A 144,179-nucleotide genomic window follows, 5' to 3' on the forward strand; every position below is an offset into this window, starting at 1 on the left:
AACCCGAGACGTGGTTTCATCTAAACACATGCGAGAAATGAGTGATTACGTTCCGGGTAGCGCGGGACTGATGATTGAGGCCTAGAACCAGGAACAAAGCTACGCGAAAAGTTTTAGTTAGTCAAACTATTGAGGCCCAATAATGTCTCTTTGTCTAGAGTTGTTCTTGCTCGGCTTTCCGGCATCTGAGGCGTTTTTTTTTTAATCTGTTGCAGTGATGCCCTTCTACACTAGTTGTATAATAAATTCATGTAAAATAATCAACAGCTAGAGGTACAAAACAAGTTGAGCCACGCGAAACAGTGCAGCAAGCGTTGCAACTTCTCCCGCCACCCCGGGAGAAGCCTTTTGACCGTTTCCGCACTGAGCACCCACCTTCGACCACAGAGCAAGAAATCATGCATAAAACACAAGAGGGGCATTGGAAGGGTTTAAAAACTGAGTGGTACATATAAACGACTTGCAATAGTTACCTTGTGAAATGACGTTCCAGCAGCACGGGAGCACGGCGCACACTTCCATCCGCGGGCGGCCATGTTTATAAAACTGCGATGGCTAATTCGGCTGAATCAGTTTCGTAAAAAGCTCACAGACGTCTCTAATGGTGTAGAATAACAACGAAGCTTTAAAAGTGTATTGAGATATAATTAAAATAAAATAGAACTTTTAGTTTTTAACTTATAGTTTGAAATATTGTACATAAATACGAAATAAAATGGCAACAAGGCAGACCCAGAACCCAGCAGCAGGCCATCTAACCGGGACGGTTCTTTCCTCCCTTAGAAAGTTGCCGTGCTCAAAAGCAGCGTTTTCAGTTGGTTTAATCAGTGTACCAGCCTTTCTCTGAAGCACTTCCTGTAACAATCACGCGCTACCTGCGGGTACGCGAGGCATTTGCTCATGGAGGAAAGAAAAGTTTTTCTTCCTCCATGCATTTGCTTTACGGCTGTACCTCCGGTCCTTCACGCGCATTACACGCGCCTATGCGTTTTATTCATCTATGCACAAAAACAAAACATTGGGCTGACCGAAACAACAAAAAGCACGCATGCGCTTCCGCATACATCCCAACCACAGCCATTCGTGGACATTTCTAGGACACTCCCAGTGCGGAAGTCCCAGGGATGCCCATAGGCTGTGCTGTTTGGGACATGGGATTTAGGGCCTTTTTTGGGATGTCCTTAGGATGTTTGGTGTTGTCTGGGTTGGTTCGATTCCCTGCCGCGGCGGCCACTTATGGAGGCGAAAAGCAAAATACGCCCGTCTGTACGAGATTTCGGCGCACGTTAAAGATCCCCAGGTGGTCAAAATTAGTCCGGAGCCCTCCACTATACGGCGCGCCTCATCGCCTGCGTTCCGTCGGCGGGGTGTCCCTATTCGCACGCCCCGTGGGAACAATTTTTATTTTTAGTTCGCACGCTACGTGGGAACAATTTTTATTTTTAGTTCGCACGCCGCGTGCCAACAAAAAATAAAAATTGTTCGCACGCCTTCGCCTTCGCCCGCTTCGCCTGCTTCGCGACCAGCGCGGCTTGTGCTGTCCCTTTCGAGTCACTCCACTCTGGTCTCTGTTGGCTTAGCATTGTCAAGTTGCTCTCAAGCTTAGCATTGTCAAGCTGCCCGCATAGCTGTTGGCTAATGTGTGTTAGTAAGTAGCTCAATAGTTTGTTAGTTGCAGCAATAAATTTGATAAACACGTTGGTAAACATGTTGGATCCGCGGAGCCACACATCGAGTTGCTCTTGGTTGAATGCTTGAATTGTGTTTCGGTGAGTTCAATTTTGAAGCTGACTTATCTCTGCCGTTTAATTTTTCTATTTTGTAATTCCGGTAGGCATTCTGATGTTGCTCCACCGGGAAAATCTCTACCCCTGTAGTTTTTCTGGGCTCTATCATATGCGACCGATGAGCAGTTCTCGGAGAACCATCGTGTTCAGCGGTTGTGCTGCTCATTCAAATATGCATATTTCTAGAAATTGAGCGCTTGATACTTTATGTGAGTAAAGCAAGCACGTGCAAGATACTGTGGTGAGGAAAAGCAGTGGTACATATTGATTTTACATTCTCTGAGTGTTTTGTTTACCATATGTTTTAGAGACACGAAATGCGGGGCAGAAATTTTTGCAGAACATGAACTTCTCAACGTTTTAAAGCCACAGTTAGGTAGGATTAAATAGAAGAAACTTTGGAATGTGAAAGATGTATCAAATTTTTGACGTTTTGTTGTCAGCTTGCTGAATCCAAATATGTATTTGTTGATAGGAAATATTTTTAGTAATAGAGGTTAGATTTTGGCAGGTTGTTTTCGCAAAGGAAACCAACTGGAGCTAATGTATTTATGCACAGCTAATACTTTATGCACAGGACCATTAGATTTGTGGATATCTACAGAGGGATAGGGGAACTTGTAAACCAGCAAGGGGGAGCGGACCTGCACACATTTTAGTGTAACCATTATAACTACACGGACAATAAATGGTATATTGTCTTTAGCAGCAGAGAGCAAACAGGTTCGCGATGTGCATTTTATTTTTCCATCTTTGTTGAAATGTTTGAAATTGAAAGGGGCTGGCACACAGTTAAGTTTGGTTTCTCTTGTGTTCTTACCTAATTTGCATGTATTGCAAGTGCCTGGCGCAGAATTTTGATGCAATACTGCACTACAGCGCATTTTTTTGTGCTACATGCACATTTGTGATGAGATGGCGAGGGAGGAAGTGCTGCAACAAATCCAGTGTAGTTACGACGTTAGGCCCCAGTGTTGTACCTGATGCTGCCAGTCACACAACCTTCCATGTGTCTTCTAGGCGACACCGTGGAAGGGCAGTGGCATAGGGTACCAGCAGCCAGATCTCATTGCGGTGTCCTACCCAACGTCTACACCTGTCATTAGCGGTTGACCCAACTACCACGTGTTTATCAAACCAGTGAAGATTTGGCCCTTGCTCAAACTTCATATTCATGATTCTTCCTTGACGACGTTGACCAGCTGTACTGCACTGTCACTACCTTGTCAACTAGAGACAACTGCATCGCCCGAACTCTTCCAAGCCTTACCTTCTCCTTCACCGCAATGGGTGCACCCAAATCTCAGAAGGCTTCACCTTTCTATATGCTTTTAGGTATATAGCCCAATTACATTACTATTCCCCATTCCCAAGTTTACACCTTGCACCTCCACATTGTTTCTAAAAAAAAACATTCAGTTCTCAAAATTTTCTCTAATCACAAGTTTTTTTACTTATGATTTAAAGAGATGGGTTTCAGCTTGGAATTAACTTAAAAACTGTGAAGAAAAAACTGCTATGAAGGGCAGCTCTGCCTCAATGCTTGCCGGACACCAAACAAAAAGGGAGCAGTAGGTTTGCATTACTTATGCATAGTTACTCACAAGCATTACCCAGTGCATCATCACGATTACTGTCGTTCTTGTCATTGTCTGAAGCCATTGTGCAGTCACAGAGAAAGCCTGACACTCTCGGAGACAAATTCGAGGTGTTGAGCAAACGCCGCTGCCCGAAGTATTGCAAAAAAGCTGTTTTTTTTTTAAAGACAATGCCACCACCATCATTCCTCTTTTTGACACTATTTTTGTTACATTTGCCAAGCAGCTTTTTTTTTCTAAAGTTCTGAAGGGCCCTTGGTACTAGAACTGATTACTGAGCGTAAAATTACCTTTGGTGCCGAGCACTCCATTGGCCGCAATGAATGAGGCTCGCGATTAACTTTCATGACTTCTTGAAAAGTTATTTCTTATAACTGCTTCGAGTGACAGCTGCAAGATTGCTACAAGGGTTAGGTCACATCAGCTTCCTCACTGTGGGCAAATTGCATGAGGCCCAGCCCATGTTGGTTACAGAGCAGGGCCTCAGAGAATTCATCCACAGTGTCGTCAGTTTCTGCAGCTGAGACTTCGCGTTTATGAGAACTTTATTAACCACTGCACATTACACCACTCAGGAAGCCAGCCCTGCGTTCCATACAGCACCATGTCGCCTATGGGGTTCAGTTCTGCAAGTGCCTTGCCATGGTGGAGCTGGTGAAGGGGGTAGAGCTGTTCCAGGATCTCGTTCACTGTGCCACGTCACCAATGTCAAGCTGGACCAGAGGCTGCTGCAGCTGAAGGCAGCAGTGTGGAAAGTAGGGAAAAGTGCTCCAAGTCCCATTGCTGAATGGATGGCCTACCAGCACACCATGCTGCCTGCAAATGCCATGCCAACTGGCTGGCAGGCAGGGATGAGCTGGATCGCACATTGGCTCGGAGGTTTACCCACACGTCGCAAGCTCTGGGGTACCTTCCAAGCTGTCCAGAGGCCTCAAAGCAACTGGAACCCACTGAAAGTGATGTGGTTGGCCCGAGTCATTTTGGAATGTTTGGGAGCAGCAATAAGTCTGTTTTGGAGAGAAAAAATAAGGGAGTTGTAGCAGCCAGAGATTATTTCGAAGCAATAAAAACAACCCACAGGAACATTATATATACAGTCCAACCCACTCATAACATCATTGGCCATAACAATAAAGTCACGGCACCATCAACTTCGCTATATGTTGTATGGTAAAATAAACCGCTTATTAATTACACTTATTATTGGTTATAACAATTGAGCCTGATGGTACGAACCTATGTACAATATAGTATTTGGAGATCTCTGAAAGATCATGGGTGCATTGTGTGTGTGACCAGGCTGTCATCCATTTTGCCCACCATTTCTTTGTTGCGATGCCGGATTTCAGCCTACCGAGTCAAGCAGTGCTTTCACATTTATGGGACACAGCAATGAAACACCAGACATCGGGGTACTGAGTTCTCTAAAATTATGGCTGTAATTTTTAAGTAATGTGGCATTAATGTGCACGTTTTCCTTGGTTAGGGAATCCTGTGGAGGAGCAGGAGAATGATGGTGCATTGTTCTGCCTGTCGTTTTAAGGTCGAGTAGACGTGCACAGTAGCAAGACGTACTGTGCGATTTCTACAATCTTCCACTCCTCGGCGGGACTTCCAACCAAGGCACACATGCATTTGTGCACTAATACCGCATAACTTCAAAATGACGACGATTATTTTAGAGAATCTGGTGTCAGTTCAGCCACAGTCAGAGGCAGATAGCTGCTTAACATAAATGCACCAATTCAAAAAATCTCTCCCATTACCTGCTCAAAGATCAGAGGGCCCTGAACTCGGGCAACTGCAGCGTACAGTCAATCGAACTAAGATGGTCAATTGTTGCCCATAGCTTCTTCTCCCACACCACATTCCTCTATTGCTTCCATAAAAGTTTACATAATTCTGTCTGTATGTCTAATCTTTGCCCCTAGAAATATATAGCTGCCCTTTATCTCTAAAGTCCCAGCTAAAGTGATGGTCACCATGCTGCAATGAGAAACTGAAGCCTGTTCTGAGTAACTGTGCGGTCCCTCCAGTTGTTTATAACGCACACCGCACTTTTTCAGCATGCACGGTTGAGCGGAAGGAATGCCCCAAGGACAAAATTCCACCCCTGCTGAAAAATCTCACCTCAAAGATATTTTAAAAACACTCAGTAGCTTCTTGTGAATGAATTAGTTGAGGGTGCCGAATTAGCTGTTTTTCATAAAACCAGCCACAACTATGGCCCTCGTGCCTTCGCTGAAGCAAACGTCAACAGGGACAGCCTGCATGTGAAGAAAATTCAGCCATGGTGAAGAACAGCAGCCTAATGAATTTATATATATGCCTTACACAAGAAAACGAAAATATGTAATGGGAAAAAAATATGAGCACCCATACACAAAATGTTCAGCTAAACCACTTAAACTGTCCAAGCAACAGGGTCAGAATCACCGATCTTTCACCTAAAATGTGCATGCATGCAGGGCAACAATAAGAGTATTTAATGGAAGAAAATGAGCAGGTCAAGTAGTGGGAAAGCTCTGGCAAGTTGATCGTTGTGTCGGTAGGTGGAAGGGGCAGGAAATTAAACACTTTCTAAAGGTACAGCAGACATGCCTGCAAAATTTCTTAAGGATACGTCAGACATACCCAGCTTTCTCGCTCAAAATTCCGACCTCTCAGGAACCTAGCAAAACCACTTCAAGAAAGTGATATTTGACATAAACCAAAAAGTTAACGTGAAGATGAAAACAGTAAAATAATTTTCCAGGATTCTGAATATTTTGTGTAATTCGCTGTCAAATCTTACTCCCCATGCATTTCTATGGGATAGTTTCCATGGCTCAGGAACCTAGTCGCGCAACGTGCGAGACTTGAAACTGTGCACAAAGCAAGTTCCCCCCCCCCCCCCAATATTAGCTGCGCGAAAAATTTAACATTTTGCTAAATAACTACAGAGTAATCACTGTTAAAAGGACTGCCATGAGCGGGAAAGCTGCACGCAAAATTTTTTAAAGGTAGTTTGGAGCACTAGGTTGAACTCGGATGGATTCGAATCTTCCCAAGTTTTCCTTTAGTGTGTGCATGCCCGTGGATAGCGTTTTGTAATAGCTATACTTAATGCCCGCTTTACAATTCACGTAGTGAGAGCAGTCGGTCTTGATTTTTACACAACTGGCCAAACCGCTATTGCTCACTGAAGCTAAGCTGACGTAGCCATCGCAAGAGTTACGTCCAATCACCTGTTTTTATTAATAACAGTGGCTCAGGCTAGTCAGTGAATGGAAGCAGTTTGGCCAGTTGGGTAAAATCATGGCAGACAGCTCTTGCTTTGTATTATGAAATGGGCTTAGGGTAGCAGCTTGGAGTTCCACCCGAATTAAGCCAGAGATAGACCAATCATCAATAATAACAATGATTAATAACTAACAGGGACTCTGGCTAGTCAGTGAGGAGACGCATTTTGGCAGTTTGAGTGAATATCAAGAAAAACTGCTGTTGCTGCATGTTGTGAAGCGGGCATGGGGTAGCAGCTTGGAGTTCCGTTTGGACTGAGCTAGAATTAGTCCAATCATTTTTACAGTTGAACCTCATTATAATGAACACTGATATAGCAAATTATTGGCTATAACGAACTAAATACAAGCTTTGGTTGGTCACGCATCATTTCAGTGCCGGAAAGTGGAACTGCAAGAGCTGCACGCGATATCGGCTGTAATGAAGAAAAAACTCGCGACGCCCAAAACTGCAGAAATAGAAAAGGCCCTTTTGTGCGTGGTCACTGCGGAAACCTTTATCCTGTTCGGTGCTATGAAAAGCCACCGTACAAAGATCACATCCTTCTTCAAATAAATAATAATGCAGGCCTGTTCTGTCAAATGAACTTTGCCCTGTTGTAATTTCACGTTCTCATGTTTGGGTCCATTTAGTTTGAAATGCCACAATGAGACAGCTAAGGATTAACTCGTTTACAGTAAGTTCAAAGCCTAGAATAATGAGTTTTTGTGGCTAGGATTTTTCAACTAGCCCGATTACTGATTCGTTAGAGCCAAGTTTTACCTCTATCATTACAACGCCTATCGGGTACAACAAACTAATTTATTGCCACGAAACTACTTTGTTATAATGAGGTTCGACTGTAATTATTAGTATTGAATAATAATTAGCAGTGATTATGGCTTGTCAGTGAGCCGAAGGGGCTTGGCCGGTTGAGTAAAAGCAGGAAAGACTGCTCCCACCATGAGTTGCGTTTCCCCTAGACAGAACTTTACTCACAGCTGGCGTTCTGTCTGGACAGAACTGTATGGAAAGCATCGAACTGTACAAGATGATCACGTGGCATTAGAACAATTATGACCAGGCCGGTGTCTCAAGTGGCTTAAGTATGGTGTCTAGATAGCTTAAGGCTCCTGGATCAGCTCGCAAAGGTTGCAAACATTTAGTGGTTGATAATCGAAGAGGTCGAGAGCAGTCAAGTGCACCAACATAAATTTAAAAAAATTTTGTCGATACGTTGGGTGCATCGCTAAGAAATTTTGCGGGTACGTCCGATTACCTTTAGATAAAGCAAAAAATAAAAGAAGTGATAATAGAGGACGCTAACCAGTACAAACAGCATTCAGTGCTGTGCTCATGCGCATATTTGCGGATCAGCCCGCAGGTACAGTTTTGAGAGGAGAGGAGAAGGGCGCAAGTCTAGGGTCCCATCCTGCAGAGCTATCAAAAAGTCTGTTTTTACGCAATGACCCACAGTTATAATACTGACCTCTAATGAGAAACATACAGGGTGTTGCAGTATACAGTTTATGTTGCAACACCCTGCAACATACATGAAAAAAAAAAAGTTTTCAGCAAAACCACTCCCATTATCTTACAAATTTTGCACTAATGTCACATTTCAGTAATATATGCTGTTGGGCTAGATGGTGCATATCGCCTGATAAAAAACACGACACAAAAACAATAACATTTCCGATCACAACAACCACGAAGCAATCACATTTCAGATTAGTTAAACAGGCCAGGCAACAGGACCACTAGGTTACTTCTTGGCGCCGAAAAGGCACTTTTGAAAGTGCATCGAGGCTGATAAAGGCCAGACATCAGTATGCTCGAAATGCTCGCAAGTGGCCATTTTAAGGTGTTTACTTCTTTTTTTTTTTTACAGTCTCACTTGTCTCTAATTTGGCGCCAATGACGCATTTTTAGGAGGCGTTGACATAACTTGCGTAGGCAGCCGATTTGCCCACCGCGCCAAACTGGCACATGCTCGGAGAAAACGACACTCCCTGGGCACGTACACGAACGCACACTTGAGACGACGCAAACCTTCGCGGGACAACAAACACCGGTACCGTTCGCCGTCGTCAGAAATTCACCCGTCAAACTGAGACAGATCTCTGAGCACTGCTTGAATGTATCACAAGTAGCGTTGCAATCAGTCACAAAGGCGCCGATACAATTAACTAATACACGTTGAGGGCCAACTACAAATAATTCTTTTCTACCCTGTAGCACCTGTAGCAGCACAAACACGAGGCCTCCCACATTTCCACACAGACGGCTGGCTGAACAGTGAACTGGGCCCTCGGAGTCGCTGAACTGGCTGAACCGCTGGACGTGTATTCCTCCCTTCCTACACCGTGATTCCTCCTCTCCCGTTCAGTTGCGTGCGAACTAGAAATAAAAATTGTTGGCACGCGGCGTGCGAACTAAAAATAAAAATTGTTCCCACGCGGCGTGCGAACTAAAAATAAAAATTGTTCCCACGGGGCGTGCGAATAGGGACACCCCCGTCGGCGATGAAGGGGATAACAGTTATATTTTCTTTGGCCCTTCTTTCTTTGTCCTTATTCTGGTTTTCTGCCCTCTGCTCATCGCTCAAACGAGACTCAATTTTGCTTCTGCGATGCAGGCCTTCAGCGACGGAAACAATAACCTGCGCGGGAGAACCCGCAGCTTCCAAGCATGCATCATCCACGGCGTGTTGGCATGACTTGCAGAGAGCACTAGACAAGAAGGGAAGCACAATATTCCTGTTGACAAACTTAGAGTGTGCCGGAGCTGTTCGGCAGGGGCGGCTCGTTGGCTCTTGGCTCGTACAACCAACACACGTGATCATCTTGGAAACGCAGCCGCAAATCTAAAAACCTGATTCTGTCCTGCTCGGGCAATTAAAACGTGAAAGTGAGTGGCATAAAACAGGCATTAAAAGCGGCTAAGATACACGACACAACAAGGTAAGTCGAAGATAAAGAATCGGCCATGCTAGTCCTGGCTGAAGGGTCAAGAGAACAGGAAGTTTCTAAAACAATTAAAAAGTCGCCAACGTATCTGAAAATTTTCAACAATTTAAGATCACCCAGCAGCTGAAAGAGGGCATTGTCACAACGAGCTAAAAACAAATCACTTAAAACAGGTGCAATATGTACGACCCTATGCAAACACCATGCTTTAGCAGGTAAATGTTACTGTCAAAGGAAACAAAGGGGGATGTCAGATAGAAGCTCCAAGAAAAGCTACGATTGTGATTTTACCGTTATCTGCAATGCATTGTGAAATTCCCTTTGACGCAATTACCCAATGTTCGCATGCTAGCTATCTGACAAGCTCTCGTGCAGTTTGCACATAATTATGCGAGATCTCATTGCATTCTCCCCAAATAAACTCGCTTCCAGTCTGCCCCGTGCCATTTAGGTCGCATATTTTTATCCACCAATGCTTTTTCTCCGGCATGGCATCTTAACAGCCGCTGGGGTAGTTTTAAAAAGAAATCTAGGACAATGAGAGAGAGAGAGAATGCATTTAATGGTAAAAGCGAGGTTATAGCCGAGCCATATCGCTTAGCATGCTACGCCATACATGAAGCAACGAAAACATGAGGGTCTAGATGTGAACTAAAATAAATAAGTAAATAAATAAATAAAATAAATGAATAGATAAGTGAAGAAACAAAATAAATAAATAAATAAATAATAGAACGTGGTGATGCGCACGAGTGTTCAAGCGTATATTTACAGAGAGTTTGGAAGTTAAAGGGACCCTTCAACACTCTTCGTGCAGTGCAAAGTAAACCTGCGCGACGTTTATATTACACTGCCAGGAACACCCGAGCCAAATATTACACGTGCACGTGAAGCGGTAAGCGCGCAAATCGCCGTGAAAGACGCGGAAAAACCAACCGCGCTCTCTTCAATTCTCATTATGCACCCCTGGCGTGGCCTTTGCGACGTCAATCGGGCCATGGCTGTCCTGGCTGTCCTATTGGCTGTCGCTGGTCAACTTCGCGGCTAAATTCCGGCATTTCCTGTGACGATCCGCCATCGTCGGCGCTGTGTATCAACCTCTTCTATGTCTGAACCTGTCCGCATGCTTTTGGTGTTTCTTTTGTTTTGAGTGCGCGCGGACTTTGAGTGACGAACTAAATACTATTCCACTTTCAACGAGCCCACTCGACAACAAACGTTTATTGCTTCAAAAACGCCCTACCAGTCTGAGCGCTTGCACGGCCGCTGGATGAAAAGCGCAAAAAAGCACCTTACCGCGCTTGCTTGCGAGCAGGCCGCCATGCCTGCTTTTTTGTGGCACCAGACCGGAAATAGACCCGTCCACGTTGCGGGGAAAAGAACAAAACTCCCCGGCCGGTGACATATCGAAGGCCGCCGAACAGAACGCCGCACCATAGAGTTTCTTACACCACGCCGCGCACCACCCCCTCTCCGGGAGAGAGCGCGCAGCTTTCGTCGCGTTGCTCGCAGTTCAGTTGAGAGGGAACATTTATGCGCGATTTTTCATTGCACGCAGTTTCGGTGCAAGAGAACGGATTTTCATAAGTCTTGCGGGAGGAGATTGCTGGGACAATAGACTTTACCTCAAAATACATTCCGAGTAGTCGATGGTAATTGTTGCATCAAGCCACTACTACGCAAGAACACCAAATTAGAGTATGCATCTCAGTAGCGTACGCGTACTCCAAACCTCCCGACGAACCCGAAACATTGAAACTAGCAAAGGCGAATCAGTTACGCACTGAGAGCAAAATTAGCAAAATTTTGCTGCAAATCTGTCGCAGTCGGTGGCGGGCGCAACAACAGCGGGCTACTCAGGATTTCAGTTCGGAGGAATGCGGGCAGCTTGACAAAGCTTGGGGTATGCCAGCAGACAGCAGAGTGATTCGAAAGGAACAGCGCAAGCCGCGCCGGTCGCGAAATAGGCGAAGCGAAGGCTCGAAGGCGTGCGAACAATATTTATTTTTTCTTGGCATGTGGCGTGCGAATTAAAAATAATAATTGTTCCCACGCGGCGTGCGAACTAAACATAAAAATTGTTCCCACGTGACGTGCGAATAGGGACACCCCACCCGCGGCGAAGCTGTCACTGCGCCTGCGCCCGCGTTGCCCGCGTCGACTCGGATCGCACGGCGGATAGAAAACACGTGCGACAGTCGCCCCGGTACCTGTAGTCTGCGCAACGCAACTCGTCTACGTAGCCGAGGGCTGCAAAAGTAAGTGAACTCAACCACATGACCCGTTTTGTACGGCTCTGCGCCGGTTGAGATACGGCAGGCTGCAGAAACATGTGCGCCCGCCGCGGTCATATTGATTTTCGTGAATCGAGGTACCCTAGTTTCTTTGAGAAGTGTGCAGCTTGGGAGGAAGGCGCGAAAAATTACTATACTCGCTCTTGGGTAAGCGGGAAAAGAAAAGAAAAGTGGAAGCACGCGAGTAAGAGGAGTGCGTACCTGTATGTGCGTTTCCGAGCGTGTATCTGTGTGTGTTTTCGCGTTTTTATGAATAAATTACCAACTCGTCCAAGATTGTTCCCATAGTAAATCACAGTGTCGTTCAAATACAAACAAGTGAACATCCTGGCGACGGGCCGTGTACGCGCTGTAGAAATAAGAATTTAAAGTTCGTGCGTTGGTAAAGATGCCGCTCAGCGGCTGTCACACTTTTGTGTGGGCCGCTGCCGCATCTGGCGCACCCCAAGTTCCCGGCTTCGTAGAGGTAAGACGGCTCTCCTCACGATATTATTTGCTCTTTGAAATTTTGTTGCGGGAGACACAATGTCTGTCAGCCACAGCCACTCGCGAGTTTGACAGCGTAGGCGATGTTGGTCGGTTGTGTTGTCGTGCCGGCATGCAATGAACGGTGCATTCGTTTCTCGGCTGCCTTCGAAGAGTTGATGTCGCATTTCTTGAGCGCACTGTTTGTCATGATAGAGCATTGCACCGGCGTTCTCACCCTGGTTAGCCATGCCGGCTCTGCTACTTAGCGCGCCAGTATGAGTGAAAGTAATTTTACGTAAATGCGCGCCAGCGGCACATGATGGGGCAAGTCGCGGTCCGGCGGTCACTTCAGTAATCGTCGCAGCAAGCCGTAGCAAATGCGGGACGCCGGGTCGGAAGCTCGAAATAACCGCGATTGAACTAGCGTGCGCCGAAAGCCCAAACGGCGTTGTTTATTTTGCGCGCTGCGTAATGTTGGAGGGCTTTGCGCGTAGTAAGGCTGGAGCAATAGAGCTTTGACAATTTAACGGAAACGTTGTGGCGGTTCTATTCTATCCATTGTTTCATTTACGCCATGTCCAACATTCTTTTTTTCTTCCAACATGATGTGGAGGTACCGGCAGCTTCAAGGGCGGCTTCTACCGTATCCCGGCGATATTGTGGTCGGAGAGCCCCGAGGCAGAGCGGGCTCAAGAGAGTTGACCTCGATGATGCGGCCACGCACTATCGAGTTCGCGGGATGCATTTCGTTAGCGGTGAGTGATGGCCCCTTTTACAAGGTGTTTATGTTCATGCAAGCTTTGTGACGTGCTACAGGTGAAAGATATTAGAATTCGTAAATTGCACGAGAGAGCCAGAATGCAACGCGACAGGACCCGCTGCCGCTCGGTCCGTGGAAACCACATCTAAGCGACGCACGTCTCGATGAGCAGCAGGGACAGGCGGCGTGTTGTGGAAATCTAGAAGCGAGCGATGAGGCGGGTGACAGCAAGAGCGATGGCAAATCTTGCTGCTCGTCGCCGTCTTGTGCCGTCACATTGAGAACGTAACCGCAGGACCCGCAACCCAGTGATGCAGAACCGCACGATGCATGATGCTCATCCAGTCCGCACAGGCAGGAGTGAGTATTGACCGCACGCCGGGATGACACTCACCCAGGTCTCAACATTAAACCCTGCCTCTACCCCTTGCGATGGAAACGAGTGTCGTGCCAGCTGTACAGGATGACATGTTTACCTGTACGCAGCTCTGGCAACAGTGCACGCTTGAAGAAGTGTGTTCTCTTCGGCCACATTCTGGCACAGAAGTCATCGTCTAGCAAGACTCTTTCAATGAAGATCTCCTTTGTGGTCTAGACAACATAGTCTGCATACTTCACATGGCACACAAACATCTCCATTTGTACTTGCCAGAAATGGGCATGCTTTCACTTCAGTTGAAGGGAATCTTCATCGGGTAGAGTGATACTGCTACTGTTCCAGCTAGGGAGCTTACTATGATAGTACAGTCTTGCAGACTGTACGGGCACTTCACCTCGAGTACGCCTGTGCCACAGCAATTGTAATTCAGAACTCCATCTGGTGTAGCCACAAGGAACTGCTGATCGAAGCTGATGTGCGCACCCGATTCGTTACACTTGAAATTTGCGTGCCGATTAGTATTGCTTCGACATACTGTGCTCTTGCACGGGTTTCATTATCGATGCCCCAAGTTGTCGCTACTGTGGTGAAGGTATCTTGACAAGGATAACATATTCTTTGCACCAGGCTTGGTGAAGGGTCTTCAATTGATGTTGGGCAGGCTTCTTTCGCACGAGACGCAGTCGCTTTTCTAGCATGAAACGAAAACCACTTCCTACATGAAGACTGGGCTCACGTTTCTGTTTGGTGAGGTGCAGAACGTGCACAAAAAAGGGAAAAATTAGGAAAACGTCACCAACACCACATTCCCATAGATCACACCTCCTGTTCAACTCTGGTTCCGCTCGCCAACTTGTCACATCCCTCGGAGACTTCTCGCCATGATGGTGCTACACAGTCATTGAACGAGGTGCACAGAAGTGCGGACTTGTACTTTGCGGCTTTCGGTATGTAGACTCTGCATAGCCATCAATAAGTGAAGGGAAAGCTGGATTTAACCTTGATGCTTGAGTGTCGCCCAAAAACTTGTTCCACTGCTCGTCGGTTGGTCTCAATGGGGCTGGTCTTTGTCGGCGCAGTGCCAGAGTTGTTGATGGCTTTCCCTCATCCATTCACCTTTTCTTATTTATTGCAGACGCCCTGTCCAACATGATGTGGACGTACCGGCAGCTTCATGGGCGGCTTCTACCGTATCCCAGCGATAGTGACGTCGGAGAGCCCCGAGAACCTTCGCTATCGGAACGCATGTGAGGTTCTTGCAGTATGCTGGAAGCCGCTGATTATTTTTGTCGGTTCAACCTAGCATGTTTCTGTGCTTCACCGCCACTTGAAGGTAGAACAGGATTGCACCAATGTGAGAGCGCGCTTCCCCGAGACCAGCCATACAGGTACAATGAGCCATAGCAACTTCACCGCCGCCTTGCTTCACTAGTGCCCATGGCTACAGGCAGGCTTCCCTTGTACTTTGGGAGAGGTTCACCTACGATATATTTTACTACATCTAGCAACTTTCAACGTAGATACTGCATGCAGATGTTCTTGTGTGCAATGAGTGGGTCCCAGTGTACCAGACAAACCTGCTCGCGCATCTGAAAATCTCCTCACATGCACAGAACTAGCGCCTCTGTGCCGCCGCCACCGCCCTCCCTTTCTACCTCGTTTGACGGAATGCCCATGTGATCCTACAACCTCCAGTGAATGCCTGGCAGGTCTTCGCAAACAACCACTCGGAACATGCAATTTACTTGTGGTTAGGCTGGAAGTCTCACCTTTCCAACCACGACGTCGCTGATTTGAAGGACTTTCAGTCGCGGTTCTTGGACCCATCCACTTGTCAAATAGTTGTGCGATTCCAGTGACTTGTGCGCCTTGAACTGCTCTCGTGTGATGAAGCTTGTCTTGTCGACGATAGTCCTTCACGTCGCACTCCTCTACTTTGGGATACATGCTCGTGTTTGTCATGGTCTCGTCAACTGACAGCGAGAGCGGATCCTTGCCACCGCACATAAGCACCTTCTCCTTGTAGCGCGATTGCACCGACGCTGGCTACTTCTGTGCATACTCGCTCAACATCGCGTGTACACGTTTCAATGCATTTTCTGCAGACTCGCAGGGTTCGAGCGATGTGCTAGACCATGCCGCAATCGCGTGCGTAAATGCAGCACAGCCAACCACCAGCATGGCGAACGTGGAAAGGGCTACCGCCCCTTCCCTAGCCTGACGTCACTTGCAAGGCATGTATTGGCCTTGAGGGCCACTACTGAACGGGCCAGCACTGCAATCGTTTTGACGTCACTTGTAGGATCACCGCTCCTATCTTGCTGCGTAGTTGGCTTGCAGTGCGACACTTCATTGAGCACGCACTTTCTAAGTGTATTTTCGTGTTAATTTTCGGCCTTTGAACTTAATTCTCAGTGGCTAAAGCGTAGTTTGACCTCAGGAGCACCTTATAATCATAAACTTGAGCATGGTGGTGTTTGAGGGCGTATGCGACAGAGCCCGGTGCAAGTGTAAGCTGCGGCTCGTTTCCCTGATTAACATTGTGGGCTATGACGATTGCTGAGCTAAATTTCTAGATTTTGCTTGTCGTTCACAAGAAAAGGATAAAGCAAGAAGTCGTGATGCGTTTACTGCTCGCAGAAACGCTCAGCAGTGTCTGTCCGCACAGACCACCAAGCAGCTCGAACCGACGGAGGTCGCGGCAGCAACACCTTGTCACCACCTTTTAAAATCCCATAGATCACAGAAAAAAATTCCACTTTAGCGAAAGTGGACGCTAGTGCGGTGAAAAATTGTGCTAAGTGTTGTCATTAGCGGTAATTTTCAAAGCGATGCTCAAATAGCTGCCGTGATCAACGCCGACCATCCGTGGAGGCTGGTCCCAGCATCTGCTGGCGCATTCACACACGGTGTGGCAAGCTGTTGAAGGATAGTGATGCCTGCGTGCAGGAATCGACAGAGGCCGTGGCAAGTATCTTGATCATCAATTGCTAAATGGCAGTCAATGCGGATACAAAGTTCCACATACGAGAAAGGAGGTGACAGTGGTGAAAAGTGGTGTTAGGGACTCATTCACAACTGTAATGATAGCAGTGGTGAGATGTCTGCTGCGACTCTATTCCTTAAGTTCCCAACCCGACCCCAAGTATCCGAAGCCAGCTGTGAGCTGTTGAAGACCCTCTTCTAAAACTTGTTACGTGCGAGTGTGTTGCATTTGGGTTTCCCCAACTTCATGAAGGGCCCCCAACACTTGGTTCCCCTTTTGTACGAGTCCCCATTGTTCCAAACCATTAGACCACGACGTGTTCGGCCTCGTACAGTCGTGAGTTCTTGAACTTAGTGCTAGAGAAAGGCAGGCTCACTGTAAACAGACAAAGGCCCACGTTGTAAATATAATTTTCCATGGTGAGATCCTAATGAAAAGTAAACATAGGCAAGTCTAAACCCTCTTGGAAGCACTGAAAACGTGCGTTCATACATTAAGTTAATCAAATCAAGGCATAACTATAAAAAACATTGAAGGGGAAGTAGGCACTGCTTAATCCAATCTGCAGATCATACCAGCACTTTTAAGCATGTGCAGTGAAGCAATCCACTCGTTCTCGCATAGTCATTCATTTACAAGGCAATGCACACAGCATGTGCGGTGAGTTCACAAATGAGCGGCACATTCCGTCGCTGATGCAAGGTCTATTTTCGTTCCACACGCAGTCTGGTACATGTCATGTCGCAAGTATTTCATAATACAGTGCACCCTTGTTAAGGAAATACGATTACGGGCCGGGGAGATGGAACAGGGAAAGAGAGGGCACTATACATTTCCGTACCAAGTTTCGTTGCGTACAGCTCCTCAAAAGTTCTCCCTAGAAAAAAAGGAAAAGACAAGCCAAGATTCACAGCAACTGCAGGCATGGCATTGCGGGCACGAGCAACAAACCCGTTGCTGACGCTGGAGATCATATTCCTCGTCATTGCTTGGAATATGAACTCGGGAAAACTTTCGGACTTTTGTTTGAGATATGGCAGAGGCCTTCTTGTATTCGGAGCTGCGTAGAAGGTCGGACTCTCTTTCGCTTAGCTCCTAAAAATTTCCTCCTCCTGTCGGAGGGAAATGTACGTAGTGTTGTAGTGATTAAAAATTACCTGCGTTAATTACAAGGCGCGATCTAGTACCTGTTGCCACTTCCTCGTATTGGATGGGAAGAGTTCGGCAGTCGCAGGCCTCATCCTAACCCTCAAACCCACGGGAGCTACCTCGGCAGTCAAATACTGTGCAAGTGTGGAAACGTGAAATTTGGAACGTATGCGTTTTTCAGTAATCATTCTTAATCTTACAAACTGTTTTGACGCTGGGTAGGAGGCTGCTTTACAGGGTTTGGGTCCAAGTCAGTTGCTTGGCTCATTGCTGGGCTCAGGAGACTGTCTTGCGGAGGTTGTATGGGGCCTGGGCTAGTTTTCGAACATCGGTCGGTCATGCGGATTGGCTGCTGGCATTGTCCAGGGGTTGGGTTGGGTGCACATTTAGAAAACCTTCAACATCTTCAACAGTTTCCAAGCTGTTTGTTTGCTGCAGCTCTTCCATAGAGACTGGCTTTCCCAGCAAAACAGTGCGAACTTGCATTTTGTCGTCGATTTCCACAAGCCTTGTGACGACTAACGAGACGGCAGCAGCAGTAGGAGTAGTCCTGGTGCACGCTACTGTTTCAAAAGCGCCTGGTTCCGCGGGTCTGCGCGCTTGCGGAGCATTTACATACTCGGCGGAACATCTGTCAAATTCTTTTGAGCGCGTCAGCTGTGAGAAGACGACAGTCCTTGTGTTACTCACTTTAATCCTATGAAACCCCCATGACTTTGAGGGCAAGCATGCGAGGGACGGGTCGCCGAATAAACTCTCAAATAATCCAGGGAGAGCGGTCGTAAGTGGCCCCGGATCGGTTGGTTCGTGAACGCTTGTCGCGTTGTCACTGTCATCGGTCGCTGACGGTGACGGCGCACAAGAATTGGCTTTGGGACGCTCGCCACCCGATACCCTGCTCTCCTTTTCTGGAGGTGCAAAGTGTCTCTCTGCGGGCCGCTTTCTGCTTTTCGGTGTTTTCGAGAGGTAGGGTGGGCAGTCGGGGAACCTCGTGGGCACTGCATTGTTCGCCAGTGACGCGCGTCGTGGCGTGCTGACGAGTACATTCCCTTTGTACTCCGCCGTCCATGTTTTGGAGACTAGTTCAGGCTCGAAGTGCCTTTCACAAACGTAGTCAGTCGCCCGAAGAAGGCGGTCCTTTCGTGGGATTGCAAGTTGCCACAGGTTCAGTCGCTGCTCGTCTTTCGGTGCAGAGAAAAGCGAGAACTTCTCATGGCAGGATTTGTACCCCGTATGGCAGCGGGGAACAAAACAGCTTTTTCCCATCACAGGTTAGCACTAACAACCATAGTTCGTAACAATCACTTCGCGAAAACCACGTCAAACACACGGCGCCGATGAGCGGACTGTGCTTTCTGACGGCAACGTGACCCCCAGACCGCTGCCGCCATCTCACGGCGCGGTGGCGAACCACGAGCAAGCGTTCGCCGCGGTCGCCGCATAGAATGGCTCAGCCGTTGAGACACCTAGCTATTCCTCCACCATGCCCTGGCTTATACGTAGTTGTGCCAATCCTTCAAGTTCTGCCGTCGTCCATCTGTTCGAAGGCTTCACCTCGACCACCCTACCGCCCACGACGCCACGCTGTCCGGTCTGCGAAGAGGACCTCAAGCCCCCTGCAGAGCCGGCTGCCGAGGCGCAACCTCTACACCTAGTGTAATGAGATGAGATGGATGAGATGGAGGGGTAAGAAAGCTCCTCACAGAGGCTGCAAAGCCACTCAACCATCAATTGGTGAGCGGTGCTGATGTGGCTACACAATGGCAAGCGAGATGTGACCCGGGCATCACAGATCTCTCATTTCAGCTCAGGAGGATAGGCAACCTTCAAGGTACGTTGCTTTAATGGGCTGCGTTGCTTTTGCAAGCCGCTCTCTTCTGCCCGTGTTGCAACGTCCTGGCTGAGTAGGCAAGTCGGGTAGTGGGTACTTATAGCCCGGGTCCTCACATCCGTGTGGCCCCATACGTGACATTCAAATTGCGCAGCAGGGTAATGGATGTCTTGACGTGGTTAAGGAGAGCGATGTACGATCTGAACTTTTCAGAGCTAAAAGTTACGACCCCTACCACCGGGGCATTTCCCGACAAAGTCGGGTAACTTCCCAAGCACGAGATCCCCTGTGCAGGGGGTGCTTGTACCAGTTTTTTTACTGGTTGGTGCCCAGCGGTACCGAAGTACCTCCCACATTCTCGTACCCCATGGTACAAACCGACGTGGTAGAACGGTTTCCAGTACACTGGATCCCCCGTACGGGGGGCGCCTGTCCCCATTTTTATTCTGGTGGGTGACCAGCGGCTCTGGAGGAACCTACCACGTCTGCCGCAGTGGTAGAGCGTGTCCAAGCCCGTCATCCCCTGCCGAGACAGGGGGCGCTTGTACCCTTTGAACTGGTGGGTGCCCAGCGGTCCCAGACCCCGCCCGAAGGGGTTCGAGGGACCTACCACATGGCCTCCCATGGCTGCTTGTGGTCAAGCTCCAAGCGTTTTTTCCACCGTCAAGACAAGCTACGGTACGGGGACGCTTGTACCTTTTAAAGAAACCGGTGGGTATCCGGCGGCCCAGGATTCGAACCTGGTACCTCCCGTTTACGATGCAAGTGTTTTACTACTCGACCATCGCCGTCGGTCGATGGTCGAGTCACTGTGTCGAGTCACCGATTGTCTGGCCACCGTGTTACAGCGGTTCACTCAGTTCGAGTCGGCGAGTTGGGCCGTGTACTCTGCCGCTCGCTGGGTGAGCTCTGCGATACGAATTTTAAGCTTTCTGTTATGTTTTTGGCGGTGCCATCTGTGGGAGAGGCTGTGCCGCGCCTCCCAGATATGCAGAAGGTGGTTGTTTACCTCCAGCGTTGCCTCCGAGAGTTGAATTTTAGTTTCCACCAAACGAAGGTGTGTAACCAATCCTTGTGCCCGTGCGTGGTATCCTTGTTCGTGAATAGAGGCCGAATTGTTGCAACTTTGCCGGAACTTATTGCAGTCGGGGAGCTGAGCTTGTGCGTGGGGCCGTGCCAATAGTTTAGTCCTTACGATGGTGTTGATAAGGCAGTGGTCAGTACGGAGGATTTCCTCGGTGTTCGCCCATTCTGCGTGCGTAATGTTTTTGGTAAAGGTAAGATCCGGACACGTATCCCGGGTCACGGAGTTACCCACCCGCGTTGGATATGCAGGGTCAGTGTGGAGAGTCAGGCCCAGCGTGGACGCAAGTTCCGCTAGCTTGCATCCCCGCTTCTCCTTACACACGTACCCCAAGAGAGTACTGTGGGCGTTGAAATCGCCCACAATCACCAGGGGCTCCCTCCCCGCAGCCTTTAAAGCGCGGCTAAAGAGTGCTGCGAACGTTACATTTTTTAGTCGGGCGGAACAGTAGACGTTGAGTATGTGGAGTGGTACACCTTCTTTCTTGAATGGAAGAAGTGTCGCCATCACATACGAATATTCAGTTTGAAGTTCCAAGTCGACTAAATTAGCTGTATAATTTTTATGCACCAGGGAGGTTGCAGCAATGCTGCATACAGCAAAGGTCGCGGATGTGGCTAGCAAGCAAAACCACCCTTAAAGCTGGAGTGCACGCCATCCGTGGCAAGAACTCAGCTGGCGAGAAGGTATTGAAAGCCGTGGTCAATGTAGTGGACACGGCAGGAGTGGCGGCAGGATTCACAGAGAACAGTTAGAGCGTCGTGCTTTCTTGTTGCAGCCAATGGCTAAGCAAGAGATTTGGTAGTCACGGCGGCAGTTAGAGCAGCATGGAAGTATTAAGGGGGGACACTGCTCTTAAAAAAACTTTTTTAATTTTTGAGTAAACTCTGTGAAACTTGTCAGACTTGTTGCTTTTTCTCCACTGATTCTAAATATGGCATTATTTTTTTTGTTGGTCAATTAGGTCCCGAGATAATTACAGGTAATTAACCATTTTTGGAGGAACAATAGACAAAACTGTGTTGGTAAAAAAACTTTAATCTTTACATTTTCCAACACCATGAACACTGGTGAGTGCAATAAGACAATCAGTTTTTTGATACATCGCTTGGAACTAATTTTACAGCTCATTAAACCTTGGTGGCAACACTGGCAAGGAGCCATTTTGAGTGCCAACTTCAAGCACTGAAGTTTAATGAGCTGTAAAATTAGTTCCAAGTGACGCATAAAAAAACTGATAGCCTTATTGCACTCACCAGGGTTCATACTTTTGGAAAATGTAAAGATTACAGTTTTATGGCTAACACCGTTTTGTCTATTGTTTCTCCAAAAATGGTTCATTACCTCTAATTATCTCGGGACCTAATTGACCAACTAAAAAAATAATGCCATATTTGAAATCAGTGGAGGGAAAGCAGCAAGGCTGACAAGTTTCACAGAGTTTACTTAAAAAATTAAAAGAAATAATTTTAAGAGGGGTGTCCCCCCTTAAGCTGGCATACGTAGTGGAGATGTTAGGCCGAGATTGAAGAGTGAGTTCACTCAGCAAGTGGTAATCACAAAAGAGACATTCTTCATAAGAGCTCAGGTCGTTCGTTCCGACGGGCAGGAAAACTGGTAGAAGTAGCAGGTATTGAGTCAATGGGCAAGCGTGTCAGAAATGCAGCATGCACTGGGGTGGGAAATGAAAGCAGGTGTTCCAGCGCAGAGGGGGTCAAAGTGTTGCAAAAAATACTTGGTTTGGGAGTCGCCGATTACAACAGTAGTGGGTGGGGTCTGTGGAAGTTTTGTGATGACGTCTTAGTTCGTGGTCCTGGCAAGGCTCATGGTAGAATATAGTCTGGAAAGAAAAAGAAACTCGGATAGAGCACAAGAAAATAACGTAAGTAAACAGAGGCACATGAGAAAAACATTAAAAAAACATTTATTGATATTTCGACTGGAGGACCAGTCTTCATCTGAGTAACGTAAAACATAGAAACACGTTTTCATTGATGCGGAAGGTGTGTGGCAGTGCACCTTTGTTCAGAAATTACGATTACATGTTGTGGAGAGAGAACAGAGAAAGAGAGGGCACTGTACATTTGCATAACACGTTTCGTTTCATACAGCTCCTTAAAAGTTCTGCCCAGTAAATAGAAGGAAAAGCTAAGACTCATAGTAACAGCAGACACAGTATCGCGGCCACCGGCAACAAAACTGTTGCTGACGCTGGAGGAATATGATCTCGGGAAAACTTTCGGATTTTTGTTTAGATGGGGTGGAGGCCTTCTTGGATTCGTAGGGGCGCAGAAGACGTGACTGTCTTTCACTCGGATAGAATGGGACATAGACTGAAAGTGATTAGAATTATCTGCGTTATTTGCAAGGAGGCCTTGTCTAGTACCTGTTTCTTCTTCCTCGTGTTGGAGTGGAGAGTTCGGCAGTTGCAGGACTCATCCTAACCCTCAAACCCATGGGAGCTACCGTGGCAGTCAAATACTGTGCAAGTGCAGAAACGTGCAATTCGAAGCGTATGCGTTTTTCAGTAATCGTTCTTAATCTTAAAAACTCTTTTTACGCTGGGTAGGAGGCTGCTTTGCAAGGTTTTCTGGGTCCAAGTCAGTTAGTTGCTTGGCTTATTGCTTGGCTCAGGAGAGGTTGTATGGGGCACGGGCTGGCTTTGGAACATCGGTCAGCCATGCAGATTGGCTGCTGGCATTGTCCAGGGGTTGGGTGTTGCTGGGGCGCCGGCGGTGGCTGTAAATCTGGAGGGCGGGTGTGGCAGGCTGTGGGCGCAACTCACCCTTGGGATTAGGCTTCAGGTGGTGGCTCGGTGCTCCGTGGCAGCTGCGTTTGCAGGAGCAGGCCGGGTTGGCAGGCTGTTGTGCGTGGTCACGGGGGCTTGTGGGGATGGCCTGTTGTGACGTGTGTCTGGGTACATCGTGGAACTTGTTGGACTGGAGGAGAGCGGAGGCAGAGGCGGAAGGTTACTGTCGCATGAATTGGGAGCTTCCTTGATGGTGCATGCGACTTCACGCCAACCAGGGGGGTTACAGCACTGGTGCGTACAGCAAAGGTCACAAATGTGGCTAGCAAGCAAGCCCACCGTCAAAGGTGGGGTGCAGGCCATCAGCTTCAAGAACTCGGCAGGCGGGAACGTATTGAAGTTCGTGGTCAATGTAGCGGACACGGCGGGAGTAGTGGCAGAATTCGAGGTGAACAGAGCTAAAGCATCGTGCTTTCCCGTTGCAGCCAATGGCTAAGCGAGACATTGGGTAGTCACATGGCAAGTTAGCGAAGTGCAGAAGAATAAGGCTGGCATAGATAGTGGAGATGTTAGGCCGAGATTTAGGAATGAGTTCAGTCAGCAAGCGGTAGTCACTTAATTAAGACACTTTCTGCATTAGAAGAGCAAAGGTCAATCATTCCAACATGAAGGAAAACTGCCGAAAGTAGCAGGTATTGAGTCAATGAGCAAGCGTGCGCCAGAAATGCTTGCTCTGAGGTGGGAAATGAAAGCAGGGGTTCCAGCGCAGAGGGGGCCAAAATGTTGAAAGAGATGCTTAGTTTGGGAGTCTCCGATTACAACAGGAGTGGGTGCTGTCTGTGGAAATTTCCTGATGACGTCTTAGTTCGTGGTCTTGGCAGCACTCATGCAGAATATAGTCTGGAAACAAAAAGAAACTCGCAAAGGGCACAAGAAAATGAGGTAAGCAAAGACAGAGGTACATCAGAAAAACATAAAAAAAAAAGCTTACTGACGTTTCGACTAGGAGGACCAGTCTTAATCGGAGTGCCGTACAACATAGAAATACGCACGCTTTCATAGGTGCAGAAGGTGTGCTACGTTGCATCCTTGTTCAGAAGATATGATTGGGTGTTGTGCAGAGGGAGCAGGGAAAGAGAGGGCACTATACATTTACATAACAAGTTTCATCTCGTACAGCTCCTTAAAAGTTCTCCCCAACAAAAAAAGGAAAAAGCCAAGGGTCACAGCATAAGCAGACCTGGTATTGCGGGCACCAGCAACACAACCGTTGCTGACGCAGATCATATTCCTAGTCATTGCTAGGAATCTGATCTCGGAAAAAGTTTTGGACTTTGGTTTGAGATAAGGTGGAGGCCTTCTTGGATTAGTAGCTGCATAGAAGGTCTGACTCTCTTTCACTTAGCTCCTAAGATTTTCCTCTTCCTAACGAAGGGAATCGGACACAGTCTCATAGTGATTTCGAATTATCTGAGTTAATTGCACGGAGGCGTCGTGTAGTACCTGTTGCCACTTTCTCATGTTGGAGGGGAAGAGTTCGGCAGTCGCAGGCCTCAGCCTAATCCTCAAATCCGTGGGAGCCACATTGGTAGTCAAATACTGTGCAAGTGTGGAAATGTGCTATTCGGATTGTATGCGTTTTTTAGTAATCGTTCCCAATCTTAACTACTGTTTCGACACTGGGTAGGAGGCTGCTGTGCAAGGTTTTGTGGGTCCAAGTCAGTTGCTTGGCTGATTGCTTGGCTCAGGAGGCACTTTCTTGCGGAGGTTGTATGAGGCATGGGCTGGCTTTGGAACATCGGTCAGCCATGCGGATTGGCTGCTGGCATTGTTCAGGGGTTGGGTGTTGCTCGGGCGCCGGCAGCCGCTGTGGTTCCTGTAAGCGAGCACGGCAGGCTGTGGGCGCGACCTAACCCTTGGGATTAGGCTGCAGATGGGGACTCGGTGCTCTGTGGCGGCTGTGTTTCTCAGGGGCAGGCTAGGGTGGCAGGCTATTGCGCGCATCCAGGGACTCCAGGAGTGGGTCGCTGACGCCGAGTCGAGGCTCCATGGCCACAGTGGCCACGGGGGCTGTGGGGATGGCTGGATGGGACGTGTGTCTGGGGACATCATGGAGCACGTTGGACTGGAGGAGAGCGGAGGCAGAGGCGGAAAGTTACTGTCGTATGAACCGGGAGCTTGCATGATGGTGCATGCGACTTCACGCCAACCGGGGGGTTGCAGGGCTGTCGTTTACAGCAAAGGTCGCGGATGTACCTAGCAAGCAAGCCACACCATCAAAGCTCGGGTGCAGGCCATCAGCAGCAAGAACTCGGCAGGCGGGAAGGTATTGAAGGCCATGGCCATGGTCAATGTAGCGGACACAGCGGGAGTGGCGGCAGAATTCGCGGTGAAGAGAGCTAAAGCATCATGCTTTCCTGTTGCAGCCAATGGCCAAGTGAGACATTCGGTAGTCACGGCGTAAGTTAGCGGAGCGCACAAAATAAAGCTGGCATAGATAGTTGAGATGTTAGGCCGAGGTTGAAGAATGAGTTCAGTGAACAAGTGGTAGCCACTTAAGACACGTTCTGCATAAGAAGAGCTTAGGTCAATCGTTCCGACATGCAAGAAAACTTAGGCGAAAAGTAGCAGGTATTGAGTTAATGGGCAAGCGTGCGTCAGAAATGCATGCGCTGGGGTGGGAAATGGAAGCAGGCGTTCCAGCGCAGATAGTGGGTGTGGTCTGTGGAAATTTCCTGATGACGTCTTAGTGCGTTGTCCTGGCAGCACTCGTGGCAGAATATAGTCTTGAAACAAACAAAAAAAAAATCCCAAAGAGCGCGAGAAAATAGGTAAGTAAAGACAGAGGCACACGAGAACAACATTAAAAGAATGAAGTTTACTGTCGTTTCGACTGGACGACCAGTCTTCATCGGAGTAATGTACAACCTAGACTCGCGGATTCTTTTACAAATGCAGAAGGTGCGCTACTGTCCAGCCTTGTTCAGAAAATACGAGTGCGTGTTGAGGAGAGGGAACAGGAACAATAGCAACAGCAGACGTGGTCTCGCGGGTACAGGCAACAAACTTACTCAAAAAGCAAAGCAAGTACCACCAAGTTCATTCCATTAATTAAAGAAAAAAAAGTAGTTCGGGGGTGGGGAGGGCACAGACATTTCACGTACGGATTACAGGAATAAACAAATGGTACAGCGAACGTCTCAAAATACGAAATTCAAAGTAAGCTGGCTCACAACCGCAACATATACGGCCCGGCTGTTGCCGGTGAGTTTTGGGAAGAAATGAGCGTACAATCATATAGAGAGAGTAGCAACCTCCAGAATACTGGTCTACTGTGATAATAATTATGCTGCCAGGGAGGCCTTGCTCCCCTCCACTTCATTGGGTAATTATCTTAAGGTAATTGCTTCCTGTGCTTTGCTTGGGGGTGCTAGCCAGTGCCACTCCCACAACTCGGGCAAAGCCGCCTTTAATTCAACCCCTGGGCTGTGAATCGAGCATCTATGATGTGTAGGAAGCAGTGAACCAGCGTTGAACCTCTGCTACCTGGGGTTACCTCATGGAGGAAAGAAAAGCTTAGGAGAGGCCCTGACGTCACACCCAGCGCAGCCGGAAACGCCATTTCTGTAAGTCGAATGGCGGACCATTGGCCCTCCATGCCATTGGCGGACTCTTTTTGCCTCTCTCTCTCTCGGTGCACCTTCTCCGCCTCCTCCGTCCTGTATCGCCTCTCTTGTCGTCTGCATCTGCCAGCGCCGAGCCGGCGGAAATCAGCTGATAGGCAGGTAGAAGGCCGTTTTGCAGCGTGTGACCGTGAACCTAAACGCGCGGTTACACAGTTACACGTCTTCAGTGTGGCCGCAGCAGGTTTGCGAAGCGGCTCGCTCTAACAATGCCGCAATGCTCGGTGCCAGGCTGCAAGTCGCGATCGGTACCCAAGGAATTGGGCGTCACTTTCCACCGGTTAGTGCATCATTCCGCTGACAAGTATTGCTGTACATTGGTGTGCATTCATCCTTTGTTTGCAATCGCCGCCGTTTATAGGTGCCCAAGCGATGGAGAACGCCGCAAACAGTGGGCGAACGCCATGCGGCTACCGGACTGGAAAGTGCCCAAGTTTGCGTTGCAGTTTCACTGGCAATCCCAGAGATGACTAGTCAATTAAACGGCCGTTCTATATATATAGGTAAGCAGTACTTCATGCAGATTTCACGCTAAAAAATTGTGGAATGTTTTTACCGTTGTTCGCGTGCCTTCGATAGAATTTTTTGCGAAGGAGGAGGAGGAGGAGCAGGAGGAGGAGGCAAAACATTTTATTGAGTAAAAAAAAAATGAGAGGGTGGGTGGCGTCAATAAACTTTTTTTCGCCAAGTTTCAACTTGTCTCTGTGACAATAAATTCAAGGTGATATCAGTTGAAAACGTTCATACACTAACCTCGCAGTATGAAGCGTTGAAAATCGAAATCCAGAGCGAGACCACAAAAAGATCCAGATTCCAGATCCAGCACTCTTCCAGTCAACAGACGGACACCTACTAAGGTAATAGGACGATGGAATTATATCAACTGGGAATCTACCTTGTAACAGTTGCAAAAGCACTGCCGCGCATTGCCGGCCTAGCAAACTATATATTGCGGCGGCGATAACCAAAAAATTGAGTTGCGAATCGTTCGGTTGCAAGTCGCCTACGTACTGCACACGTGTATCACTTCCCGAAAATCTACCAGACGGGTGTCCGCGCGTACGACGGGACGGCGCGTTCACGATATCTGCACTTCAATAGGCGCGTCGTGATCGCGACCGGAGCAATAGCTTGACGCGGTACAAGGTGCACTTGCAAGTAGAAATTAAATGACATATTCCCATCGGCGCAGCTGTCGCAACTCGCAGCATCCTTTTCGAGTTCCGCAAGACCACAGCGCAGCAAAGCGAAGCAGCAATCTTCGCAATCGGACGACAAGGCAGGCGCTGCCTTTCCTCCATGACTGGCGAACGGCGGGCGGGCTGTTGCTAGGACGCCGTTGCTAACGCTACTTACAATGGCCGCCGAAAACACGTGACTTCCTCCACACTTTTGCCAATGCGCGGGGATAGCTGGGGGCCTCTCCTAAGCTTTTTTTTCCTCCATGGGTTACCTACTTATGGCTATTGCTACCCATGACAGCAAGACTGCCAGAAGTGAGGCCTTTGCTATGCGTTTATCGGATAGAAATGCATTTAGTGAACTGAGTGAGGCCTTTGCTATGCATTTAGCGAATCTGAATGAACATAGCAATCAAGAACAACAAGTATATCAAAGGGGAAAATGCGGGTCTTCATTTATTCTTCTTGAAACAGATATAGTTTCTGAGTTATTTGGTCCATATCACATGAATATACCGTTAAAGCCAGAAATATAGACTCAATGGTGAAAACTCAGACAGGTAGCCGTCTTTAAAAGGAAGACTAAAACGCTTAAGCAGAACTGTAAATACAAAATATTATATAGCCATTTCAAGAGGCCATCCTAATGTAGTGTGGGACAGCAAATATGCAGTGTACACTGAGGTAAAGGGATAACAGAAGTACTGGCGTGTCATCTGAGGGAGAGGAGGTCGGAACATTTGCGTGGCCAGGATGTCAATTAATAAAAATGGGACGTGCAGAGCCACAGTGTGTTCAGAGATTGTACCTTTTGACGGAGGGGGGGTTCTCGTTTTCTGTACTGGATTCCAGCATCTCACAGTCTCTCGCGCTCGGCTGGGGGTCAGATGGTTGTGGGCTCGTTGAAGTCCGTTGGTTGAGTTCAGATTTCACGGGCTTGGGCTCGATCGCCTGCAGGCTTTCCGACGGAGGTGCGCTTGTGGCTGAGAGCCCTGGATCCGGGCCATGGGGATGTTCAGGTGCACTGCTTGATCCGGTGATTGGTTTGGATGGTTGTGGTGCTTTACAAGGTGTTTGGGCTTTTTTCGTTGGTACCCTCGGAAGGAGCGGTGCAAGGTGTTTGCCTCGGTTTCTGCGACGAGTCCGCAGACCCTGCTTCGCTCCTTTGCGGGGCCACAGTTGTACGCGCACTCCCAGCCGTAAGCCTTCGGTGGGTATTTGGACGAGCGACCGGGCTGTGCGCCGGTTCTCTACTGCTAGCGGAGGGACTGTTCGAGCTGACCACCTGGGTGAAGGATGGTGTCACTGGCTGCAGATGGCTAGTTGCACTGGGGCATGTGGGGTAGGCCGTATCGTCCATGTGAAGGCTGTTCATGCAGGGTATCGTTTATTAACATGTCTATTTGTGGACGGGCACATGATCAAACATCATTTGTTAAGGTACAGAGACATTGAGACTGAGGAACAGGTATCTACCGAAAAAGACTTCATTATTTGCATGCTAAGCGACAGTTCTTCTCATACAAAGGTCACAACACTGCGTGACCTGCACAGTACTCCTACGCCGAGGGCAAAACACCAATGTTGGTGCTTTTTTTTTTGTCAAAGTACTTACAAATGTCACCAAACACCTGGTTGTACGTCACGTGGGCACAGAACTGTTTAATTTCAGTGGTGAAGTTAAGAGTTTCTCGTAAGGATAGTAGGATCCTGCTGCCTCGGAACGGCCAATTGGTTGTGAAGCAGGGAATTCATTCTTACTTTGGAGTGGTGTTGCTGCGTGTGGAAGAGCTGGATGACCTCTGAAAGTTGAGGATGGGGATTGGGGTGCTGTTTCCTCCGGCCGTTGTTCCAGCCTTATTAAGTTAACCTAGCAAAGGTAGAAAAACATGCGCTGCAACCGCAGGCTCACGTGGTGGGCGGTGTCGGGTGGGGGGCCCTCCTAGACGAGCTCGGGGATTCGCACGTTGCACGGGCAGCATTTCCGCCATGAAGAGGCGAAGGCAGAGGCTTGGCAGCACCTTTGCAGCACCGGGCCATTGACTGTCGGCTAGTGGGGGACCCTTGGTCAGGAGCAGCCAGGCGGCTATGTTGCGAGCTACACAGGGGTGTAACACCGCAGCAACAAGCGAGAAAGGGCAGGAAAGGAGGAGCCAACCAAGAGAAAGGGGAAGAAAAAGAAAAAAAAAAGGAAAGCTAGGAGGAGATATAAAAAGAAATGTGGTTTGGAAAGTCCCGGGGGTTGAACCCATGACTTTTACGTCGAGAAACTGACAACCTAACCACTAGGCCACCCAGAAGGCTCATGGGTGTGGGGATAATGTGAGGTAGCCTACAGTGAAATGTGTAGGTAATCGACGGGTTAAAATTTAAAAAAAAAAGCCAAAACCCGAAAGGTTCTGTCACACAGTGCGCAACACATTGAAATAACTAGTGCCAGATTCTAAACATTTGCAAAGATTCATCTCGCAAAGATTCATCTATTACATTTATCCTGTTACATTTATCCAGAGACGGGCTTATACAGTCATCCGCGTCCGCAACTAAACTCTTCTTCAAAACATCGTCATATGACACGGGGAGACTGCAGAATCTAGCATAAACCGAAATCAGAGAGCCTTATCAGATACCACTCTTCGAACGAGCCCGTGTGTACGAGATTTCGGCGCACGTTAAGGATCTCCAGGTGGTCAAAATTAATCCGGAGCCCTCCACGACGGCGCGCCTCATCGCCTCCGTCGCGTCGGCGCGTTAAAACCTACAATCAATCAATTCTAAACATTACAGCAACAACAAATTGAGCACACACAAAAAAGGACATCTTATAAAAAAAAGGGGGGGAAAAGCCCAGCATAATTAGAGCACCCGTATTGCAGGTTTGGAGGGCAGGAGAGGGAATTCATAAGGAATAAAACCGAGTTTACCAACACTGCACCCCACCCTCCTTCCCCCGATCAAGCGAAAGGAAAAAAAAAACCCAACCGCCGCACAGAGAAAGCGAGAATGTGACCAGAAGCTAAGCTAAGACTGCCAAAGCAATCCTGTGAAAGGGTGAGACGGTCACCAGGACCCATGGTAGGCACCAGATAGGGGACCAGGCCCCTCGGCTGTGCGAAGGGAGAAGGCAGTTATGGAACCGCATGGAACCATAGACGCACGTCCGAGTTGTTGCGGCAAATAGAGCGCAGACTGAATGTGTCCTGTTTCTTGTCGACAGGCTTGGCGAAGTGAAACGCACAGTCATTGACAGGGATAGGCTGCAAAAAAGGCATCTGCACTGCGTTTCACCGCACTCTTGATGGCCGGCATCTCCAAATTCAAGCAACCATTTTTTAAAATGTGACCGGCAGCTGCTAGGGTGCAGGCCTTGAGAGCAGCAAATAACTCTTCATACGCAGCTACATCTCATCGCTTCACCACCGTGTAGGTTATGGGATAATTGCTAGCACAGTGTATAGCTGCCTAGGGTTGAAAAATTCTCTCGGCATGAATACAAAGTTGCCATCCCAAATAGCAGCTTAGGCTGCAGCAAAATGTTCTAGGTCTTCATCTGGGAAAAAGCTGACGATTGCCTCTCCTGGAGTAGTGTTGTCGGGCCGGTGGAAAGCCTCGTTTTCAACTTTCACTCAAAGCTCGTTTGGCATGTTGCCGAGCGCGAAATTCTTGAACGAATGCAGGTGGCAGTTGTACATAAGGAGAATAATTAGCTACTCGACATCGCGACAACCAAATGCAATATTAGACATAAATCACGACCCCGAAACCAAAACCGCATTGGTATGGACTCCAGCGCACTCCGGAATGCCTGGCAAGGAAGTTGTATATGAAGGCTGCTCAATATGGGTCTACCGAGCCCCCAGCCCTTTGCAGACACTGGGGAAGGGGGGGGGGGGGGGGGGGGGGTTATCTTCATACACTGAGGAAGCTTTTTACATAGTTATTTCACGTTTGAAATTTCGTGTCAGTACTCCTTTAAGATGATAGTGTGCTGCAAGCCGTTGTCACGGTAACCGTTGCCGTAAACTTGAAACTTAAAATTATTGGTAAGAAATTTATTTTATGATACTGCTATCTGCAACACAGAAAGGAAGGTGAACCATTACCAAATGCTTTGATAACTTCAAACAGCTCTTGATGGCGTTGTGGTCCCGTTCTTGCTTCAGCTCTCTCCCTCTGAGCAAACTTTTTACGTGTCTCATTTCTGGTGGCCACCGGCAACACGTCCTTTCTTAGCAATTTTTGTGGATGATGGTGGCAACAGCAGCGTCGTTTTCTGGAAATTTGACGACACTGTAGGGCGACCATATAAAAGGCAGCAAAAGTAGTTTGTATTTCGTATTTGTACGTACGTCTAAAACACGCTTTAATACAGGAAGGAAAAGAAAGCAGGAATGAAAAACTGACCCAAAAGATATACTGTTGAATGTTTTGTTGCAGTGGAGAAATGACAATCTGCCGTTTAATTAAGCACAAGCCTCATGCACTTCTGCGGCATGTCAGTGCAGGTCAATATTATAAGCTTGAAAGCTGTGTACAAGCGTGAAAGCTGTGTCTCGTAGGGGAGCGAGTACTCCCCTCCGTGCAGCCTCTCCCACGTCAGCTCCTGTCTCGCGAGCTCCTACCAGAGCGGTTCTTCAAGTGTATTGCTAGGCCAGCTAGCGCATGCGTTCCCTGACACCAAGAACAGCCAGGCCTGTGGCAAATACACCTCTATGGGACTGGACACTGCTATCCTGATCTTGGATAGTTCTGTTTTGACCAACGCCACGTTGGCCTGCTTGGTACTCTGGCGTACTCTTGTCTCCAATTCATCCAAGTCCATAACGTCCAACAAGAACTTCTTGCGGGCCTTGAAGCGGCCACGCTTCTCTCCGTCGTTTGTCTTGAGTGCGTACTCGACCGTCCCAAGAGATGACGCACCGGCACGAGCCCACTCCTCCGATTCGAGAAACTGTCGGAATGTTCTGGTGTCGGGCGGTCCTGGTGCGGCAGAGTCGCCAAATCGTGGATGGCCTGGCAGAAGTCTCTAGCTGAGTAGCCTGTCTGATTAGTGGCCAACAGGCCGTGCTGGTCTTGGCTGCCTTGCGCCAACTTTCTCGTCTCCTCCACTGGATCCCAGCCCGGCACTGAGGGGCACATAGCGCCGTACAGTGATGCACACTCGTAAAAGCAGACGCGCTGGTCGGCCGGCAATGAGACGTTCTCCTTCTTGATGAGGTCGGAGAGTTTCTTGCATGCCAGCCTGAAGTGCTCCGCCCCCACATCGAAGCATCCTGCCTGCGCCAGCGTCCTCCACCATGCCGGGTCTGTGAAGACCACCTTGGCCAGAAGCAGATTGGTCATGATGATGTAGTCGAATCCTCGTAACTGCTGCAGTGTTTGTCGCAGCTCGTCGTATCCTTGGTGTTCTAGGTAGGCCCACAGATCGGCATCCCGAATGTATCGAATGCCCATGTTTGGGGTGACCTGGGCGGGTACACGTCGATGGCCAACCTGTCGTCCTCAATGTCCGAGAGCGCCCTGTACAGCCTCTCCTCCCATTCTGGCCCGCGGTCATCAAACAGGCAGTGGTCTGGCCTCACAGTTGCCTTGCCTTTGGCCGCGATGTCCTCCGTCCATTCACATCTCAGGCAACAAGGTAGTATTAGCCCGATACAACTGCTCCAGGCGGGCCGGTGGCTCTGGCCCAAACAGGACGTCCCCCACGTAGGCACAAACAAGAAAAGCCAGGTCGTAGCTGTATCCCCGGACAGCCAGGCTCAGGCACACAGCTTTCACAGCTTTCAAGCTTGTAATAGCACAGTTGCTCCAAGGAACACTGGGGCTATCGTGCCATCATCATTAGTGTCGATGTATGGTTTTCAAATGGAAAAACACCCCATCTATCCAAGAGGCCCATATGCTCAAAATCAAATTCCGAATGGCATAATTCATGCAAGCCGTGTGTGACGTAGTGCTCACCATAAGCAGCAGCACAACCTTTAAGAAAATAGTTCGGTCTCGCCTTGAGCTGTTTTAGGTTACATTGAAAGCTCATGAATTCTATTGTCCGGGCCTGTTTATGTCTTCGATGCTTCTTTTTGTGGGTTGTTCAATCAATTCTTCAATGTGAATGTGAGGGGCGCAAAAATGCCGACACAAGTCTATTTTCCTGATAATCGCATGGCGCTCTTTTCAAGTCACGTAATGCTGATAATTATGTTTACGAATCGTTCGAGGATTCAGTTGCAACTGTAGAAAAGTAGTGTAAAACTTCTAATTGTGTATGCATCAGCCTTCGGAATGAGACATTTAAGCTTTAACTGGACTCGGGAATGCTGAAAAAAGCCAGACAAGCACTTGATCGAGGCTGCATTTGGAAAAATAAATGTACCTAGAAAAGATGGGGCAGTGTAGGCCATGAAAACACAGCTTGACTTCCCACAGGAAGACTCAGACAGGTAGTACTGAAATACTTTTTCTTGAACTTGTGTACCATCTTCAAGAACTGCCTGTAATGAGAAAGCAACACGTAGAAAACCACTCTGCACCAAATCAGCGGGAAGTGATTGTGTACTTGCCTTGACGTCTTCGCTCGGGTAGCTAGGCCAAACACCCTGCTCAACAGCTTTGTTTTTTTGGTTCTTCATCTGTTGAGAATACCGCCAGATTTTTGATCTTGCCATCCTGGCCTCAAGGTGTGACTAACACCCCTCGAACAAAGTAAGAACCCAAACAAAACCTCCAGTATATGCGGAAAAAGCTATGCCCTAAACAAATTGCCCAGTGTAATGCCCCTGCATCTCATGTTTTCTCTGGTCGGTTACTATTCTGTCGACGACTGTCTTCCGGAAAAAAATATGCTAGTTTTTTAGCCGATTTCAAGATTCGTAGGTGTACTTTTTTGTCTACATGCATCGAAATTATTTTGAAGGCACCCACCCTATGCATAACAATGAAACTGTTAAACCAGATTGCTAAACAATTTCTTCTGCTAAGGGTAATTTCAGGGTTCATCGGAGAGGTATGGTGCAAAAGTGTCTGAGAGTACCTCCAAATTATGTAGTGCTTCTACATTGGCTGGTTTTTTTTTTGAGGTACAAACAAGTTACAGCAAATAGAGAATGAAAAAATCTTAGCACAACATAAAATCGGAAAAAGTAAATGCGTTTTATTAACCGCACATTTTGTGTGTGCAGTTACGAGAAAGTCCCAGTTGTGCAATACACAAAAGCGCAAAAAAATATGCCACAATACTCTATACAAGACTTGTGGTTGAAAAAACATATACGTGGGATGAAGTCAGTTAAAAAATCATAATGAAAAAAGGGAACTGAACGCTTAGTTGACTGATACAGTGGACAGACACAGCACATCAATATTCTTTGAGAGGACACGGGTTTGCTATCGTAAACCGAAAGAATACTAACAATGGGGAAACGCCGTATGTTATTTCTGACGAAGAATTGCTCAGAACATTGCAACCCGTAAAACAGTGTACCCAAAATGCATACAGTAGCGTGAAGATGATTAGTACCATGGTAAAAAAAAATTCTGACAACAAGAGGAATATCAAAGCACTGAAGTAAGGAAATAAAACGTAATCACTTTGTTAGGAAGATGGCAGTCCTTGGAAATTCAAGTGGGCAAGGGCGAGTTAAAGACATAACGTGTTTCACTTCTTTCCCCCATAACGTGGAAATGATGTCACCAGACTCAGCTCTTCTGTGAAATCAGTTTCAAAATTTGTCTTTAAGGAAATGAAGGGACGTTGCTCTTCAGGGCCCTTTGCTTAATCGCTGATGCATGTTTAACGATCAGTCCAGGCAACGAAAGAATGTGAAAGAATAGCTAAAGATTCAAGCAGGTGTATGGACTGTGGGCTTGTGTATTAAAGAATTCAGTGAAGTTCACTATATAATACTGCGTGGGCAGGATTTTGTAAAGTTTGATGACCCAGAAGTTCGGTAGAAATACAGAGCCAACCTTCCTGATCAGCAGGCGAGGAATGGCATCTCTCCCTGCAGTGATCGCCTGAACTTCCCCAAACTCTCCTCAGGACGTTCCCTAGGAGGATGTACTTGCCATGCTTGTAGCTTATGCCACGAATTGTAACCACTGAAACTTCAAAGAACGTAGAGGTGTCCTTGAAAAATGTTTTAATGACCTTGCACTGAGACTAAAGGCAGTCTTCAGCTCAGACAGTGAAACCAGCTGCTCGTAATAAACAGCTGGATCACCTAAGCCAGCACACATCAGCTGTGCTTGCAAAAGCTGGGGGTTTTAGTGATATTTGTGAGATTTTCAGCTGATCTTGCACACCTTTTGAAATATCGGTGTTTGCTTTCAAACCTCAGTGTCCACGTCTTAACCAGTCGTCCGAACTGCGTAATCAGGTGTGAGTAGTGCACTAGGTAGAGGTGCTTTGGCCTATGTGGCGCACTAGAGAACAGCCTTTTCCTTCCTTCTAGGAAATGAGCATTCGAAAGAGAAATGTTACCTGAGTTGAAGATTGTTGCTGCCATGACAAGCTCTATGATCTCTTGAAAGGCCAGGAAAAGCTGCCACAAATCATCAATGCATTCAGCTTATTCTCGGAACCCATAAGAGGAAACACGAGCAGAAGCGTGTAATTTTGCAGTGCCTTTCACCCAGGGGCTTTTCCATTGAGATAAACACAAGCAGGCTTATTCCTTGGGTCGTGGCGGGGTATTTAAGCTTGGAGCCAACAATGATGCTGAAGGGCTCGAAGGGGAACCACTTTTGCACCGAGTGCTTGATCATGAGAGCCATGTCATAAGTGATTATAGTGTTAGAGCTGGTTACTATCGTTGTCAATACCCTCGAAAAATTTGTGGCCAAGACGAGGTAAGCGTGGCATACACACATGGAATCCTGACAGGGTGTTTAACGGTGAGTTCTTTTTAACGCCTTTATAGTGCTGCTGGTTGGAGTGGTCTTGAAGTTGCTGCACCGCTAAGTCATAGCACTCAACTGTCTGATTGTTTCCTTCTAGCTGTGCACTTTGAAACATGTTCATTATGATGTCGCAGTACTGGCAAATATTGGTGCTGCTTAAAGAATTCCCTCGCACTTCCCCGAGGGGGAGAGTGTGTAAGTGCGAATGCCCTCCCGCTCTCCCGCCCGAGGTGGAGAGGAGGCGCCCAACACCCGCAGTCACTGAGTGGAGAGAGGAGGAGGAGAGTAGCACCCGCCGTTACGGCGAGGGCTACACGAGCGCCCTCACGCGTCGGAATGCGGAGCGCCCGCTACGGGAGCGAGAGCTCTCCCGCCCGAAGTGGAGAGGAGGCGCCCAACACCCGCAGTCACTGAGCGGAGAGAGGAGGAGGAGAGTAGCGCGCGCCCATCTCCCCCCGTTGCTAGGGAAGACGAGGAGCGCGCGCACCCGCAGCTGTTGCTATGCGGACGACGGCGGCGGACGATTCGGCTCGCTTAAGAAGTGCATTCGCACTTAAAAGTTTTCTGGAAAGCCTCCCAGAAAGAGATTGTCTCGAGCTACGAAAGCCAAACTAACTTTGTGCTGCTGCTCTCCGTAGACCGAAATGCCCTCATCTTCTGAGCACTTCATATCATTAACTATCCCTGAAAAAACTGTTTCAATGCTGAAATGCTTCACGTCTTTCCCATAGCACAAAAGAACAGGTTGCTGTTGATTTACATGTGACCTTAAAGGGGCACTGACACAAAAATTTTGCATCTTGTTTTTTTTTGTTGCGATAAGTACTAGTGCCCTACTTATAACCTGTAGAAACCTCATTTGCTTCAGCGTGCAACGGTTGTTTAATTAGAGGCATTTTCAATGCGGCCAGTCGCAGTTTCGGTTTCAGCGAGTGCCGCGAAACGATGGATTTTGTGTGAACAAAGCTGACCACGTGACCGTCGGAGGGATATCACAGAGCAGAGCCGCCGTAGCACTGTCGAATCCGCATCGACGGCAGTTTCTGCGAATGCCCCCACGTACTGATCTCGTGAGGCGCTTAATTAAAAAGCGACCGTGGATGTGACGCAGGCGCTGCGAGTGCAAATGCTACCGCGGCTAAAGAACGACGCGCGACGCTCGAGACGGTGGGTGGCAAGACGCGCGCTGGGAGCAGCCGGCCGGTCTGCCTACAGGTCCGCCTACAGATGTGTTCGGCTTAGAACTGCGGCGGATATTCGAGTGCCGCTCTCGTAAGCGGTGCAGATGACAATTTTTAATGCAACCCGCCATCGCATCATTAACTCCTTTCTCATGCAAGCCACCATGGTCGGGACCGGGGACAATTTCGTGCAGCGGTAACAAGCTATCACTCGAGCTACCTGCGCCGGCCTGGGCCACTTCGCGGCCGTGCACGCCACCGCCTGCACAGCGACCGTGCGGCTAGCTCAGTGGGCTTTTCGTGCCTCCGGCGCGTTTTCGCATCCAATGGTAATAAATAGTAATAGAAACAGAGTGCCTGCAATCACTGTAGAACTTTCGTCGCCGTCAGCTGCCCGATGAGCTGACGAAATCACGGCGCCTCCGCCGCCAACGATCGGGTCGTTCGTTCTCGAGAGCAGAAGCTCCGCCCTCCGGCCCTCCGATTGGAGCGGCGAGCCGGGTGAGCCGACGAAAAACGCCGGCAGTGCGGAAGCGGCAAACACAAACTCGTGACGTGTTTGGGTGTTCTTTATTTACATAATATCCTCGGGATGTCGATTGCGCGTGGTCCTCTCGTGGCTGCTCGGTCGCGTTTAGCACACTTTACAATTGATTTAAAATATGTTCTAGGCTGTGTTCGCCGCTGATATTTTACAGATAATGTATATGTGTTCCCACCAATCTATCTCCGAAGTTATCTCGCCTTCAAAATTTTGTGTCAGTGCCCCTTTAAGAAACCAAGAAGATTCACCAAGCTCAAATACACGGCAAGCATCTTCTGGGTTTCCCGACTTGGCCTTAGTGCATTAGCAATTTCGAAAGCATGCTCATATTGTATCACAAAGAAACCCCCCGAGAAATCGCTTTCTGATGTTATGCAAAAATGTGGCCATCGGTGAAATCGGTATACACAGAATCGCCACGAGGCTTCAGCATGAAAAAGCAATTGCGCACTCTCCCTCTTCTTCGTTCTTGGCTTGTTTATATTTTGGCCAACTTCTTGTTCAGTTGCTGTTGCGGCAAGGTTTTTGAGGATCACTTGCGTAACAAAATTTGGTGTCAAGTGTTTTGGTTGAGGCTTAATAAGCAATATGAGAGCGGCTTTTCAGAAAGCTTGCCACATCTGCAGCATCAGCGTCTCTCTCTCTCCGCCTTCCATGTGGCCTGTGTTGGTGTCGGGGCAGACATCTTGTTCTCCTAGTACCGCGAATTTCTGGTTTAGAAGAGGTTTGGGGGTGTCCTCCACATTAGATGCATTTTTGAAGTGAAAGCTTTCGTAGTGGGACTGTTGGTGATCTGTAAAACAACAATGCATTTCCCCATACACCGGTTGGTCAAATGAAAAGCTTGAAGATTTTTGGATGCACGGCGCTTGCGTTAAACCAGGCTTCTACTGTGTCAAAACGGTTGCAAATCGCGAAAAAGGAATGGTTTAGACTAGACAATACATGCATCAGTCACGAAGAAAGAGTGCAAAAGTGTACCCCTATCTCGGACACTGTGTATCGGCATACATTTAGATCGTTCATGGATGGATTTAATAGCATGTGAGAAATCGTCACATGGGTTTCTTTTTCGTTTTAGAATTTAGCTCTTGGAAGGTTTGAAGACCGATTGGACGCACTTTCAGCGAAGATTTTGTTGCACAGAGGTGTGCTTGCCTTTTTCTCGTGGTTTACACAAATTTACATTTTGCCAATGACCACTATATAAGATGAGAGGCAACTTTTTTCACATTCTTGGGACCAAAAAATGTGACCTAGTTTCTGGTTTACAGAGCACTTGCATAGTCTTGGCTAATCCCGCTTATAAAGATACGGTATTTTGGCCACAAATGCTTCGTTGGTCAGATATTACGCACACACGGGGAGACAGCGTTTTTTTTTTGCCACAGCACACAAACACCTGCATTCATAGGCACATAAAACACATAAAGGAACAAGAAAGCCTGTGGCGGTTCACACTTTTTTTTAGCTGGGGACAAGCTTTCAAATATCACTTTTTATCTCTCATGCAGACAAAAACATGTTACTGCAATACTGTATGCCATGGTTGCCAGCAAGATTTTGCCAGCAGGACACATACAGTTCGTAGATCAAAAAATTTCTGTTTAAAAAGTTCTAGGGCGTTAACAGCAAAACCGTTTCTTGCTAAGGTGCTTTGAGGAATGCCTTTTCATTTGGGATAGAAAACATATAGTCGCCAAAAATCGGTTGTTTGTCCCTTTAAAAGCGCCTACTGACATGCGACCACTGAAAGCTTGCAATGGTAACATGTTATACAATAAAATGTTAGTACTTTGAGGTTAGTTAATCCAAGTGGCTTGAATGACTGCTACGGCTCAATGTTTTCTCAACCAAAAAATCAAAATATGGATGCATTATACAAATACCCACCTCACGTGGCACCCTGTATGTACAAGGGGACGTTCTTGGTGACATCGCGAACCTCGACCTGTGCCACCACGTCACTGGGCCACCCATTGGTAGTCGCATCTTCAGCTCGTTGGGTGCCACCTCTTGAATGAGACTCCTCCAGTCCACAATAGCATGCCACTGGAGCTTGTAGTGCATGCGTGCAGTCGTGCTGTCATTCTCCCAGAGAAAACTTTGGCCACGCAGTACATGGCCCAAAGTGTGTCCGCTTGGGTGGACATTTTCGGGCGACTGCATTTGTCCAGAAAACCCTCTTTGGCCGGCCTGTACCCTTGGTACAGAGTTTTGTCGACCTGTACCACCTATACCACCCATCTGTGATTCCAGGTTCAACTCCTAGGCTGCCACCCCTTGTATGAGGTGGCAGCCTGTCCACCTCCTGTCCTGGCCATCCTGTCCATGGTTGCTTGCGATTGGAACTTGTGCATGCGTGCCAGTCATGTCATCATCATGCAGGAGGAGTCTGGCCTGTGACGGCTTCATGTTGAGGCGGCCGCACATGTCCTGAAAAGCTTCTTAAGGTTTACTTAGTATCGGGGTTGCCAATCACTCGTGCATCATTTTCCTGGTACAGCTCCATTTGAAAGATGCCGCATCAAAAGGTGAGTCGAGGACCTTTTGGCTTCTTTCAAAATATAGCACCAAGAGTAACATACCCAGTAAGGGAGACAAACTAGCCCAACAGGCAAATTTTATGGAAATAACTTTTGGCTGCTCTCGCGTCTGGGTGACCACACGGCCGGTGCATGCAGGCTTCACCGGGTTGAAGGCCACGTCTCCACAGATACCCCACACCTGCTGGGAGACGTGGCTGCTTGCGCCAAATGTCCAGGGGGTGGGGGAGGAGGTGCAGCTGTGGTGGCAGCAGGCAGTGATCACAGAAATAGTTGTGCCTGGCCGCGTCTGCCATGACCGTCGTGGCGAATGCAACGTATTGGGGTCCATCCTACTCGCTGCTATCGCCATTGCATTCACAGTGACACTGATGGCTCCGTGCTTGCGACACCGTGATTACTCTAACCCTGCCAAAATGTCAATGCAGTGTCATGGTGCAGGACTACTGCTTTGCGACACTGTAATTACTCTAACTCTGCCAAAATGCCAATGCAGGGTGGTGTTTTCTTAATATTTTCTTTCTAAAAGACAACCGCTGTTTCTAAAAGACAACCGCTGTCCAGAATCAAAGTGTGAACGTCTTGGCAACCGAGCTGTCCACTGTAATTTCTTATAACAATACTCACACAGATGGACCACAGCAAGTTTTCGGTGATCTTAACTCTCTCCAGGAGGGCAAGCCCTTCTGTGCTGCAACAATTAACAGTAATTGCCGTGACTGAAATGTAACAAATTAATGTGAGCTATTCATTATCTGTGATGTTTCGAAAGCTTTTCGATAAGTGCTGACGGTTTTGTGATTGCGGAACCCGTATACTTGCCTCTGAATGAGCTCTGATGTTGCCGGCACTTTAGCATTGTACTTCAAATTTAAACAGTAGTAAGCCGCATAAAGCAGCACCGAGGCTGACAAGAAACTCGGGCCTTCAAAGCACTTTGTTCTGTTTAGCACGGCGGCGCATGTGCTTTGACCTTTAGTATTGCAATTGTATTTTGAGCCCAGATGTGGTTCGGAAAAAGCATAAAATAAAGTTAAGATGTTATGCTCTGGTGCTTCCAGATACTCAAATACAGCTTGCCTTTGCCTCCAAGATATTAATGTTATCAATTGTTCCAACTGGTTTAGTTAGCTGGGAAGTCTTTCTGGTCGCTGCTTCAATGGAACAATACACTTCGTTATTTTAAACATGTAATGGGTGAGGCTGTGATACAGTATAAATGCGATTTAAACAATCTTTACTGTTTTTATGAAAGTCGCTGATGAAAACTAAAAGTGGTTCTAGCAAGGCAAGGTCACTTGCAAGGGAACATTCTATAGATTCTATGGCCACGCTTGCACGTATGCATCAAGGCCACGAAACTGGCCAATAGGCATAAGCAACATTGCCACTTACGTGACTGTGTTAGTCAAGCACATCCAATCTTTCACGAATGATTACTACTAACTGTAATAAAAGTAAGCCAGGTAAAAATAAAGTAAAAAATGGTGCAAGTTCTCACAGCGATCCTCTTCAGCTATGTCCTTGAAAGCAGACCCAATACCAGACAAACAAAAAAGTTGTGCTCTCCCAGTGCATTTGCTCACTGTCATCCCCCAGCCTGGCAACCTTTTAAATGCTGAGCATTTCAGTAACTCGCGATGTTACCCTCGTTGACGTCCGTAGTCCGCACCGTTGTCCCTACTATATAAAAAAAATACTATCCGGCGCCCGGTTTCGATCCCTCGACCCTGCGGGCGGAACGCAATGTACATGGTGCTCTACCCACTGCGCCACAAAGCCGACACAGAATGGGACGCTACGAACGCGCCTTATATCGTTGGCTCATTCAAATTACTGCTGACGAGCGCTCTCTCGTCAGCAGTTGCCACAAGTGCAACAACATTAACGTAACGCAAACTACTTAACGTCGTGCTCCCCCGGAAATGCTCTGCATTTGATCGTGCCCCTCGCGAGGGGGATGTTTCACTGCGTCTTCTCTCGGTCGTGGGACCCGTGGCGCCATCTGGCGGAAGCGCGGCACAACTCGTAGCACTTTGAAAAGATATGGTGCCAGCCAGCTGTGTGTGTGCGTGTTTTTTCACAGGAAATTCCTTCCAAGGCCCTCATGAGAAGGGGCCGCAGGGAGAGCAGCTCGGCGCCAAGGTCAACGGGTTGGGTGGCTGCAGCTGTGCGGGAAGGGGTCGACAAAAAGACAGCTGAAGCTGCCGCTGCCAGAGATCTGCCGAATTTGTCGTTAGGGTTAGCTGGCACAGAGAGTGGCGATGCAGTCTTGCAAGCATTACAGAAAAAGCGCCATGTATTAGACTTAGCTGAAGGACTTCGTCGGGGGGGAGGATGTTTGCTGCGCTGTCTGCGACGGAGAAACTTCTCTTTTCCGTAAAAAACGCAGAAGCAGAGAATGCGTGCATCCTTTCTGGGTGGCATCTTGGGAGTTTAATAATGATAATAATAACTTGCTTTGTTTCTGCTCCTTCATTTGGCCTCCTTCCGGGATTACTGCAAGTTTGCAGTTTAGTGTCCAATACTTTGAGCATCACGAAGGGGTCGTTCCATTTGGGCTCACTGAAAGCATTGCAACTACCCTTCGGTGACAAAAGTTTTTTTCTGTCTTTGTGTCTTTAAAGCGGTCGTGAAGAGAAAATGAAGTTGTCTTTGCTTAATTTTCTCTGCTTGAACGACCTTTTAAGAACATAAATCTCAAATATTTTCACGATTCATTGCTTCTGGAATTTAGGAGGCGCCGTTGAAATTCACGTTTTGAGGTGCATCGCAAGCGACCATGCGCGCACCGGCGGTCGGCAGCGCAACTAGAATGACGTCACGTCAAGTACATTCGAGAGTTCAACGCGGTTCAATGTTCTTTGTGTATAATATTCTGCAAAGCTGCAAGCCCAATATTTTAAAAATAATGCATCCTTTATTCGTTGCCAAAAAAGTTTTCTATCCACGTGAGCGGTGTCGTGACCGCTTCAGTTGTCTGGCAACCATTGCAGCAGAACTCAGACCTACTGGGCGTTTGTACAGTTTGTAGCCAGTTTCCCTGCTGAATTTCACGTTCTTTTCCCGAATTCTCTTCGGAATCTTATCTTTTTTGTATGAAATGGCCCAAAATCGCTCAAGCAAAAAAAAAAAAGTGCCCCGTGTGCGATTCGAACTTGCGGCCTCCGGGCCAGCCCAACGTTACGGCCAGCCTAGGCGGACACTTTATACACTACACTATCGACGTGGGAAGCCCGCGCATCGAAAAACTGCTGCATAAAAGCCTCTCCACATTTATAACCCAGAAGTCATGTCGTGTTTTCATAAATTCTAATCTACCCAGAGCTTTAACCGCCAACTTACTCTTGAGCGCTTCTGCAGTAAGCCAAAGCGGAGCGTATACAATCAACAAAACAGTGTTAACAACATTGTTTATTGCAGGAAACAAGAAATCAATCGTCGAACTGCGTGATGTTGGGACTCGGCGCTGTATCGCTGCTTCTCGCTAGTTATTTTTGCGCTTGATGAGTGAATAAGGGGTGGGTTTTAAGTTCCGACTACAAGTTCCTTCGATAAACGTGTTTATGTAATAAACTCTCATTTCAAGCGTTCGGTCATGTATCTCGTCAGGTCAGAAGTTTCACGTTCGCGCAACCCACATTACAGGCTACGTGAGACAGACATCGGCGAACTTCTGCAAGAATATCGGTTAGCAAAACTACAGTTTAGACTCGTGAAAACAGCGTAAACTGTTTACGAATGCCCAGCATAGATTAAACGTGGTTACCTCTGCCTGCGCATCTCGGCGGTGTTGTTGACTGAAAGTTCGACCATCTTGATCAGGCGCATCAGAGATCAGACGTCTCCCGTTCAGTTGCAGGGCGAGTTTCATCATGGCGCCGATGTTGTAGCTTTATCTGACCCTTTGCAAGACCGCTCTATGCCGACATATTGTGCAGACGAGGGAGAACTGTGATTGGCTTCTTACTGACTTATTGAAACGTCACTTCACGAGTTGAGGAGGAAAGCCTCGGTGAAACCGTAACTGCATTTGTTTACCTATTTGCCGATATCGGGCGACGAAACAGGTATGCTTTGTTTGTTTATCAAGGTTCCACGGTTATAAGCGCACACACAACACAGTTTTTTTGAAAATCTCTTCACGACCCCTTTAATGTTTCTGTGTTCATCTTGCCTGAAGAGTGGCCTCCTACGGAGACAAGTGCTGCTGGCTTTTTAAATACATTCGCTCCAGCTTACACTGGTGATCAGGCTTGGGACCCAAGCGCCTTGTGACCGGCCTGAGGACTTTCCGCCAACATGTTAACATGTGCATGTCCTTTGTTTTCTACTTGCGGTGAAGGGCGGCGCCAAGGGATTTGTTTTTAAAGGAAGGGGGAAAAGAAATCCACTGGCGATATTTTAAACCCGTCTGCGAGTTCGCCAGCATACAACCCACTCCGGGGTTGTACGCTGTTTGTACTTTGGTCGGCGTAGCCAAGACTGCACCTCTGGGATATCATTGGTGCGAAGTTCGAGAAGTTGTCTTAGATTACTTTCGTTCTAATCATGGCCACGGACTGCTAGCCCCTGGCATGCAAGGTACTGCAAAGACGATAACGTGGCAAGAAGCGCCTTCCGGGCATCCTTCATTTCCTTCTCTTTACCCTTTGTGCACATACAAAGCACACTCGCACCTCCTTTCGCAGCTGCCAGTGCAGCGGCAGAGGCGCGATGGTACTGCGAACTTTCATGAACCTGAAACCTCTCCAGACCTTTCTTCCAGTTATACCCGCGTTTTTACAAAAGTCAAGTGGGAGTCCCTTTCTCTGGAGGTGCTTGGAAGTGGCAAAGTCATTCCTGAAGCAGTCCGACAAGTCTCGCAAAACACCTTATCTGTAACCCAACTGTACGACAGCAAGGTATAGGTATTCTTCCATGCAGGCTTATAGCAACGTCCATGCTTGTCTTGATGGCCAGCCACTGTTGTCTCACCGAAGGGTCGTTTCCGCGTCAGCGCTCCACTCACGGCACTTGACTTTAATGTAGAGCTTTGGCTGACTCGAGGCGATGCTGCCACAGAGCTCGGTACAGCAGTGTGGTTATCACCATCCTCAACTCTGCGTGTTTTAATAACGTACACATCCATTTAGTACGTCTCCCTGCATAAAAAAAGGGGTCTTCTTTAAGGATATAGACAGAAGGTCAAGAAACAAACGCAAATTTTCTAATGATTCTATGGAACTGCATTGCGGAGACAACATGAGTTTGAAATAGGGAAACTTCTGAGTTGGATTGAGCAGGTAACCTCCCAGAAAAACAGCTTCAATAATTGGAACAGCACGATTTCATCCGGCCAAGTTCTATAGAAGTCCGTGTATAAAAAAGGACATTAATTCAATTGCGGGTAGGTTCTGCCAGGGTTAATTCGAACTACGTGCCACCGCCCTGTGCCTTGGCGAGTAGCAGTCAGAGAAAAGCACCTGCTGCTTACCCGGGTCTAGGACGTTTCGGTGCACGGACCACCGGCACGGCATTGCCACTGAAACGAAGAACGCTTAGAAAAGGTAAAATGAATGTAAACATGCGAGCGCTCATCTCGCCTCTGGTTAGAACACAAACGACTACACGAAATAAATTTAAGTGTCCCGACTTGACAAGACTTGTCCACTGACTGCCGGTGGCGAGTAATTCTAAACTATGGCCTGAACGAACAGCTGAATAGAACTAATGCCACACATACCTTTGCCTTGTTTCTTTGCATGGGTGTCCACTTGATCGCGCAGCCTAGCACAGCCACTTTCACACGGTACGGTTTTCGCCGAACAAAACGTTCAGACGGATGCTTCTGTACTCTTGCGAATCGTGTGTAGTGACTGGTTCTGTCCGGCTTGCTACGTTTGCTACGCTGTTCGGTTGATCGGCCCTCGTCTCCAGCTTCCAATTTTTAGTTTCCTTGCTCCCAAAACACGAAATACTTCAGTTTTATAGCACAGAAACCACGCCTCCAAATGCGTGTTGCAACAGTAAGGAGGGCCAACTAACACACGCTGTGCCGCTGATTGGCCACAACAACAACAATTGGGGGGTTTGTGTACCGAAATAATCACGTACCCGCTCTCTCGTTCTCACTCGGAACATCCATCAATAAACAAGTATTAAACCAGTAAAACCATGCAATTAAAAGCAACTCTGAGTCCTGAGAATCGACCCTCGAGCAGCCCGTATAATGCACTGTTCGTACAATGCACTGCCACATTCTTCCCCTAGCCGTCAGAAATTCCCTTCTTTGTCAACACGGCGCACGCATTACAAAGTCTACCCGTCAACCCACGGACTCGCCTCAGATGCAGCGGTGACAAACACCGACGCGTAGCTAATCTAACCAGCGCGCTATAGCTTTGTGCAGCACATCTCCATGCACAATGGCACGCCATCCCATTGATAGTTGGTGAAACTAGCGTCACTTTATTCAGTGACGCTAGGTGGAACCTGTAATGACCTCTCAGCTAGTGTAATGATAGCGACCATTACGCACCCGCACTTTGCACGCTCTACAGCGGTAATTACCCATGACAACTAGAGAGACATTTCGCCGGCGTTACAAGAGGAACCTCGGCATGTCTCGGGCCCCTTCGACGCAGTCGCACAGAAAAACACGTCTTTCCATACTCTCGTACAAATTATCGGCCTTTCTGCTGGCAAGACTGCAAAGGTGCGGCTCTCCGCCCGTTGTGCGCTTAAATTCGCAACATCTTGGTTTTCCCGGAAAAACGATGAAAGGCTAAAAGCGTGAACGTCTTCCACAGAAACTCTGGCTGGGTGAAACTTGAGGAAAAGGGCAATACGCCAACCAAAGACCACTGGAAGTGTTCGCTAGATTTCGGAGCCCACTCGGCTTCTTCATCAGGGGTGACCGTGTTTGACCACGGGAAGCAATTCTACTTTCTTCTTTACTCGTTTCTTGCCATTCCGCGTTGGAGGCCGTAGAAAAAGCTGCTGACAACAGTATTTGCAAGTTTATTTTAGCATCACAGCGCTTAAGATTTTTGCACCCACTTATGAAAGCTTCCCTTTGAGCGTTAAATTTATCACACACTACGGCACGATATAATGTTTTATATTTGCTATATGCACTGAATCAAATAATAAAATTGCTATCGTATCACTGCACAAAGCTAGAAGCACTACATGCAGAAGTATAAGAATATATTTATGCCTCTTGAAATAGAACAGAAAGTGACGCCTGGTGAAAAGTCTGGCCCACTCCTTCGTAAGTATGCTGGCATGGTTGTTGTCGCTGTTGATGGACAACCTTATTGCTGCGTATGCTGATATCATAAGCTTCGTTTGCATGGTCACATTTTGCTCGTCTTGTGACTTTGTGCTCGCCACCGCAAGAGTTTTCTTAGTCACCTTGTGGTCATTCACGGTGCTTGCAAGCGGTGGCTGCCAGTCGGGAGAACCATGGGTTCGCCTCGGTGTGGCCCTTTTGAGTTGTCCATTTGTGAGCTCCTCGACAAAGTGCTTTCTGCCCCTTCTACTGTTCTCTGAAACTTTATTTTGTGTGCCAACCTGACAAATGTAGCACATTGTGATGCACTTGTAAGGGCGTTGACAAGGGCTACGAGATACATTTGTCTCGCATTTGCCTCGGTCAAATTTGTCTCGCAGATAACTTTCACCATAGCAGTCGCCATCATGCAAACCAGGTCTTTGTATTTTGGCTTGTCGATGGTTCTTTGTGCATTTTGTGCCATTGTTGTTTCTTTGGAAAGGAGTTCCAGGGCAGAACGTAATTAGTTGATAACTGTGAGTATGAAGGGAGTTATGAAAGTTGTGGTGACCCACCTGTAAATGGGAAAATAATTTCACAAGCCGGCAGAACAGCGTTAACAAGAAAAGCGCATCAGCCTGGGATTTGTACGTCCTTCTTTCCGAAATATGTGATGGCAGGTCTTTAGTAGTGGCGAATAAGCACATGGTTTAACGTAAACCATCTGTTTAGGGTAACCAGACGTACTGAATGTAAACAAAATCACTTTGTTTCAGGCACGCTGTCAATGGCGCAACACAGAAACAGATAGCTGCAAAAAATATTTTTGAAATACGGATTTTATCAGAAAAGCAGTGTTGCATGATCACATATATACAAAATATTTCCTGAGAATATTGTCGTTTAGAGGGAAACAAAGTGAGTTTTGCTTGTAGAATATAAACACCGGTTGAGTCTGTGTAAACAATGCTGCTGCATGGCCACGGGGCTCTATGTGGTTGTCAATATACAATCACATTGAAAATCAAGGTGGCTATGTTTACCTGATGCTTTTTTATGGACAGTTGACTGATCTACAACTTAAAAGTTAACGCTTAGCCAAAAAACAATGTTCAGGTCAGCAATTTTGAATACCGCAATTTCTTGCACTAGTTTAGGGACTTTAAATGTATCGCGTCTTTATAAAGTTAAAGCAAGCTCAAAGCCAATTTTCTAAACCCTTCTGATAAATTGAGAGGGGAGGTAGAGGAAAACAATTAGAAAGCTTACTCAAAGCTGCAATGACTGCAGAGTCAGGCAGGGTGGTGCAGTGATTTCTGTTGATGCTTAATGCTAAAAAAATAGGACATTAACAACTTAAAGATGCCTCCAAATATCAGGCCTTTCGTTGATTGTTATTATATGTACTTCTTTATTTATGTACTTGTTAATGCAGGCAGCATGTGTGTTAGTCTTATTGCAAAACGCTTGGGCAATACACAGACAGCAACTTGTAATTTACTACGGGTGGTTCATCAATTATCATAGTATATCTAACAGGTGAAAACACGCACATCACATTTCATACAGTGGAGATGTTAAAACATCAGGAAGCAGAAAAATTAACCACAAAATAGCCACAAATTAGCCACACTATTACCTCTCTGCCGTAGAGGCAAGCCTTTCCTAATTGTGGTTTTATATGATTGCAGTGCAGTTGCCGTGCGGTGTGAGAGCCGAACGACATGAACTCCATGCAAGCCGCAGAAAAAAAAATTATTGGCTACTTATAGTGCTTCATTACAGTGTGAAGACAGAAGCCTACCTAGGCATTTTGTTGAACTGCTGTTGAGCATTTTGGGTGCACCTCCACCTGTGCCATTCCGTCACAGGGACTGCACCCTCCAAAGCTCGTTGCACTCGTTCACCATTGCCAAGAACCTGCAGTTCCTCCCCATCGGTATCTCTACCCTTTAAGGCAGTTTGCATTGTACCTGCTGCAGCCACCTACCCTCCTTGGGCGGTGCCGCTCCCCTTTCTTGGTGCGCGTTGCGTCACCCCTTCTCACAGCCTCCTTTGAACTAGCCTAATGTTATCCATCGACCTCTGGTTAAGTCGTCTTTCAAGTTAGAAAAAATGTACATTGTTGAATGCGGCTCATCCTTGCCTTATGGTCGTGTGTCAGTAAGCACTTTAGGACAGCCCACAAAGCTGACACTATGTGCCATTGAATTGAATTGAATTGAATTGAATTGAATTGTTTTTTATTATTCCAAACGGTTATTGACGCCATCATGTGAAAAATGTGTCCACGACTTTAGTTGCATTAGAGCAGTCCATAACTAGATACAAGGCAATAAGAGCATTAGGAGTACCATTGGATGTCGAGCCTAGATGCCCCAGTGCAATGGCATCTGAAATGCCAATGTAATGTCCCTAGAAAGTAATTGCACTTGCACTAAAAGCTCATGCCTTCTTAGATCTGGCCGAGCGGCTAATGCAGCCCAGTTTGTTGGCTGGCTGCCAGATCTGTGTGGACTTGAGCAATTCGTGGACGCACTCATGGTTATGCCTTACAAGTTTATCCTGAAACCTGGGTACTGCCAAGCAAGCCCTCTGGAAAGTGGCTGCAACCAGTTTTGGATGTCGCAGAATATGAAGCAGCAGTCAAGCTAGCAGGGGTGAGACAGCTGCGCATATTGCGCAGTTTTGATACAAAGTTGTTTTCCTGCGCCAGGCTGCTCCAAAAGCTTGAAAATCGGAAAAATTGCGCCAAACTGCTCCAAAGCAGTATGAGAGCCAAGGATTTGAATGCTCCCGTCAGTTTCAGTGGGCGAAAATGCTTTCTGACGGCATAATTTTTCAGCACCCCTGTCGGGCGCTTCGACGCACCAACTGGAGCGGGCCGGGGGACGAGCAGCGCGGAAATGGAAAGCACGTGTTGCGCGGCGCTTTCCGCCTGCTCGCACCGGATGTCCTAACCGCCACCACATGGGACGGCCACCGACGAAGAGCAATGGAAATGAAGACAGAGAGACGCGGCCCGGGCGCAGGAGAGCTCGGTCCGTTGTCTTCGGTCTCCGCGCGAGTCCTGTTTTTTAGTCGCCCGCCGGGCTGTAAATAAATCTACAGTTTTGTATCGGAGGCTGAGTTTGTCGGTTGAGGATATTCGGGGTCAGATCCTCAGCACTGCTGCGGCTTGGAGGAGAAGCCCCGGGGAAAAGAACATCACGAAGATAACTACCCCTAAGGTGATGGTGTTTGTAAAAGTTTAATTTATTGATCAATCAATAAAAAACGCATAAAATTGTCCCAGAAAGTTTTTTCGAAAGAGACAATGTCGTGGTGCACATGTTATATTCTGTACATTTTTAAAGCTTTTCCATCGAAAACCATCGCAAAGTCCTATATAAAAATACTAATGTTTACTGAGGCGACGAAACTTGTTCAAGCTGATGAAAAAACGACAATTTTTGGAGCGCCATATCTCCGGAACGACATCACTGGGCGCCGCATTGGAAAACGTGATCAGCGGGCGAAGCAGTTACTCGTGGTTCAGGCTAGTTCACTCTAGGTCAGGCAGAGTGCTATTATTTCTACCGTGGTTTCAGTTATTGGGGTGGGTACATTTAGTTGTTTGATCTGTTACGGGAAGTTGCGCCGCTCGGAAGACTGAGTTCATCAAAAACAACGCGGTGCCCGCGAATTTGCCATGTTTCGGCCTTGAGTGTGAGGCGCGGTGCGTGCCTGAAGTGAAATTTCGGACTTATTGCGGTGTTATGAAACGCTGTTATCGCTGCCTTTGACAGCGAGCTTCCTCTGGTACAAGAAATACAAGGACTCTGGTAGAACATAGTAGGTACTTTATCGAAAGGCTATTTCAGTGTTATTTACGTTCAAAACCGATGAAAAAGTGCACTCCCCCCCCCCCCCCCTCGATTTGCCAAAAATTTGATTTTTTAGGCACATAAGCTGACATAATAAATGTTGTTCACTGCTCCAAATCAAGGTTCTTCTGCTCCAAAATCGAGATTTCGCTGCTCCAAAAACTGCTCCCAAATCGGATTCAGCTGTCTCACCCCTGAGCTAGCTTCTCTGGAGGGGGTCTCGACTTGGAGCTTTTCTATGGCTGCGTCTAATCCGCATATCTGACACCGTGCTCAAACTATGGTTTAATACAGAGGACACATTGCTTGTTACCTGAGCAAGTAATCGATGCCGAAAGTGGATATATGCACATTGAGGTACAGTGAAGTTACCTCAGTAGTTAGGGGGCACAAGTGCAGCGACATTTTCACATCTTGAATCTTTCATGCGCTTCAGCTATGATAATGAGACATGGTAATCAGACACATAAGACCAATAGGTGTGGCATTTTCAGATTACAGGCTTAGGTGACTGTTTGAGAGACCTTAGTGGACACCCTTTTGGGATTAGAGCCGGCAATCGACAAACCCAGAATGGATGAAAGACAAAATAAAACGAAGCTGAAGAGTGCACAAGCATGAAAGCTTCTCCCAATCGCTAATGAAGACCCATTAAGAAAACATGCAACACGGCAGCACTAAAGGAGGTGAGTACCATATTTACTCGCGTAATGAACCCATTTTTTTTCTAGAAAATTAAGCATGATTTTGGGGAGAGGGTTCATTATGCGAGAAAAATTTGCAAGAGATTTGTCAAAATTGGAATTTCATACGAGAAGTGCGGTTAAAGTCTTGCATTTTTTGTAAAAACACGTAGGCAATTATGTAATGAAATTTCTTTTTTATTCCCAACATGCGAGTCATGAAGCTGCCCTCCTCACTAAAGTCCCTTGCGGCTTCACATTTGTTGTTAGCCCACAGCGCAGTCTTCCGTGCTGTCAAGGCACTTCAAAATATCTTTTCCGATACCGGGAAACTTCCCCTCTTTGGGCCCACGAAACACGGTGATCCCTATTCACTGCCCGAAAACCTCTTGTTTTCACCCGTAGCGTACACGCACTGGGTCAACACTGAAGTGCCGCCCAGCGCGCGGTTTCTATGTGCATCAATGCATGCTCCACCACCTTCAGTTTAAAACTGGCTGTGTAGCTCATGTACAGGCCCATCGCACGGAGCGCACCAGGAGCACAAAAAAAAGTCGCAACACAGCATAACAACAAAACCATGGAGCGTAATGGCGACGTCGCGGAACAGCAAGAGCAGTGGAGTGCGGAGTGCACTTAGTGCTTTGTTCGCATGCTGCCAGAACCAGCCGGAACAGCAAAGAGCAGGGAAAGAGTGCGGAGTGCGTTCTGTGCTTTGTTGCACGCCACAACGTTTCTATGGCGCAAGAAGGTTTGTTTTGCATTCAGCAGGTGGCGCTTCGCAAGCACGCAATTTTTAAATTGCGAGCCACAGCATTCACACTCACGTCTCTGGATACTGTTGAGATTTATTTTTGTTGGATTGCGTTTTTAGCATTTCTGCCCGTACTGTAACAGGATATCGAGTTACTGAGATCGTCTACGGCATCAGCAACCATGCTGAGATAAAAAACATATTCCCACTGTATTTTTTATTCAATGTGACAAAAAAAGCTAATTGTCAAGAACAGGGGGGGGGGGAGGGTTCATTACGCGAGTGGGTTCATTATGCGAGTAAATACGGTATAAGAGCTTACACAATGCATGTAAAAAGGTACAGCAGTAGGAAGAATGATTACTGGAAGTCTGTAGAAGAATAGAGAAGGGGAGAATGTCTTAGCTGCGGTTGTTGCGGTGAGGAATAGTGCCTGGGTTGTCCCTGATGTCTCCTTCCTGTCTTAGGTCTCAAACCCACTCAGGGTCCAGTGCTGCCAGAAAAAGCTGGGCCATGGGCGCAAAGGACTTCTTCAGCCTAGGGTGAAGGAAATCTTCACCCTAGCCTCCCCTGGGCTCCCACTGAAGCAAATCCAATCTTCGGGTTTCTGCGTCTAGCTCGGTGGCTCTGTCCCATGAGAACTGTAGCCGTTGAAAACTGCAGGGCTGTTGAACTCATTAGCCAATTCGGCCAGCACTGCGTAGTAGTTTGTCTATATAGAGTAGAGAGGATCTGCTCCCCAGTCATCCGTGAGATCGTCTTGGCCAACCTTAGATGAGCTTTCCATTGTTTCCTTGTCCAGGGCTCCGATCTTCCCTGCATTCACTACAGCTTTCCTGGTCCCTGCAGGCATCTCATGCTCCACAGTGGCACAGCATTCGTGCCACAACAGACCCCTTATGCCTGCACATGCTGGTACCACCACTTGCTTTCAAACACCATTGAAATAGAGAGAAAAAGAGAGAGAGAGAGAGAAGTAACATTTATTCAAAGAGCTCCCCTGTTACCCACATAGCCGCAGTGACCTAGAGGCCTCACTAGGTGACTAGCACCTGAAGCTTGTTTTGGTGTTGGAACAAAACTCGCTCTCAGCTGAGTAAGGTTATCCTGTAGATGAAAGAGGTGTCTTTCAAAATAATTAAACCCCTTAAATTAAAAATGATTTTATAGCTGCTCCACAGCACGTGTGCTGCTATACAGAATGGTAGAAACACCGCCCAGTCCGGACATATGCCCACGTTGCCTGTCGTCCATTATGCCTCGAAAATACTCTTGTCGCAACATGACGAAACTAGCCTGGTAAGCATACTGTCACTACCGTGGTGTTGAGGACTCACTTGTTCAACTGTTAGTGTTCACAACATTCTGCAGGTCTCGGAGGAGAGACATCTGACGCTTTTACAGAGGATGGTCTCAGAAGTCGTGCTGCACTGAGAACTTACTTTGAACAATTTCCTCTCCTTTATGCCAGTTGAATTGAATGTCGTATTGAATTAGGAGTAAGACCAGTCACCTGCATAGGTTTTTTCCTTGAGAGTGAATGTCGAGTTGAACTGCCACAAATCAGTTCAGTGCTGGCTGTCCCTTTTCTTCTAAGAAATTAAAAGTTTAAGTAGGTTGTCAGTATTGAGTACCAATGTGTACTGGTAAACTGAAGGCTCGAACTGAGGATTCATCCTGACTTGAGCATACTGGAAAAAGCTGTACAGTGGCACAGTTTTAATTAGAGACAAGACGCATAGGGATGTTGATCTCCTTGTCAGGTTCGCGGCCGATTCATTGCGAATGGTGCAGCGTTCAGATAGAACTCTTGGCCAGTTATGACTAGATGGCCTAATAAAACCACAAATCGGTAAGTTTATTTTAGTAGAACAGGATTCCCGACAGTAAATTCTTCGAAAATCTTGTTTCAGGACCTTATGTTTGACCATTCTTTTTTCAGTAAATATAAAAAACTGTGGAGACAATTGAATTTTTTGGTGTTTCACAGAGTTCTTGGCCATGAGGGATGCTGCATCCAAGGTGACTGCGATCCCCAGCTCATTCTTAGTGCAGCGCTCTCCAAGACACCTCATCCGTCTCATAGACATACCCTCGCAGAACCCAAAGTCCATGGAGAATACCTGAGCAAGGACATTGTTCTCTTGCAGTGGTGCGACCCGTTCCTGATACCAGCTCCTGTTCAGTTTGCTGTTGGGGATCCCCAGTTCGTGGGCCTTGACCATTCTCTTTGTAGTCTCCACAGTTGCAGGAACCTTGCAGGTGTCTTGTCAGTCTCCAACATCTCTTTCTAGTTCCAGCCCGTCCTATGCACACTGAGCCGGTCCATTGACCTCCGGCCAAAAAGAAAAAGACTCGGTAGAAACGGGTAGACCCTAGGATGGCAGATGCCTGGACCCACACATGGCTTTCAACTTCATGCGAGTGCAGCAGCGTTAAAGGGCTGAATCTCCTTTGCAGCAGATGCATATGCAATGCTACTCTTGTGCCAGTGTTAAGCACTGCGAATATTTTGTAGAGTGTTCACTGGTAAATGGACATTGATTCCTTTCATGGGTTTGTAGGGCCAGGTGGGATGTGGGACAGGCACTAGGGAACTGTGGAGACGTAATTGAATTTTCTGGCATTTCAGAGAGTTCTTGGCCTTGTGTGACTCTGCCTTGTGGGACTCTGCAGGGGACTGCGTTAACCAGCTCATTCTTAGTGCAGCTTTCTCCTACACTCCTCATTCATCTCATTATCCAAGACACCTCATCCGTTGTGTAACAGTTCCAGACAAAGTCTGGATCTGTTACACAAGCGACAAGTAAAATAACCTCGTCAATCTAAGAACACAGTGAAAACAAAGGTTGCTCATGCAGGATGCCGCCTATGGGATTCTTGTGAACCTTTAATAATTTTTAGGCTCTGGCTCGTCGGCCAAACGTTCATTCTTTGTACACCTCGAAGAGCCATTGGGTGGGCAGGCAAGGTGGAAGAGCAGCGAGTGTTTTGATTGCCACTGTGTGTCCAGTCGTAGAAGAAGGAACTACGACTGCCGTATGTAGGGGCAGGGTATGTACGACTGCCCCTATGTAGGGTATGTACGACTGCCGTGTGCGCTGCCGTATGTAGGGGCAGCAATTTCGGCTTCAGCTGACACCGAGGGTAGTTTCTCAGAGCAGCACTGCTGTGGCAGTGAGGAGGCGAAAAATAAGACGACAGAATGATGCTTTTTTTAGCCAATGACTTGGTGGGATTTGACTCAAAACCCAATGCCAGAGAAGATTTGCTGGCTAGGCTGAAATCGCTGCAGTTCCACGTGAATACTGAGGAGGGAAGAGCCTCAGCGAATTGTTTGACCGGAAAAACTGTGGTCCTGCAGTCTAGCGGCGGTCTTTGTGAACTGGGCAGATCTTATTTCAGGATGCGTGGACCACGGCCTGAAAGCAATTTGGTCCTTCGTGTGGATCGGCCTTTCGGGTCTCATTCTGGGACACATGAAATTCTTGCTGAAGGAATGAAAAAATTTGCTTTTGCCATAAGAACTGTTCCGCTAGAGGGCTATGTTTTCTTTCTGTGTTACAAGAACAAAGTGCACAGCATGATGATAGAGGTAGCAGACACCATACAGGTAAAGAGGCAGTTGTCGAATGCTTGCCATGATGGCAGCTCACCGGTCTCGGGAGCCATAGTCCATGTAAAACACCAGAGTACACGGTTTTCTTGCAGCGACATGACCCGTGCCTGGTACCATCGCCCATCCAGTTTGCTCTTGGTGGCCAACAGCTTGCCTTGAGCCTTGAAAATGCTCCTGCTTTCTCGGTAGACTTTTTGTTGCACAGACCCTGCAGGTCCCTTGTCAGTCACCAGCATCTCTTGCAAGTTCCTCTTGCGGTGATCTCAAGGTGTCAGGTTGTCCATCGAGTGGGTTTAGATGTAGTGGTGAAATGCCCCTTCCAAAACAAATAAATATGAAGTGGGATGTTTGCATTTTCCCATAGAAAAATGTGTGATTCAAATCATATAGGTACTTTCACCCCAAAGGCTCCATTTTCTTTGGTATCATGGTAAGCTTTCTGACGGGGGGCCTTTCCTTAGCGTTCACACAACGCGGCATGGCAGCCATATCAAACTCACTCTTTCAGCTGCATAGCAGTCCAAAGGGGCTGTGCACCCTCTTTGCTGCACAGCAAGTCCCACGGAATGGCAGGAGGGGCTGCTGCTTTTCGTTTGACACAAACTGAAGGTTGCTGATGTGACCCTGCATAGAAAGACCACAGGTTCATAGAAAGACCACAGAAAGACCAGATGTTCAGTCTAATGGCAGTTGCACTGCTCAAAGCTACTGAGCGAAGTTGCAGTTCGTCACACGTCTGAGTCTGGCGACTCGGTGGCTGGGATGCCTCAGTAGGTATAGGTGACCAGGCTTTGTTAGGCGCTCCACGTGTCTACAAAGGAAAGGAATTTCGGCGGCGCAGAGCACAAAAATAGGCGTGCATCGTTAGGTCTGCTTTTCCTGTCGTTAAGTCTGCTTTTAGTGGTTGGTATTCATGTCTGCTATATTTGTGTTTTCCAGAATACCTCCGGGTTTCTGTATGAGAGTGAGAAGTGGGTCACGTGACTATTTTGAACCCACCTAGCTTTGTTTTTCACGGGATACGGCCCGTTTGGCACATGGCGTTTCGTCATAGGCCGGTTCGTAATAGGCCGTTTGGTCACATAGGGTCATTCGTCATAGGCCGGTTCGACAAGTGGGAAAGTTCGTCACAGGTGCACAAAATGAATGTCCACGTGCTTTCTTTTTTTTGTACGCATGTGGGTCTCATGGTTCGACTCAAAAGAGAGATGTAGGAACGTAGCCTAATACAGTAAAGTTCTTGGAGGACGGGCTACAAAGAAGATAGCGCGACCCCCTTCTCCGAGTTGCAGCAGGCTTGGGCACCCTCCATGGGAACAGGCTCACTCGTTCCAGCCGACGGGTAGCATTGAACATTGTTGTCGTTGTAACATTGAACATTGTTGAACATGTGTACGTATCAAGAAGGAAGTCCTTGCATTACGGCTCCGTATATTTAGGATCCAACATTCAGTACTACACATCGTGTTTGCTTGCATAGTGCGCACTAACCTGTTGGTTCAGTTCCGAAGTTCAGCTCACAAGGGACCTCATTTAACATGCATGCACAAACGTTACGCACACACGCAAAAAGAAGTTAGGCGCTGTGGAAATACAGGTCGGCCTAGTCGTCAATAAAACATGTAGGCGCTGCAATCATGGGTACAAAGTATTAGAGCTAAGCGAGTAATCCATGTATAATACGAAAAAAAAGTACATGAACAAAACAACACCCGACGAATAAAACTTTCTTCTTCTCTTTCTCTGGTGTCTTCCCTCGTTCCATTTTGTTGTTTTCTAGTTGTAAGCAATCATCGACGTTTCCCTGTGAAAAGGAGATGCCGCCGCCGCATCTCCGCACAAGAGAAGACGCCAACCCATCGGTTCCACGCCCCGGTCCCAATAATTCCTTGCAGCCACGGCCTGCCCTTACCTGGGCCCTTCCAATCTCCTTACCCTCCTTCCGGCGAATGGTTAAAAAAGCAGGCCCCAGTTAGGTGAAACGCACTAACGTGGCTATCTGGGCGTGTTGGTTTAACATGATTAGGAGAAGACAGCGCGGTTTACACACGGACACAGGGAAGAGTACTTGACACACACGAGCGTGTGTCAAGTACTCTTCCCTGTGTCCGTGTGTAAACCGCGCTGTCTTCTCCTAACCCAGTTAGGTGGCACGGCATAACCCGACTACAGACACACGTCACCCTCTGCGATTGTTCCCACTTTATTTTTTCTCCGCGCATTCATTGAACGCTGCACGTCCGAAACGTGCCTGAACAAAGAAAACGCAAGCTAAGCTTGAGTCGTGTCGTGTAACAGCGGCAGAAATGGGGAGAAAAGTGGACGTGAGTCGCATATAACGCAAAAGCAATTGTAAAGGAAAACCTGATTCATCCTCAGCAGGCAACAACTCGACGCCTAGCTGGTGAATCAGGACACAGGAAGGCCGCTGCGACCTCCGTGAGACATGAGCAAATCTAACTATATCGATTAGACTTTTTTAATAGGCTAATAGAAAACGTCTCACGGATTCCTGGCCTCTTTCCTTGAAAAACGCGACCCATCCCCTGTGCCACAGGTGACTGAAAGGAGGCAGCACTCTCCATGCGTATGATTTTTGTTATTTAGCAAATTCATGTTAACTAACGACGAAACATACACAAATTACCTAATGCTTGTGATGCTAATGCGGCCAGAAATATTCACGGTAAATTACTCAGTAATAAACCCACATTTTGTTTATCCCGTGCACGTAAGTATGGTTGACTACAACAGAATAACGGGCCTGCTGCGACGTCGCAACCACTCGCACAATTTAACCCTCTCATGCATGAATTAAATCCAGAGAATACAAAAATTATTTTGCACCAAAAAGTATTCGTAGGGGCCACAAAGACTATGAAAAAAATTTATTTCAAGTGATCAAGAGCCTCTGTATGAAAGTATCAACGTGTCCCCATTTGAGGACATCATGCTTTAAGTTGATATTTTTCTTTGGTTTCAGCACACATGAGATATATAATACTCTAATCATTCTATTGAGCATTCATGCTAAAACACTGGTAGAAACAATTGCAATTCAAAATGGAATGCTGAAGATCAGTCTTGCACATTCAGCTTAGGTGCTGTGGAAGGACTGGAAGCACTCGGGACACAGAGGCACGTTGCACCGACCGCAGAGGTACCTTGTCTTGCTGCGGCAGGCAAGGCTTCGACAGCGGCTGGCGTACTTTTGTTCGCTCTTCCTTGGGAAATGGCGCCCGCCATCGAGCCTCTTTTCCAGGGGCACATGGTTGAACACTCTCTTCTTTATGGGGGCTGTCGGCGAATCGTTGGATGGTCGTCCTCGTCGCTTCGAGCTCTGTGCTGCTTCACCACGAAATATGAGCGCCTTGGCAACGCGACTTCGGAACTCAAGTTGGTCCATTGGATGCTCCACACCTTTGTCCCACCTCCACACAATCCAGGCGTTCACAACTGCGGCGTTTAGTAGATGGAAGAAAATCCTCAAGTAGCCCCTCTTATTCCGGAAGTCGTTTCTGTACCTTGCAATCAAGGAATCCACGAGGTCAACATCTCCCATGTGTTTGTTGTAAAGTTCCACGGAGTACGGCCGGGTGACATCCATTACTTTTCTCTCTTTTCTGTTGTACCTTTTGGTAGTGCCTCCAGGATGCCGTCCGGCGTAGCTGGAAACAACGTGAACAAGCGAGTTGTCCAGCCACCTTGTCACTGTGATGTTGTCGGCTGAGGTGCAAATTGATGTGCTTCCCCTTCCATCCGCTTTGAGCTCCTTCAAGGGCTTGAGCTTTTTATCCGCTCCTTGCAGACGGTTTGCACGGCATGTACCGACAAACAATATTCCATCCTCTCTCAGTTTCCTGACCAGGGCCATAGATGTGAATAAGTTATCAGCATAAACTTTATAATTTTTCCTTTCAAGTCCCTTGGACAACCTGATGACAACTTCTCCGGCCATACCAATTTCGCTTGAAACATTGGATCGCCCCCCTGTTGCGCCTTGGTATACTTCAAAACGGTAAATGTAGCCAGACACTCCTGCTCTCACCCATACCTTGAAACCCCAGCGCTTCGGCTTACTTGGAAGATATTGCTTTATGGAGGAGCGCCCCTTGAATGGTATCACCATCTCGTCAACGGATTGGTATTCCTCGGGATCAACTGCCGAGCAAAATGCTTCGTTGAGTGCATCAATGACTGGCCTCATTCTAGCTACGCGGTCATTCTGGAAGCTCAGAGTGTCGCTGTTGTCTTTGAAATGCAGAAATCTTCGAATCTCCTCAAAACGGTTGACAGGCATTGAATCGGCGACAAGGTCCATTCGAAGTCCGGATTCCGTTGACCAGTAATTTCTGATTCTAGGATATCTGATGTAAGTCATTACCATGCATATGCCAAGGAAGACTTTTAGCTCTGGCAGTGTCAACCTGAGGTTCTCTTTCCCTTTTTGCACGGCATACAAGTTTGTCTGAAAAACGATGTGCTCCAGTAACGATTCAGGAAAAAGAGCCAGGAAGTAGTCAATGGGGAGCGCACCGTGCACATTGACTTTATGCTTATCAAGGAAATCGGGAGCCTTTCCTGCCCAGTCGTTGCCTTTGTCGGCGATCCACGGTGTGCTGTTCTTGCTCACCATAGATGTTCTGGAGGGGGCTTTAGCTGCACCAGAGCTTGTCGAAGCGCCGTTATGACGCACAGGCTCGCTGTCTTCACTTTCGTCTCCCGAGCTGCTCGAAGTGCCAATATCGGTGAGGAGCGGCTCCCCATCATCCGCTTCGGAATCGTCACCAGAATCAGAGGAGAGCTCTAAAAGAGCATCAATTTCTTCCCTGGAAAGTCCCCGCTTGGAACACATCTTCGAAATGTGTGGTTTTACCCAAGGTTTATGGAAGCGGGAGACTTTTTCACATTCAATAAACCGCGCAAAAGCAAACTCAACGATGCACGTAAAGCGCGGGAAAAAACAAGCACTTTCAGCACTGGCTTGGCATTTTACGAGTATTATTTTTTTTGGTGGCGCTGCAGGTAAGGCTATACGTTTCTTGCATATTGTCCCCACTTGAGGACATCTGTTCTTTTCTTTCTCTACGGCCCACCGCCAAGAAGAAAACTTTAACAAAAGAAGCTCATAATATTCAGGAATTGTTCTTTGCGACCATATTTTTTGTAGTTGAAAAACACCATAACCTGTCGAGCAAATGTTTTTTGTTTTTTGGGAACATTGAACGACCTCAAGCAAGCCTACTGCCCCTCAGAACCTGGCGATTTAAGAAACACAGACAGCTAGCGCCATCTGTGAAACAAGTTAGGAACTCTGACGCGTCCTCAATTGAGGACACTATGCGGCTAATAGCTCGATGCAAGTAACTGGATGATGTCTGTAGTAAGATAAATATGTGTCCTCATATGAGGCCCGTATGCATGAAAGGGTTAAAAATCGATATTCAAAGCCTTCACTAGAACAATGGCAAATGAGAGCGATGATATTGTTGTTGTCACTTTTTTCTCAAGTACATATGGTAGCGCCCGTGACGCTAACGTTATTGTTCCCCCAAATAATACAGAACAAGAAAAACAGTCCCAACGTGACTAGGCATTGATTGTGACTTCTGTGGGCCTTCACTGCACATCACGCATTTTTGTTGATATAGTTCCTTCCGCTATTCCCCTGCACCCCAAAAGGATTTCTTTTTTAAATTTTGGCACCTTATATTATACGGTAGGTTATACCTACGAGCCCGCGATCTGTCGTATGCGGTGCGCATACTTTTGAGTGTGCCGTATAAGCAGGCGCCACCCCACCGTGTGAGCAGGAGGAGGAGCAAAAAAGAATTTTAGTCCCATTTTTACCGCAAAAATGTGTGCTCACCAGCCGACATTTTCACCCAGAGGATGAGTCATACGCTTAACGTAGCGAGGCAATTATAGGTACAGCGCTTACAACTAGCGCTTTCTTTGTATTTTTTGTGGTTCATGTGACTTATCTTTCATGTTGTGAATTACACTTGTTAAATTTTTTTTGTTTATTTTCTGTTTCCTTGTGCCGATGCCTCGTCCACGTCGATTATTGGGTTTTTTTAGGGACATAAATAGGTGCGAATTGCGTGCTTGCAACATTGACGTGAACAACACGAGCAGCCTAGAGCGCTCGCCTGAATTCGTCTGTACCGAAAGACCCGCGTGACGAAAGACCGTACCGAACCGCCCTGTGCTGAAACGTCCTGTTCCGGAAAGACCTTAACCCCATTTTCTTTAATACTGTCGCGCTAACCGCGCGCCCTCAGGGTCATCGGGGAAAAGGGAGAGGAGTGGTAGCTACAAGGGGACTGGAAAGGTGGAAGGGGCGGGGGTGAGCGAGGGTTTAAGAGCGCAGGCGGCGGGAAAAACTCGGTAGCGTGACCTGGCATGACGCTTGCTGCCTGCAGCGTCTTGGCGCTTTGCTCACGAGGTCCGACAGTGAGGCATGGCATTCCTGCACGGCGTGATCATTGGCGACAGTCAGTTGAAATTTCTTTGCCGGTCTCGGCTGCATTTGTTGCCATCAATCGAGACCTGCACCTTCAGTTTTCCAGGGCACGATGCGCCAATGCTCTCGCGAGCAGTAACGCGCGCACATTTTAAGCGCGCGGACTTCGCCGTGCTCTACGTAGGTGGAAACGATTTAGACCACAGGGAAGCGGACCCAAGAAAAATCTGTGAGGACTTCACGGTTCGTATACGAAACCCTTGCATTTTTCAGGTGCATAAAGGAGGAAAGGCTGTGACGCTCTTCATTTTGCAGGCTTTGGTGGTCCAGCTGCAGCGTGGCGTGGCCTCAGCCGTGTTCGTCTTCAAGGTCCTGCCTCGCTGCTCCGCCTCGGCGGTTGCGGAAAGTAAGCGACGGACCCTGAACCGGAACCTCACGCGTGCATTGAAGCGGATGCCAGACGTGTTCATCCTCAACCCTGAGGTAACAAGGACGCCACCCTGTGTATATGAAACTAGCAAGTGCTGGCTTGTTTAGTTTAGGTTTGCAAAATATACAAAGCTGTCGCAGCTGCCTTCTCGCACAGTTTTGGTGTAGTTGATCGCGGACATGTACTTGCAACTGTGCGCTATTCTCAGTGCTAAGCATAACGACACGGCTTGGTCATGAGACAAAATTTAAGGATGTCGCCACTGTTAAAAAGGCTTTTGTTTAACGCAGTTTTTTTTCTTTTTTATATTTCGAGAACCCCCAAACATTCGGAAATGTTCTGCAGACAGGATCATATTCTTATCTTGGTTAGTTCAAAAGTCATAGTCAATTTTTTAAGAGCTGATGAGTGGTTGTGAAACCGAAACCTAAGTGGTCCGCTAACAGAATCTGATGACGCAACGAATATGAGCAGAGTATATTTGCAAGTTTTCTGGTATGCTTTAGTCTGATACGAAAATGGTTATTCAAAGAATTTCTAAGGCTTCTTTTTTCTAGACATTGATTTAAATTTTCATAAGGGGAATGCGTGACTCCGCAAGCGTCTCTGTTGTTTACTATTTGTACGCACTTTATGCTACCGCTTTGCATGCTATCGGGCTCATCCTTTTTATAGGTATGCTTAGTAAAAACAGTAATAACATAAGCTGGATGTTTTAATGAGCAGGCGTAGTCAAGCTCAGGCTAAAAAAGCAACTGAAGCGAAAGTTTCAGGACAATCGGTACACAGTGAATGCTTCAGCCTATGTGGCGCCACCAACACGTTTTCTTTTTAAAGCTCTACAGGTGATGGCTACAGTATTCTCAAAACTACAGTTAGTGTGAATGCTTTACCCGAAAAGTGAAAATTCTGGCTACTTTAAACAAATGCAAATAGATACCGTATTTACTCGCGTAATCCTCGCACTCGCGTAATCCTCGCACCCCTAATGTGAGCCACCAAAACTTGAATTTTTCGGTTCCTCGCATAATCCTCGCACCCCCAACTTTGCAGCGGCGAAAGTTGCCTGCTCGCGAAACCCGCATGGTGCACGCGCTCTCCAACGCGCGCCCTCCCCCGACGCCTCTCCGTTCGGCGGAGAGCGCTGTGTATCCGAGGCCATCCAGGCGCCCTAACAGGCGCCCTAACACGCTACTCACACTGTCCTGGACCGGTTTCGCGCATGTTTCGCGTGCGCGCAACTTGTGGACGGTGTTCGCACAGCCCGCTGTCGTGTCGTCGTGTCGTCGTGTCGCCGTCGTGGTCCCGCCGTTGAGCGGCAGCAGTCAGTGAGTCACTCGCGTCAGTGGTGGATGGCTCGCTGCCGTTTTGAGAACTTTTTGATCTAATTGTTTTGTGCTTGGTGCCGCTTCGCCATCGGGAGGAACGCCAGCTACACTGCCGCTTTCAATTTCTACACTGCCGCTTTCAAATTGAAAGCGAAACAGTACGCGATCGAACACGGCAACCTTGCCGCAGGCAGGCACATCGGCGTCACCGACTTCAACGTGCGTTACTGGAGTAGGGCACGCACATACGACGACGAGATAGGGCGCGCGCCAGAAAGCAAAGGCGGCAATTTCATGATCGCTGATTGACGGGAGACTGTTTACGTTGTAAATAATAAAATAAAAAGAAATAGCTGTTGTTGGCAACACTGAGCTTACCTATACAAAAAACGACCGCTACATTTAGCGGGATTGGCATAAGGCAAATTGGCAACACTGTGCACCGGATTTTTTCCCCGCATAATTCTCGCACCCCTAACTTTGCATTGACTTTTCAGAAAAAAAAGTGCGAGGATTATGCGAGTAAATACGGTATGACCAACAAAATTATGCATCATTTGCTTTGACACTAATTCATCAGATGTCGCTGCCTGCGCCACGGCGGCCGAAACATGCAAACCGCAAACGGGGCGCTAAAACGTGTTTTACCGTTTTCAGCGGTAAACGGAAACTCTGGATTCTGGTAACACGGTAAACGGTAACGCAAACACGGTAACGACTAGCCAGAGTAACATTTGATTAATCAATTTCAATGATTACAGATGATCGGCCATTAAACGAACCGCCACGCTTGACCACGCCCGCTTCAGAACAAGCAGCGAGAGCAGTCTTTCTTGATAGTTACGCAGCCTAATGAACCGCTTCTGCTAATTAGGCAGTTTTAGCATATCGTTACTATGTTTGTGTTACCGTTTGCCGTGTAACCAGAAGCCGCTGGCGACGGTGAAGCCTGTGCCGGTAAGTTACCGTTCGCCGTAACTCTTGCACTGTGCAGTTGACTCCCACAAACACGGTAAACGATAACGTAAATGCGGTAACGATATGCTAAAACTCTCTAGCCAGAATAACCGTTAATTAGTAGTAACCATTACGAACTACAGATGATCAGAACTCTGGCAATGGACACGTTGGCCTTGGCTGAGCGGTAGCGGAGCGGCCGGTTGAGTGCAAAATCAAGACCGACTGCTCTCACCGCGTAAATTGTAAAGTGGGCGCGAAGTTAGCTGTTACAAAACGCTGGCACAACCACGCAAAAAAAAGCATGTGCGGGGGGGAATCGAACCCGGTACAAGAGTGCCATTATCCGAGGCACACCCAAATCTAACGACTGAGCATGGCGTCTAATCAGCCGGTTTTGCTTTCATCTGGACGGAACTGTACAAATTTCATGCCGGCTCCGTCTGGACGGAACGCTAAGCTCTCAGTTGTATTCCGTCTGGACAGAAGGATAAACCGTAGCGCTCCGTTCCGTCTGGACGGTACTTTAGCACTTGTACATCGTGCCGTCTGGACGGAACGCTAGCCACAGCTTTTCACAAAACTTGACTTTTCGCCCTTTCTTGATTGATTTGATTGAAGGGTTAAATTTAACGCACCGACTCAACACAGGCGATGAGGTGCGCCGTAGTGGAGAGCTCCGGATTAATTTTGACCACCTGGGGATCTTTAACGGGCGCCGAAATCTCGAACACACGGGCGTTTTTCCTTTTCTCCTCTACAGAAAAGCGGCCGCCGCGACCGGGAATCGAACCCGCGTCCTCGTGCTCAGCAGCAGAGCACCTTATCCACTGAGCCACCGCAGCGGGCTTCCGCACTTTCTTGTTGTGCAAACAGTTTGAATACCGCGTCCTCGTGCTCAGCAGCACAGCACCTTATCCACTGAGCCACAGCAGCGGGTTTCCGCACTATCTTGTGCGCAAACAGTTTGAATATTTTTTAACAAACGTCGCACGCTCGTTCATTTATCACTAGCCTGTGCACTAAACTAGGGTTATTAAAAACGGGTGGTAAGTTTTGATGTAATCATGATTTCTTTTAAGCAATGCAGGTAAAAATGGCACAGTTCTTTGTTTTGTTTGGTACTTTTACTAAAACTTGATTACCAAATATCGGATGTCAAGGACCCTACTTAGTTGCACAGTGTGGTTACTTGGCTACCTTTGTGCCAAAGTTTTCAATTCCTGCAATCCATTTGCTATTGTGCATGTTCTCGTAACAGACAAGTCTGCGCAATTTTTTTGTCAACAACAAGCATCAATGTGATCATTTTCACTATTTTTAGCTTTTGGATATTATTAGAGGGTTGGTACTTAATAAGGTTTATGTGAAATAAAAATTTAAAGGAGCCATGAAGAGAAAACACAAGTTTGGTTCATTCAAAAGATTGTCTCGTTAGAATCATACTGACACCACTTTTAACGTAAACTTCGCTCAAATAAGCTACATAATTAGGAAAAACGGGAATGGTCATGCGACCCACCAGCTCATTTCCCGCAACTGAACCTATGATGTCACATGAGCTAAGCTCTGCGATTGGCGGAGGCTGGCAGAAGCAGACGAAAATTAGGTAGAGCTTACAAACTACACGAACGAGCGATTTGCGCTTAAATTTAGGGCACATTCTTTACAAAGCAATAAGAATGATGGGACAAACAGTGGAAGTTACGAAAGCACATGTAAATATAGAAGTACTGATGCGTTCTGCTGTTTGTACTGCGCACAGCATGCTTGGTTTAGCCAGCTGCACAGCACTACGGGACTTGGGGTTGTCTCAGACGACACTGGCCAATTGACGCAAGCAACGGTGTCTTACGTGACCCAATTTGTCGAGCGAGCACTGTTTCAGGGAACGAATATTTTCTCCCAGAACAAAAACAAGCCAGGTTTAAATGCGGGCAAAAACAAACCAAACGCTTGCCACGGTATGGGGGCGCCATCTAGGTTACGGAACGTAAAGAAACGCGGGAACAAACCAACACCGCTGTACAGGGTGGAGACAACCTTTGAACGGTCCCGTGCCGCCGCAATTGGGCCAACGGGCTCAACGCGTTATTCTTTTCGTTTCCCACGAGACCTAGCAACGCGAAACAGACAAAATGATTCAAACTTCTTCAGTAAACCGCGTTGCGGCGATAAGTTTAGCGCGGTTTTGACACAATGACTTGCTTCGGCGGCGAGCGAGCAACCGAAAATGGCGGCGCCAGCGTATACGTGTCTCTACCCTGTACGGCGGATGCGTGAATGAAGGTACTCTAGGCTGCAGAGCGGTCGGTTCCCGTGATGTCACTTGGGACCACGAAAACGCACGATTGAGCGGGAAAATCAAAATTTTAACCGAAATTGTTTAATTTCTCAGTGAATAAAGCACCGTTTGTATCCGGACAAGCGCTGGGGGCACTATAAAACACGAAATCTTTCGAATAAAACCAACTTGCATTTTCTCTTCATGGCTCCTTTAACCATCAAACTTTTGAAAAATTTGAAGAAGGTGTACCTTAAGCGCTTTTAAAGCTTTTGCAAGGGAACAACTAAAACTATTTGTGCAACATATGGCATGCCTAAAAAGGCAAGAATTCATCTTGCACCTGTTAAATCCATTGATAAGTGAAATGAACGTTAACCTAAATCAGCTAGCTCTTTTAAAGTCAAAAACACGTTATCAAAGTGTATGTACTCTTTTTAGGATGTACACTAGATTTTTTGCCCCTTAAGGTGCTACTATACACCTGCCTGCATGTGAGTGAGTGCTCATTGTCATTTTGTTTTGTTTCTATCTCTCTTGTCTTTTTAATCACAAATTGTCATCAGCTGTCAAAGTGATGAGTACTAAATTATCCAAATGTGCTAATGTGTGCTTTTTTTTCACGCAGCACAAGTTCATGGATAGTTTGGAGAAGCCAAAGCGCTTCCTGTTGGCAGTCGACGGCTACCATTTGAACCGGTTGGGGGGCATCAAGGAGATGGCCGAAATAATGGTGAAAGCCCTATGCAGGAAGTATGGGCGTTCCATTCTGCTGCCTGGGCGACCCATCCTCCATCGCAGATACAAAGTCTGCCAGTGCGACCGCTGCAGAGCCAAAGGCCATTCAACCGGTGAATGCGTGGCGTACTGCTCCCCTTCCCGAGCCGGCGTGGCATCGCCCCACTGAACCTGAAGATCTTAGGATGGCTGAACAAAACAGCCCTTTTAAGGGCTACCTACTTGTTTGATGTGCAGAACTAGCTGGAGTCAGTCATTGCTAACCCCTATCGTATCCTCTCTCTAGTTAACATCTCAGTATAAAGACCTGGGCAGTGCATATCTGGTGCACAAAATTTGCACAGCCAGGGTGCAGTGGATAAAGACATGGTGGTGTAGTAACCTGCATCTTTGTGTTGTGGTCATTGTAAATTCAAAATTGGCTTTAGAACTTATGCAAAGGTGTTTGTTCTCCCTTATAGCTCTAACTCCGAACATGGCGCGTTTTGTGCACATTATGTCATTAATATATCACTTTGCCTCCCCTAAAATATTTTATTGGTGGTATTCACAAAAAAGATTAGTGTGGGATTTCTTCTCTTCGCAGCACTGAAAACCGCCATGACAGTGCCCATCCTGCCTGCGCATGTGCCCGCATCCTGCAGGGGGAAAACAAACAAAAAAGAAGCCCACACATTCGTCGGCTTTGCTGTTACCACCCTATTCTTGGCTGTGACTTGAACAGATATGAATAATCGCAGTGACGTTGCGTGGTGATGCTCTATTTGCCTGAGACAACTCCGCATCACCACTGGAGCTGCGGTTGTGAAAGGCAGCGGCATGATGCATGAAATGCTTATGGGGAAGTGCAGATGTTTGCGAACACGGATATAAACACGTGCGTCGCACCTTGCCCACCGCAGAGTCGTTCAATACAAAAGCCAAGTAGCTTCTAAAGAGTGAGTTTCCATGCGCACGCCTATTGAGATCCACAGGAGCATAACAGTGCGCGCATGGTTAGCTGCGAGATTAGCGACATATATCGGCTGGTGGCCAATCGGCTGAAGGGGAAGCATTCATCAACAGGTGAGCAATCAGTGGCCAATACCAACACATTGCAGCTGAAAGTCAGATGATCTGTGCTGACGACTTCACTCGTGTCTTGCAACAGGTGGGCTGTAGGACCCTGCGCAAAACGGTAGTTAACGTCGAGGTAATGATTTGAGCTCGGTGGGGCAGCCTCATGCGACTGCTGCCATGCTGGAGCCTGCGCGTCCCCGCTGATAAGGCAACACACATGGCTGTTGGCATGCGCGCCACACCAGTGAATACAACCTATTGGCATGCAAAAGTTATGCTGCAAAGTTTGCAAAAAATATGTACTAATAACACTACACTGCGGGCTCTGCACTGCTGAAAGCACTATGTACGATCTCTTGCTTACATTCCAGGTACTCGTGTAATGGCTACCCGCCACAACCCCTCCCTCCCTGGATCCACTGCCTGTGATCAGACCACTCGCTCTGCCTTTAACACCACTCTGGATCCCCTGCGCACCGCCATACCGTCACAGGTTCACCAGATATCCGGTCTTGGCTGATCCAGGCACCTTCACCTGGCAATAGCCCACATCATTGTCATTGTTTGTGGGACCCCAGCATATTGCTTATAATGCGACACACTCCCATCTGCTCACTGGATCTCCAAGACCCCTGTGTAGCAGGTGTGGGGAGGGCTTATCCGTACTTCACATCCTCATTACATGCAAAGCACTCCAGACAACAAGACGCAAGCACTTCCCTCAACTCTACAGACAACACATTCCACTGCACCCAGCACTCTTTCTAGCGGATGATCCCGTGATTCCTGTGCAATGCACTTTTAAGTTTCTCAGTGGCATCAAGTTTTTACATCTCATTTCCTATCACGCGTAGTTTTTTAAAGCCTTATTTCATGCCATGCACCATCACAACCTGGCCTTTTACACCAGCCATCCTCACTGTCTTTTATTGATTTTACTTTTGTTCTTGCTTACTGATTTTAGTGTCTACGTTCTCACCTCTCATATTTAACCACTGTTTTGGCACTCTTTGCCCCAGTTGGCCTTGTGCCATTAACATCCAACCATCACCATCAACAACACCAGCTGCTTGGGGCTCGACACCAGAAAAGGCACAGTGCACAAGCTCCTGCTTACATTCCAGGTTAGTTATCTCAGCTGTACCAAAGAACATTGTAGCAGTAACTGTTTTCTTTTTGTGGTGTCTGGCCCCAGTGCTGTGCGGTTATGTGCTTTATTTGCAATGTCGGTGCATGTCTTTTGCTATCGAACTTGCTCTTACTGCTCTCGTGTAATGTGGAGTTCAGCCCAGGTTCACCCAAACCTACCCCTGACCCTATCCTGAACGTTATTCAAAAGCTAGAAGCTGGACAAGCTGCCCTACGCACACAAATGGAGCAGCTTAAGCTGGCCCAGACAAAGTTATCCATCTATTATCCACCCAAAACAATTGCCTGCTAGCACTCAAATCAGAACTAAGCAACTGGAACACAAATGCTGAAATCGCCCCTCGCAACCAGATAACTCAGCAAATAGCAACACTAAAAATTGAAAGCATCAAGTTAAGCAAACGCCTCCAAAGAAATAATTTCCTGATCCTAGAACTAGATGACACTGTTAACGGATCATGGAAAGGAATAGGAGGAACAAGTGGCCTTCTGTCAAACAAAGCTCAGTTACCAACATAACACTTGCAACATCAAAAGCTCTCACCAAATCGGGACACCCGCCACCAACAAAAAACGGTTTACCATTGTAAAATTCACTAACTTCAAAAAGAAAGAAAGCATGTCGGTGTTACAATGTTAGTACATGTGCAGTGCCCCCACACGGCGCTGATAGTTTTATGTTCAGCCGTGCAAGCCTGGCACAGCGGCGAGTGGCCGTCTTGGGAAAATAAAGACGGTTCGTTCTGGGCAAACGGCTCGGCATGTTCTCGTGTCTTTCGCGGGCCTGATGACCTGCTGTTCGCGGTAGTCACTTACCGCTCGGACATCCATACTTCTACACATCTAACAACTGGCGACGAGGATGAAAGAAAGCTTAACGCAAGTCTTCGTTCCCGCACCGTTCTTCCATCCGTTCACAATGCCAAGTTTCGGTAACCTCGAGCCGTTCGAGGGGGGAGGAGACGACTTGCCCTGTTACGTGGACCGGCTCCAAGCATTTTTCTTGGCCAATGATGTCGCCCCAGAGAAGCATACTTCCGTATTCATCAGCTGCTGCGGGCAGAAAACGTATGCTTTGCTCCGAAATTTGGTCAAGCCCGCCAAGCCCAGTGACAAGATAGTGGACGAGATTCTTCTAGTTCTTGGAAGCCATTACTGTCCGAAGCCATCTGCCGTCATGCAGCGTTTTCGTTTTAACTGAACGCGCGGAAGGGGAATTCGTCAGCAATTTCATCGCAGCACTAAAGAGCCTTTCCGAGCACTGCAACTTTGGTGCTGAACTCGAAAACATGCTCCGCGACCGCATCGTGTGTGGCATAAACAACGCGGACGTCCAAACAAGACTCTTGGAAAAACCGGACCACACTTTCGACGATGCCGTGCAGACCGCCCTGGCAATGGAAGCAGCAAAAAAGGACGCAGGCGAGATAGCCCAAGCTAGCACGAGCAGCGCTTTCTCGACTCACCGTGTCTCTTTAGTCTCGGAGGGGGGCGTCACCTGCTACCGCTGCGGGGACGGACACCTTGCATCGAAATGCAAGCATGTGAAGTCAATCTGCAATTACTACCACAAACGAGGTCACTTGGTGAAGGTGTGCAATGCGAGATGAAAGGACAGCCAAGCACAAAGCAACAGCCCTTCCAAGGCACATTCGTTCTCGGCATGAAGTTCACCGTCGTCGAGCAACCGTCATCGTGTGAATACTGTCCGCGAGGAGGACGCCGCTACAACTTCTGCTTCCGAAGTTTTCGACATGTGGCAAGTTGACTACGCCACACCGCCTCCGCCTTTCACCGTCACTGTTGACGTTTGCGGCAAGCCGCTCCGCATGGAAGTGGACACGGGTACAAGTGTCTCCGTCATGGCCAAGTCGCGTCTTCTACAGCTTTTGCCTTCGGTTTCTGTGCAGCCGTCACAAGTGCTTCTGCGAAGCTATTCCGGGGAACTGAAAAAGGTTCAAGGCAAATCTGATGTCAGCGTGAAGTTTCATGGCAAGGAGGCTGACCTACCTATTTTTCTTACCGGGGACGGATCGCCATACCTGCCAGGTTCTCCGAGATGGCATTAAGGAGCTCTTACAGGGGAAGGGGGGGAGGCTAAGGGATCGAAAAAAACTACCACCTCCCCTCGCGGGAACCTCTTTGTAGATGCGACGCATAGGGGGTTCACGTTGCAGCGTTGGACAGCGGAGGAACGGCGCTGGAACGATGGAGCGGAGTGGTACAGGCACCGCGTTTTATAGCGCGCATAACGGCAAGGGGACGCGCCGGCGCCAGTGCGTCTGCCGCGGCTATGACGCAACACAATCCACTTTAATCCAAGCCAATCCAATTGAATCCAATCCGATGCCCCTCGCGAGAGAGTGTTCGCTATCGGAGAGGAGAGGGGGTGAGCGGCGGAGAGCGCAGCTGGCGCGGCAAGGAGAATGGGGGAGGGGCGGACGCCGTCAAAGACGACGCCGACGCCGGATGGATGGACAAGGCGGGTGAATGAGATGCGTGGCATCTGAAAATTAGTAGCAGCAGAGTGCAATTATTTACACTGCTTCGTCCAAACAACTAATGAGGTATGCACCACTGGTCAGATGCTAAATCTTTGGCGGGGCTGACGCCACCTTTTTCAGGAAGTCCTGGTAATACTGTAGAGTGTAACAATGTTCGCACCTGTGACTCCTTGCCAAAAGAACGTGGCTGAGGGTTGTGTTAGACATGATGATGAAAAAACGTTCATTGCTCAGAGTGGAACGTGTTGCGGCCACGCGCCGGTAGGATGGGTGCTCGGAACTGGGTGCAATTTTTCTTTACCATACTGAACTGCCTCTCACGTACATTTTGCGTTTCTGTGTTACTTAGCAGCTTAACTTGCACGCATGGCCGACTACGCTTTTTAACCTCCTCACTTATCACGATGTCAATGGCTGTAGGATTGTATTAGACTTTCGGGTAGCTCCGGCGCAATGTGTCCAAACTGGGAGAAAGGTTTGGCCTGACACGGGTGTGTATTCGGGAGATTTTCGATTCGGCTGTACAATCGTACAAAACCATCAAAATTCGGGAGTCTCCCGGACAATTCGGGAGACCTGGCAGGTATGGATGGCCCACTCTTCTAGGACGCAACTGGATGCTTGAGCTGGGCATTGGCGTTTCCGACGTTGAAGTGAACGTGCACGCACTTTCCGACGTCAAACACCTAGTCCAAGACTATGCCGAAGTGTTTGAAGAAGGCCTGGGTACGTTCAAGGTTGCTAAAGCTTCTCTACATGTTCCTTCAGATGCTCCGCCTCGGTTCTTCAAGCCACGCCCACTGCCGTATGCCTTGACAGATGGAGTCACTCAAGAAATCCAAAGATTAAGGAGAGATTCCATTCTTGTTCCAGTCAAGACAGCAAAGTGGGCTGCACCTATTTGCCTGTGACCAAAAGGGATGGACGCATCAGAATTTGTGGAGACTTTGTTGTCACCCTAAACCCAGTGGCAACAGTGGAACAGTACCCCATTCCAAGGATCGAGGACCTGTGGACTGTGGTTGCTGGAGGTGAGAAATTCACAAAATTGGATTTGCGAGATACGTACCAGCAAGTTGTCCTTGACGAGGCCTCTAGGGAGTATGTTACCATTTCGACGCATATGGGGTTGTTTCAGTACACCCGGTTGCCTTTTGGCGTCTCATCTGCTCCAGCCATATTTCAGTGTGAAATGGAGAACTTGCTCGGGGGACTGCCACGTGTAGCAGTCTATTTCGACGACATTCTTGTAACTGGCGCAAATGATGCTGAGCACCTTCGCAACCTCCGTGCTGTGCTTAGCAAGCTTCAGGAATCTGGCCTCAAGCTGAAACTTGAAAAATGCCACTTCGTGCCACAACTTGAGTATCTTGGGCACTTCATCAGCAAGGAAGGCCTTTCCCCGAACGTTGACAAGGTAGCAGCCATTCTGCATGCTCCTGTGCCTCAAGATGTCAAGGAACTTCAGAGTTTCTTGGGACTTGTCAACTTCTACAGGCGCTTCTTACCCAATCTTTCGTCACTCCTTCGTCCATCACTTGCTTTGTGAAGGGAAGAAGTGGGATTGGGGACAAGTACAACAAGATGCATTCACTGCCTGCAAGCACTTGGTAACATCAGCTCCAGTTCTTGTGCATTTCAACCCTGCCCTCCTGTTTGCCTCAGCTGTGACGCATCACCTTATGGTATAGGTGCAGTTCTGGCACACAAAGATGCTGATGGCCGGAAACATCCAATTGCTTTTGCCTCGAGGAGCTTGTCAAAAGCAGAATAAAACTACAGTCAACTCGACAAGGAGGCACTGGCTTTAGTGTTTGGTGTGGATCGGTTCCACCAGTACTTGTGGGGCATCTCATTCGAAGCACACACTGACCACAAGCCACTTCTTGGACTGCTGGGTGCCAACAAGCCCGTTCCCGTGCAAGCTTCGCCTCGAGTGGTCAGGTGGGCTCTCAAGCTTTCTGCGTACAAGTACGAACTTGTATACAAGCCTGGCAAACAGCTCGGCCACGCCGATGCTCTTAGTAGACTGCCTCTGCCAACTAACACTACTGCATTACCACGACCTGCTGACATCTTGCTGGAGGAGGCATATCCGTGACTGCTTTCACCTGGTGTTGTGGCCCAAGCCACCAGAAATGATCCAGTTCTGGGTCATGTTCTTGCTGTTCTGAAAGGAGAAATCCTCCCAGTGGGACCAGAGTGGAGCCCTTTCAATACCAGAAGCTCAGAACTCAGTCTCCATGAGGGTTGCCTACTCTGGGGATCCGGAGTAGTGATTCCAAAATCATTGCAGGCCCAAGTTCTTGGCGTTCTTCATGCCAGCCACCCGGGTATCGAGAAGAGCGAGATGATTGCCAGGAGCCATGTTTGGTACCCAGGCATTGACAATGACATTGCCAACAGTGTGAAGAGCTGCGCCACGTGCCAGACTCAACATAGAGCTGCACAGCCGGTTCAGCAGACGCCATGGCCTTTTCCACAGCGACCCTGGTCAAGACTTCACATTGACTTTGGGGGACCATTCCTAGGTCACCCCGCACGGGGCACCTTGAGCAATCTTGGTGACGGTACTGGCGATACCGCGGACCCCGAGCCCCCAAACATAAGCTGGATCCAACCGTGGCGATGTGTTTATAGGTGGAGGGTTAGAAACCACGAACGGTGGCCGTCGGAGCCCAGGTCAAGCTCCGGCGGATGGGCTCCCTGTCTGTTCACCAGGCAGGGAGCTCCGGGACCTCTTTGGCTACCAGGGTAAGGTCAAAGGAGAAAGTACCCCCGTCTCCCTGCTTTCCAATGTGTCATATGGCATTTTCCAAACCCCCCCCAAACGTGATCGGCCCCCGAAAAGGGGCCGCACCGAAGTTTCGTTCCCACCACTTCCCAACTTGAGTATTTCGAAACCGAACAACTACCCTCGCTTCTTAGTAATAGAATCAGTTGACCAGTTGAACCCTCTTGCTTCAAAGTCAGTATTTCTCGTCTCCAAATTTCTTGAAGGTGTCATCGGCGAATCATATAAAGCCAAAAAACAAAGAACCGGTGAAATCCTTGTTGAAGTCAGTAGCCAGAATCAGGCTGATAAACTACTTGCACAAACCCGCATCGCCGATCTGGCCATCCGAGTCACGCCCCACCGCAGCCTAAACAGCTCCCAGGGCGTGATTTCCGAATATGACCTAATCAATGAATCTGAAGCTGACCTGCTGGAGGGCCTTCGTAGTCAGGGCGTAACAGCGGTCAGGCGCATAACCATCCGCAGAGACGATAAACAAATACCGACAAAGCACCTCATCCTAACCTTCGACAAGGCGACCCTTCCTGAATTCATCAACGCAGGTTACATTCGTTGTTCAGTCCGGCCTTACATCCCGAACCCACGGCGCTGCTTCAAGTGCCAACGGTTCGGGCACGGCACAAACACCTGTCGCGGCCGACTTACCTGCGCAAAATGCGCCCAGCACGATCACCCGGCCGAAAACTGCAACGTGCAACAACTTCTTTGTGTAAACTGCCAGGGTCCACATGCGGCCTACTCCAGAAAATGCGAAAAGTTTCAATTAGAAAAAAAAATCATTAACATCAAGGTCACTGAAAACATCACTTTCCCAGAGGCGCGGAAGAGGTTCGCCTCTTTCCCTCTGGGGAGGTACGCCGACGCAGCTCGCCGGGGGGCGGAGCGGCGTCTGGTTTCGGCGGGGACCCAGTACCGCGAGTCGGACTTGGTCCCGCCCCCGCCCCCCCCTGGGTTGCCTCTGGCAGCCCAACCCGCCTCCGCACCGCTCGCTGAGCCAGCAGCGGCTGTGGTGGCATCCACGTCCGGTGGGGATGCTGCTGCACCCACCGTTTCCCCCTCTCTACCGGCCCGAAGCGCACGCGAGGGCCCGGACGAGATGGAGACGGAGGCAGTCGCAGCGACCCCCTCCCCCGCCTCACTGCCTGTGCCATCTGTGGTGCTCCCCACGCCTTCGGCACTGGCAGCACAGGCAAAGAACACCCGAAAGGGTACCACGTCAAGGGGGCCCAGTCCGCTGGGCACCCCCTTACCTTCAGATGATGACATGGACGTCGAGCCCTTCCGGCTTTCATCGCAGCGGAAGGAACGGGCTGCGACGTCCAGGTCAGTAGAGAAGGCCAGAAAACCCCTTCCAAGAGTCCAAGCCCCGAAAGACCCTACATAAATAGTCACACTCCAGTAGCTCTGAACACATAATAATGGGAAGAGAAAATATTGTTCAATGGAACTGCAGAGGCCTTCTGAATAATCTTGACGACGTTTATGAGATTCTGCATGTCAATCAGCCAAGTATAATGTGTGTCCAGGAAACACATCTGAATTCCAAACACACAAATTTCTTGAATAGTTACATGGTATACAGGAAAGACAGGGATGGCTGCACACTCTCTTCTGGCGGTGTTGCCATAATCACCCGCAAATCCTTAGCATGCCACCCTGTCACCTTGAACACCGTCCTTGAGGCTGTAGCAATACGCTTAATAATATTTAATAGGTTGATAACGGTATGCTCCATATATATTCCTCCTGATGTTGCACTTACGAGCTCCGACTTCGAGGCGCTTGTTGACCAGCTGCCCGAATCATACATCCTTACAGGCGACCTTAATGCTCACAACACTCTTTGGGGCTCTTCTCGCACGGATGCCCGAGGTCGCATCATAGAGAAATTCCTTACATCTTCAGGAGCATGCCTTTTCAACAATAAACAGCCTACATACCATAACATAGGACACAACACATACTCATGTCTTGACTTGGCGATTGGCTCCGCAGTTCTCTTTCCTCTTCTCGAGTGGGGTGTGGGCACTGACCCATATGGCAGTGACCACTTCCCCACCTCACTCACATACATAGGTAAAGGCCCATGCAGTCTATCTTCCCATAATAGGTTCAATGAAGCACGAGCTAACTGGAATACATTTACAGAGACATCCAAACTACACCACACATCCATAGGACACCTACACGTCGAAGAAGCTACCCAACTCCTCACGGCGCACATCCTCGACGCCGCCGAAAAGTCCATTCCCCACGCCTCTGGTGCCCCGCGCAACCAGCGGAGGCCGTGGTGGAATGAGGACTGTAGGCGGGCGCGAGAGGCCCAGAACAAGGCGTGGGGTATCCTGCGCAGGTACCCCACGTCGGGAAACCTTTTATTGTTCAAAAGGGCTAAGGCAATGGGAAAACGTGTGCGCCGTGAGGCAAAACGAGAGAGTTGGCGCTCATTCGTAACATCCATAAACTCTTACACTGACTCTCGCAAAGTCTGGACACGAATACGCAAACTAAAAGGACAACAGACACACAGCCTGCCCCTGGTCAGTAGAACAGGGGACAAACTGGAAGACCAGGCTAACACACTCGCACAACACTTCCAATACGTGTCCAGTTCAGCACACTACACTAGCACTTTCATGAAACACAAACAATTGGCCGAAAAGAAGTCTTTATATGATAATGATAAGTCAACCTCCTCTTATAACTCGGAGTTTTCACTTCATGAGCTGAGGACCGCTCTGAGCACTTGTAAACCCTCAGCTCCAGGCCCAGACAACATCACATATACAATGATACAGCACCTACACTCAGACACTCTTCTAACACTCCTCCACCTATATAACAAGATTTGGCTTTCGGGGCACATTCCTCGCTCTTTTAGGGAGGCCATAGTAGTGGCTTTCCCAAAAGAAGGGAAGGACTCTTCCTCTCCTTCTAGTTACCGGCCCATTGCTTTGACAAGCTGCCTGTGCAAGCTCCTCGAGAAGATGATAAACCGTAGGCTCGTGTACTTCCTTGAGTACAACGGTCTTCTCGAGAGCTGCCAGGCAGGCTTCCGGGCAGGGCGATCCACAAATGATCAATTAGTTGCACTGGAATCTTACATTAAGGATGCCTTTATACACAGACAGTACTGCATGACCGTATTTTTTTTTTTGATATCGAGAAAGCTTATGATACGGCATGGCGTTATGGCATTCTTGCAGACCTAAAATCCTATGGTGTGACAGGTAACATGCTTAATACTCTTTCAAGTTACCTGTCCGAACGAACATTTCGTGTCAGGGTCGGTTCGGCACTTTCAAACGTTCACGTGCAGGAGAATGGCGTGCCTCAAGGTGGCGTATTGAGCTGCACCTTGTTTATAGTTAAGATGAACTCTCTCCGAAAGGCACTGCCGCCAACCATATCCTGCTTGATGTATGTAGATGACGTTCAAATATCTTTCAAATCATGTAACATATCCATTTGTGAACGTCAGGTCCAGCTTGGGGTAAATAAACTTTCTCGCTGGGCAGATGAAAATGGGTTTAAACTTAATCCTTCTAAAAGTACCTGCGTGGTATTCTCAAAAAGGCGGGGCATCCTGCCCGATCCCGACTTAAAACTCTTTGGTGACTCGATTCCAGTAAAAAGAGAGCACAAGTTTTTGGGTGTGGTGTTTGACGAGAAACTCTCATTCATACCCCACATAAAACGACTGAAACAAAAATGCCTAAAAACAATGAATATTCTAAAAGTCCTGTCTCACCAATCGTACGGTGCAGACAAACAACTCCTGCTTCGACTTTATGCCGCGTTGGTGGGGTCACGGTTGGACTACGGAAGCGTTGTGTATGGGTCAGCCACAAAAACAGCACTTAAAATGCTCGACCCAGTGCTTCACTTGGGGCTTCGCCTGTCTTGTGGGGCATTCCGTACCAGTCCTGTCCACAGTCTTTATGCAGAGTGTGACAAATGGTGCTTAGCGTACCAGCGAACTTATGTTGACCTCCTATATGCCTCCAAAATCTCATCAATGAATAACCATCCCTTTAAACCGGTTTTTAATGATACATCCACAACTAAACTCTTTTTAAACCGCCCATCAATTTCCGTTCCCTTCTCGCAGAGAGTGAGGGACGAGGTGACTATTCATGAGGTCTCCCTCTTAGACACATTCAAATCATCTCACACTGATCTTGTAGCACCATGGCATCTTCGTCCTGTAGCATGTGACTTGTCTTTCGTACAATACAATAAGAACGGGACACCAAAAAGTGGGATTTTGCAGCATTTCATGCATCTGCAGAATAAATACAGGGCTGCAGAGTTTTTCAGCGATGCATCTAAAACATCCACTGCGGTGTCTTGTGCTGCGCATGGGCCCAATTTTGAAGCATGTAGAACAATGAATGTTAATACAAGTATTTTTACGGCAGAGGCATATGGCATATTTCTAGTTGTAAGTCACATAGTTGAACATCATATTCCTACATCCGTCATTTATACAGATTCGTTGAGCGTCGTCCGTGCATTATCATCCGGAAAGTCATCAAAAAACCATGTCATTAATCTTGTCTTCAGAACGATTATGGTAGCTTATTCTTCAAACCTTGGGGTGACTGTGTGTTGGGTGCAAGGCCACTCTGGCATTGGCGGTAATGAAGTGGCGGATGAAATGGCCGCCAATGCTGCACTCCGAAACACAGTCGACATGTCAACACTACCTTACACAGACCTCAAGCCACACATTAGACAACAACTCCGTAAAACTTGGCAAGCAGACTGGAGCGAACAGACAGACAACAAACTACACGTAATAAAACCACACTTGGGACAATACACAACTGACTCACACAACAGGCACATTGAAGTTACCTTAGCCAGATTACGGATAGGCCATACACATGTGACGCACTCGCACCTGCTCACGGGATCTCCAAGACCCCTGTGTAGCAGGTGTGGGGAGGGCCTATCCGTAGTCCACATACTCATACAATGCAAGGCACTTGACACAACACGACACAAACACTTCAGACAACTGTACAGACAACATATTCCCCTACACCCATCCCTGTTTCTAGGTGACGATGCCATGGTATCTGTGAAACGCGTTTTTAAATATTTGTCAGACGTCAAGTTTTCAAACCTCATTTCCTATCACGCATCATGAAATCTGGCCCTATACACCAGCCATCACCATCATCTTTATTGATCTTACTATGTCCAGTTTACACGTTTTATACCTACCTTTTGTGGTAATCACTTCTTTTCATTAAATAACTTCTCTGGCGCTCTTTGCCCTCGTCGGCCTTGCGCCATTAAACAAAAACCATCATCATCATCATTCCTAGGTCACACGTTCTTGGTTATAGTGGATGCGTTCTCAAAGTGGATAGAAGTCTTTCCTGTGTCTTCCACATCTGCAGAAGCTACCATTTCTGCCTTGAGAATTGCATTCACTCAGCATTGCCTGCCTGACGTCATAGTTTCAGACAACGGTCCTGCCTTCACCAGTGCCCAGTACCTTGAGTTCTTAACTCGAAATGGAATACGCCGCATGCTCGTACCGCCGTATCACCCTGCCTCAAACGGTGCAGTTGAATGAGTGGCACAAACTGTAAGGAACAAACTCAAGAAGTCTGGTTCTGGGAACTTTCAAACACAGATCTCCGAGTACAACGGTCTTCTCGGCAGCTGCCAGGCTGGCTTCAGGGCTGGGAGATCCACCAATTATCAACTGGTTGCATTAGAAACATATCTAAAAGATGCCTTCATTCATAAACAGTATTGTATAACAGTCTTCTTCGATATGGAGAAGGCCTATGACACGGCCTGGCGGTACGGCATCTTGTGTGACCTCAAGTCGTTTGGTGTTTCCGGCAACATGCTGAACACGCTCAGTAGCTACATGTCAGAAAGGACCTTTCGAGTGAGGGTTGGCAGCGCCCTTTCGAATGTATACGTGCAGGAAAATGGCGTCCCTCAAGGCGGTGTCTTGAGCTGTACACTGTTTATTGTTAAGATGAACTCACTTCAAAAGGCATTGCCACCAACCATTTCCTGTTCTATATATGTAGATGACGTTCAAATATCTTTTAAGTCCTGTAACTTTTCAGTTTGTGAACGCCAAGTCCAGCTTGGGGTGAATCAACTTGCCAGCTGGGCGGACACAAATGGTTTTAAACTGAACCCTGGAAAGAGTACTTGTGTTGTGTTCTCCCGCAAGCGCGGGATTAAGGCAGACCCGGAGATCACCCTTCATCGCGCTTCTATCCCTGTAAAAAAGGAGCACAAGTTTTTAGGTGTCATATTTGATGAAAAACTCACGTTCATACCACATATCAAACAACTTAAACATAAATGCCTGAAAACACTAAACATTCTCAAAGTCCTCTCCCACCAGTCGTATGGTGCAGACAAAGAACTCCTTCTTCGCGTCTTTACCGCCTTAGTCGGGTCTCGGCTAGACTACGGTAGTGTTGTGTATGGGTCGGCATCAAAAACAGCACTAAAAATGCTTGACCCAGTTCTCCATTTGGGCCTGCGCCTTGCGTGTGGTGCGTTCCGCACTAGCCCGGCCCAGAGTCTGTACGCTGAAAGTAACAAATGGTGCCTGGAACATCAACGAATGTACATAGATTTATTATATGCTTTTAAGGTCTCATCATTCAATAACCATCCTTTTAAACCTGTCCTCAACGATACATCAACAACCCAGCTATAGGCTCCGGACAGCGAAGTTTGCCGCGCGAGCGCAGCGCCAGCCGCGACAGACACGCGCAACTCTGGGGCGGTCCCGCCGCGCCGACCGCCTTCAGCGCCAGTGAACGCAACTTTGAAAAAAAAAACGCTTGTTATAACGTTATTTGCGCGTATACGTCCTACATAGTGCAACAAAGTCATGCAAAATGTTATACAGTCGGGGGAAGCCTCCAAATAAAACGGGGCACTGATAAAATGCTGTCGCCTCGCTGCCGAGCCGTAGGCTAGCACAACTGGTAAGCATGTGTTCAAGGCTTTGCATTCTCCCGCGGATTCTTCTTCTCTGTTTTTTTTTTTTTTCGCAGATACCCAGCATGGTTACTGAATCTTGAAAGGCCCACATTAAGCGAGCGGATTACATGCTGCCTTGGTGTACGAGCAGCTTGCTAGTATATAGGGTGGCTAGCAGGTGGTAAATACACACAAGTGCGCATTACATTTGGTAACAAAGAGGGCCCCCGAACACAGGTATAGCAGAGTAGTTTATCACCCAGCGGTTCTACTCTGCTTCATCTAATATTCCACGTGCTTATACCGCCGAATTAAATACACATAACCACATATGGGGCGGGGACACTTATTGGCGTTAATGTTCCCAATGTTTCGCGAGCATTTGGATAGCATAAAATCACCGCCTCTTCTAGTAAAAGGAGGAGGAGGAGGAATAAACTTTATGCGAGCCTTAGGTGCTGCTGTCTGGGCACCCGCCTGGTGGGGGGTTTCCTCTAGTCCGGGATACCCTGGCCTGCACTGGCCACCCGGGCCCTCTACCAGGCTACGCTGGGAGGAGAGGTCGGAGCTGGTCAGTTGTGCCACCCACTGCTCGTAAGCAAAAGAAACAATGCAACTGTTGTCTAAGCCACTGAAAAGCAAAGAAAAATAGAGCTAAGACGTGCCGCAATCAAAGTTGGAACAATATATACGTAGGAAAAAAATTTTCGCGTTCGGGGAGGAGGAGGAGGAGGACAAAATTTCTTTATCCCATCCGTTGTGATTGCGGTCACTCCGGACCAGTGAGGGGTGTACTCAGGGTACTAAATTTTTTCTCCCGTGACTTTTGTTGCAAAAGTGTTGACGGTAATAAAAGCGCTACTATTCCTTCCTGAGGGAGGTCTCTGCCGAACCCGTTGGCGTGGAGAGAAAAAAAAATCCGAATATGAATATTCCGTAATTTATTTCGATACGCCTATTAGATGTTCTGCTTACCCCTCCCCCATCCCATCCCTGTCCAAAGGAATTTCTTGTGATAGCCTTCTCGTGATGAGTTTCTTTTTTGGGGGCGTGTTTACATATATGCAACTAACGTAATGGGCTACAACTGGAAGCCCAAAAGTTGTTCGGCCAAGCGGGCACTTATTAACGTCCGCACTTTCGCTATACCCCAACAAACGTGAATTTTATACTGTTACATGTATGGAGCATCACATTCGGATCAAAGACCTATATGTAACTCCCGTGTGGTCCAGAGTCGCATGCAAGTGCACTCACATGGATGGAATACCCCGCGCGGAAACATCGCGCAACGTCTGATATATTTGCAGACAAAGCCTCCTCTTTTGTGGAGTGAACAATATAAATTACGTTTTCTTTTGAAGCGGAACATGCTGATCTTCAGAAAGGTTTGCCCAGCAGTCAGGCTGTACAAGCGTTTCTCTTCTGGGCATCACGCCTATGCGGCCTTTATATGCCTTCTCATACGCGAGTTCAACCGAATAAATCCTTCTGCATTCACATGCACTATGTGGCAGGATTACTTTACAATCTCTTACTTCATTTTAAGCTCAAAAGGGGCGACTAATATGCTTAATTCGCGCTGCAAAAAGAAGAGCGCCCCTGAGCCAGCAGCGTACCGGCTTGCGGGGACCGACCCAGTGTTGCGCTTACTGCCGAAGGGGGCGCTGGATGTCGCGGGCTCCGTGTCGCCCTCTGGGCGCTGTCCGGAGCCTATTCTCAAATCGTCCATCTGTTCCTTTGCCCTACTCTCTGAGGGTGAGAGAGGAAGCTTCAGGTATTTCCGTTGGGTTTTTAGATGTCTGTACATCATCATCATTTTCTGACATTATACCACCATGGCAACTGCAGCCTGTTTGTTGTGATGTTTCATGAAAATAGATAAAAAGAGGGTTCCGAGAGCTGCGATTCTGCAGCATTTCTTGTCGCTTCAGGATAAATATAAATGTGCCGAATTCTATAGCGATGCCTCGAAAACTTCAACAACAGTGTCGTGCGCCGCTCATGGTCCCAACTTTATCGCTTGCAGAACCATGAGTGTACACACCACTATCTTCTCTGCAGAAGCATATGGCATCTTACTCATCGTTCAGCACATTCTTAAAAAACAAATTCCTAAGTCCGTCATCTTCACGTGCGTGCATTGTCTTCACACAGACCCAGGAAAAACGACATTGTCAATCTTGTCTTTAATTTCATAATGTCAATATATGCAAATAATTTTCAACTGATCCTGTGCTGGGTTCCAGGCCATGCTGGAATCGCGGGGAATGAGACCGCAGATGAAATGGCCGCCACTGCTGCACTTGCAAACACAATGGACATAACAACAATACCCTACACTGACCTCAAGCCACACATCCGACAACACCTTCGGAAAACACCCCGCACGGGGCACCTTGAGCAATCTTGGTGACGGTACTGGCTATACCGCGGACCCCGAGCCCCCAAACATACGCTGGATCCAACCGTGGCAATGTGTTTATAGGTGAAGGGTTAGAAACCATGAACGGTGGCCGTCGGAGCCCAGGTCAAGCTCCGGCGGATGGGCTCCCTGTCTGTTCACCAGGCAGGGAGCTCCGGGACCTCTTTGGCTACCAGGGTAAGGTCAAAGAAGAAAGAACCCCCGTCTCCCTGCTTCCCAATGTATCATATGGCATTTTCCAACCCCCCCCCAAACGTGATCGGCCCCCGAAAAGGGGCCGCACCGAAGCTTCATTCCCACCCTTGCCAACAATTGCATCCCAAAAGCCAGATAACTATCCGCGCTTCTTGATTGTTGAATCTCTTGACAAGTCAAATCCCATCTCCTCCCAGTCAGTGTTCCTTATCACCAAATTCCTTGAAGGCATCCTTGGCAAGTCTTTCCAAGCCAAGAAACTGAGAACCGGCGAAGTTGTGGTCGAGGTGAACACTCACCAGCAAGCCACAAGCCTCCTTACCCAGAATCGCATGGCAGATCTGGACATCAGAGTCACACCCCACCGTAGCCTCAATAGCTCTCAGGGTGTGATTTCTGAGCCGCAGAGCTTCTTGAAAAGATATTTGCTTTCGGGAAACAGCTTTTGGACAGCCTCGATCGCTGCCCACGACAGTCCAATCTTAATGGCAACATCCAAAAGCATTACCAAGGCGTCACCACGGGTCAGTGGCTGCGAATCTGCTAATGGCGCGGCCAATCCTTCGCAGTCAAACAAGTCACTCAGTCTCGGGCCAGCCCTTTCACTGCTCGGCTTGTTGCCCAGTTCCCCCGCACGGGGCACCTTCAGTAATCTTGGTGACGGTGAGTGGCGACACCGCGTACCCCGCGCCACCCATACTTAAGTTGTTACCTACCGTGGCTAGAAGTTGAAAGGTGAAGGGTTAGAAGCCGTGAACGGTGGCCGTCGGAGCCTTGGTCAAGCTCCGGCCGATGGGCTCCCTGCCTGTCTACCAGGCAGGGAGCTCCGGGACCTCTTTGGCTACCAGGGTAAGGTCAACGAAAGTACCCCCGTCTCCCTGCTTTTATACTATGCTATATGGCATTTTCAAAACCCCCCAGACGTGATCGGCCCCCGAAAAGGGGCCGCACCGAAGTATCTTTTCCTTCTTTGCCTTCTATCTCGCTCCCAAAGCCAGATAACTACCCTCGTTTTTTGATCATTGAATCTGTGGACAAATCGAAGCCGGTTTCCTCTCAATCTGTATTTCTTGTTTTTAAATACCTTGAAGGTATCATCGGCAAAACATATGACGCCAAAAAGCTCAGAACTGGTGAAGTGCTAGGTGAAGTTAAAACTCAGTTTGCCACCGACGGGTTGAGAACCCTACGCAATCAACCTTGACCAATAAAATATTTATTGCCCTATTCGTTGCAGTATGCAAGGTTTCCTGTATGCATGCTACCATTGCTATGTTATTGGTTTGAAACAAATTATGTAACTCTAATTTTACGCCTTTCCTTGCGTGAACACAGAAGGATACAACTGCAGCCACCTGAAGCAGGGCGTCATTCGCAACGCGTCTAGAATTTTTTGAACGTAGTATGTCATTAGAAGAAAATAAGTTCTTTTGGACTATTAAGTGGTGTGGACGTATACTCGTGAAAACAACATTAAAATAGATTGAAAATGAAAGTACCTGTTCGCTCCTTCTTAGGATCAGCCCTGCGCAAGATCATCAGAAAAGTTGATCGAGTAGAAAATGCCTTTGCAAGAAAAATGGGCAAAAACTGGACATACTTTTTTGTGAAGGAGTTATATTAAATGCTCCTGAGTCCCCGCACGGGGCACCTTGAGCAATCTTGGTGACGGTACTGGCGATACCGCGGACCCCGAGCCCCCAAACATAAGCTGGATCCAACCGTGGCGATGTGTTTATAGGTGGAGGGTTAGAAACCACGAACGGTGGCCGTCGGAGCCCAGGTCAAGCTCCGGCGGATGGGCTCCCTGTCTGTTCACCAGGCAGGGAGCTCCGGGACCTCTTTGACTACCAGGGTAAGGTCAAAGAAGAAAGTACCCCCGTCTCCCTGCTTTTTCCTATGCCATATGGATAAATCAAACCCCCCCCCCCCAGACGTGATCGGCCCCCTAAAAGGGGCCGCACCGAAGTATCTTTTCCTTCTTTGCCTTCTATCTCGCTCCCAAAGCCAGATAACTACCCTCGTTTTTTGATCATGGAATCTGTGGACAAATCGAAGCCGGTTTCCTCTCAATCGGTATTTCTTGTTTCTAAATACCTTGAAGGTATCATCGGCAAAACATATGACGCCAAAAAACTCAGAACTGGTGAAGTGCTGGTTGAGCTTAAAACCAAGCAGCAATCCACAATCCTCCTGAAACAAACCCACATGGCAGATCTGGAGATCAGGGTCACACCCCACCGCAGTCTCAACAGTTGTCAAGGTGTGATCTCTGAGGCAGATCTCCTAACCGAGACAGAGACTGATCTGCTCGAATGCCTAAAAGAACAAGGCGTGACAGCAGTAAGGCGCATCGTCATCAGGAGAGAGAACAAAGAAATAGCCACCAAACATCTCATCCTGACTTTTGACCGCTGCACACTGCCCGAGCATGTCAATGCAGGTTTCATCTGTTGTTCTGTCCGGCCGTACATCCCGAACCCGAGGCGCTGTTTCAAGTGCCAGAGGTTCGGGCATGGGACCAACTCCTGTCGAGGCAGAACAACATGTGCCAAATGTGCCCAGCATGATCATCTCTGACAACTGCACTGCAACCAACTTCACCTGCCCGAATTGCCAGGGTCCACATGCAGCATACTCTCGCGCCTGTGAAAAGTTTCAACTAGAGAAGAAAATAATCAACATCAAAGTCACTGAAAACATCACCTTCCCCGAGGCGCGAAAGAGGTTCGCCTCGTTTCCCCTGGGGAGGTACGCCGACGCAGCTCGCCGGGGGGCGGAGCGGCGTCTGGTTTCGGCGGGGACCCAGTACCGCGAGTTGGACTTGGTCCCGCCCCCGCCCCCCCAGGGTTGCCTCTGGCAGCCCAACCCGCCTCCGCACCGCTCGCTGAGCCAGCAGCGGCTGTGGTGGCATCCACGTCCGGTGGGGATGCTGCTGCACCCACCGTTTCCCCCTCTCCACCGGCCCGAAGCACACGCGAGGGCCCGGACGAGATGGAGACGGAGGCGGTTGCAGCGACCCCCTCCCCCTCCTCACTGCCTGTGCCATCTGGGGTGCTCCCCACGCCTTCGGCACTGGCAGCGCAGGCAAAGAACACCCGAAAGGGTACCATGTCAAGGCGGCCCAGTCCGCTGGACACCCCCTTGCCTTCAGATGACGACATGGACGTCGAGCCCTTCCGGCTTTCATCGCAGCGGAAGGAACGGGCTGCGACGTCCAGGTCAGTAGAGAAGGTCAGAAAACCCCTTCCAAGAGTGCAAGCCCCGAAAGACCCTACATAAATAGTCACACTCCAGTAGCTCTAAACACATAATAATGGGAAGAGAAAATATTGTTCAATAGAACTGCAGAGGCCTTCTGAATAATCTTGACGACGTTTATGAGATTCTGCATGCCAATCAGCCAAGTATAATGTGTGTCCAGGAAACACATCTGAATTCCAAACACACAAATTTCTTGAATAGTTACATGGTATACAGGAAAGACAGGGATGGCTGCACACACTCTTCTGGCGGTGTTGCCATAATCACCCGCAAATCCTTAGCATGCCACCCTGTCACCTTGAACACCGTCCTTGAGGCTGTAGCCGTCCGCACAATTATATTTAATAGATTAATAACGGTATGCTCCATATACATTCCTCCTGATGTTGCACTTACGAGCTCCGACTTCGAGGCGCTGGTAGACCAGCTGCCCGAACCATACATCCTTACAGGCGACCTTAATGCTCACAACTCTCTTTGGGGCTCTTCCAGAACGGATGCCCGAGGTCGCCTGATAGAGAAATTATTCCTTACATCATCTGGAGCATGCCTTTTCAACAATAAACAGCCTACATACCATAACATAGGTCACAACACATACTCATGTATTGACTTGGCTATTGGCTCCGCAGTTCTCTTTCCTCTTGTCGAGTGGGGTGTGGGAACTGACCCATATGGCAGTGACCACTTCCCCACCTCACTAACATACATAGGTAAAGGCCCATGCAGTCAATCTTCCCATAATAGGTTCAATGAAGCACGAGCTAACTGGAATACATTTACAGAGACATCCAAACTACACCACACATCCATAGGACACCTACACGTTGAAGAAGCTACCCAACTGCTCACGGCGCACATCCTCGACGCCGCCGAAAAGTCCATTCCCCACGCCTCTGGTGCCCCGCGCAACCAGCGGAGGCCGTGGTGGAATGAGGACTGCAGGCGGGCGCGAGAGGCCCAGAACAAGGCGTGGGGTATCCTTCGTCGGTACCCCACGTCGGGAAACCTCCTCTTGTTCAAACGGGCCAAGGCGTTAGGAAAACGTGTGCGCCGTGAGGCAAAACGAGAGAGTTGGCGTACATTCATAACATCAATAAACTCCTACACAGACACAAGGAAAGTATGGACACGAATACGCAAACTCAAGGGACAACAAACACACAGCCTGCCTCTGGTCAGCACTACAGGGGACACACTCGAAGACCAGGCTGACACACTCGCACAACACTTCCAACACGTGTCCAGTTCAGCACACTACACAAACACTTTCTTGAAACATAAAGCCTGTTGTGAAAAGAAGTCCCTACGCGACAACAACAAATCACAGACTTCTTACAACTCCCTGTTTTCACTACATGAACTGAGGGCTGCTCTGAGCACGTGTAAACCCTCAGCTCCAGGCCCAGACAACATTACATACACAATGATACAACACCTACACGCAGACACACTTGAAGCACTTCTACATCTATATAATAAAATATGGCTTTCGGGGCACATTCCACACTCTTGGAGGGAGGCCACTGTAGTGGCTTTCTTGAAGGAGGGAAAGGACCCGTCGTCCCCCTCAAGTTATCGTCCAATAGCCCTGACGAGCTGCCTGTGCAAGCTCTTGGAGAAGATGATCTATCGCAGGCTCGTGTACTTCCTTGAGTACAATGGTCTTCTCGAGAGCTGCCAGGCAGGCTTTAGGGTGGGGCGATCGACAAACGATCAACTGGTTGCACTTGATTCATACATCAAGGATGCCTTCGTGCATAAGCAGTATTGCGTAACTGTCTTTTTCCTTCGTGCATAAGCAGTATTGCGTAACTGTCTTTTTCGATCTCGAGAAGGCCTACGATACCGCTTGGCGTTATGGGATCCTTAGTGACCTCAGGTCATTCGGTCTTTCGGGTAATATGTTGAATACCCTTGTAAGTTATTTGTCGGAGAGAACGTTCAGAGTAAGAGTTGGTTGTGCACTCTCAAAGGTTCACGTCCAAGAAAATGGCGTGTTTTTACGTGTTTTTACCAGCCTAATAGGTTCACGATTGGACTATGGTAGCGTTGTTTGTGGGTCAGCAAGTAAAACATCCCTCAAAATGCTGGACCCAGTGCTCCATCTCGGGCTCCGCCTGGCGTGTGGCGCCTTCCGCACTATCCCGGTCGAAAGCCTCTATGTGGAGTGCAACAAATGGAACCTACAACGTCAGCGAGCATACACAGATCTCCTTTATGCCTTTAAAATTTCATCCATGCCAGACCATCCTTTTAAATAAGTTTTTCATGATACATCCATGACTGAACTCCTTTTAAATCGACCATCGTTATCTGCGCCCTTCTCTTACAGAGTTAGAGAAGAAGCGTCCGAGCTTGCCGTCTCCTATTTAGATACAATCCAAACCTCTCTAACAGATTTTATAGCACCATGGCATCTCCGCCCTTTATCATGCGACACATCATTCACACATGTAGATAAAAACCGAGCTCCCACATGTGCAATCCTGCAGCGCTTCTTGTATTTGCAGCAGAAGTATCAGTGTTCTGAATTTTATACGGACGCCTCTAGAACTGCCAGCTCTGTGTCCTGCGCGGCGCATGGGCCCGGCCTTAGTGTCACCAGAACTCTGAATAATCATACTAGTATCTTTACAGCAGAGGCTTATGGCGTACTGCTTGTTGTTAATAATATACTCCAAAGCCACACCCCACAATCCATTATCTATACAGATTCCCTCAGTGTTGTGCGGGCATTGTCATCAACAAAGTCTTCAAAAAATCAAGTTGTAAATCTTATCATCAAAGGTATTATGTCGGTGTATGTCCACAAATTTGAACTCGTCCTTTGCTGGGTCCCTGGCCACTGTGGTATAGCCGGAAACAAAGCCGCGGATCGAATGGCCGCTGCTGCTACACTCTCGAATGCAGTAGACATCACCACATTACCCTACACCGACGTGAAACCACACATCAAACAACAACTTCGCAAAACATGGCAAACACATTGGAGCGAACAAACAGACAAGTTACATGTAATAAAACCACACTTGGGACCATACACCTCCGATACACGCAACAGATACATAGAAGTCGCCTTAGCTAGATTACGGATAGGGCATACGCACGCAACGCACTCGCACCTGCTCACTGGATCTCCAAGACCGCTGTGCAGCAGGTGCGGAGAGGCCCTATCCGTGATCCACATCCTCATACAATGTAAGGCTCTCGACATTACGCGACACAAACACTTCCCACAACTACACACACGACATATTCCACCACACCCGTCATACTTCTTAGGAGACGATGCCATGTTTTCTGTTCAGCGTACCTTTGAGTTCCTATCAGAAGTTCACTTTTTACAACTCATCTCATACCACCCATAGTTTTACCCCTGGTCCTATAAACCAGCCACCTTATTTATTTTTTAACCTCTCTGGTTCTTCACCCTGGCCCTTTACACCAGCCGTACTCATAGTTTATTTCGTGTTCTCTCCTCATCAAATAACTTTATGTTTGGCGCTCTTTGCCTGTGTCGGCCTTGCGCCAATAAAATCAAACCATCATCATCTGTTGCCCAGTTCATCGGGAAGCGGCGACGTTGGCGGCGTCACGGACTCGTCTGAAACGTACCCGTCCTCACTGAACAGCTCCCACTCAGGACATTCCTCATCACTGAACAGCTCTCGCGAAGGACACTCCTCATCACTGAACAGCTCCCCCAGATGTCGTTCTGGCTCTTCACTCTGGTCCGTCTGTTTTGTGGGTCGCACGTCACTTGGACTAGGTGCTGCAGGCAGCCTTGCCGTTTGGCGGCATTGAGCCGAAGTAGAGGGCCGATGGGAACTTTCTTCCTCGTTGGCTAGGCGCCATCTCGTTGGCTTTGGCAAAGGGTCGGTCGAATCTGGATCGAGATACGTTTTTCGTCTCTTTGGCGGAGCCATGCCGCAGCAATTTCTGGGTCAACTAATCGCACGAAAAAACTTTCTCGAGCACCGCGGAAAGCAGGCAAGACGCCATAAGAGACGCCATCATAGCAGGAGCAGGAGGGATCCAATGTCGCCGTCGATGCCGTCGATAGGTTACCTTGAACTGCACAGCAGCTCTGCATCTTTGGCAAATTATTTAGCAGTTTTAGGCCATTCGAGAGCAAATATTTTATAACGTGTACATTAAACTGACGCTTTTTGAATAAAGAAGGAAAGGCGTCATCTTCTATTTATTTTACGCATGAATTTTGTCTGACCAGCCCAATATCAAGCCAAACGGAGACGATGCCAACGTGGCGCCTTATAAAGTTTTTCTTTCCTCCATGCCTTCTAGCTAGTAGTCGTAGAGAGCGTGGACAGACGTCCGAGAAAAGCATAAGCCATTTACAGCGCTTTTTGGTGACCCATATTTCATAACCCAGTGCTTTCAGCAATGTTGTTTCCGTGAATTTGTGAACACGCCACGCTATGTTCGCGCTTGTCCGTTTTGCGCAAGATGCCGATAATCGGCTGAACATTATACCGGTCGAGGACATTGTTAATCGCAACCCAAACAATGAAGATGACTTTGACGGCCGCATTACATATTTTGCCTACTGGCACGACGATGGTGGCGAGAACAACGGAGTTTACGTGGCCCAGATTCTGAAGTTGGCAGGTAAGTTCACCTTTGTTTTGTTTCACGCGTGTGTGTGTTTAGAAGGAGGCCTTGTCGGGCGCGCACTTTTCCTCCGATATGCGGATCGATGGCTGGCAGTCGCCTCAAGCAATATAAAAAAACCTTCAGCTTACTGTTCGGAGGATGGTATGATTTCTAGCGCTGCACATATTGATTTCCTCCTTTTCGACACCTCGTGGTTCTTTAGTGCGTGCAAACAATGAGGAATTGGCCAAGGACGTTTGCGGCTGACCACGCTGCGAGCACATGGCAACGTGAGGGAGTTCAGCATCGATCAGTTACCAATTAAGTAGAATGACCCGCTTGCGCTATACTGCAACCGCAAGTTTTTTGCACAGGCTACCGTTTTTAACGTCATGATCAATTCCTTAAATTTCTACGCATTGTTTTTCTTTGCTGGGGTGCAATGGTAAGCTTTACGTGGCTGTCGGCTCAGGACAAAGCATTGATCTGCACTTTAGGAATTCACTTTTTCAAATTAGTTAATCAAATTATTTCAGTTATATCAATATTTTGAGAGGTTGGGGTGGGTTGGTACGTTTGAGGTCGCTGTTGTCACAGCATGGGTAAACATGCACAGGTGCTCCAAAAGTTAAAAGGAGCACAAGAGCGGTGGCCTGAGCCGGCCAAACTGCATGCCAGCGCTATGAATAGATGCGCCGCAGATAGCGAGATTGTGTGAGCACATCCGGCTGGTCGATCTCTACATGCTGACGCCCGCCTTATCGCCCAATGCGCTTTCTCCCGTGTACAGTCGCGTGGGATTTGAAGGTAATCGCGTGAGCTTCGACCGATAAAGACGATAACGCCCCCGCGCGGCATTTTTCGGTGTGCCTGGGACCTAGTATATGTATTCTCCTCTCCCTCGGTCGCTATTCCTTTAGGCAGTCATCACTCCCACGGCTAGCAAACCACCGCTTTGTGGCGATTTTGCGTGGTTGTAATCACTTCTGGGCTTTCTTCTTGGTTATTATGAGCAGCGATAGCACCCATTGTTATAAATGCCCAGTATTTCTCGACAATGCATTTGTCCGCACCTTTTCGAGAACTGCTGTGAGGTACGACAAGTGGGATGTCGTCACTGCATTCGCGATAAAAAAAGAGGAAGGCGTTTCTGGTTTTGCTAAGGGAGTGATGACCGCTGTAATAATCAGCTATTGAGGAGAGAAGAATGCGCAGACAAGGAACCAGGCGCACTAAAACAAGCTGCGCGGGTGCGTTATTGTCGTGGTTGGTCTATGCTAGCGCGATTACCTTCAAATCGCACGCGACTGTACTTGCTTGTCCGCATAGTGGTAGCACTTTTCCCACCATGTATATTTACATAAACTTTCAAATTTTGTTCAAATGTTAAATGATTCTTTAAAATGTTTCGTTACAGCGACCAAGGAGCTCATGAACGAGAAAATGCGTTCGAAAAGAGTGGCTATACCCAAGCTGAATGCATCAGATTTTTCCGACGTCGACGCTGACAAGGATGTTGAGGAGGACGCTTCTTCTGCTTGGAAGCATCTGAGAGCAGTAATTTTTTTCTCCATTTTCTTTTTTTTTCTTTGTGAGTGCACTGGTTAAATTAATCAAGGCCAACCGCTTTTCTGCGTGAAAAGTGCATTAAATAATATCTAGAGGTTTGTATGCAGGAGGGGAAAAAAACCGCCAGAACAGAGCTGCTGCCAACAAGATTCAATTTCAAGAAGTGTTATGGGAACACATGCAGTATGCACTTGAGACCAATACTACTGTCAGCAAGCAGGCAGCATCTGGAAAAGTATGTCAAAGATTTCTTTCTGCTAAAAATGAAGTAACTAAATTCACTAATTATCCCCAGGCGAACTTGAGAAGCCAGACAGTCCCACAGCCTGGCACTGATAGTGTGCCGGACAACCTCTGCATTGCTGAAGTGCCTACTGCATCATGCAGCTACAATGAGAAGGTATGTATCAACTTGATCATGTTTGATTGTGCCTGTCAATGGGGCTTGGGCTACGTACGTTGTTGTACTGATGTTTCTTTTTAATCATTGCTTGGATGTTATCTTTGAAAAAGAAACAACTGCTTGAAAAACAGTAGAATGAATGGGGACTGCTTCTGCTGTCATTAGTTTGCATAAATACAATATAATGGTTACAACTTCTCCATCAAGAAAAGTTTTGTTTGAAACCACTCAATATATATTGCATTTTTGGAGGTCTGAATTCCTTCTCACACATTCATATAGAAATTTAAACAACTTTACATTTTCTGGCGTGGAGTAGGACAGCGAAAAAATGGAGTTTATAAGGTACAGTTATTTTACACAGCCGTCTGGGAGCAATGTAGGCAAGTGCAGTGTCTGTGTTTGTAACTTTTTTGTATGTGCAGAGAAAGAAACGGCCAAGGCTCTCCCCCAGACACAAGCACAAGCTCGGATGACTGCCTCATTTCATCGGCTGAGCTTCAGAATGCATAGAAAGAAGCCGAATTATGGAAGAAATAGTTTCGACTCCAACAAAACCATACTGCAACTTTGAGGGACTGTATACGGTTTCTAAAAAACATTGGAGACGCAGTTGACAGCATGTAAGGCCTTTCTTTACTTTTTATGGCGTTGTTTTGTGTAGCTTCTGATTGCAAAGGAGAAGTTTGAACCTTTCACATTTTTAGATATTTGTGTCAACTGAACCTCAATTCTCTTTTCTGTGCACAACACGATTGCTGACATGAAAAAAAAGCCAAATTGGTGAGCATATTCAACTGCATGAAAAATTATTCTATCTTGCGAGCTGTCTGCAGTACGGCTGAACGTACAAGGCATGGAGCCTGTTCTACCTGCACAGTAGGGCAGTAAAATATCTTTTGATGGTTCTGAGTACAATTGTCGCTATGCGACAGCCTGCCTTTGTAGAATGTCACAGGCAGTTAGCCATGCTGCATTGGTATATTGGTCAAGCACAATGTGGCATATGCAGTGCTGCCAACAAGTTGTTGTATGAACTGCAGACATACTTTGCGAAGTACCTGCACTACTGCACACAAACATGCTTGTATTCAATGTTTTGACTAACCCAAAGCATGACTTTTGGTTTTCGTAATAGCTAATGGTTGCTCATGTTGCTGTGTACATTGTACATTGTATACCCTGTGTACAAATACTGGCCCTGTTGTCAGGCTGCCACGCAATAATTGAGGGCTGTTATTATTGGATTCAATTTCAATTTGAAGCTGTGGATACCCCAGAGGCCCCAGTTAATGGCCACCACAATGATGTCGGCAGTGAAGATTGCCACCAGGCTGACTTGGGGACACCTCCAAACAAAAATGGAAGCTGGTGCAGGTAGAAACATATCAAATAGTATATTTCATTTCGTTCCTTTTTTATTTCTCTTATGATTTTTTCTTTGTTGCTGCAGCGGCCTCCCCTCCCATTGAAGGCGCAGTGAACCCTGGGCCTGACGAGGACCCTGCGCCATTTTCTGCCACAAGCGATGGACGCGCAAGTTTAACTTTTCTTCCAGTGTTATAAAAATAATGTCATGTCTCATGCAAAAACTGTTGATTTGAAGAACAACAGTACGCTGCAATGTCAAAGCAGTAGGGCATGCCAACAATTTCATTCTTGAAAAAAAGTTAGTTACTGTAGTCTGTGTTTTTTGCTTAAAGGGACACTGAAGTGATATGTAAACATTGCGGGATTACTAGCGCAAATTGTAGCCCGGAGTCCCCAGGCCATGTTTCGACCACTCTGGGCGCGTTTACGCGATTTTATTTAGTAGAAAAATTAATTCGAAAATGCTGTCCTCCTCTCTTTACGCTCGCCCATTTTCTGTGGCGTTTTCGTGTGACGTCAGGAGGTGCCGAGCTCGCAATTGGCTGCGCTACTGCACGGCTCCCCGGCCTTCAGACAGAGTCAGTCGGCCCAGCGTTTGGTCCGCCGGCCGCCGACGAGTCGTCGCAATTCGTTCGCTCAGTTGAAACGGCGCCAGGACACGTTTGTGAATGGAAGAATGCGCCTTTCTTTACTTGGTTAGTTTGTACACTGTATCTAGCTCCAAGTCAAGGTCGCTTTACAAAAGCGCACATGCGACGCTTCGCTGACTGGTACGCCAGTAGGAAAATATAAGGCCTCTTAAAGGCGGAAGAAGAGTCAGCGAAGTCAAAATATGTACTAAGGAAGCCAAATCAACTGATACGTTTACCATACAGCGTAAAACTAGGGTGCGGGAAGCACGTTTTTGCGCTGTGCGAACAAGCACAGCGGCCAGCAGCACGACTACGCATCTGCGAACGCTTTTCCGTCTACGAAATGCAATTGCTAGACGTGAGCTATTGTGGAAACTCGGGGTACGCTTACTGCACGAGCGCAATACAACAAATAGTCACCTAAGCTGCTTGAAATGCCAAAACTAAATAAAAGTGTAAACGTGTTGTACAATATATACCTTGTATTACCAAGGTCGGCTAAACCGGTCTCGTGGCCTAGTACTCTGGGGCGCTAGGTGTGTTGCCGCAAGTATTTTGCAAGTCACGAGTTCGAGTCCCCGCGGGTACGTGCTTTTTTTTTTGTAAGTTAACTTTTTCGTTTTCTGTCGATGTTTTCTACATTGAGTTGGCCTTTTTTTGGGGCCGCAATGTTCATGGCTCCACGAACTAGTTCACAGAACGCGCGCAGGCTGGCACTGACGCGCTAGCGAGTTCTCGTTGGCGTGCTTGTTGCCATAAGCACCGACTGCTTGCGGGCAGTGGGCACAGGCCAGAATGAACAGACCCTTGACCTGGTGCGAACACGCTTTTTACGGTACTGGCATGAGTGAGGCAAGCTCCAAATATGGGGGAAAAGCGCATGACATTTGGGCGTCTGCGGGTACGCGGAGGGCGTCCATGCACTGCGTAGGCCTCGGCTAGTGAATGCTACGATTCCAAGCCGTCCTGGGAGGCTTATCTTTATGCATTTTCACAGCTGACAACATGGCAGAAGTTCGGTACGATGATTACTGAGTTATTGAGAATGCCCATCCAACAACGCCACCAGTTGTGTTTTACAGAACCGAAACTGAAACTTGTTTGGTTGCTCACCTTGGGCATCGTCCAATCACGGTGCCCTTTCCTCCTAACGTCTCAGCTTTAGTTGGTGCGGCCGCCGCAAACTGCGCATGGTAGTTTTTCTTCTTTCGCGCTTTGTAAAATAATTACCGATTTGTCAACCGGATAACGATGAAAAGTGTGCTAATTTGAGCCAGTCTACGCAGTCCAAGCAAAAACGGGAGCTTGACAAATTCACTTCAGTGTCCCTTTAATGGTGACAGTCAACTTTAACGAGCAAATGTAGTGGCCATCCTCCACACCCTTTAAAAACTGAAAAAAGCATTCATTGTGGCCATGACTTCTGAGCAGACGGCTGCACTGGTCTTTCTTCGTCTTTCTCAACATCCTCACTCAGAGCGACTCATTCTATGATTCTGAACTGAGATATGATGCCCTCATCTCTCAGTGCATCCCACACCCCTGTATTTATTTGCGTGTACATTGATGTAGACTGCAAAGAACACGTCTTGCAAAGCATCCGCCATGGACGTTTTAGATTGGCTTAATTCAATCTTAAAATAGATTTTGGCACACAAGAAAGGTCTCCAGGTGGTCAAAATTAATCCGGAGCCCTCCACTGCTGCGCACCTTATCGCCTGCATTGTGTCGGCGCGTTAAACTCTACAATCGATCAATTAATGCAATCTTGGCGTCAACTCCGAGAGGGAAGAATGACAAAACACACAAGGAATCTACTTGTGTTTGAATTAACAGAGCATATACCTACATAGAATTCTATAAAGCTTGTCTGGACCAAATCGTACAATTCAAATTATTCACACATTTGAATAATTGATGTTCGAATTCACAGGTTTTTGCTGTATACTTCCCTAAAGACAATCACTGTTGCCTTGCTATTGCACTTACTGGGTGGAATACTATTATGACATAGTGTTTACCCTTTTTCGAATCGCTTTTTATTCCAGTTCCACTTATGTGGCAAAGTGTTTGCCACAAAAGAGGAGGCAGACAAACTTTTTAAAAATAAAAAGCCCTCCATCCTAGTGAGGGATGCCGCTCACGTGATTTGGGGCCCCGCCGTATTGGCGGAGCGCAGTGTAAGCGGAAGGCTGGCCCCTGCAAAAACGTCAACCAAGGAAGTAGCGCCTGAACTGACACCGGCAAAGTTGAATGTTGTTTACGATAAGTGCTGCTTTCCAATTTGAGCGAGTATAATAATTAAGATTCTTCTTTTTCAGCATGCCTGGCTCAATGGGGCAAAGTGGAAAACAGCGACACCACTGTGGCAGCTTCCAATGTCCCCCAGATCCTGAGTGAGAAGATCCAAGATGTTAAAAAAAAGCTCAAGCTCGCAAAAGCCTAAACAACGCCAAAGTTCCTTGCACTGTCGGCGAGACCCTCAACATGCACGAGCAGTAAATAAAAAATTTAAAATAGTGCTTTCACGAGTTCTGGGACATTTCAGCTTGCACGACAGCAAAATGGCTTAGTGCAAGCTAAAAGCTGATTTAGTTATTAGCCCTTAGTGTACAATGAATGCTACTATTTTTTTATCCAGCAGTCTTGCAAAAAAATTGAATTGGGAAGCACGTCAGTTTTTCTTGTACCTGTAGCACGTCGAGTTAGCAGAATTTGCGAAAATCCCAGTTGAGAATGTAACGGAAGCCCCGAACATATAGCTGGAAATGCAGCTGGAGATTAAACCAGAATTCACAGATTTCCACCCAGAATTTCAACCGGGGATTTTGCATTCCCAGCTGGATTACGAAACTGGAAATCTCTCCCAGCTGGGAAATTTCCCAGCTGGAAGAGCAAATTTCCAGCTAGAAATTCTGGATGGGAATTTCGCATTCCCAGCTGGATTATGGAAGTGGAAATCTTTCCCAGCTGAAAAATTTCCAAGCTGGGAGAGATTTCCGGTTCCATAATCAAGCTGGGAATGGAAATTTTTTCACCTGGGGTAGCCGTCGGAGCCCAGGTCAAGCCCAGGCAGAGAGCTCCGGGACATCTCTCGGTATCAGGGTAACCTGAGCGAAAAAGTACCCCCGTCCCATGCTTTTATTCTATAGCTTATGGTATTCTTTAAACAGAAACCCAAACATGATCGGCCCCCGAAAAGGGGCCGCACCTAAATTTCTAAATTTCCTCCGCTTCCTTTGAGTTTTACGAAACTGAACAACTACTTAGCGATATAATCGTCTGACCAGTTGAACCCTCTTGCTTCAAAATCAGTATTTCTCGTCTCCCAATTTCTTGAAGGTGTCATCGGCGAATCATATAAAGCCAAAAACAAAGAACCGGTGAAATCCTTCTTGAGGTCAGTAGCCTAGATCAGGATGATAAACTTCTTGCAGAAACCCGCATCGCCGATCTGGCCGTCCGAGTCACGCCCCACCGCAGCCTAAACAGCTCCCATGGTGTGATCTCCGAATATGAGCTACTGAATGAAACTGAAGCTGACCTGCTAGAGGGCCTTCGTGGTCAGGGCGTAACTGGTGTCAGGCGTATAACAATACGCAGATATGACAAACAAATACCGACGAAGCACCTCATCTTAACCTTTGACAGGTCGACCGTTCTAGAATTCATCAACGCAGGTTACATCTGATGTCCTGTCCCGCCTTACATCCCGAATCCGTGGCGCTGTTTGAAGTGCCAACGGTTCGGAAACGGCACAAACGCCTGCCGCGGCCGACTTACCTGAGCAAAATGCGCCCTGTATGACCACCGGTCCGAAAACTGTAACGTGCAGGTTTCCTTGCGCAAACTGCCAGGGTCCGCAAGCGGCCTACTCAAGGAAATGTGAAAAGTTTCAACTCGAAAAGAAAATCAGCAACATCGATGTCACCAAAAACATCACCTTCCCAGAGGCGCGGTAGAGGTTCGCCTCTTTCCCTCCGTGGAGGTACGCAGTTCGCCGGGGGTCGGAGCGGCGTCTAGGTTCGGCGGGGACCCAGTACCGCGAGTTGGACTTCGTCCCGCCCCCGCCCCCCCCCCCTGGGTTGCCCCGGGCAGCCCAACCAGCCTCTACACCGCTCGCTCACCCAGCAGCGGCTGTGGTGGCAACAACGTCTGTTGGGGATGCCGCTGCATCCACTGCTTCCTCTCCACCGGCCCAAAGCACATGCAAGGGCACGGAGGAGTTGGAGGCAGTCGCAGCGACCCCCTCCTTCGCCTCACTGCCTGTGCCATCTGCGGTGCACCCCACGTCTTCGGCACTGGCAGCGCAGGCAAGGAACACCCGAAAGGGTACCACGTCAAGGGGGCCCAGTCCGCTGGGCACCCCCTTGCCTTCAGATGACGACATGGACGTCGAGCCCTTCAGGCTTTCATCGCAACGAAAGGAACGGGCTGCGACGTCCAGGTCAGTAGAGAAGGCAAAAAAGCGCCTCCCAAGAGTGCAAGCCCCGAAAGACCCTACATAAATAATCACACTCCAGTAGCTCTAACACATCATAATGGGAAGAAAAAACATAGTTCAATTGAACTGCAGAGGCCTTCTGAATAATCTTGACGACGTGCATGAGATTCTGCATGCCAACCAGCCAAGTTTAATGTGTGTCCAGGAAACACATCTGAATCCCAAACACACAAAGTTCTTGAATAGTTACCTGGTATACAGGAAAGACAGGGATGGCTGCACACACTCTACTGCCGGTGTGGCCATAATCGCCCGCAAATCCTTAGCATGCCACCCTGTCACCTTGAACACCGCCCTTGAGGCTGTAGCCATCCACACAATAATATTGTGCGGATGGCTACAGCCACAGCCCCATCACCGCTAGCTGGGCTGCCTCTGGCGGCCCATGCCGTCTCCACACCGCTTGTTGAGCCAGTAGTGGTTGTGGAGACGACCGTGTCTGGTGGGAGTGATGCTGCATCCACCACTTCCGCTCCACCATCTTAAACCACACGTCAGGGCACGGATGAGATGGAGAAGGAGGCCCCCGCGGCAGCTCCCACGCCTGCTACACCGCCTGTGCCATCCGAGGCGTTCTTGAAACCCTCAGTGGTTGCGGGCCAGGCAAAGCGCGCCCAAAAGGATGCGCACCATTTTGGGCACGTGGTCCAAGGAGCCTGATGACTCAGGTACTCCGACGACATCCGACGGCGAAATGGATGTCGGACCGGGCTTGTCTGCGGTGCACCGCAAGGAACGTGTCCCGACGCCAAAGCCTCCCGACAAGCCCAAAAAGATGAGAGTCACAGCCACGGAAGACGACATAAGCATACACACTCTAGTAGCCCTCACACTAAGTAATGGGAAGAGAAAAGAATTCAATAGAACTGTAGAGGCCCCCGCACGGGGCACCTTGAGTAATCTTGGTGACGGTACTGGCGATACCGCGGACCCCGAGCCCCCCAACATAAGCTGTGTCCTACCGTGGTGATGTGTTTTTAAGGTGAAGGGTAGAAATCTCTAACGGTGGCCGTCGGAGCCTTGGTCAAGCTCCGGCCGATGGGCTCCCTGCCTGTCTACCAGGCAGGGAGCTCCGGGACCTCTTTGACTACCAGGGTAAGGTCAAAGAAGAAAGTACCCCAGTCTCCCTGCTTTCCAATGTATCATATGGCATTTTCAAACCCCCCCTCCAAACGTGATCGGTCCCTGAAAAGGGGCCGCACCGAAGTATCTTTTCCTCCTTTGTCTTCGATCTCCATTCCAAAGCCCGATAATTTCTCGCGCTTCCTGGTAATGGAATCCCTAGATAAATCAAAACCCGTCACTTCCCAGTCTGTCTTTCTCATTTCCAAGTTTCTTGAAAGCCTTGTAGGCTAATCGTACAAGGCTAAAAAGCTCACAACCGGAGAAGTCCTAATTGAAGTCCAAAGCAAACAACAGTCCTGTAACCTCTTGAAGCAAACGCGCATGGTCGATGTCGACATCAAGATCACGCCCCATCGCAGTCTGAATAGCTCTCAGGGCGTCATCTCTGATAGAGATCTAATAAATGAGACTGAAGCAGATCTGCTTGACGGCCTTCGCGATCAGGGCGTGACAGCAGTGCGGCGAATCACGACACGCCGAAACGACCAAATAATAGCTACTAAACACATAATCTTGACATTTGACCGCTCAACACTTCCTGAGTCGGTCAGCGCAGATTTCCTGAGATGTCCGGTCCGACCCTACGTGCCGAACCCACGCCGCTGCTACAAGTGTCAGCGGTTTGGACATGGCACTAATGCTTGTCGTGGTCGACTAACATGCGCCAAGTGTGCACAACATGATCATGCATCTGACAACTGCCCATCGCAAACCCTCATCTGTGCTAACTGCAAGGGACCCCACGAGGCCTACTCTAGAACATGCGAGAAATTCAAACAGGAGAAGGAGTTCATCAAGGTTAAAGTGACTGAGAATCTTACCTTCCCAGAGGCGCGAAAGAGGTTCGCCTCTTTCCCCCTGGGGAGGTATGCCGACGCAGCTCGCCGGGGGGCGGAGTGGCGTCTAGTTTCGGCGGGGACCCAGTACCGCGAGTCGGACCTGGTCCCGCCCCCGCCCCCCCCCCCTGGGTTGCCCCTGGCCGCCCAACCCGCCACCACGCCGCTTGCTGAGGCAGCAGCGGTTGTGGTGGCAACCTCTTCCGTCGGGACCGGTGCCGCTCCCGTCCGTGCCTCCCCATCGTCCAGTGCGTTGGAGTGTGCCATGGACACCACGAGCCCCGCACCGGCTCCCACCGCCACCGCACCGCCCGTGCCACTTCTGGTGCCTCCGACACCACCGGCGGTGGCGGCTCAAACGAAGGGCCCCCGAAGGAGGGCCAAGTCCGGGGGCCCGGTTCGACGGGCACACCCAGGACATCGGACGACGAGATGGACGTCGTGCCGTTCTTGCCTGCAACGCAGCGCAAGGAGCGGCCTACGACGTCCAAGCCTTCAGATAGGCCGCCCAAAAAGCCCGATCCAAGAGTCACAGCCCCGAAAGACGACACATAAACATACACACTCCAGTAGCTCTCACACTAAATAATGGGAAGAGAAAATATTGTTCAATGGAACTGCAGAGGCCTTCTGAATAATCTTGACGATGTGTATGAGCATACCAATCAGCCAAGTGTAATGTGTGTTCAGGAAACACATTTGAATTCTAAACACACAAATTTCTTGAATAGTTACCTGGTATACAGGAAAGACAGGGATGGCTGCACACACTCTTCTGGCGGTGTGGCCATAATCGTCCGGAAATCCTTAGCACGCCATCCTGTCACTTTAAACACTATCCTTGAGGCTGTAGCAATACGCTTAATAATTAATAAACAGTCAGTTACGAATTACCGTCCTATAGCTTTAACCAGCACTTGTTGTAAATTATTAGAACATGTCATTCACAAACACATATCTACTTTCTTAACAACGCATTCCATTCTCTCTTCAGCACAACATGGTTTTAGGCGCGGCTTTTCCACTGTGACCCAACTTGTCGAAACCGTACATGACTTTGCCGTGACTATTAATGACCGTAAACAAACAGATGTAATATTTATAGATTTCGCGAAAGCGTTCGACAAGATATCTCATGTAAAACTAATGATCAAACTACGTGCCATTCTTAAAAATGATAAATTTTGCAGTTGGATTCAGTCATACCTTACTTCACGTTACCAGTATGTCATCTTCAGCGACACTCCTTCTAAAATAGTACCTGTCACTTCGGGTGTACCCCAGGGTTCGGTTCTGGGTCCGTTGTTATTTCTTCTTTATGTTAACGACATTGTTGGCGAGCATGACATGAAAATCAGGTTGTACGCTGATGATTGTTTGATTTATTCTACTGTAGACTCTTTGGATGACCAGATTAACCTTAATTTGAAGCTGAACGATATTATTCAGTGGTGCAACACATGGCAGATGTCTGTTAATTATAAAAAAAGTGCTGTTATGTCAATCACAAACAAGAAGCAACCCCTTCTTTTTAATTACACAGTCGATAATAACGTGCTAACACGGGTAACTGAGTATAAATATCTTGGTTTACATATATGTAACAACTTGCACTGGGATAAACACATTACAAACGTTGCTAATCAATCAATGTATAAACTTCACTACTTGAAAAGGTCTCTCAGAAATGCTCCAACAAGCATAAAATTACTAGCCTATAAAAGCATCGTGTTACCCATTCTCGATTATGGAAATGTAATTTGGGACCCTTTCACGGCGGCTAACTTATCTAAATTAAATCGTGTACAAAATAAAGCAGTCCGTTTTATTTTTAATTCTTATGGCCGCGCTTCAGTTTCGGAACTGACAGCCAAGGCTGGTTTATTGAACATTGCAGACAGAAATAAATTATGCCGCCTACGCTTTCTTTTTAAAATTGTGAAGAACCTTCTCAAAAGCGATACTCATCAATACTTAACGTATTTTTCTTCAGGTCATTCATCCCGCCACCGTCACTCGCTGAACTTAACCCCATTCCAGCCGAAAAACAATGTCTTTAAGTATTCCTTTTTTCCTAGAACAGTTAATGAATGGAATAACCTTGAAAGTTATGTTGTCGAACAAACTGATATTAACAAATTTGAAAGCCTACTTGACTTTTAAACTTTTCTTTCTTGTTGTTCACTTGGTATGTGCATAACGTGTTCTGGTTCTCGGTGTATATTGCGTTCGCGGGGCATTGATGTGTGCTCTTCTTTTTGCAGCGTGTGTCGTTTCAATGCGTGTGTCGGTTTCTTCTTTCCTTTTTTGTGCCCTTCGCCAAATAATATCCACCCGCCACTGTGAATTGGCATTCAGTTCAATCCTGTTTTTTTGCTGATATTATGCGTTCTTTTTGTCTGTTTTATTGTGAAATGTATCGCACTCTTCTTTCCACCCTGCTACGACCCCTTAACTGGGGTCAGCAGTATTGTAAATAAATAAATATTTAATAGGTTGATAACGGTATGCTCCATATACATTTCTCCTGATGTTTCACTTACGAGCTCCAACTTCGAGGCGCTGGTAGACCAGCTGCCCGAACCGTACATCCTTACAGGCGACCTTAATGCTCACAACTCTCTTTGGGGCTCTTCCAGAACGGATGCCCGAGGTCGCCTGATAGAAAAATTCCTTACATCTTCTGGAGCATGCCTCTTCAACAATAAAGAGCCTACATACCATAACATAGGTCACAACACATACTCATGTCTTGACTTGGCTATTGGCTCCGCAGTTCTCTTTCCTCTTGTCGAGTGGGGAGTGGAAACTGACCCATATGGCAGTGACCACTTCCCCACCTCACTCACATACATAGGTAAAGGCCCAAGCAGTCCATCTTCCCATAATAGGTTCAATGAAGCACGAGCTAACTGGAATACATTTACAGAGACATCCAAACTACACCACACATCCATAGGACACCTACACGTTGAAGAAGCTACCCAACTCCTCACGGCGCACATCCTCGACGCCGCCGAAAAGTCCATTCCCCACGCCTCTAGAGCCCCGCGCAACCAGCGGAGGCCGTGGTGGAATGAGGACTGTAGGCGGGCGCGATAAGCCCAGAACAAGGCGTAGGGTATCCTTCGTCGGTACCCCACGTCGGGTAACCTCATTTTGTTCAAACGGGCCAAGGCGTTCGGAAAACGTGTGCGCCGTGAGGCAAAACGAGAGAGCTGGCACACCTTCCTTACATCCATTAACTCATACACAGATGCAAATAAGGTATGGACAAGAATACGCAAACTTAAAGGACAACATACACATAGCCTGCCCCTGGTCAGTACAACAGGGGACACACTCGAAGACCAGGCTAACACTCTTGCACAACACTTCCAACACGTTTCCAGCTCTGCACACTACACAAACACTTTCCTGAAACATAAAAATACTTGTGAAAAGAAGTCCCTACATGACAATAACAGGTCAAAATCTGGTTACAATTCTGAATTTACACTGTATGAGTTGAGGGCTGCACTGAGCACGTGTAAACCTTCAGCTCCCGGCGCAGATAAGATTACATACACCATGATACAACACCTACACCCGGACACTTTTGAAACACTCCTACACCAATACAACAACATATGGCTTTCGGGGCACATCCCGAAATCTTGGCGGGAGGCTATTGTAGTGGCGTTCCTGAAGGAGGGTAAGGACCCTTCTTCTCCCGCCAGTTATCGACCCATCGCCCTCACAAGCTGCCTGTGCAAGCTTCTCGAGAAGATGATCAACGGGAGACTTGTGTACTTCTTAGAGTTCAATGGTCTTCTCGAGAGCTGCCAGGCCGGCTTCAGGGTGGGGCGATCCACAAACGACCAACTCGTCGCCCTTGAGTCGTATATCAAGGATGCGTTTGTCCATAAACAGTTTTGTGCTACGGTGCTTTTTGATCTCGAGAAAGCCTACGATACCGCTTGGCGATACGGGATACTTTGCGACCTAAAAGCCTTCGGTGTCTCGGGAAGTATGTTTAATACACTTCATAGCTACCTGGCGGAGCGAACCTTTCGTGTGAGAGTTGGCACTGCCCTTTCAAATGTTGTCCTGCAGGAAAACGGCGTGCCTCAAGGCGGCGTTTTGAGCTGCACATTGTTCATTGTCAAGATGAACTCACTTCGAAAGGCGTTGCCACGAACCATTTCCTGTACAATATATGTAGATGATGTGCAAATATCTTTTAAATCATGCAATATGTCAATCTGCGAACGCCAAGTCCAGCTTGGTGTCAACAAACTAGCAGGCTGGGCAGATCAGAATGGTTTTAAGCTGAACCCAGTCAAGAGCACTTGTGTTGTGTTTTCCAAAAGGCGTGGGATCAGGCCAGATCCAGATATCAAACTGAATGGTGTCTCGATTCCGGTCAAAAAAGAACACAAGTTCCTTGATATAATTCTTGATGAAAAACTTTCCTTTATCCCTCATATGAAACAACTAAAACAAAAATGTCTTAAAACAATGAATATCCTTAAGGTTCTCTCCCACCAATCCTATGGTTCCGATAAAGAACTCCTGCTGCGCTTGTATACTGCTTTGGTTGGGTCTCGTTTGGCCTATGGCAGTGTGGTGTATGGGTCGGCGAGGAAAACGGCGTTACGAATGCTTGACCCAGTGCTACACTTGGGGCTTCGTCTCGCCTCGGGTGCTTTTCGCACTAGCACTGTGGAGAGTCTGTATGTCGAGTGTGATAAGTGGAGCCTTGAGAACCAACGAACGTATATGGACTTGCATTATGCTTTTAAAATTTCATCACTCAATAATCATGCTTGTTATCCTGTCTTTAACGACACATCCACATCTGTGCTTTTTGTAAATCGCCCATCCGTTCCTCTACCCTTTTTATTTAGAGTGAGAGAGCGAGCCTCGGATCTGAGCGCTTCGTTTTTAGATGTGTACAGGTCATCCTTTGCTAACAGTTTACCGCCTTGGCAAGTTCGCCCTGTGTCGTGCGACCTTTCTTTTATGAGTCTTGACAAAAATCGTGTACCACGAGCTGCAATACTGCAGCACTTTCTGTCTTTGCAGTTTAAATACACATGTGCAGAATTTTATAGTGACGCTTCTAAAACCTCCACTATGGTGTCGTGCGCTGCTCATGGTCCAAATTTCAATGCAGCCAGAACCATGAGCGTGCACACAACAATTTTTTCAGCAGAAGCGTATGGAATTTTACTGATTGTACGACACATTCTTGAAACTCAAATTCCCAATTCCATCATTTATACAGATTCTTTGAGTGTTGTTCGCGCACTGTCATCGCACAAGCCCCCCAAAAACCACATAGTTAATCTTGTATTCAACACTATCATGTCCGTGTATGCACAAAAGCATGAGCTGGTCCTCTGCTGGGTCCCAGGACACGCAGGGATCGCTGGAAATGAGTTGGCAGACGAGAGGGCCACTGCTGCTGCACTCAGGAACACTGTAGGCATTACAACGATACCCTACACAGACCTCAAGCCACACATAAGACAACACCTGCGCAGAACATGGCAAACACACTGGGACGAACAGACAGACAACAAACTACATGTAATAAAGCCACACTTGGGACGGTACACATCTGACTCACACAACAGACACACGGAAGTCGCTTTGGGTAGGCTACGGATGGGGCACACGCATGCAACTCACTCGTATCTGCTGACGGGATCTCCTAGGCCCCAGTGCAGCAGGTGCGGAGAGGCCCTATCCGTAGTACACATACTAATAACATGCAAGGCACTTCACACGACACAAACACTTCAGAGAACTCTACAGACAACATATCCCCCTACATCCATCTCTGTTTCTGGGTGATGATGCCATGTTTTCCGTTAAACGTGTGTTTGAGTACTTGTCAGATGTGAATTTTTTAAACCTCATTTCCTATCACGCATAATCAAATCTGGCCCTATACACCAGCCATCACCATTGCCGTTAATTGATTTTATTGTTGTTTTGGCTTTAGTAGCCACTATTTTATTTTAGATACTTTTGTTTGGCGCTCTTTGCCCCAGCTGGCCTTGCGTCAAAAAACTCTAACCATCATCATCAGAACTGTAGAGGCCTTCCTAAAAATCTTGACGATATGTACGAGATATTGCACTCAATCAGCCAAGTGTCCTGTGTATACAAGAAACACATTTAAATTGCAAGCATACAAATTTTTTGAACAGTTACCTGGTATTTGGAAGGACAGGGATGTTGGTGGTACATCTTCAGCAGCAACGTTCGAGAACCTGTTAGAGAACCTGCAGATGGCTTTTATTGCAGGTTCTAATGTCGCTGCTTGTTCATATGTAGGAAACCATCACTGTCGCCTCCTACGGCACATCGTGATGATGTTCGTATCAGTCCATGCTGTTGCCGTCGCGTCTGTGTTGACAACTCTTGCATTAGTTGAAAGGTTGAAATAAACTGAACTGAACTGAATTAGCTGCATTATTTAAGAAGTTAAAAACACAGATACCCTCGCACGGGGCACCTTGAGTAATCTTGGTGACGGTGTTGGTGACACCGCGGACCCCGAGCCCCCAAACATAAGCTGGATCCAACCGTGGCGAAAGGTAAAAACCTCAAACGGTAGCCGTCGGAGCCCAGGTCAAGCTCTGGCGGATGGGCTCCCTGTGTGTTTACTAGGCAGGGAGCTCCGCTACCTCCTCAGCTATCAGGGTAAGGCTGTGGAAGAAAGTACCCCCGTCCCCTGCTTCTATACATGCTGTATGGTATTTTCAAACCCCCCCTCCCCCTCCAAACGTGATTGGTCCCTGAAAAGGGCCCGCACCAAAGTATCTTTTCCTCCGTTGCAATCATTCTCGCTCCCAAAGCCCGATAATTTCTCGCGCTTTCTGATCATGGAATTTCTTGGTAGGACAAAGCCAATCACTTCCCAGTTTATGTTTCTATTCTCCAAGTATCTTGAAAGCCTTGTCGGAAAGTCGTACAAGGCTAAGAAACTGAAAGCGGGACAATTCCTGATTGAGGTAGACAACAAACAGCAGTCTGCAAACTTCCTTGCACAAACGCCCATGGCCAATGTTGACTCAAGATCACGCCTCATCACAGCCTTAATAGCTGCCAAGGCGTGATCTCTGATCCGGATCATATAAGTGAAACTGAAGCCGATCTGCTCGAGGGCCTCCGTGATCTGGGCGTGACGGCAGTGAGTCGAATAACCACACGCCGAAACGATCAAATCATACCTACCAAACACATCATCTTGACGTTTGACCGCTCAACACTCCCTGACTCGGTCAACGCAGGCTTCGTGAGATGTCGGGTCCGACCATACGTGCCGAACCCACACCGCTGCTACAAGTGTCAGCGGTTTGGCCACGGCACAACCTCTTGTCGGGGTAACCTGACGTGCGCAAAATGTGCAGCGCAAGATCATCCAACTGGTAATTGTGAATCCGAGCACTTCACTTGTCCGAACTGCCAGGGACCGCACGCTGCCTATTCCAGAACCTGTAAAAAGTTTAAACAAGAGAAACAGATTATTGCCTTGAAAATAAACGAGAACATAACCTTCCCTGAGGCGCGCGAGAGGTTCGCCTCTTTCCCCGTGGGGAGGTACGCCGACGCGGCTCGCCGGGGGGCGGAGCGGAGTCAGGTTTCGGCGGGGACCCAGTACCGCGAGTCGGACCTGGTCCCGCCGCCGCCCCCCATCAGGTTGCCTCTGGCGACCGCTTCCGTCTCCGCACCGCTCGCTGAGCCAGCAGCGGCTGTGGTGGCAAAGACATCTGGTGGGAGTGATGCTGCATCCTCCACTTCCGCTCCATCGTCAAAAACTACATGCGAGGGCACGGAGGAGATGGAAATGGGGGAACCTGCGGCAGCTCCCACCCCTACCGCACCGCCTGCACCATCCGAGGCGTTCCTGAAACCCTCGGCGGTCGCGGGTAGCGTCACTAAATAAAGGCTTTTAGTGACGCTAGTTGCGGGCAAGGAAAAGCGCGCCCCAAAGGGTCCGCGGTCCAAGGAGCCTGGTCCCTCAAGCGCTCCGACGATGGACGTCGGGCCGTTCTTATCTGCGGTGCACCACAAGGAACGCGTCCCAACACCAAAGCCTCCCGACAAGCCAAAAAAGACGAGAGTCACAGCCCCGAAAGACGACACATAAACAACACAGTCCGGTAGCTCCGAACACTTTATAATGGGAAGAGAAAACATAGTACAATGGAAATGCACAGGCCTCTTTAAAAATCTTGACGATGTAAACGAAATACTGCTTGCTAATCAGCCAAGTGTAATGTGTGTTCAGGAAACACATTTGAATTCCAAGCACACAAATTTCTTGGAATAGTTACATGGTCTTCAGAAAGGACAGGGATGGCTCCACACACTCTTCTGGCGGTGTGGCCATAATTGCCCAGAAAGCGTTAGCCTAGCTGCCACCCTGTCACTCTGAACACTGTCCTTGAGGCTGCAGCAATTCGAAAAATAATATTTTATAGGTTGATACCGGTACGCTCCATATATATGCCTCCTGATCTTGCACTTTCGAGCTCTGACTTCGAGGCACTGGTTGACCAGCTGCCCGAACCATACTTGTTAACAGGCGACCTTAATGCTCACAATTCACTTTGGGGCTCTTCTCATACAGATTCCAGGGGTCGCCTGATAGAGAGGTTTCTAACATCCTCTGGAGCATACCTTTTCAACAATAAACAGCCTACATACCATAACATAGGAAACAACACATACTCATACCTTGACTTGGCTATAGGCTCCACAGTTCTGTTTCCTCTTCTCGAGTGGGGTGTGGGCACTGACCCATATGGCAGTGTCCACTTCCCCACCTCACTAACATAATAGGTAAACGCCCAAGCAGTTCATGTTCCCATAATAGGTTCAATGGAGCACGAGCTAACTGGAACACATTTACAGAGACATCGAAACTACACTACAAAACCATAAGACCCCTAGACGTAGATGAAGCCGCTCAACTCCTCACGGCGCACATCCTCGACGCTGCCGAAAAGTCCATTCCCCACGTCTCTGGTGCCCCGCGCAACCAGCGGAGGCCGTGGTGGAATGAGGACTGTAGGCGAGCGCGAGAGGCCCATAACAAGGCGTGGGTACCCTCCGTCGGTACCCCACGTCGGGAAACCTCCTGCTGTTCAAACGGGCCAAGGCGTTCGTAAAACGTGTGCGTCGTGAGAAAAAAAAGAGATAGTTGGCGCTCATTCATAACATCTATAAACTCATACATAGACACACGCAAGGTATGGTCACGTATACGCAAACTGAAAGGACAACAGACACACAGCCTGCCACTGGTCAGTACAACAGGGGACACTGGAAGACCAGGCTAGCACACTCGCACAACACTTCCAGCACGTGCCCAGTTCAGCACACTACTCGAACACTGTCCTGAAGTATAAAGGCTGTAGTGAAAAGAAGTCCCTACACGATAACAACAAATCACAGATTTCTTACAACTCCCTGTTTTCACTACATGAGCTCAGGGCTGCTCTGAGCATGTGTGAACCCTCAGCTCCAGGCCCAGACAACATCACATATACAATGTTACAACATCACATATACAACACGTACACGCAGACACACTTGAAACACTTCTACAGCTATTAGAGAGTTTTAGCTGACCGTTTATGACGGTTCGCTCCGCTCCGATAGCTAGCAGGAGCGCCATTGCGCATGCGTGGCGCGCAAAGGCGCTAGCGGCGTAACCGGAGCGGGGCCCCGCTCCGCTAACCGGGGCCTCTTAGCGGACCGTCGCGGCCGCTTACGTTACCGTGCGGAATATCAGCATGGCTGCCCCGCGATGTGAGCGCGCTCCCGCCAACTCCGTTTCTTTAGTTGAAACGCGAGCTACGAAATCGCGAAAGCTCTTCCGAATAGGCAAAGGTGTCACACTCCTTAACAAGCTTTAGTACGGAAGCGAAAAACGTCGGCCGAAGCATGGTGCTGCTTCTATGAAGCGCCGAGAAAGACAGCCTTGTCTTGGCTATTCCAAAGTTTATCGGCTTCTTTAAAATAATTTAAAACCATTATCTAAGCGAATACATCATTATAAAAAGGTGGGCACTAAACGGCACTTTACATTACTTGAGCGACGAAATTCCAATTCGTATCTTGCGATGACGTTTCGGTTTGCCCACGCCCAGGGCACGACCAGTGACGCGAATCATTCCCCGTCGAGGGAGATACGGTTATCGCTTAGCTAAAAGCCTTTCTGCCACTGACGCTCCGGTTGTGCTTATCGGGCCATCGGGAGCATAGCGGAGCGTTAAAAACGGTCAGCTAAAACTCTCCATTAATTAAAATATGGCTTTCGGGGCACATTCCAAAGTCTTGGAGGGAGGCCATAGTAGTGGCTTTCTTGAAGGAGGAAAAGGTCCCGTCGTCCCGCTCAAGGTACCGTCCTATAGCCCTGACGAGCTGCCTGTGTAAGCTCTTCGAGAAGATGATCAATCGGAGGCTCTTGTACTTCCTTGAGTACAACGGTCTTCTCGAGAGCTCAGGCAGGCTTCAGGGCAGGGCGCTCTACCAATGATCAACTTGTTGCGTTGGAATCCTATATAAAAGATGCCTTCACTCACAAACACTTCTGCATTACAATCTTTGATATGGAAAAGGCCCACGACACGCATGGCGATACGACATCTTGAGTGACTTGAAGTCATTCGGTGTTTCGGGCAACATGCTTCTCTTTCTAGCTAGATGTCTGAACGAACTTTCTGTGTAAGAATTGGTAGTGCACTTTCTAAGGTACTTGTTCAGGAAAATGGCGTGCCTCAAGGCGGTGTTTTGAGCTTCACAACTTCGTAGTGAAGATGAACTCGCTCCGTAAGGCATTGCCACCAACCATTTCTTGTTCAGTTTATGTATATGATGTCCATTGCACTTTCCAATGTATATATGTAGGAAAATGGTGTGCCGCAAGGTGGAGTTCTAAGGTGCACGTTGTTTATAGTTAAGATGAACTCCCTCCGAAAGGCATTGCCGCCGACCATTTCCTGTTCCATCTATGTAGACGATGTGCAAATATCTTTTAAATCCTGTAACCTGTCAATATGCGAACGTCAAGTACAGCTCGGTGTTAAGAAACTTGCTGGCTGGGCGGACCTTAACGGGTTTAAACTAAACCCGGCCAAAAGTACTGGTGTTGTGTTCTGCCGCAAGCGCGGTATTAACGCGGAGCCTGAGATTACGCTTAACCGTGCACTTATTCCTGTGAAAAGGGAGCACAAGTTTTTAGGTGTCATATTTGATGAAAAGCTCACGTTCATCCCACACATCAAAGTACTTAAGCATAAATGCCTCAAAACACTAAACATTCTCAAGGTCCTCTCCCACCAATCCTATGGTGCAGACAAAGAACTGCTTCTCCGGGTCTTTACCGCGTTAGTCGGGTATCGGTTAGACTACGGCAGTGTCGTGTATGGGTCGGCATCAAAAACAACCCTAAAAAGTCTTGATCCAGTACTCCACTTGGGCCTGCGCCTTGCGTTGGGTGCGTTCCGCACTAGCACGGCCCAGAGTCTATATGTTGAATGTATCAAGTGGTGCCTTGAGGACCAAGGAACGTACATGGACTTTCTCTACGCTTTTACAATTTCATCTTTGAATAACCATCCTTTTAAACCTGTTTTTAATGATACATCCGCATCGCCACTGTTTGTAAATCGCCCGTCCGTTCCTTTGCCGTTCTCACTTAGAGTGAGGCAGGAAGCTTCAGATTTCAATACGTCCTTTTTAGACATTTACACATCTTTCACTGGCGTTTTACCACCCTGGCAGCTTCAACCTGTGTGTTGTGACTTGTCCTTTGTGAAAATTGATAAAACCAGGGTACCACAAACTGGTATTTTGCAGCACGTCTTGTCCCTGCAGTATAAGCATCAATGTGCAGAATTTTATAGTGACGCATCAAAAACCGCCCTTACTGTGTCGTGTGCGGCGCACGGACCCGATTTTAGAGTCTCTAAGACCCTGAAGCCGAAAACCAGCATTTTTACGGCGGAAGCCTATGGAATTTTGCTTGTTTTAAATCACATAGTCCAACATGAAACACGCAAGTCTATCTTTTTCACAGATTCACTTAGTGTTGTACCTCCATTACATCCAACAAGTCTTCTAAAAACCGTGTTCTTAATGTAGTGTATAAAACCATTATGTCAGCGTATGCATTAAATCTCGAGGTGATCATGTGGTGGGTTCCAGGCCACTCTGGGATTGCGGGAAATGAGACCGCGGATCAGATGGCCGCTGCTGCTGCACATACAGATACACCGGACATGGTAACAGTACCCTACACTGACCTCAAGTGACACATCTGGCAACACCTTCGCGAAACATGGAAAACACTCTGGAATCAACAGACAGACAACAAACTACACATAATAAAGCCACTCTTAGGACCGTACACCACTGACACACACAACAGACACACTGAAGTTGCCCTTGCTAGGTTACGGATAGGCCACACTCATATAACACACTCCCTCCTGCTCACAGGATCTCGAACACCCCTGTGTAGCGGGTGTGGAGAGGCCCTATCTGTAATCCACGTACTACTCCAATGCAAAACACTCGACACAACACGACAAAAACATTTCACCCAACTTTACAGACAACACATCCCGCTACATCCAGCGTTTTTCCTTTCTGATAATCCTACATTTTCGGTCAAGCGCGTTTTTAAATATTTAGCAGAAGTTAAATTCTTAGACGTAATTTCATACCACGCATGATCACAACCTGGCCTTATACACCAGCCATCCTCACTGTCTTTTATTGATTTTACCTTTGTTCTTGCTTACTGATTTTAGTGCTTACGTTCTTACCTCTCATATTTAACCACTATTTTGGCGCTCTTTGCCCCAGTTGGCGTTGCCCCACTAACATCCAACCATCATCATCATCAGATAACAAGTTACACGTAATAAAACCACACTTGGGATCATACACTAGTGACTCACACAACAGGCACATTGAAGTTACCTTAGCTAGGTTGCAGATAGGCCATACACATGTAACACACTCACACCTGCTCACTAGCTCTCGAAGACCCATGTGTGGGGAGTGTGGGGAGGGCCTATCCGTAGTCCACATCCTAATCACATGCAAGCCATTCGACACAACAAGACATAGACAATTCAAGAAACTGTACAGACAACACATTCCGCTACACCCTTCCTTGTTTTTGTGTGACAATGCCATGGTTTCTGTGCAACGCGTGTTTAAATATTTGTCTGATGTTAACTTTTTAAACCTCATTTCCTATCATGCTTAATCAAAACTGGCCCTATACACCAGCCATCACCATTGCCGTTACTTGATTTTATTGTTATTCTGGCTTGAATAGCCACTATTTTCTTTTAGATACTTTTGTTTGGCGCTCTTTGCCCCAGCTGGCCTTGCGCCAAAAAACTCCAACCGTTATCATCATCATCAGAAACACAGATACCATATTTATGAAGTTTTTCAGAACATAGTTTATTTGGAAGTGTTTGCGACGCCTTTTCTCGACTGTTGCTTTCAATATCTTTTAACCAAGCATTTTTCTGATATGAGCTGTTACCAGATTGGCAATAGAGAGGGTATGAATTTCCCTGATTGCACAGTCCTGCAAAGAGAGAGGGATGAGGAGAGAGTGTGGTATGGAACATAACTTTGGCTAGGTAAAAAAATGCGTTGTAAATACTGGCCGTAGAAACATTTTTTCCAGTACAGAAGTGAAACTAATGGTCAGCCCATTCCATAAGGGAAGCTCAACTTCAATGGGGGGGATCTAAAATTTTTTTGTAGCATCTAAACTTTTCTAAAGGAGTACTGACACGAAATTTTCGTGTTACGTTTTTTTCGTTGCTTTGCGTGCCTACCAGCCCACTAATCATAGAATGACAGATTAGACGGTCGAGCGCAGGGTAAACATTCATTTATGGCGTCATTTATTCGTGTCAGTTTCGGTTTCTACAAAACGAACGCCCAGTGGACGCCATAACAGGAGGTATCACGTGACGTCACCTTTCTTGCCGCATCGCTGCTGCTCTGGAAGCGCGCGCGAGTGAGCACACGCGCGCGCCCAGACAGGCCGAGGTCTTCGCCGTCCCCACAGGCCCTCACAGCAGGACGTCAGTCGAAACGTGTACACATGCCCGAGCAGCGCGCGCCAACCACAGCCAGCGCGTCGGCTTCGTCACGGCAGCCCCGACGTCGGCAGTTTGGGGCAAGTAGCAGATGATGTCATGTCGGTCCGCTCTGGGCTTTCTCGTGCGGGCAAAGATTAAAATTGATTGTAAATATGTTTCGCTGAACGGTTGCTGTTGAAACTTGCTGGGAGATATCTCCTGATAAAAAGGAAGCGTTTTCCATAGTTATCTCAGCTTTGAAATTTCGTGTCACTACTCCTTTAAGGTTGCCGTAAGAATAACTGAGATCACAGTGTGGGGGGTAAAAAGAGCAAAAGTTGCTTGAGTTTACAAAACGCCGCTTCACTAGACTTCACCAAACAGCTTTCCAGAACTCTTCTACAGGAATTGCAAACAAATTCTGTGCTCGGGTGAAGTGCTCTGCACTTTTGGTATTTTAACCATGTCGCCCACCCAATGAAATGTGATTTGAAAATTCGAAATTGAGAAAAATGATTTTGCCTGTTCTCGGAAGAGGTACAGCTGGTTGCTGTAAACAAACAACACATCTACATCAAACCATGAAAACATTAAAACCAGAAATCTCTACAAACAAAACACTACAAACCAAAGCGTATTTACTTATGATAATAAATCTTGAACAACCAAACCAAATCAACCTCAACCAAACGCTGAGCAAGCACTTATTAATAGTGGTCCTAGCATCGAGGCGTGACGTTGACGTTCGCGTGCCCGTGATGAGTTTTGCCGTGATGATGGGGGGGGTAATGCCGCGAACCATATACGGGTTTGTTTATTTATTGTTTGTTTTTAATGCCCGGCCGCGCCCGGATCTGTAATCTGTGTCCCATGCAAAGCGCGTGTTCCATTCTTTATTTTTATGCCGCACGGGCTATCCCATTCAGATAAGCAGAGTGTTTCGCCCAAACGCCGCTAGCCCAGAATAATCTTCTGTGATCTACAATGTTCTGGATGTGGATCGACGGTTCCAGAAACTCTCGCGCCGAAAGATAAAAACCTGCACAGCAGACGCCGCGGTATTCGATTCTGCTACGTTCGCCGACGCACGTCACTTTGTTGACCGCTGTTTCTCCGCCTCTGTATTCTTTTGAGTTGTTTGGGGAGCACAAGTTCGCTCCAATAAACTTGTATCTTTTCCAAAACAACTGCGTCGTCCCTGGCTTCGTGACAGCTGGTGGAGGTGCTGGGTAGCACCCTTCATGCCCACTACAACCTCTGAAAGCCGCCGAGCCAGTCCAACAAGAGCCAGCCTCCCCCGGCAAGATTTACCACCCGGGTTCGGTCTGCTACCGGAGAAAGCGAAGAAGAAAGACGTCGCAACCAGCACCATGGTCAACCAAGCCGATCGTCTCGTCGTCCTGCAGCAGCCACGGGATCCGCCATCACCCCTAGGAGCCCCGCAGAAGACCCAGAAGAATGGTTGGAGAAACTAGAGCGCGTCCGGAAATTCAACAGGTGGGACGATGCAGAAACGTTCCGGCATGTTGTCTTTTACTTGGAAGATTCGGCTCGCACTTGGTTCGAGAACCACGAGAGCTCCTTGATAAACTGGGCTCAGTTCAAAATCGAGTTCCTGGAGACCTTTACTACCGTGGTCAGAAAAGAACGCGCAGCGCTTTTGCTGGAAACTCGAACGCAGCACCCCAGCGAAGGGGTCATGATCTTCGTCGAGGAGATGAAGCGACTTTTTCGCCGTGCGGACCCAGAAATGACGGAAGAAAAGAAACTACGGTTTCTGATGCGAGGTGTGAAGCAAGAGCTCTTCGAGTGCCTTGTTCGCAACCCCCCCAAGACCGTGTCCGAATTCGCGTCTGAGGCCGCCGCGATGTAGAAGACGCTCGAAATCCGAACGAGGCAGTACGACCGCCCAATCAATTCGCTGGTTTCGCTGGTTCGCGAATTCGCTGGTTTCGCCCAATCAATTCGCTGCAGCTCCTCCCTCACCACTGCACGGATGGTGTCGCGTAGTGAGTCGGAGTTATTAGCGCCGGCACCAATCGTCTGCGAAACCAGCGAATTGATGATGTTTGGAGTTTAATGCCGCAAGGCCGACTAGGGGCAAAGAGCGCCAAACAATACTTATTTCATGCCACTTTCATGTAATCACTATTGTTTGGCGCTCTTTGCCCCTAGTCGGCCTTGCGCCATTAAACTCCAAACATCATCAATTCGCTGGTTTCGGAGACGATTGGTGCCGGCGCTAATAACTCCGACTCACTACGCGACACCATCCGTGCAGTGGTGAGGGAGGAGCTGCAGAAACTTTTCCCCGACGACGACGCCACACCCTCAAGTCGCTTCCCTGACTGACGTGATCCGGGAAGAAGTACAGCAGGCTTTCGGAACTTCTATGCCTTCCGAAGCACCTCGCGAGCCAGAGGCTATGACCTACTCCGCGGCTGTTCGTCGACACCTCCCTGTTCCAACACGTCGTCAAGAGGCCCCGCCCTACCGCCGCCCACTGTCGCCCGACCGACCCCCTGTAGTACGAAACCAGACGCGGAGGAAGACTGACGTATAGCGAACACCGGATAATCGTCCTCTGTGCTACCACTGCGGAGAGGCCGACCACGTCTACCGTCGCTGCCCATACAAGAGACTCGGACTTCGTGGTTTCTCCGTCGACGCACCACGCCCCCAACCAGGCCAGCGCCCATCTGACATTGAAGAATACCTGTCCAACACCAGCCGTGGACCAGCCCGTTTCAACCGTTCGCCGTCGCCCTGCCCATACCAGTCGCCGGACCGCCGTAGCAGTGCTGACTTCGCACGTGGAAGGTCCCCCAGCCCACGCGGGGGAAACTAAAGGCGGCAACTTCTGGAGGTGAAGTTGCACAACGGCGGAAAACCGAAAACCCTCCAACGACGCAACGATTCGCCGAAAACTGTGACCTACGACATGCCCTCATCCCGACGACCCGACCTAACCGTGACGTGACTCCTGAACACGACGACAACCACACGGCGCAACACGTACTTGACATGACCAAACCTGCCGCTGAGACGACGACAACGACGACGCACAGTACCCGACCGCCAACACGCACAAGCCGAGATGCGACGCCCCGACGCACCCGGAACTCGAGGAAGGCAGCGTCCGACGTCCAGTTGTCCATCGACGGCTTTGACGTAGTCGCCCTCATCGACACGGGAGCCGACTACTCGGTGATGAGCGGGTCATTCGCGTCTAAGCTGAAGAAAGTTACGACAAGGTGGTACGGTCCGCATATACGCACAGCAGGAGGCCATCTCGTAACGCCAAGTGGAACGTGCACATCCCGCGTCACCATAGACGGCATCACGTACCCTGCTGCGTTCGTAATTTTACCTAACTGCTCCCGCGACGTAATACTCGGAATGGACTTTTTGACGGACAACGGCGCAATAATTGATCTCCAGACCAAGTCGATAACTTTTTCCTCTTATCACTCCACGACGCCGCCACTGAACCCCGATCACCGTGCTGCTGTAAGGATCGCCGACGATCACGTCACTCTGCCACCCCGCGCAAGCTTGATGATCGCCGTCTACTGTGAGGATGCTGCTCCTAACATCGACGCTATCGTAGAGGGTGACCAAAGGTTGCTTCTCAACCGCGGTGTCTCCATCGCAAGAGGCATTGCGCGCTTTAAGCAATGCAAATCCCATGTTTTGGTCACCAATTTCACCGAGGAGTACCAGCATCTAAACAAGGGCGCCGCAGTTGCGTTCCTCGAAGATACGCAAGAAGCAAGTCAAGTGATCGCGGTCGCTAACTTTGAATGCGCACGCGCAGATGCTTCCAAGCCGCCGCAACCTTTCGACGTGAACCCGGCGCTGCCGCAAGAAAATCGGGACAGATTACTGGATTTGCTCCGTCGCTACAGCGAGTTGTTTTCGGCAAACTAAAAATTACGTCAGACACCCCTAGCGAAGCACCGAATTATAACCGAAGATGGAGCCCGACCTACCCAACAGTCACCGTACCGCGTCTCTTCACACGAGCGGGAAGCCATCCGGACTCAAGTCGACGACATGCTCAGCGACGACATAATACAGCCATCGAAAAGTCCGTAGGCTGCGCCGGTCGTACTCGTGAAGAAAAAAGACGGCACATTAAGGTTCTGCGTTGACTACCGGCGACTGAACAAAATCACCAAAAAGGACGTGTACCCCCTGCCACGAATCGACGACGCCCTCGACCACCTCGGCCATGCGAAGTACTTCTCATCGATGGATCTGAAGACCGGCTACTGGCAAATGGAAGTGGACGAGAGAGACCGAGAGAAGACTGCATTTATAGCCCCGGATGGCCTATACGAGTTCAAGGTGATGCCTTTCGGACTGTGCACGGCGCCAACAACGTTTCAACGAGTCATGGACACGGTGCTAGCTGGCCTGAAGTGGCACACCTGCCTCGTATACCTCGACGACGTTGTCGTATTCGCCCGGACTTTCGACGAACACCTCGCAAGGTTGGAGTCTGTACTCGAGGCCATTCGTACGTCGGGGCTAACGCTGAAGCCTGAAAAGTGCCGTTTCGCGTACGAGGAACTCAAGTTCTTGGGCCACGTCGTCAACGCCGCGGGAGTCGTACCTGACCCAGCAAAAACTTCAGCCGTTGCGAACTTCCCAAGGCCGAAAGACAAGAAGGGCGTGCGAAGGTTTCTCGGACTGTGCGCATACTACCGGCGCTTCGTCGCAAACTTCGCACGCATTGCAGAGCCGCTCACTCGCTTGACGAAAGGTAGCACCCCTTTCAGCTGGGAGAACGACCAAGAAAAAGCATTCGGCGAGCTGAAAAAACGCCTGCAAAGCCCACCCGTGCTCGCTCATTTCGACGAAAACGCCGAAACGGAAATACACACGGACGCCAGTGATATATGCTTGGGTGCCGTCCTCGTCCAAAAACAAAGCGGGTGCGAAAAAGTAATCGCCTATGCGAGCCGTGGTCTGTCGAAGGAGGAGAAAAACTACTCTGCCTCTGAGAAAGAGTGCCTGGCAATTATATGGGCGATTTCAAAATTTCGCCCATACGTGTATGGAAGACTATTCAAGGTTGTGACAGACCACCACGCGCTGTGTTGGCTCGCCAATTTGAAGCACCCCTCTGGCCGTCTTGGGCGGTGGGCCTGCAGGAGTTCGACGTTACAGTCGTTTATAAATCCGGCAGAAAACACTCCGACGCCGACTGCCTGTCCCGCGCTCCCGTCGACCCACCAGCACAAGACTCTGATGAAGACAGCGCGTTCTTCGGAATCGTGACAGAGAGCGACCTAGCCGATCAGCAGCGTGCCGATCCTGATTTACGCGTTATAATCGACTACCTCGAGGGATGCAACGTCACCGTACCTAGAACATTCAAACGCATCTTACCAGCATTCGGCCTGAGAAACTCCGTCCTCGTGAAGAAGAATTTCAGACCCGGAACGAGAACGAATTACCTTCTTGTCATCCCCGCCGACCTCCGTGACGAAATTTTGGAAGCGTGCCACGACGACCCGTCTTCCGGACATCTCGGCACAGCTCGCACTATTGCAAAAATTAAGGCGAAGTACTTCTGGCCCCGCCTTACATCCGACGTCACCCACTACGTTCGGAGTTGCCGTGACTGCCAGCGACGAAAAACGCCGCCGACAAGACCCGCCGGATTTCTGCAACCGATCGCCGTCCCTTCGAGGCCCTTTCAACAGATTGGAATGGACCTTCTAGGCCCGTTCCCTACGTCACGATCAGAGAACAAGTGGATTGTCGTAGCGACAGACTACATGACGCGCTACGCAGAGACCGCCGCTCTTCCGAGGGGGACTGCACAAGAAGTCGCCAAGTTCTTTATAAACCAAGTTGTGCTGCGACATGGAGCCCCTGAAGTCCTAATCACGGACCGCGGAACGGCCTTTACCGCGGAGCTGATGCAAGGGATCTTACGCTACAGCAACACGGATCACCGAAGAACGACGGCGTACCACCCCCGAACGAACGGACTAACGGAACGTCTGAACAGGACGATTGTGGATATGCTGTCCATGTACGTCGACGTTGGAACATAAGACTTTGGACGAAGTCCTCCCGTATGTCACGTTTGCGTACAATACAGCGACGCAGGAAACTACGCAGATGATACCGTTCAAGCTTGTCTACGGAAGACGGCTGACTACGATGCTCGACGCCATGCTTCCGCATGTAGACGACGACGACCTCAACGCCGACGTCCAAGGATACCTTCAACGTGCGGAGGAGGCCCGCCAGCTCGCTCGAGTTCGTATAACGGACCAGCAGCTGGTGGATGCCGGCCGCTACAACCTCCGACGCCGAGACGCCGAGTACCAACCAGGGGATCGTGTGTGGGTTTGGACTCCCATTCGACGACGCGGACTCAGTGAAAAGCTTCTGCGACGGTATTTCGGACCCTACCAGATTCTACGACGTGTTGGCCAATTAACCCCAGTGGTGATTCCGGCACATCACGACGACGCACGCGACCCGAAGTCGTCCACGTGGTTCGCCTCAAACCGTACTTCGCAAGATGACGAACTTTTTTGTTGTTGTTTTTTGGTTTCTATTTGTTCGGACTGTCGTTTTATTTTAGCATCGGGTCGATGCATTCTTAGAGGGGGGTAATGCCGCGAACCCTATACGGGTTTGTTTGTTTATTGTTTGTTTTTAATGCCCGGCCGCGCCCGGATCTGTAATCTGTGTCCCATGCAAAGCGCGTGTTCCATTCTTTATTTTTATGCCGCACGGGCTATCTCGTTCAGATAAGCAGAGTGTTTCGCCCAAACGCCGCTAGCCCAGAATAACCTTCTGTGATCTACAATGTTCTGAATGTGAATCGACGGTTCCAGAAACTCTCGCGCCGAAAGATAAAAGCCTGCACAGCAGACGCCGCGGTATTCGATTCTGCTACGTTCGCCGACGCACGTCACTTTGTTGACCGCTGTTTCGCCGCCTCTGTATTCTTTTGAGTTGTTAGGGGAGCACAAGTTCGCTCCAATAAACTTGTTTCTTTTCCAAAACAACTGTGTCGTCCCTGGCTTCGTGACAATATAATGCCGACCGATAGACCGGGGGGGGGGGGGGGTGTACGTCTTTGCAGTCTGAATCGTGGCCGAAGAGGCACCGCATTGAACTGCGAACGTCAGAGATTGGGCCATCAAAGAGTAGGTGGCCAGGCGCCACGCGTGAGAAGGAACCTGAAATTCACCGCTGGAGCCGTGCATGAGTTTGAATTTCAATGCAGAGATGAGGAACGGAGGCGAAGCGGGACCGCTCCGGCGAGGCTATAGAGCGTGCAAGTCTGCCGTCTTCCTCAACACTTTCGGCTCATCCCTTAAGAAACTCCCCGGCCGTTCCCACTTTCCTGCTTCCTCTTGATACTCCCTTTTGCTTCACGAGCTGTTCGGCACCGAACATGAATTGTTTTTTTGATGGCAGGTGCATGTCCTGATTCCAGGATCGTTGCTCTGCGCGAGGACTTCTTCACCAATTTGCTCCTGCTTCAGTTTCTTCTGACCAGCGCGGTTTAACTGGCCCTTCGCTTGGAACAGCATGTAATTTTGGTTTCCAACATGCTTGACAAGTACCATTTCATGGGACTACACCCACAAATCTCAGACATGCGAAATAGACGTTACGCCCCCTTTGTAGTTCGGCAAAAGAATCCAGTGTAGCCCGAAGAGAAAGTAACCCAAAAATAGCTAATAAAACTGTTAAGAGAGACGGATAGGTGGTAAAACGTTTATTGAGCTTAAAGGGAATGAGTAGAAAGGTGTGCTTAGCCTCCTAAGTCCAGGAGGCCTCTTGTCTGGGCTGCCTTCAGGGCGCCCCGCATAGGGTGACCTGGCGCTCCGGTGCGGAGCTGGTTAGCTTGGACTCCCACTGCTCAGCGCAAGGGGAGGAGTGGGGATGTGGATGTTGGGGGAGGAGAAGATGAGGTGGTAGGTGTTGCGAGGGATGTGACAATGCGGAGGATGAGGAACAAACTTTTATTGAAAAACAAGACTTTTAGTGTCGCTAATGGGTGGGGTCCCTAGACCAGGACTCTACTGAGTCTGGCCTTCTCCCGGGCGAGGTTGACCAGATGAAGCTGGTCTTCCAGGCTCGAGCTGGCCAGGGCTGCCTCCCATAGCTCAAGTTTTTTCTCTGGTGTTGTGTCTTCACCCCAATTGCTGTTGCACTCCCAGGTGATGTGGTATAGTGTGAGAGTGCTGCAGCAGGTTGGACATTCTTGTCGGTATTTTCCTGGGTAAATAAGGCTATACCTGTGGAGGTTTCGATAAGTATTCGTTTAAATCTGTCACCAGGAGGTGGCTTCCATTGCGTTTAGCTTTTTGTGAGGGGGCGGGTCGAGTGCCCTGGCTGCCCTTAATGCTTCCAGCCTTTCCCCATAGCCTTTAGGAAGTGGGGTGAAAAGCGGCGTGCTGTCACCCGCCCGGTGCTTTAATTCTCGGTAAATGCTGTCAGCCGCTTCGTTCCCCGCTAATCCCTCCTGACCGGAGGTCCAGGTCAATCTGTGCGGGCCATGGAGTCTTCCCTTGGTCTTGTTCAGTATGTTTGCTGCCACCCGTGGTGATATTCCCTTAACGAAGTCGTAGCATGCTTGCTTGGAGTCCGTAATTATGTGCAGGCTCTTCCGTTGTCTTTCTCCGTGGACGAAACCAGGGGCTATCGCTCCGGCCTCCGCTTCCTCGGGATTCGTGTTCTTAATATTCAAGCAGTCTATTAGGTTGTGGTCAGAATCTATGACAGCAGCCACTGCATCTCTGTTGTTTTTGTACAGCTGCGTCGGTGTAGACTCTGTTAGGGTCGCCATGAAGTTTTTTTTTCTAGATATGCAATCCTTGCTTTTCTTCTTCCTTGGTGGGCTCTCTTGTCCATCTGTCTTGGTATTGCTGATAAAAATAATTTTCTGCGTATGTCTTTGTCAAGGTCGACTTTACTTGCGATTTTGAATTTATCAGCGGGTGTGCCTACTCTTTCGAGTATGGCAGTCGGGTGGGAAGAGAGAAGAGGAAATGTGCGATAGGATGATGTGGGTTGTAGGTTTCGATTTGTATTCGGCGGAGGATGTAGGCTTGGGCGGTGAGGGAAGGTTTCGGGAGGCACTGCCGTCAGGAGTTGGTGCAGTGGGAGAGGATGGAGTTGTACGTGCGTTCGAGAGGTGTCAGGACTACTGGTTCAGCAGACGAGGAGTTGCTTGGTCGAGGCGAGGCGAGGGAAGTGGTGGTGATGTATTAAGAAAGCAGGGAAAAGAAAAGAGCTGGGGATATTGTTGAACTCAGTCGGCGAGGGAAGTGCCCGGGTAATGAGTGCGTGGGCTGCATCGTGGACCACCTTACTCCCTACCAGGCCGGAGCTGCCGGGGGCGGTACTTAGCGCAGAAACCTTTCCTCACCTACACCATGAAGACCAACTGAGCTACTCGGATGGGCCCAGGCGTACTGAACAAGTAAAAAAATACTATAAACCTCACCTCTTTGGGTGCTAAAAAGTAACTGAACTGAAATCAGGGTGTGGTCTCGCCTATTCCAATCACAAATAGGTTTCTACCGCACCCTCCCAAACAAGTAACTACAGTGACCCAGTAAAACACAGGACGCACAATGCCGGTAGAGAAAAAAGACGCTGGTTCAGTGCAGACCGCGGCAAATATTTTATTTACGAAGGTGAAAGAATATTGGCGATTACAACATACCCTAATGCGATATTTTTGCGCAGGTCATGCACTATCACTGAAGGTTTTTGGATGAAGGTGCATGCCTGCGGCGTGTCACGAAGTGGTCGTCGCATCACCAAAGGCACGAAGGCGCGTTGTATACTGCGGCGTTGTGTTGTAGTGCATCGCCGCGGGGTACTATCCGCGGTATTCTGAATCCTTCTCCTGTACTCGAGCCTCCTGCCAAGAGGATCTTTGAAAGCCATTTTCTCCCTTGCTGCTCGCTCTATCTTCGATGGCATCTTCGTCCTCTCCGTTGCCGCCTGGGAGAATTTTTCGCGCCGTCCCGGCATACCACCCTCCCACCCTCCCGCTCACACTTCCGCCTAACTTTCCCCTCCGTTTTCCCGCTCGTTCCATGTCGTTTGTCAGCCGACGAACCAATGTTTTCTGGTCAACGTTTTCTTAAGTTTTTAGCTGAGGAAAAATTTCTGCAGCTCTTATCACGTGTAATCATTCTGGCTCTATACACAAGCAATCTATCAATCAATCAGTCAGTTTTATTTTTCGCTCCAAAAAGTACAGCGAAAAAAGTTGGGCCGGAGAAAAAGCCGCTCATTTGGGGCTTGACGGGGCTCTGGACACCCATCGGCAGTGGACACAATGCAGTCACAGAACCACACGTACATCAAAACATTAAAACATGCATTTAAAAACATACTAAGCATTATGATATGGCATTGAAATAAAACACACTAAAAACAAGAGATAGTCACAAGCACTTTTTACAGGAATATTTCAACGGTTTTCTTTGCGTTCAGTTTCATAATGTCAACTTCTTTTGAGTGAAAATAATTTAGTATTGTAGGCAAATCGTGATCTAATCTTTTTTTCCCGTAATTTGTGCGGGAAAATGAGACTTCTCATGGGGACTTGTATGTGTATGTGATTTGCTTTAGGTTAGCTAGGTTTAAAAAGAAATCTAATTTTCCCTTCATAGCGCTTTGGTAAGCGCATATCAATCTGTGAATATACATATCCTTCACTTTTATAATTTGATGTTTTTTAAAGATTGGAGCGGTGTGTTCTAGATAATGTACATTTTCAATACTTCGCAGCGCTCTTTTTTGTAATACAGTCATCTTGTGTATATTTATCTCAGTTGTCTTTGAGTTTGCGTCACTTTTGCGTTTACACATAGGTTTTAGCATTTAGTCTCATGAACCATAAAATAACTTCTTTGGCGCTCTTTGCCCTTGTTGGCCTTGCGCCATTAAACACCAACAATCATCATCATCCATCTCGTTTGTCGTCGGTGTCCCCTTCGTTCGCTCGGTTACAACAAGGGACAACAACGGCGCTGCGAAACCACAGGATCGGGCGCTTAAGTGCTGGCCACTGAAAAAAAACCGCATGCGTGGGGATTCCAGATTCCTGGTTGTTCTGAATTACTTCAAAGCCCATCACGTCGGAGTACCTTATGATGCAGTTGAAGCCTCGCGCATTAAACACGGCAAATTGGAACTCCACTAATGATGCTTCCGAATAAACGAGGTAATGATTCAAAGTAAGCAGTTGAGACGTAAGTACAGCACTAACGTTGAAAAGAAAAGACCTAATTTTGCGATCGCATACACAGCACCATATCCAGCAAGCGCTTCTGTCAAATGACTGAGGCTGTTTCTTGTCATCACTCGCGTAATGGCATTACACAATCAGTCAGTAGTGTCCTTCAAAAACTCTAAGGACACATTGAGATAATTCAGAAAAAAAAAACGCTTTTTGTCGTGCTTTCACACATTACAATAAAAATGAGGACCAGCCTCGCATTTGGAGCATTTTATCGAGGAAAGCGTTCTTATCAGGCGCGCACACATGCAGCTTCCTGGCACCTCATGGGGAAATTCTTTGAGTGGGCTAGAGTCTGCAGTTTGAACCCTTGGTATTTCACGCACTTCATTGTATATCATGCGCTTTATTGTAAATGAAATACAGATTAATCCAAAAGCGCTAAATATATCAAGGTACGACACCTTCCATTATCGACATAGGATGGCTCCATAAAGTTACCTGACGCGCCCCATCATATGACTGAAGGAAGCCTTGTTATAGAGGCGATAAAACTGTACGGCTGGTAACAGGAAAAACATTTAGAAGCGCCTTGGAGACAAAATAAAACTTCGTTCAGTAAGTTAGAAAACCTAGTTTTTCATACTAAACAAAGTTGCAGCCCCGAATAATGTTTTAATAAAAAAGGCACGACATTAAAAAAAAACTCAAAGTTCGCGTTACACATCAGAAGTAGTGGAGCAAACACTAACGAGAGACTGGTGTTAACTGAAGTGATCATATCAAACTGAACAATAGCCACCACTGCAGTCGGTGAGCCATACTTATTTGCTGTAGTAGGCACTAAGCAGTAAGTTTGTCAGGTCGCCGCCTGTCTCATGAACAGATCATTATGACGTCACGAGGACACGGCGAGAAAGTAGCAGTTGAATCGCGCCTTTTCAATCTGTTTTCCTTAATATCTCGTTCAGGTCCTTGCGTTTGGATGGTCATCATGGCAAACGGATAAATGCAATGTTTTCTATGAACAAAGCTTGTATACACGTCCTCTTTAACCACTAGTATTCGTCAACGCCAATTCAGACACGGCTGTCGAACTATTTTAATTATCATCACTAGGTAACAGGACCGGAAATAACACATAAAAATAGCGCGCGTCTCTTGTGGATGAACACCACGGGCTTGAAAAGAGTGCCATGGGGAGAAATACAAAAGGAGAGCTCCGCATCTCGGCTACATAGCGCTAGGGGAAGTCGTAATGCTTCCACTGTTAAGCACGTAAGTAGATTGCAATGCCCCTAGAAATTTCGCTTCCGTAAGTTGATCCTACCGTTGAAGCATTAGGTAAAACGTTGCGCTACGAGAGTCGAGTCACTGTCTGTTTGGATTAGACTTGTTTGTGGAAGACACACCACCGCAGAAACACCGAATTCCCGAATCTAATCACTGGCCAACATTTGTCGCGACAGTGAAATCGACATATACCGCGTTGGTTGATTTAGACACATCGGAGTTTATTTACTTGCCTTCATAGTGAAAAGTGTCAAACAAAGGCTGCTCTTGTTTACAAGCCTAAATCACACAATATACGTAAATACCTAAAACACAGTCACCACACTGCTTACCATAGCCTTGTCGATGCAAGCCACTTCTTCGGGAGATAACCTTGTGCTTTTATTCTGTAAAATAAAATTACGGTAAAAATTAATACAATGTCAACTGAACTTAGGCTATAGAATGGCAAGAAACTGATTTTCGTTTGGAGGTTTTTGATAAAAACTGAAAAAAATTGCATTCTGTCTACATGACATTAAACTTAAGAGACCTAATAAAAAGTAGGAGCACCCAGTATTTTCGCAACATTTGTAACATTTTCTCTTGCTTTCTCCATTTACAATATTGGCTGTGGAAGTAAAAGCCTATCACTAACACGCGAGAGATATAACAATAAATGTTTGAAAGAATAGTGTTTTAAGTGCGAATGCACTTCTTAAGCGACCCTAAATCACGCGTCCACCGGCGATGTCCGCGCTCCTCACAGGTGTTATCGCGCGCGCCTCCTCGCCCCTAGCAACGGCGCGGAGCGTCGGGGACCGTGCGCATAGCAACGGCGCGCGCGTGTAGTAACGGAGCGCGCCACGTGATGGCGCGCGCATCCACGGCGCTCCGGCGGTGAGCGCGGGCCGGCGCGCGGGCAGCCGCGGCGGCCTCGCGGCGGTGCGCTCCTGCTATCCCCTCTCTCCTCGCCGTAAGCTGCGGGCGCTGCTCTCCTCCTCCTCTCTCCTCGCAGTGACTGCTAGCGTTGGCGCGCCTCGTATACTGTACATACTCTTTCTACTCCTCGACTCTTTAATCCACAAATTAACAACCGTGCATTCACACTTACACACTCTCCCCCTCGGGGAAGTGCGGGGGAATTTTTTTAATTGGTGATGCTTTTGTAAACTGATAGGAAATTCATAGAAACTTTTTAGTATTTATATAACGTTTCTCAAAAGTGCAACATTTAATTACTCGTAAAAGAAAAAAAGTCTCGTAAGCAATGTCGAATAGAGACGATTTTTGAAAAAGTCTCTCTTGCAACAGGGCGTGCACACATCGAGGTATTAGGCGGTTTAGCATATCGTTACCGTGTTTACATTACCGTATATCCGGTTTGCGGGAGTCGACTGCGCATGCGCGAGAGTTACCGTGAACGGTAACTTACCGGCATAAAATTGTGCGTCAAAACAACTTTACCGTGGTAACGCGATATCCCGGGACGTGGAGAACGCGCGAAAAGAGCCAGTAGCCAAGCCAAGTCATTTTGCCGAGTGGAGGTTTAGGAGAAGAGAGCAATGGCGGCTGCGCACATCGACAACCACGATACGAACATGCAGCAGCGTTGCAGAATGCGCTACTCTGTGGTAGACGACATTCCGCTTTTCCAAGAGGCCGTGAACCTGAACCCGTTTGCTGACCAGCATTTAAGGGCTGAGGTCACCGAAAATCTTGTCGCGCGGACCGGTAAGCCATTCACGGAGAGAAGCGCGTTGACTTGGTCCTCACCCGCTTCCTGAACAAAGAACGGGCGTGCATCAGGCAGTAAGTGTTTTTCATTGCACATTTTTGTGCGAAAAGCATTCAGGCTCCTTGCAAATTATACGTCTTGTAACCAGGTCGGCGACCGAAGAGGACTACTCGGCAATGGATCAGCTCCTGCAGCAGGTTGCCGACCTCTGCAAGGAGTTTGAACACAAACTTCGCCGCATTGAACTCCGCCAGAGCCGCGGGAGGACGGAGAACAGTGGGCGGGTTGGGGCCACAGCTCGTTGTACTGCTGGAGACCCTGCGACTGACGCCAGGGTCTTGGTAGCCCTGGACGGCCATGGCGAGTGGCTAGCAGCGGGGCTCAGCCCAAGTAGAGATGAAGGTAGGCAGCTAGCACGGCCTCGTGTATCCTGCTTTGGAAACTTGTGCGAGCTGTTCATTTTGTTTGTGTGTTTATTCAGTGCAGCCCATGCCCCGTCAGCGCACCGTGGTCCTGTGTCGGGCTACAGCCACTGACATCACGTGCACGCTACGTGGAATGGTTTTTATGCGACGCCGTACCTGTTGCGAACTGGACAAGAGAGTATGATTACCTCGTTCATTTCCTTGGGTGGAAACCGCGAGTTGCCTCTTGCAGTGCACAACATTAGTTTCTGTGGCCCTGCATCAAGTCAGAAGTGTAGCTGAGATTTGCTGCTGATTACACTGAGCATATGAAGTTAGTCCCTGCTATTCAGCTACAGCTGACGTTGTCTGGAGTTGACCCTAAATGCTTACTTCCTTACACAAATAAAATAAGTGGGTACACTGCTGGCAGTAATCATTTCCACACAGCTTGCCGACACTGCTGCAAACTCCCTACTTGCTTAATGCGTCGTTACTTTCTCAGTGAGACCAGTACGTACTTTTACACAGACTCTTGGCTTCACTATTGTGGTACAGTGTGCCTTGCAATATTTTGTGTATTTTAAACAAGGGAATCGAAACCATAATTGGTGTTCCAAGATCATTCCATGCATTGTAACTTTGTTGTGTACTAAAAGCACAAATCGTAACTTTGTTGTGTACTAAAAGCACAAAAAGCACAAAGGCCGGCTCTGCAGGTCATTCACCCGGGCAACAGCCGAATCACTCCAGCACGAGATGAGGAGGAATGATGTCAGCCCCTTGACTGACTGCAGTTAGCCTTGTTCACATAACTTCTAGCAGATAACCTTTGCACCCAGCACAAGTATTGTAAACTGCGGGTTAAAAAGAAATGCTACCAAGCCTACTGTAACTGCGTGGTGATGCACGTACTTCGCTGTCACAGTACACGTGTGCTGGTTTTACGAAGGCCGGCGAAAGCAAATCACGACGGACTCATCTGCCGATCGTAACGAGGTTCTCTCCATGTTTCACCAGTTTACACGGCCCACCACACGGGGGCTGGAGTAGATGCATTCTTATTTCTGAGGAACTGACTGGCATGTGCTTTGGAATGCGTTGTAGCACCAATTTGTCAACATGCCCTGGTGCATCCCATTCACTGTGCTGTTCTGCACTTCCGTTCAAACTTTCAGTAATTTGCACATAGGTTCCCCTTGTGGCTCACATTAGTGAGCATGTGCTATTTTTTTAATTTTTTCATTCTACAGCTGACCTTTTGTTTACTTTCCATGTTAAGAATACTAATTTGGATCCCACACAGCGGACATATTGTTCTTCACTTTTTTACTTTTCAAAGATTTCAAAAACTATATCCCACCTGAAGTAAATGACCTACCACATTTTTCCCTTTCCCTTCTTGGTGGTCTTGACTGCCTACCTTAATTCCTACCTTCACTGAACGATCCCCGCATTCAACAGAATCGACAGCTGGGCTAGTTGGTATCCGTCTATCCTAAACACCCGTCCATCCGTCCCGTCCATCCGTGTGCTGTATGATTATATATGTGTGTCTTTTCTTCCGATTAAAGTTTTAGTTGAGAGTCAGCGCAGTCTTATGTCCATTCTTCCTCGTCGTTGTGTTGTTAAGCGCTGTTTAGGATGGGTCCCCGCATTTCCTATTCTGACCCCCTCGCCCTCTCTCTCTCTCTCCCTCCCTCTCTCTCTCCCCCCTCTCTCTCTCTCTCTCTCTCTCTCTATATATATATATATATATATATATATATATATATATATCGTCATGAATGAAAACGAACATCACTATCACTACGTCAAAGCAGACCGGGTATCTTTCAAAACACGAGAGCACGATCATCGTCAGCTGTATTATTAATCACCGTTTTGCGGGGTCACTGACCCCACATTTACGACCAACCAATCGTAATCAGCCAGCGACAACGGCTGGCATCACAAGCGTTCCCGAGAACAACACGGGAGAGAAGAGAGACTGAAGTGTGGAGCGTGACCGGGATGCGCGGCAATCGGGCGACCGGACCTGCACCGTGCCCCAAGAGGTCCTCCCAGAGCGCAACCTTGAAGACATCTTATCCTCAAGCGAGTCGTGTCGCCGGGCATCAGTGAAAGACGGCAGCGCTTCAAGAGAGCTGCATTCGCCACGAGGGTGACGGGAGCTCGGAGCGCGCTTCACTGCCACAGCACGACACGCTACGTGAACATTTCAACGCTGCCACGGACCTGTGCCGGTAATAATCACTTACTGCGTCCTTCACCTGAATTCCCGGATGGTGACTTTTTCCTGTTTGAGCCCGTGTTGGTTTCCTATACCGCTTTTGCGATAGTTCCTCTATTGTTCCCCTTTTGTTACTAGTTGCGCATTGCTATTTCCTTCATTGTTTCTATATTGTTTGGTTTTCGAGTGTTGTAAAAACTAGTCTCGTTCACAAAGTTTTTTCTTCTAGTTAATATTGTCTTATTGTCGAGAGAGAGGTAGCCGGGGATAGCGTAATGGTGAACGCACCGCACCGGTTATGCGGAGATGTGGGCTCGACTCCCGCTCCCGGAAAAACGGCGGTTTTTTTCTCGACTTCTATTTTCGCTAAATTATTAATGTATCAAAATTAAACATGACGAACACAGGTCATTCGGCCCTATTGAATATTTCGGAAAGAGCCGAATAGCACTGGCAATGACGACTGCAACCTTGATATGTATCCTTACCGAGTCCCTCGTCCCGTATCTTTCTGGTCTGCTACATGCATTTACGAGGGCTCTGGCTCCAGCAGTTCGGATATGCCAATTGCTTACCCCGACCTCCGACCACGGTTCACGTGGTGGCCGCTGGGAAAAAAGACGCTCTACGTCTCCCGCGGTGGTCGAGGCGTGGCGCTAGTTGACCGGCCTCACAGCACTTGTAAATATAAACCCCCGCGCTAAAGTCGATAGAGAGGCCGCCGGGGATAGCGTAATGGTGAACGCACCGCACCGGTTATGCGGAGATGTGGGTGCGACTCCCGCTCCCGGAAAAACGGCGGTTTTTTTCTCGACTTCTATTTTCGCTAAATTATTAATGTATCAAAATTAAACATGACGAACACACGTCATTCGGCCCTATTGAATATTTCGGAAAAAGCCGAATAGCACTGGAAATGACGACTGCAACCTTGATATGTATCCTTACCGAGTCCCTCGTCCCGTATCTTTCTGTTCTGCTACATGCATTTACGAGGGCTCTGGCTCCAGCAGTTCGGATATGCCAATTGCTTACCCCGACCTCCGACCACGGTTCACGTGGCGGCTGCTGGGAAAAAAGACGTTCTACGTCTCCCGCGGTGGTCGAGGGGTGGCGCTAGTTGACCGGCCTCAGAGCACTTGTAAATATAAACCCCCGCGCTAAAGTCGAGAGAGAGGCCGCCGGGGATAGCGTAATGGTGAACGCACCGCACCGGTTATGCGGAGATGTGGGCTCGACTCCCGCTCCTGGAAAAACGGCGGTTTTTTTCTCGACTTCTATTTTCGCTAAACTATTAATGTATCAAAATTAAACATCACGAACACACGTCATTCGGCCCTATTGAATAATTCGGAAAGAGCCGTATAGCACTGGCAATGACGACTGCAACCTTGATATGTATCCTTACCGAGTCCTTCGTCCCGTATCTTTCTGTTCTGCTACATGCGTTTACGAGGGCTCTGGCTCCAGCAGTTCGAATATGCTAATTGCTTACCCCGACCTCCGACCACGGTTCACGTGGCGGCCGCTGGGAAAAAAGACGCTCTACGTCTCCCGCGGTGGTCGAGGGGTGGCGCTAGTTGACCGGCCTCAGAGCCCTTGTAAATATAAACCCCCGCGCTAAAGTCGAGAGAGAGGCCGCCGGGGATAGCGTAATGGTGAACGCACCGCACCGGTTATGCGGAGATGTGGGCTCGACTCCCGCTCCCGGAAAAACGGCGGTTTTTTTCTCGACTTCTATTTTCGCTAAATTATTAATGTATCAAAATTAAACATGACGAACACAGGTCATTCGGCCTATTGAATATTTCGGAAAGAGCCGAATAGCACTGGCAATGACGACTGCAACCTTGATATGTATCCTTACCGAGTCCCTCGTCCCGTATCTTTCTGTTCTGCTACATGCATTTACGAGGGCTCTGGCTCCAGCAGTTCGGATGTGCCAATTGCTTACCCCGACCTCCGACCACGGTTCACGTAGCGGCCGCTGGGAAAAAAGATGTTCTACGTCTCCCGCGATGGTCGAGGGGTGGCGCTAGTTGACCGGCCTCAGAGCCCTTGTAAATATATACCCCCGCGCTAAAGCCGAGAGGCCGCGGGGATAGCGTAATGGTGAACGCACCGCACCGGTTATGCGGAGATGTGAGTTCGACTCCCGCTCCCGGAAAGACGGCGGTTTTTTTCTCGACTTGTATTTTTCGCTAAATTATTAATGTATCAAAATTAAACATGACGAACACACGTCATTCGGCCCTATTGAATATTTCGGAAAGAGCCGAATAGCACTGGCAATGACGACTGCAACCTTGATATGTATCCTTACCGAGTCCCTCGTCCCGTATCTTTCTGTTCTGCTATATATATATATATATATATATATATATATATATATATATATATATATATATATATATATATATATTATAACACAGAAATAAGAATTGGCAGTCAAGAAGACCTCGGAAAGCAAAGGGGAGGATGCAGTAGCTCAAGATAAAGAATTTAAAAAATAAGAACGTGGAGCAAAAATGCCCGCCAGGTGGGATCCGAACCCACGACCTCGAGAATACCGGTCTGGTGCGATACATATATATATATACACGCAGACATAGTGGATGCACATAGGCCCCATTTGAAGGTCACTGGGTGTTAATGCTAACTCAAGAGACGTTTTAAATTGTGCAATCGCATCTTGAGTAGGTCTTATGGAGAGATAGACACATTGATATACACTAAAAAGGGGGATACAGTTAGCGTGCAGGTACTCGGGGAATATAAAAACAAGATAATACTTACGTAAATTCCCCATATTAGAGGCCTGACGCATTTGTCTATGGTCTGAAATAGGAGAAATCACCGAGAGTATAATTTGTTTGGAAGGTAGACGTAAGCAATGTGATCTGGCTTTGCTTAATTTTTTTTTATTTAGAAAGTGCAGCAGGCGAAATATCGTCCTGGGAGCAAGTGCAAGACATTTTACCACCAACCCCGCACGGGGCACCTTGAGTATTCTTGGTGACGGTATTGTCGACACCGCGGACCCCGAGCCCCCGTACTCATGCAGTAATCTACCGTGGCTAGGAGTTGTGAGGTGAAGGGCAGAAACCACAAACGGTAGCCGACGGAGCCCAGGTTTAGCTCCGGTGGATGGGCTCCTTGTCTGTTTAACAGGCAGGGAGCTCCGGGACCCCTTCAGCTATCAGGGTAAGGCTGACGAAGAAAGTACCCCCGTCCCCTGCTTTTATGCATGCTGTATGGTTTTTTCTAAATTTCCCAAGCCCAATGATCGGCTTCTTAAAAGGGGCCGCACCGAAGTATCCTTTCCACCCCCTTACGATCATGACAATCCGAAAACCTGATAACTACCCACTCTTCTCATTAATTGAATCCCTTGAACAAGCCAGGCCTATTGCTTCACAGTCCGTGTTCTTGATTTCGAAGTTCTTAGAAAGGCTGATGGGAGAATCCTATAACGCTAAGAAACAAAGAAGCACAGAAGCAGGCCACAAAACTCCTGAAGCAGACCAGACTGACTGACCTTGACATCAAGGTCACGCCTCACCGCAGCCTCAACAGCTCGAAGGGCGTGATCTCGGAGCCAGATCTAGCAAACGAGACAGAGGCCGATCTTCTTGAAGGCTTGAGAAGTCAAGGTGTGACGGCTGTCAGCGCATAACCATAAGAGATGATAAGGTAGTACCCACTAGACATATCATCCTAACATTTTACCGCTCTGTCTTTCCAGATCACATCAATGTTGGTTTCATCTGGTACTCCGTCCGAGCATACATCCCGAAACCACGGCGCTGTTTCAAGTGCCAGCGGTTCGGGCATGGTACTAACTCGTGTCGGGGCCAAATAATCTGTTCCAAGTGCACCCAACATGATCATTCCACAGACAACTGTAGCTCACAACAACTCCTCTGCATTAACTGTCAGGGCCCCCACGCGGCGTAATCCAGAAAAAGCGAGAAGTTTCAACTTAAAAAGAAAATAATAGGCATTAAGGACACTGAGAACATCACCTTCCCAGAAGCGCGAAAGAGGTTCGCCTCTTTCCCCCTGGGGAGGTACGCCGACGCGGCTCGCCGGTGGGCAGAGCGGCGTCTGGATTCGGCGGGAACCCAGTACCGCGAGTCAGACCTGGTCCCGCCACCGCCCCCCCCCCCCTCTGGGCTGCCTCCGGCAGCCCAGCCCGTCCCCCGCACGGGGCACCTTGAGCAATCTTGGTGACGGTACTGGCGATACCGCGGACCCCGAGCCCCCAAACATAAGCTGGATCCAACCGTGGCGATGTGTTTATAGGTGGAGGGTTAGAAACCACGAACGGTGGCCGTCGGAGCCCAGGTCAAGCTCCGGCGGATGGGCTCCCTGTCTGTTCACCAGGCAGGGAGCTCCGGGACCTCTTTGGCTACCAGGGTACGGTCAAAGAAGAAAGTACCCCCGTCTCCCTGCTTTCCAATGTATCATATGGCATTTTCCAAACCCCCCCCAAACGTGATCGGCCCCCGAAAAGGGGCCGCACCGAAGCTTCATTCCCACCCTTGCCAACAATTGCATCCCAAAAGCCAGATAACTATCCGCGCTTCTTAATTGTTGAATCTCTTGACAGTTCAAATCCTATCTCCTCCCAGTCAGTGTTCCTTATCACCAAATTCCTTGAAGGCATCCTGGGCAAGTCTTTCAAAGCCAAGAAACTGAGAACCGGCGAAGTCCTGGTCGAGGTGAACACTCACCAGCAAGCCACAAGCCTCCTTACCCAGAATCGCATGGCAGATCTGGACATCAGAGTCACACCCCACCGTAGCCTCAATAGCTCTCAGGGTGTGATTTCTGAGCCAGATCTGATAAATGAGACAGAAGCCGATCTGCTCGAAGGTCTGAAAGGCGAGGGCGTGACGGCAGTGAGGCGCATCACCATGCGGCGAGATAATAAGCAAATCATGACAAAGCATATAATCTTAACATTTGACCGTTCCTCACTCCCTGAATCCATCAAAGCAGGTTTCATTCATTGTTCTGTCCGGCCGTACATCCCGAACCCGCGGCGCTGTTTCAAGTGCCAACGGTTTGGGCATGGCACCACCTCCTGTCGTGGAAAAACAACGTGTGCGAAATGTGCATCGCAAGATCATGAGACAGATAACTGCCAGGCTGAACAATTAATGTGCAGCAACTGTCATGGACCTCATGCTGCGTACTCCCGCACGTGTGAAATGTTCCAGAAAGAAAAAAAGATAATCAACATCAAGGTAACAGAAAACATCACTTTCCCAGAGGCGCGGAAGAGGTTCGCCTCTTTCCCTCTGTGGAGGTACGCCGACGCAGCTCGCCGGGGGGCGGAGCGGCGTCTGGTTTCTGCGGGGACCCAGTACCGCGAGTCGGACTTGGTCCCGCGTCCGCCCCCCCCTGGGTTGCCTCAGGCAGCCCAACCTGCCTCCGCACCGCTCGCTGAGCCAGCAGCGGCTGTGGGGGCAACCACGTCTGGTGGAAGCGATGTTGCATCTTCCACTTCCACTCCAGCGTCCCAAGCCACAGGCGAGGGCGCAGAGGAGATGGACTTGGGGGAGCCAGCGGCAGCTCCCACCCCCACCGCACCGCCTGCGCCATCCGAGGCATTCCTTAAACCCTCGGTGGTTGTGGGTCAGTCAAAGCGCGCCCAAAAGGGTGCGCGGTCCACGGGGCCTGATCAGTCAGGCAATCCGAGGACATCAGACGACGAAACGGATGTCGGACCGTTCTTGTCTGCGGTGCACCGCAAGGAACGTGTCCCGACGCCAAAGCCTCCTGACAAGCCCAAAAAGACGAGAGTCACAGCCCCGAAAGACGACACATAAACATACACACTCCAGTAGCTCTCACACTAAATAATGGGAAGAGAAAACATAATTCAATGGAACTGTAGAGGCCTCCTTAAAAATCTTGACGATGTATATGAAATACTGCATGCTAATCAGCCAAGTGTAATGTGTGTCCAGGAAACACATCTGAATTCTAAGCACACAAATTTCTTGAATAGTTACCTGGTATACAGAAAGGACAGGGTTGGCTGCACACACTCTTCTGGCGGTGTGGCCATAATAGCCCGCAAATCCTTAGCATGCCACCCTGTCACCTTGAACACCATCCTTGAGGCTGTAGCAATACGCTTAATAATATTTAATAGGTTGATAACGGTATGCTCCATATACATTCCTCCTGATGTTTCACTTTTAAGCTCTGACTTCGAGGCGCTGGTTGACCAGCTGCCCGAACCATACATCCTGATAGGTGACCTTAATGCTCACAACACTCTTTGGGGCTCTTCTCGCACGGATGCCCGAGGTCGCCTTATAGAAAAATTCCTTACATCTTCAGGAGCATGCCTTTTCAACAATAAACACCCTACATACCATAACATAGGACACAACACATACTCATGTCTTGACTTGGCGATTGGCTCCGCAGATCTTTTTCCATGTCTTGAGTGGGGTGTGGGTACTGACCCATATGGCAGTGACCACTTCCCCACCTCACTTACATATATAGGTAAAGGCCCAAGCAGTTCATCTTCCCATAATAGGTTCAATGAAGCACGAGCTAACTGGAATACATTTACAGAGACATCCAAACTACACCACACATCCATAGGACACCTACACGTTGAAGAAGCTACCCAACTCCTCACGGCGCACATCCTCGACGCCGCCGAAAAGTCCATTCCCCACGCCTCTGGTGCCCCGCGCAACCAGCGGAGGCCGTGGTGGAATGAGGACTGTAGGCGGGCGCGAGAGGCTCAGAACAAGGCGTGGGGTATCCTTCGACGGTACCCCACGTCGGGCAACCTTATTTTGTTCAAACGGGCCAAGGCGTTAGGGAAACGTGTGCGCCGTGAGGCAAAACGAGAGAGTTGGCGCACCTTCCTTACATCTATTAACTCATACACAGACACACACAAAGTCTGGACACGAATACGAAAACTAAAAGGACAACAGACACACAGCCTGCCCCTGGTCAGTCCAACAGGGGACACACTGGAAGACCAGGCTAACACACTTGCACAACACTTTCAACACGTTTCCAGCTCTGCACACTACACAAACACTTTCCTGAGACATAAAACCGCTTGTGAAAAGAAGTCCTTACGTGATAATAACAGGTCAAAATCTGGTTACAATTCTGAATTTACTCTCTATGAGCTGAAGGCGGCCCTGAGCACATGTAAACCTTCAGCTCCAGGCGCAGACCAGATTACATACACAATGATACAACACCTACACCCAGAGACTCTTGAAACACTCCTACACTTATACAACAACATATGGCTTTCGGGGCACATCCCAAAATCTTGGAGGGAGGCTATTGTAGTGGCGTTCCTGAAGGAGGGTAAGGACCCGTCCTCTCCCGCCAGTTACCGACCCATCGCTCTGACAAGCTGCCTGTGCAAGCTGCTCGAGAAGATGATAAATCGCAGGCTCGTGTACTTCCTTGAGTACAACGGTCTTCTCGAGAGCTGCCAGGCAGGCTTTAGGGTGGGGCGATCTACCAACGATCAACTTGTTGCATTGGAATCCTTCATAAAAGATGCATTTGCTCATAAGCAGTTCTGCCTTACGGTATTCTTTGATCTTGAAAAGGCTTACGACACAGCCTGGCGATATGGCATCCTTAGCGACCTGAAGTCCTTTGGTGTGTCAGGTAACATGTTAAATACCATTTCTAGCTACATGTCCACGAGGACATTTCGTGTTAAGGTTGGGTCATCCCTGTCCGGGATACATGTGCAGGAAAATGGTGTGCCGCAAGGTGGAGTTCTAAGCTGCACATTGTTTATAGTTAAGATGAACTCCCTCCAAAAGGCATTGCCACCAACCATTTCCTGTTCCGTCTATGTAGACGATGTTCAAATATCTTTTAAATCCTGTAACCTGTCAATTTGCGAACGTCAAGTACAGCTCGGTGTTAAGAAGCTTGCTGGATGGGCGGACCTTAACGGTTTTAAACTGAACCCGGGCAAAAGTACTTG

General features: G+C 48.3%; 2 protein-coding genes across 4 annotated transcripts; both read left to right on the top strand.

The window, feature by feature from the left end:
* The first annotated feature begins 11,755 nt into the window (after window positions 1–11,755).
* LOC144147018 (uncharacterized) lies at window positions 11,756–72,739 on the top strand. 3 transcript variants are annotated; one of them, XM_077679033.1, is made up of 4 exons: window positions 11,756–12,375; window positions 12,991–13,132; window positions 64,310–64,477; window positions 69,622–72,739. In XM_077679033.1, exons 2-4 carry the CDS (start codon window positions 13,085–13,087, stop codon window positions 69,898–69,900), a joined length of 495 nt encoding a protein of 164 aa, XP_077535159.1. In that variant the 5' UTR covers window positions 11,756–12,375; window positions 12,991–13,084; the 3' UTR covers window positions 69,901–72,739. The 3 variants fall into 3 exon arrangements, with proteins under 3 accessions (XP_077535159.1, XP_077535158.1, XP_077535160.1); XM_077679034.1 differs by having other exon boundaries at window positions 11,758–11,873; XM_077679032.1 differs by having other exon boundaries at window positions 11,756–13,132.
* Window positions 72,740–94,508: 21,769 nt separating this feature from the next.
* LOC144146542 (uncharacterized) lies at window positions 94,509–101,140 on the top strand. The gene is made up of 2 exons (XM_077678484.1): window positions 94,509–94,941; window positions 101,016–101,140. The coding sequence occupies exons 1-2, from the start codon at window positions 94,545–94,547 to the stop codon at window positions 101,138–101,140; spliced, it is 522 nt and encodes a 173-aa protein (XP_077534610.1). The 5' UTR covers window positions 94,509–94,544.
* The last annotated feature ends 43,039 nt before the right edge of the window (window positions 101,141–144,179 follow it).

The sequence above is a fragment of the Haemaphysalis longicornis genome, unplaced genomic scaffold (genome assembly GCF_048455015.1).
Source record: "Haemaphysalis longicornis isolate Haplotype H1 unplaced genomic scaffold, Haemaphysalis longicornis Haplotype H1 scaffold_7, whole genome shotgun sequence".
In the NCBI taxonomy this organism is placed as follows: domain Eukaryota; kingdom Metazoa; phylum Arthropoda; class Arachnida; order Ixodida; family Ixodidae; genus Haemaphysalis; species Haemaphysalis longicornis.

Bases quoted from the DNA above. Each gene is read 5' to 3' on its own strand.
- LOC144146542 (XM_077678484.1), top strand. From the start codon at position 94,545: ATGTTCGCGCTTGTCCGTTTTGCGCAAGATGCCGATAATCGGCTGAAC. The intron at 94,942-101,015 runs GTGCGTGCAAAC...CTTCTTTTTCAG, and splicing joins CGACACCTCGTGGTTCTTTA to CATGCCTGGCTCAATGGGGC.
- LOC144147018 (XM_077679032.1), top strand. From the start codon at position 12,980: ATGATGTGGAGGTACCGGCAGCTTCAAGGGCGGCTTCTACCGTATCCC. The intron at 13,133-64,309 runs GTGAGTGATGGC...TTCATTTTGCAG, and splicing joins CGGGATGCATTTCGTTAGCG to GCTTTGGTGGTCCAGCTGCA. The intron at 64,478-69,621 runs GTAACAAGGACG...TTTTTCACGCAG, and splicing joins TGTTCATCCTCAACCCTGAG to CACAAGTTCATGGATAGTTT.